Source organism: Lissotriton helveticus, chromosome 11 (genome assembly GCF_964261635.1).
Source record: "Lissotriton helveticus chromosome 11, aLisHel1.1, whole genome shotgun sequence".
In the NCBI taxonomy this organism is placed as follows: Eukaryota; Metazoa; Chordata; class Amphibia; order Caudata; family Salamandridae; genus Lissotriton; species Lissotriton helveticus.
In genome coordinates this window covers 150,731,233-150,875,411 of record NC_136072.1, presented here as the reverse complement: position 1 = coordinate 150,875,411, position 144,179 = coordinate 150,731,233, and positions in this window count along the sequence as shown.

Below are 144,179 nucleotides of genomic sequence, written 5' to 3'. Positions count from 1 at the left end.
CTGGGAAGGTGCTCCATGGGCGTTGTGTGGGTGTTCACACGCAACTCCCATGGCTTTTGAAACAACGCTAGATTTACTAGAACTGGTAGACCTGGGAATGCGCCAAAAAGATACGCCTTCTCAGGTGAGGTGTATTGAGGATTAAAAGCTTTATATCTCTGTGTTCCTCTTTCTATGTGTGCTGCTTTCTGCAGCACACATAGAAAGTGGAATATGTTTCTCAGGATTGTTTTTGCACAGAAAAGTATCCATTCCTGCACAAAAACAATCCTGCATGCAACACAGGCACCCTTTCACCATGGTGCAAGGTTGTCTGCTTTGGTGCTAGGCTGTCAAAAGGGCACCAAAGCAGGGCAAAAGGCAGGAATATGCTGTATTGCCTTAAATATGTTGCATTCCTGCCTTTTCCTTGTCACACAGTGCAGCGTAGCAAGGTGACCTGCTCCACTGTGTGACATTCTCATAAATAGCCACCTCAGTTTCTTTCTATCATCGAAGATGAGTTGGGAAATTGACTTTGACTCCTAAGAGCCAAATATATTACATGTTAGGATGACTCTTTGTGATTTTCCCTGTTAAAATGTGTTTTATTTTGATGCTTATGAACTCATAATGATAGTGGATTTAACCACTGAAAACATTGCTACATTTAATTTGTGCATATACTCCATTAAATCAGTCAGAGTCTCGAGCCCTCTCAAGTGGGAACTGCATGAAAACCTACCAATCACATGTTTGATTCACAACCAATTGTTTTTATGTTCTTCTAGGTTGATCCCACTTAAGCTGACAACACCCATATTGGTTCCTTTGCATTCCTGTACTCCTCCCTGTATCAAGTACCATTTTTAGATTTGGCATATAACAGAAAATTCTCCAGTTTATTTAGAAAATAGTGAATTCTGTATTGAATGATTGGCTAGCAGTGGGGAGTACCCTGCTAGAACTGCCTCTCACATTCTCTTACTCTATTTAGCATTTTTTCTCAAAGATGTTGAGTTGACTCCGGAGACTGAGGATAGCCCTGTTGATGTATGAAGTTGAAAAAAGTTAATTCATATAGTCTTCTTGAGGGCGGACAGTTCGAGATTTCAATTCCTTCTAAAGATTTATCTTTTGGATCTAAGTGCTAGGTTTACATAGACATGCTGTGGTCTCACGCCCCGTGATCACCAAAATCACATGGTTTGTGGATGCAAAATGCTTTTTGTTACCTATTAAACTCCTTTTGTGGTTCTGCATCAATTTTTAAGTGGCACAATAGGGGTGCATCCTCCTAATTGCAATGTCCCGAGAGATTCTTCACTGGTTTGTTACTGTAATTGCAGACACAACTCAATGATAAGTCACTGATACCTCAAAAGATGTGGGAACCCATTCACAAAGTGGAAGCTGTTCCTGTTGGAGAGCTTCTCCTTTGGGTATTTTGTCAGGCAGCATAGATGGAAGCATTCAGCATTTCAGGGGATTTTTGTATGTTTTCTATTAAGTCTTCCCAAACATGCCAAGATGTTTTTAAAACCTACACGGTCCCTTTATAGAACATAGGGTGCTCTAGAAGAACCAAAGTTCATGCTTGGGAATGCAAACACAGGAATGGTGCCTGGTGTTTCCTGTGGGCCAACCCAGTTTGTTTTTAGTTAATCACAGAGGTTGCAAATAGCGACCGGTCTAATTGATATTCACTATATAGTTCATTCTGCAACCTCCAGTGATTCAAGAGATATATACTGTAGTGTAGTTCCTATATTCCCAATAGGCTCTGCGCATTGGAATAACATACCCTATAGATTAGACGTAGGACTGAGGTCGACTAGGTCTCTATCGAACATACTAGACTTAATTGTGTGTGCCAGCTAGCTCAGAGGTCACTAGAAACTTTCTCGAATTCCCAAGAAGGGATTAGTCTCTGACAACCGCATAAACATGACAAGTTTGTTTCCCCAAGATAAAACGTATCTTCAGAGTCGTGGAAACAGTAGATAGATATTTCACTCAGTCAATTGTGCATGCTTCGTTTCACTAGAGGTGCAGAGAAAGTAGAAAGACGGGTGTTTTCAATAAAAGGATTAATTGAACAGTCTTCTTTCTCAAGCATAAGAAATTAACTGCTACAATCGTAAAACTGGTTGTAAAATATAATGCATACAGAATAAATAGTAGAATAAAATAATACTGGAAGAGCATTGTATGGTTCCTAAACCATATATAAATACATACATAAATAACAGAGGCTAAAAGTACTCAACTTGTGCTTCTAAAATACGCCTACCCCGTGTACCTAACCTAAGCTTAGTATGAGGGAAGAAGTAAGTGAGATGTAGCATAAATGTAGTATTTTTTGCCAAGAATCTGCCCAAAATTTATCTAAGGGTCTAATCAGCTCCGTACCTTAGTTTAGAATGAAGAAGATCGGTCTCGGGACTCGATTTCCCAACAACCCGCAAGGGTAGCTTGGAAAACACTGGAGCTGGAGCTGGATTTCTCAGCAGGAGAAAAGACAGCGTCTCTCTCATTGCGTCTGCTGGAGGGACGGCTTCCTTTGGCACTTGCTGTAGCAGGGCGCGTCGGGCAAGTAGATAGTCGAACTGCTCCAAACCACCGTGTGTTTGCTTGGGCGAGTGTGGGCATATTTATACCTTGAAGGTGCCGAGTTTGACATACAGTTGGACATAAAAACGTCAACATTGAGTCTCAGTTCTTTGAAAACTCCACGAGTTCTTGGACAAATCAATATTCAAGCAAGGGGAAGTCCATAGCTGCTGAAGCTGAGTTTTCCAAGAAATCGTTGGGGATTTTCGGAACTAGTGGAAGTAGCCCTGCCGTATTTGGACTGCATGAACTATGCCTAAATATGGTTATGATTTCTATGCCCACTTAAGGATATGGGGCCAGATCTAGGTAGACAAATACCAGTCGGTAATGGCAGAAATTACCGAATTTTGGCCATTACCGACTGGTATTAGGCTATTGAGATGTAGGTGGCTACATTTCAGATTCGGTAATTTATCGAATCGGTAATTTAAGGAATCGGTAAATTACTGATTCCTTAAAATACCGAATCTGTAAATTACCGAATTTGTAATGTAGGAAGCACTCAAATGAGTGCATTGCATGGTTAAGGATTCGGTATTTACCACCAAATAAAAGTTGGTGGTAAATATCAAAAACCTTTGAAAAAGCAAATTTGTGCTTTTTCAAAAGTGCCATGTGGCAGACATACATGCCCTTAGGGCATGTATGTGTGCCACATGTGCACCCAGGCACTATTCACCCTGCCACCCTTGAATGTGTTCCCCCATTACCGAATCGGTATTTACCGATTCGGTAATTCCCATTCATTCCTATGGGCCTCCAGGCCCATAGGAATGAATGGGAATTACCGATTTGGTATTTACCGGTAATTATCGAATATTACCGATTCGGTAAACTTTACCGAATACTAACCTACATACCATTTACCGATTTGAAATACCGAATCAGTAAAATTCGGTATTTTAGAATCGGTAAATGGAACTTACCTACATCTGGCCCATGGTGATTTATATCTATATAAGGGCATGAATCTGGAAACTTACAATAGGGTACTAAAATAATACATAACACCCACTCCACATTATCATGTTCAACCAAGTTCAAGCACTAAAACATATAATCTAGAGCATGTGTTTACAACCCCCAAAAAATCCTATAAAATGCATTTGAAATGGTTGCACACGAAAAATTGAGCATTTTGTACAGTACACATTTAAGGGAAATGACTTCATTGTAAACATTTGATATGATATTAGCAATGCTTACTAAATGAATCACGAAAATTACATTTATGTAATGGCTCTTAGTTACAGAAGAAAAAGGTCGAGACCATCCCATAGCAGAATATACAAACTTTTTCAGTTTGTTGATTAGGTTAATATTGTTTCTAGGAAGTGTTCAAGGAATTCTTGTTCTCTAAGAATAGTTCTACTTTAAGCAGATTACTTTTTGTGCCAAAGTTCGGTTTGTTTTTTGGAAAAAGTCAAATGAATCTGTCGTAAAAATAGAGTTCAACACTTGGTAGCTTTGTTTTGAAAAAAGGGAAGGTCGAATTTCAGAGTTCGTTGTGTGCTAATTAAAAAAATTATTCTCGATGTCAGGAGAAAACATTAACCCCTTCCATGCTAATGACGAGCTCAGCTCGTCATGCAGCACAGTGCTCGTATGCTTATGACGAGCTGAGCTCGTCATGACCACACCCGTTTCTATTGCTGTCCAGCATAGCAGGGGAAACTCTCAAGCAGCGATGAGGTTAAGTCATCAAGGCTGGCAAAGAAATCATCTACCACAGTAGATGAAAGTTCGACTACTTCATTAAGAAGGTCAATTGTGCACAGATGTGAAGCATCGCCATCAGCGTCAGCCGCGTAAGCAATGTTCACAGCAGATGGTACCTGTGTGCATGATGGTCCGCGTATCTCACCCCCAGTTGGATTTGCCGGTGAGGTCTCAATGAATGCCGTCATCAGGATTGGTAGCCGCTGGGGGCAACACAACACATGAGCCGTAACCGGACCCAGTAATGCGTCAGCATCCGTTGGCATAACCGATGGTAATGTTAGACAGACATCTAACACGCATTCCTCTCCACAAAGCAGGCATCGTAGAACAGGTAAGATGCAATCTTGCCAGATTGGTCTGAATGACAGGAACCATGTGGTATTCAGATCTCTCAAACGAGCCAAGCAAGGATCTGTGTTATTCTGTCACGGTACCTCATAGTCTTCAGTGCATTTTCCATGCTGGCTTGGGTATCGCTGGTGGACGGATGTGCCATAACAGAGCAGGAGGAATAAAAATAAGATCCCTGCTACGAGTTCCAAAATGAGAGGCGGGCCGCTGAACACAAAGTGGACGAAGTTAGGAAAAATGCCCAGGACTGCTTCAAATGGTGCTAACAGTCCCAGAAAAATCGTCTTAAATACATGTGCAATACTGCTCGTATCAGACATGTGAAAGATACGACCTAACATTTCTGCGAAATGTACTGGGCAGTTTGTTGATAATAATGCATGTATCTCTGCAGAGGACCTTGCAACTTGCAGATCATACTTCTCTTTGGACGAGGTCAGTAGCACAGTTTTTGGAAAAGAATGGCTTTCATTCTGCTTAAAGTATCAATTCGTATAGAAGAGATGTTTAGTGAAGGCCATAGTGGCGACTCCCCGTCTGTCTTGGTTTTAGGAAACAATACTTGCATACAGCAAGTGACCCTGGCTGACACAGTAACAAGATATCTTATTCCTGGCATCATTCCACAAAAGCTGTGATCATTTAACATAATGTAGCTACCATTGGAGAGCTGCCTGAAAATTGGATCTATCACCGCTGTGGGCGAACCCTGCAGGTGGCAAGAAAGGTTATTGGAAGAACCTTCACAGGCTCCGTGTAAATTAATACCTTGACACAATAGTGTACCGCTTAGTGAGTTTTCAAAATTTTTACCACTAAGAAATACTTCCTTTCCCCCACTCCAACATTTGTGTGTGTATGGTAAATCCCAGGTCGACTTAATGTATTCTTTACCCAACTTTTCATACAGGCCTACTGGTATGTACTTTAAGCAATACTGAAACTGGAAAGTGGTCACTGGTATCGTGATAGTGCTATGTATTATCCATTCAACTGATTGTTTCTCAGAAACGGTCAATGATAATCTCTCCAGTTTTTCAATGCTCAGTACCGTATAGTCTGCCCCCCTCTGTACCAACGAGATTTGTTTATCTGTAAGGTTAAATACAGTAAACAGTGACATAGTGTTGATTAGATGCCAAGGCACATAGCCTGAACAAAGGTTTTGCAACATCCAGCCTAATAGCATTATAGAACATAATTGAGACTGGCCATTTTGTAGCATTAGCAAGTCCTGTTCCATTATGTCTATGGCAGATGATACAATGCTGTCCAAAGAATAAATTCTGGTCGACGGAGTTGATAACCCATTGTCAACTACAGAGAGTGATTTCTCTAAATTAATACGATCAATTTCCCGTATTCTTTCAGCTGTTTCCATTTGCGTGAATTTTCAAGCTTCATTGTAAGTAGCATATATACCGGCGTAAATGAAACGTTTATGACATGGATTACGAGGTCCTATTAAGAATTCTCGTAAATCAACGCCATCTTTAAGCTAAGATAAGTGTTGTTTTATTTCTGGAAGTGTGGATATCTGCAGCCATTCAAGGCATAGTTTTCCTACACTATTAGTTGTTATTATCCCTGGATGTTGATTGGATATATCTTGGATCTGGCCGAGTTACTGTGAACCCTTGTGTCTTGTTCAGGAATCTATCTTGACAGTTATTTGTGTCTGTGGGCCAGATTAACCATTTCTTCTATTCAGGATTTGTTCTGTTCTGTTGTAAAATATAATTTACGTCTACCTCCTCATCTGAAGTTAAATCACTATCAGGTGTGGGCTTAGGTATGGACGATTTGTTTAAATCTTTTATCTTAGCAATGCCAAGACAAGATGTCTGTTGAACAGTATCATTTAGGAACATCATTTGTTCTGGGATGATGCAGGCTCTGAACAATGTTTCTAAACCTTGTACCTGCCAGTCTTTTGTGCCCCAAACAGTTTTTGTCTCAATGTTGTCTTTCCAAAAGTCAAAGCCTAAGGTGGACAATTGAGCATAAAAGGCAGCAAAATAAATGTGTTTAGTATTTGTCAACATACTTTTCATGCCTGTCTTATTCATATTTTTAAAGTAAAAACTTTCTGGGTTTGTAACATTAAAACCTTTAAAATATGGACATTTTCTAAGAAATGTTTTAGAACTACCTTTTGGAGGAGTTGGACAATGTTCCCATTGATTATAAGTTAAAACATTTCTAGGGTTTGAAGATTTATGCAAGTAATGATGGCCAAAATAATTACAACAATACATTTCTTCCTAATTTGATGAACCTTCTAAGTATTCATGTTTTGTAAATTTTGCTGACATTTCTAAGTCTGCCATCATGTTATTAACAGTCTCAAAGTCCCAATCATCAGAAAATGTGCTAGGTGAGACGAAATCACTCAAGGAAACCTTAAATTGATGAGGAATCTTTAGCAGCTCAACAGGGCCATAAATGCCATAATCAGTTGTATCCCATGCTATTCCACCAGGTAGTGGGACCGCTGTGATGTTCACTGATGACAGGTCTCGTTGTTCACGATGAGATGATTTGTGTGGCTTCAGGAGCAAGTTGATGTTCTTACTTGCAGTGTCCATTTTTATGTGCTTTCCATCTATCAGCTTTCCCAAACTTAACACAAGAATTAGCCACAGCAGGAGATAAAGTACAGCTAACACAATCCAAAGTTCAACCCAAGGTGAAACCAGATATGTATTTGTAAGTTCTTGACCAAGTTCCTTTACTTTTTCCTTGAAAGATTTGTTTGCTGGCGTAGTTTCAGGTTCACTGGGATCCTCAGAAAAGTTATCGAAGTTGATAAAATAGCCAGAGGCAGTTCTGTCAATTGTTGGTACCCCATCCGGATTATTTGAAATCGCTGGAGCTGTTTTTTCCTTTGACATGTTTGTATAGTCAGATGCTACATCATTGTAGATGGGAATTTCTTGACAAACTGTTATTTTGGGTTTCAAGAGGTACAAGTTCCATGGCTTTATTGCAAAGTCCTTCTTTTCTCACTTTAGAATCTTCAAAGGTGATGAGTCATTCAGTTTGAACCTCTTGGATAGTAGAAAGATTTGGTCGTCTGCTACATCTTGGGGGTCCACTGGGCTACTACTTATTATCGGCCACATGGTGTGGTTTTGCCAGGTCAATTGACACAGATGGGTTCTCCTTTTTTCCAGCAAGGGGCAGCAGTAGTACTGTTCTTGATCCATGCATTGCTAGTACAGGTACTGGTTTTCTGTAAGAAGGCCCAAATTCCTTCTTGTCCGCTATTTTCTCCCTGACCAGATCCCCAATCTTTGGAATCCAGACAGGTCCTGCTGGGACAGGTGGTTTTTGTTCAGTCGTCGTTGGCTTTTCGCTGGTATTACTTAGACTTCTTCTTGCTTCATTTAAGTCCTGTAAAACAGCCAAACGATCTTTGATATCAAAGGGTTTTCTTTCCACCACTGAAGTGTGACGATCGTGATCTTCAACCAGCATTCTAGTACCAAAAAGGATTTCATATGGAGTGATTCCACCCAGAGAATTTGATGGCAGGTTATTAAGACTATGTTAGACATTTATTAGATGTTTGATCCACCCATCACCCGAACCTAATACCCTAGCTGTTATAGATTGCTTTATCTCTAAACAAGAAGGGGGACATGTGGGCTTGTTTAAAGAGGTCCAGGACCCTAGCCCATCTGAGTCAAGGTAGGTCCAAGGAGTGGGAGCTGTTCCTCTGGGGTTGGTGTCCCACACCAGCTAATGAGTGGTGGTGGGTATGGACAAGTGGTGTGATCTAAAAATCAAGGAGGAAGAGGGATGGGGATCCCGCTTTTGCGGAACTAGGGTCCTCACACACCCATCAAGCTAGGTGTCATGCTTCATTATATGGACCTGCTCCTCGTTGGGCTGGCGCTGCATTGCTCAACGGGCACCCGCGAAGGGGCTCTTTGTCGGAGATCTTTTGTTCCTTAGCGAATGGTGAAGTGGGGGTGTGTGGCCCGTGGGTGGTGTAGATATGGTGTAGTGAGTGCTAAAAATTAAAAGGAGTGGGATAGTCCAAGTCAATATTCTCTATTATGTTGGTAATCCACCTCATTAAAATATCTAACTGGAGTGGCACTGCCCCTCACGGGGTTGTTCAATTTAGATTGTGCTCTACTCTCTGGGTCAACATGTTTCTTGCCCTAGTGGTTCATAAGGATACCGTGGCAATTCTTCAGGACCGTGGTGTATAAGTGTTGAGCGTGGTGTGTGATATCTACACTGAGTGGTGCTACTGTTAGTGTGCTACCTCTCAGGGGTGACTACAATTCGGGTGTCTTGCAGACGCTATGACAAAATGACCTCTAGTGTAAGGGTCGGTGGCCCCAGCCGGGAAGGGCACGTTGTGTCTTCAAGTAAGGGTCAAAAACATATTCAACGTCTGTTGCAGCAAGAGAATTAACCCATTGTATTCATCTTGGATGTAGAGCTTTGCATTTGGAATGCTTGCCTTCGTCACTGCCTCTAAGGCAGGTACAGGTGTAACGACTTTAATGCATTTACCCTGTGCTAGGGCTCCTTTGCTACAGCAGTCTGAACCGCTGTCAGAATTTTTTCTGTTGAAGTGAATTTCATTTCAGCTTGTGTGTACATTTGTGATTTGTAAGCTATTGGTACCTTTTCACCTTCGTTAAAGGTTAGGTATGTGAATCCGCATCTCCCTGGGATGATTCAGGTAACAAGGTTGCGTACATTGTCGCGTGTTTGTAAGTGTGTTGTTGCCAACATGTCTGTTTGTACTGAACGCAAATTTTCTGTGTGTTTTTGAGTCCAATTAGTTGTTTTGAAATCAGGTTTGAATAGTTTGTAGAGAGGTTTAACCCTTTCTGCGTAATTCAGAATGTAAGTTCTTCCGAAGTTTAGGAATCCTAGAATTGACTGTAAGTTTTTCAGAGTTTTTGGAGTTTGGGCAATTCTTGATTTTTTTTAAAGTAGAATTTATACCCTTCTGAGGTTCACCCTGTTCAAGTGCCTGTCCAAATCATCATCTGTAAGGTAGATGTCATCGACATAAGATAACGCCTCATCATACATTTGTCATAACTCTGTTACTCTGGCTGAAAATAATCCAGGACTGTTCTTAAATCGCTGGGGGAGACAACAGAAGTGTCGTTGTGTCCCCATTATTGATAAAGTGGTCAAATACCTGCTTTCTGGTGCAATGTTTTGACAGAAGAAACCGTTTGAAGTCTTATATTTCTTCCAAACTATATTATTCATCAGTGCTGCACTGTGTGAATTTTGTACTGCATAAAAGATATCTTCGCTATGTGGGCACTCCCTGACAGATTCAGCTGGCCAGCCTTTTTCTGCTAGAAGGATGTCATAACCTTTAGATAATTTTTCCCACAAGAGTGCTTTTATTTTTCTAGTTATGTCCACTTCTATCCTGAGTGTTACTTCATATAACTCATGGGGTACACTAACCCTGGTGTCTGCAGTTTCAACCTGAATGTATTAATTCGGATCCACTGTCTCCAGATGATCTTTCAGGATCCTGCGAGCTATGGTGACCTCTGCTGCGCTATCCAGCATTGGCTGGGCCCCCTCCCCATTCTCGAGTTGTGTCCTCAAGATCCTTGGCATGTCTGATTTTAATACTTGCTACCTTCTTTTTGGAGAATTGAGCTTTCTTATTTTTTGGAACGTGTTGATCGTCTTTGGACTTCACGCGTTCCTCTTTTTGTTCTGATCGTCCTCTTCTTTCGGATTTCTGCGAGGAAGTCTGAAAGGTACGAGAGAATCGCGCATCAGTATCTTGATATCTATCAGTTTTTTTTATATTATCCCTATTTCTAAGATTATATCTCTTTTCAGAGTGCTCCTTTTGAGGAGATCTACCTCTGGACTGAGAGTGCTTCTCTTTAGGAAGTGACTGTCTACTATTTTCTCATTTCTTTTTAGGAGTAGTTAGATTGTTTTTGATAAAAACTTTTTCAGGATTTTCTGTTAGTTCAGGCTTTACAGGTTTCCCTCCCAAACTATCTTTTCCTAGTTCTTCATAGGATTTTTCAATAATTCTGGCAAGTTCATACGGTTGCTCAGTAATATCAAGTTATTTTAATTTTTGGCGGATTGCCACTGATGTTGCTTCACCTTTAATGTTAGCTATTAAGATAGCTGAGACATGTTTGAAATCTTTCAGTAATTTCATACCTAGATTCAAGGCCGGTTCTGGACCGTGTTCATTTTGAATCTGTCTCAGAACTTCTGGTATTACCGCCATAGACGGGACACCATGTGTTTTTGTGTAGATTGAAGCAAAGACTGTACCCCAAGTGTCACAGTCCTCTACGTGTGGTGCAATCCCCATTGGTAAACAGATTGTTAGAATCCTGTGTTTCTCATGAGGTGTACTATTGGGAAATACTGCCTCTATTTGAGTAATTTTCTGGGCTAACCAGAATGGAATTTGTTCCCTTTTTGCGGGCAACTTACCGATTACAGACTGTATAGTCTGTGGTGTGATTTTGTTTGTGTTCCCCTGATAAGGGGTGTGCTGTGGAATTCCTATAGCAGGTTGGACTGTTAAAGTCCGCATGACATATTGTACCAATTGTCTATGTATTTTAATTAATTGTTTTAGCTGAGCTAACAGTTCAGGTCCTGTCATTTGTTCAATGTCAGGATGTGGTGTATAGCTGGCTAGTACCGGCCATGTAGTTCCTGGTCTACCTAGTGGACCGAGCCTGGTAATGTGATTTTGATATTGTAGGGCGCCTTTAAACCAGAGCTGATGCTCTTGGTAAGTTAGTGGAATTTCAATGTCCTCGAAAGGATCGTATTCCGCTGGAGGTTCCTCTATCTTATAGGAGTGGAACACATGTGTTGTTGGATTTGCCTGTGGAAAGACAATCCATGAATAGAATACCTCTGTCTGCCAATATTCATGTGCCTCTATGACAAATATGACTCTACCACCTCTTGCCGATAGGCCATTTTCTATAAGCTTTATAGCTATGGTTTTCCTCACGTTTTCCGGGATGATTATAGCATCCGGGTCATTTTGTTGGAACCCTGTAACATCAAAAACCGGTTGGGATGCAGTTCTTGCAGCTCCACTTCCCCCAGGATTATCCTTGTCGGACATTTTGTTTAAGACGTTTTGCAGAGCAAATTTCAAGGAAATAAAGATAAGGTGCACAATATTTTGGAGCACTGTATCCTTCAACGTTGAACAAAACCAAAAACTAATACATAGGATTTTTCGTCCTACTCAGTTTAAGGCGGATATTTTATCCTTTAACCCACTCCAGACGTCTATTGGAGTTTTTACGGGATAAAGGGGTCTCTGTGAAAAGCACGACTGAGTTACTCTAGTATCTAGGGTTAAATTTGTGCCTTACCAAACGTTGGGCGCCATGTAGTGTAGTTCCTATATTCCCAATAAGCTCTGCGCATTGGAATAATATATCCTATAGATGAGACGTAGGACGTAGGACTGAGGTCGACTAGGTTGCTGTCGAATATACTAGACTTAATTGTGTGTGCCAGCTAGCTCAGAGGTCACTACAAACTTTCTTGAATTCAAAAGAAGGGATTAGTCTCTGACAACCGCATAAACATGACAACTTTGTTTACCCAAGATAAAACGTATCTTCAGAGTCGTGGAAACAATAGATAGATATTTCGCTCAGTCAATCGTGCATGCTTCGTTTCACTAGAGGTGCAGAGAAAGTAGAAAGACGGGTGTTTTCAATAAAAGGATTTATTGAACAGTCTTCTTTCTCAAGCATAAGAAATGAATTGCTACAGTCGTAAAACAGGTTGTAAAATATAATGCATACAGTATAAATAGTAGAATAAAATAATACTGTAAGAGCATTGTATGGTTCCTAAACCATATATAAATACATACATAAATAACAGATTCTAAAAGTACTCAACTGGTGCTTCTAAAATACGCCTACCCTGGTGTACCTAACCTAAGCTTAGTACGAGGGAAGAAGTAAGTGAGGTGTAGCATAAATGTAGTATTCTTTTGCCAAGAATCTGCCTAAGATTTCTCTAAGGGTCTAATCAGGTCCGTACCTTAGTTTAGAATGAAGAAGGTCGGTCTCGGGACTCGATTTCTCAACAACCCGCAAGGGTAGCTTGGAAACCCTGGAGCTGGATTTCTCGGCAGGAGAAAAGACAGCGTCTCTCTCAGTGCGTCTGCTGGAGGGTCGGCTTCCTTCGTCACTTGCTATAGCAGGGCGCATCGGGCAAGTAGATAGTCGAACTGCTCCAAACCACCGTATGTTTGCTTGGGCGAGTGTGGGCATATTTATACCTTGAAGGCGTCGAGTTTGACGTACAGTTGGACAGAATATTGTCATCAAAGAGTCTCAGTTCTTTGAAAACTCCATGAGTTCTTGGACAAATCAATATTCAAGCAAGGGGAAGTCCCTAGCTGCTGAAGCTGAGTTTTCCAAGAAATCGTTGTGGATTTTCGGAACTAGTGGAAGTAGCCCTGCCATATTTGGACTGCATGAGCTATGCCTAAATATGGTTACGATTTCTATGCTTATAAAAGGATATGGTGATTTATACCTATATAAGGGCATGAATCGGGAAACTTACAATAGGGTCCTAAAATAATACATAACAATACCTGATGCAGTAGTATATAGGTGACAATGCAAAATTAGAAAAGTTGCTAATAGTCATCAAGCAATTTGCAACATCTTTTTGTGATTTGTCTCTTTTTACACCTGGCCCTAAATGTTTAGACGCATATGCACAGCATCAAGGCCACTGTAGCCACCCAGTATAAGATAAAGCAATGTGCATTTCCAGGATACAATTCATTCTTGAGGACACATTCTGTCAGAAACACGAGGCTCTGGAACTGTGCCACACTAGAAGAGAAATAGTTAGGCCACCATAAGAAATTGTTTCATTTGATCTCAAGGTTCATCTAAAGATGGGCTGGAGGGGGAACAACAGAAATTCTATAAGGAGAACCAGAGGTATGAATTTTCAAACGTATATATAAGAACATAGCCAAAAATCACAAAGCCCCAATGATAGTCTTAGGAATTGGTAGTTCAGAACCTAGGCAGGATTTCAGGGCATTCGCGATGGAGGGTGGATTGGATACACCACACTGGTTCATCCCGCTCAAACATTTTGCTTTCTAACGCAGTCTTTTTTAATGGCCCTTATCCGCTTAAGGGCCCCAAGGACACCATCATGGGGTCTACTTCTGTGTTTGGAAAGGAGGTCATAGGGCTTCTCTCCCTATCCACTTTAGGGCCATGGGTACCCCATATCCAGGGGACTAAGCATTTTTTGGGGAGATAGGCATGAGGCTCTCCACTTCAAGCAATCTAGTGTCCCTTGGGACTCCCTCCCTTTGGACCCAATGGGAGCAGTGTTCCAAAAACCCCACCCCCTGGAAGACTCCAGTTCCCTACCTGCAAGAGTGAGGGCAGAGAGCACACATTTGCTACCACCTGACAGGAGCAGAAAAAACTGCTTCTGTCAGGTGAGAGCAAACCAAAACAGCCGGCTCCCAGCCACCACAATCAGTGAAGGGAGGGGAGTCTGCAGTGGCAGCAAGGGAACTGGGGTTCCTCTCACAGCCCCATGGGCTCATATTACTGTGGAGGTCCCGGGTGGGCCTGGGTCACCTAAAATAATTTAAGCAGGTTCGGCCTCAGGGGTTGGTGTCCCTGTCGCCCCCTAAGTAGCTCTTAGAGGGGGGCTGCACATCCCCTCCCCAAGTCAGCCTCAGGGGATTGAGTTCCCAAGGCCATTATGTGGCTCAAGGAGGGGGCCGCATGCCCCCTTCCCAATAATCAACATGCTTGCCCCAGGGAATGGGGTCCGAGGCCCTTGTGTGGCTATTGGAGGGGGACAGCATGCCCCCTCCCCGTTAATAAACATGTCAACCCCAGGGGATGGGTTTCCCGTGGGGGCCTATGTGTGGCTCACGGAGGGGGCTGCCCCCTCCCCATTAATGAACATGATGGATATAAGATTTAAAGATATAAGGGGGCAGGGTACGGAGCCTAGCCTTTGGGACCCCCCCGTGCCAAAATTTTAAATAAAATGGTTTTGCCACAATCCTGCAGCACTTCCAAGGGATTGCATAAAAAAAACACACAAAGGCATCTTCAATTTCTATTTAAACTATTATGACTCCAGGTGTAGGCCATGGCCCAAGGGTCAATAACTGCCATCGTTGGGGAGGGGGGCATGCTTTGGAATCCCCATCTCCGATTACAGCCCTGGAGACCCCTTCCCGGGGGCTGTGGGTTAATTAAAGTGTTGGGGCACATGCATCCCCATACCCAGAGCCTCATAAGGCACCAGGGACCTGATTTCTTGGGGCACTAATCTAAAAGGAGAGAGGCTGGAACATGTTCCCTGAACCAGTTGGGCCCCAGGGGAACTCTTCATCTGGGGCCACATTTATTTATAAAGGGGAAAGGGGATCCATTCCCCTCCCTGAGCGGGTATCAGCCCCAGCGACCCCATTCCTCAGGGCCTGATCCTTTCAAGTTCCCCAGGAAGCTCGCCCCCCCGGACACAGTGATTCTCGGCCAAAGAGTATGCAGGCATATCCTGCCAGCACTCTCCCTGGCAGGTAACAGAACTTTGTTCATGTCAGTAGGGAGTAGTTACAAAATGCTGCTTCTGACAGACCTTGCACCCAATTGCATACTTTGCACGGCTGATGGCTGCACACACAAGTAGGTACGGTGCTCGTAGGAGGTTGGGCGCCGGCCCTGCACCCAACCAAACCCCATGTTGACCATGGCGAGGCTGCCATGCGTGTCTTTGGGTTGACATCCATCCCCGCTCTATGCACAGCCAAAGGGTGTGCATAGCGCAGGGTTGGCATTACATATGGTTTTAAGACATTACTTTGTGTTAAAAAAAACGAGGAATTCACTGAAAAACCAAAGGGTAAAGTGAAGTCAAAATTAGGAATTGTAATTATATCCTACTTTACATTATAAAAATAACATCCCCGAAAAAATCCAAAGGTTAAGGTAACGTTAAATTTGGGTGAAAATTGAAGTGACAACATAACGTTTTAAATCAATTTTTTTTTAAAACACTGAATTTCACCAGGTACAGTTAGCTCAAATAACTATAACCCGTCTCCAACTTGCACCCTCTCCATGCTCTGCTTATGAATCTCACATATTACATCAATCATGACTTTTCTATGACAGCAATTGTAAAATCACTGCAAAATCTGGAATTACATAATTGATGACACCATTGACATGGTAAGGGCGCGAGTTATAGTTATTAAAAAGCAATAATAAGGATATGATTAATTGAATTAAAAATAACATTTGGAATGATTTTTAATAAACAAATCGACATATGTACAATTTAAAACCTCACAAGCAAAGTTGTGATATAAAAGTGCTCCCAATGTAGTACTTGCAATGTAGTTTCACGTGAGGTAATGAAAACCTGGAAAGTAGTGATTGATAAGCAAGGCAATTTGGGTCTGGTTCTGGCAACCCCCTTCTCAATATATTGGTACTTGTTCTTCAGCTGGCATATATGCTAGCGTACCCAAGCATTTCATTTCATGTAGTGGTCAGATGCCAAGAACTAGTTGCATCAGTTACATCTTTTTTAACCGTTTTAAATCCTTGCAGCAGTACAGCAGTCCTTCTTCCTGGCAGAGTATCCACAGGTCCAGAAGTGTACTAAAAAGTTGGTGCCCGAGGTCCTTCTTTTATGCTCTGGTGCCCTGGAGCCAGATGTACGACAATTTTTTGCGGTTGCAAATGGAAAATCGGCCCATTTGCGACTGAAAAAAAGGGTGGTGGTATGTACAAACGCTATTTTGTGAGTCAGTGACTCACAAAATAGTGTTTCAAAGTCTCTATTAGGAAGGGGCATGCCAAGGGCATCCCTTCCTAATAGCTATTCAGAATGGCATGTACCATTGTCTCACTTTACTGCCTACTTCAAGTAGGTAGTAAGCCACTCGCAAACGGGAATGAGTCGCAAGGTGACCTCTACCCCTTTGTGAATGGGTGTGAAAATATTTTTTAAGAGCAGGCAGTGGTCCCAGAGAATGCATCCTGTTTTCCTTTGAGGAAACCGGGCTGCATTTGAAAAAAAACTGCTTTATTGAAAAATCAAACACAGACATGGGGGTCTGCTGTCCCCAGCAGGCCACCATCCCTGTGTTTGCAGGCCATTCCCAATGGGTCACAATTTGCAACCTGCCTCATGAATATTAATGAGGCATTTTCCTTGCGACCCATTTGAGAATCGCACACAGTGTCTCAGACACTGTTGTACATCCCATTTTGTGAGTCGCAAAACGTTGCAATTTGCGATTCTCAAAATGGAATAGTCGTACATCTGGCCCTTGGCTCTGTAATGTGGAAAAAGCTTCTAGATAGTGTACGCTAGCGCGGGTGAGGTGTGCAGAAGGTTCTGTGGCGCTCTACGGAAGTACACTTGAAAGTTGTCGTGAACTTACTTATGTGCAGTGCTTGGAGGTGAAGAGATCACCCACTCCCCATTTGGACGATCAAAATCACCCAGTTTGTACAAAAAACTGGTTTCCCCAGCACACACTAATGTCAAAATGTATTCCATAAATACCAGATATCAACAATTCTTGTCTTTCTTTGTATTTGTTAGGTTTATTCTCATATGCTCTTGCTTGGTTCTTTTTTAAGCCTCTTTTTAGCCAACACGTGTTTCGTCGCCCATGGCAGGTGGTCACGACTTCATCAGGGCTGTTTCGTCGGTATGGTTAGTGTTATCTTTTAACCAGTTGTAATTCCGTCCCAGTTTCCCAAAATAATTCCTTGTCTTCGTTAGTTTTTCTCTCCTAATTGTGTCAGTATTATCCCTTATTATTTGTTGTCATCCATTTTACCGCCTTCCGAGTGTTTGCTTGTGAAACCTTCCATCGTCCCAGTGAGTACACTTCTAGATAGTGGCTTGAAGTGCACAGATGCCCTACCCTCCCTACCCTGGCACCAAACTGTCTGAAGTGACAATGCAGGGTAGTAAAGCCCTTTGTGTGAAGACAGGACACAACCTATTCAAGTGAAAGTGAGACTTGGCCCTGCTTCTCCTTCCCCTCCTGCCGATGATGGTCCTACCAATCACACCTAAGCTTCCATTGTGTTTGTCTGTTTAGGAGGAATACACCCAGCCATATGACCAAAGACAGGCTGCAGGCATCAAATGGCTAAATCAAGAAAATGCCAACTTTTTAAAAGTGAAATTTTCAGAATTGTAATTTTAAATCAGGTATCCCTTTAAGTTAGGGTTTGAAATTAGGATTCCAGAGACACCAAACCTAATCCAGTTATCTCTATCCACTTGGAAATTACACTTATAAAATTGAATAAGCCAAATTATATATTATCCCATGGGAGAGATAGGCCTTGGAGTAGTGAAATACGAATTTGAGAGTTTTACTCTACCAGGACATGTAAAACTTAAACGTACATGTCCTAGGTTTTAATTCATTGCACCCAGCCCTTTGGCCTGTCCAGGGTCTATTCTACGGGTGATATATATGTATTTAAAATGAAGGTTTGGGCCTGGCAAAAGGTTTACTTTGCCAGGTTGACATGGCACTTTAAACTTTACACACAGGCTCTGCAAAGGTGGGTGGGACAATCATTGCTGCAGGTCCACTAGTAGCATTTCATTTACAGGCCCTTGGTACATATAGTACTACTTTAGTAGGGACTTATGAATACATTAAATAAACTGATTGGGTATAAGAAAATATTACCAGGTTTAGAGGCGATAGTATATGGCCTTTAGCAGTGGGTAACAGTGGCAAGAACTAGTTGCATCAGTTACATCTTTTTTAACCCTGGGCGTAGATTGCGTAGTAGCGCTACGCGTAGCTACACGAAGTGCACTACGCAGCCTACGCGTAGCTACGCGAACTGCGTAGTGCTGTAGGGAAAATGCTATTCGCACTGATTGCACAGTGCCGAACGCTTGCCCGCACTGCGCAATCATTGCAAACGGCATCTTGCACAGTGCAAGCGGTCGTTTTCTGCCGCTCGAGTAGATTTGTACTCAAGCGGCAGCTTACTCAACGTGGACTGGTAGTTTCTCATCGCGAGCTGTTGCGAGCATATGCGACCACTCGAATGAGAAACCTGACCCTCCCGCGTTGAGAATCTCGCCGTGAGGTTTATTTTCCATGCTCGTGATCGGCAACTTGATGTTGCTGATCGCGAACGAGGACAAAGTCTCTCCCGGATGTTGATTTTGCTCGCTCGTGGTCACCAACTTGACATTGAGGACCGTGAGCAAGCATAAAATGCCTGCTACGCTATGCGTTTTTGCACTTTTGTTACAAACTACGCTGGCTCTGCGAGCGTAGCGTAGTCCTACTTCCAGGGTTAATCTTTTAATTTATTTGAAGATGTCAAGAACTGCCAGACAGGAATATCCAATATAGGTAAAGTTAGAGGAACCTGGCACTCTTAAAACCTGGGCCAGAGTAGGAGAGGACTGAGGAAGGGAAAAAGAAGCAAGAAGTGACATACAGGTAATTATTCGTCCATGATGGACTGGAAAAGGATTGTGCGGAACATTGGTGTGGAACCCATGATAGATTAGGCAAAAACGATATATGTCACATCCTGTTCCTAGAGCTGAAGAGGAGCTATCTTATGTTGAGTCCATGAACTGGAAGAACGCTCAGAAATGGTGTTAGAAGAATGACTGGAGGTCAGTGACATAGTACAGAGCACAGAGACAGAGTTAGAGCTAGGAAAGCATGTCAATCTCTCCCCAGATGGTTCCCACAGAGTATGAGACAAACACAAGTGTCTGAGTTAAAAATCAAACTTGCACTGCGGTATCAAACTCCAGACAGGTGAGCTGAAAGAAAGGTTAAAACCTTCCTCCTGCATGAAATAATTGATACTGAGTTCGAAAATTGTGCTGTCCATTAAGCAACTGCAACTCACCAAGAGTGCACCTATATAACATCAGTATTTTCCCTCCAGTGCTCTTACAGTGTGGGTGTTGAAAAAGCCAGACAGACTTTGTGAAAGCATCAAATAGTTTTCAATCTTGTTGCCATCAATTTCTGTTCAGTAAGTACATTTCTAATTCCCATCTTACACTTCTTGGTAATTGTCAGACAATAAAACTCACACTTATTCAGGTTGATGCCAGTGAGTCTGATTGCCTAAAATACCAATTAATCTTTATGTAGAATATGAAATTGAAATTTAGAATCCAAATAGTAGCACCAGAGATATTGAATTTAGAATGTTAAAGATTTTAGTGGAAATACAACCAAAAAGCACAAAGAACAGTGGAAATCTGGTCGTGGCACACCTTGACAAAATCACAAGTTCAGTCCGACCACGATGGAGCACAGGCTGGCCACAGGAACCCAGTTAGGCCCAATGAACAAAGTACCTTAAATCCTTGGTTGTGTATCTTTGCGTGGATTCATGTCAAAGATGCATCACATAGCCAAAGTGATGCGTTGGTTCTGAGATGCAGCAGGACTACGGTGAGAGGTCTTGTTGCATAATCATCAAGGATCCCATTGATGTGGCTTATAATGCAAAGTCCGGCGTCTGGGAGGCAGCTGAAGGTTCTTCGGTTCTGGAGAACTGCAAGGCTGTGATGCGTAAGCTGGAGTTGTCATTAAACCTGCTATTGACGAGGGATGCGAGGGCCTGCGCTGATGGTGCATTGCACAGCAGTGGTTCCGAAGGCGATGCAGCTTTGGCAGCGTTGCGAGTACTTGCAATGAGTCCAATCCATACAGCAGCGGTGATGTAGCAGTTTTGCTTGGGGATATGCTGCTCAGCAGAGAAAATGCGTCTGTTGTGCTTGAGGATGTGCTACTCAGCAGAGAAGACACATTGGTTCCACTGGCAAGCACCTTAGGCCCACTTCCAAGGGTCCAGGACTGGGGTGGCACCACTTCTCAGGATAGACTCACAGATGGCAGACTCCATGTGAAGGTGCAGGGTTGTTGGAAGCCTGTTGTGTTCCTGAGGCTTCATATCAGGTGCCACCCCACAAACTTTTGCAGTCACTTTGGATTCTGGGTTCAAGGGATGTAGATCCAGTCCTTCTCAATCAGTTAAAAGGACAGCAGGGCAACGGTTTCTTCAGATTAGCAGTCAAGCAGAGTGGCAATCCTTGCAGCAGTACAGCAGTCCTTCTTCCTGGCAGAGTATCCACAGGTCCAGAAGTGTACTAAAAAGTTGGTGCCCGAGGTCCTTCTTTTATGCTCTGGTGCCCTGGAGCCAGATGTACGCCATTTTTTTGCGGTTGCAAATGGAAAATCGGCCCATTTGCGACTGCAAAAAAGGGTGGTGGTATGTACAAACGCTATTTTGTGAGTCAGTGACTCACAAAATATTGTTTCAAAGTCTCTATTAGGAAGGGGCATGCCAAGGGCATCCCTTCCTAATAGCTATTCAGAATGGCATGTACCATTGTCTCACTTTACTGCCTACTTCAAGTAGGTGGTAAGCCACTCGCAAACGGGAATGAGTCGCCAGGGGACCTCTACCCCTTTGTGAATGGGTACAAAAATATTTTTTAAGAGCAGGCAGTGGTCCCAGAGAATGCATCCTGTTTTCCTTTGAGGAAACCGGGCTGCTTTATTGAAAAATCAAACACAGACATGGGGGTCTGCTGTCCCCAGCAGGCCACCATCCCTGTGTTTGCAGGCCATTCCCAATGGGTCACAATTTGCAACCTGCCTCATGAATATTAATGAGGCATTTCCCTTGCAACCCATTTGAGAATCGCACACAGTGTCTCAGACACTGTTGTACATCCCATTTTGTGAGTCGCAAAACGTTGCAATTTGCGATTCTCAAAATGGAATGGTCGTACATCTGGCCCTTGGCTCTGTAATGTGAAAAAGCTTCTAGATAGTGTACGCTAGCGCGGGTGAGGTGTGCAGAGGTTCTGTGGCGCTCTACAGAAGTACACTTGAAATATGTTGTGAACTTACTTATGTGCAGTGCTTGGAGGTGAAGAGATCACCCACTCCCCATTTGGACGATCAAAATCACCCAGTTTGTACAAAAAACTGATTTCCCCAGCACACACTAATGTCACAATGTATTCCATAAATACCAGATATCAACAATTCTTGTCTTTCTTTGTATTTGTTAGGTTTATTCTCATATGCTCTTGCTTAGTTCTTTTTTAAGCCTCTTTTTAGCCAACACGTGTTTCGTCGCCCATGGCAGGTGGCCACGACTTCATCAGGGCTGTTTCGTCGTATGGTTAGTGTTATCTTTTAACCAGTTGTAATTCCGTCCCAGTTTCCCAAAATAATTCCTTGTCTTCGTTAGTTTTTCTCTCCTAATTGTGTCAGTATTATCCCTTATTATTTGTTGTCATCCATTTTACCGCCTTCCGAGTGTTTGCTTGTGAAACCTTCCATCGTCCCAGTGAGTACACTTCTAGATAGTGGCTTGAAGTGCACAGATGCCTTGCTCTCCCTACCCTGGCACCAAACTGTCTAAAGTGACAATGCAGGGTAGTAAAGCCCTTTGTGTGAAGACAGGACACAACCTATTCAAGTGAAAGTGAGGCTTGGCCCTGCTTCTCCTTACCCTCCTGCCGATGATGGCCCTACCAATCACACCTAAGTTTCCATTGTGTTTGTCTGTTTAGGAGGAATACACCCAGCCATATGACCAAAGACAGGCTGCAGGCATCAAATGGCTAAAGCAAGAAAATGCCAACTTTTTTAAAGTGAAATTTTCAGAATTGTAATTTTAATTCAGCTATCCCTTTAAGTTAGGGTTTGAAATTAGGATTCCAGAGACACCAAACCTAATCCATTTATCTCTGTCCACTTGGAAATTACACTTATAAAATTGAATAAGCCAAATCATATATTATCCCATGGGAGAGATAGGCCTTGCAGTAGTGAAATACGAATGTGAGAGTTTTACTCTACCAGGACATGTAAAACTTAAACGTACATGTCCTAAGTTTTAACTCATTGCACCCAGCCCTTTGGGCTGTCCAGTGTCTATTCTAAGGGTGATATATATGTATTTAAAATGAAGGTTTGGGCCTGGCAAAAGGTTTACTTTGCCAGGTTGACATGGCACTTTAAACTTTACACAGAGGCTCTGCAAAGGTGGGTGGCACAATCATTGCGGCAGGTCCACTAGTAGCATTTTATTTACAGGCCCTGGGTACATATATAGTACTACTTTAGTAGGCACTTATGAATACATTAAATAAAGTGAAAGACACACAATTGATGGAAGGGCTGCAGAACAAATCAAAACACTCAACCCTAGTCAAGAGATCTAGGTTAAATCCCTCATTCATTTGCTCACCATACCACCCCAGTTTAGACCTGTCCATATGCAAATCAGTCTTGACCCTGTGCCTCATGGGAACAGTCCAGCCTGAAATGCCAAGCCAGGTCCTCCCTTGACCGGAAACAAGTATTCTAGGAGCGGTTTCGGGCTTTCACCCCATATCATCCAGGATAGCTTGAATCCAGTGGCACAGTGAGCCCGGGACCCACGTCTGGGCATACCCGGCGCACTTAAGGCGAGAAAGCAAAAGACACACAATTGATGAAAGGAATGCAGAACAAAACAAAACTTTCACACCCAGTCAAGAGATCTGGGTTAAATCCATCATTCTTTTGCTCACCATGCCATCCCAGTGTAGACCTGGCCATATGCAAATCCGTCTTGACCCTGTGCCTCATGGGAATGGTCCAGCCCGAACAGCCAAGCCAGGTCCTCCCGGGACCGGAAACAAGCATCCTAGGACCGGTTTCCAGGTTTAGGCCCAGATCTCTGTACTTGGGTGAATGTATGACGTTGTTCTGCATTCTGCCCATCAATTGTTCTTTTTACAGTGGTGAAGTACTCAGAGAGCCAACAAAAATGAGGCCAGAAAAATAGATAAGGAAGGCAAAAAGTTGGGGGAAAGACCCCCCTAAGGTTGAGAGGTCTGACACCACACCAAAATCATTGAGCACTGGCAAAACCATTCGGTCTTGATTATGTGTTATTAATTCTATTTTTTCTTAATGCTGTACATTGTGTGATATGATTCCATGGACAAATAGAACACACATACAGGCTTACAACTGTTATTCTATAGGTAACTATAATTATTAAACAACTAATCGCTCATGATGATTGACACTCCAAATTTCATTGCCTTGGCTGTGGGTGTTTCCAAAACATGAATGTCATTTCCAGCATAGTAATGTCAGAAAGAGTTGGGCACATTTATTACATTTTGTTAAGCTGATTTGATACAAGATGTAAATAATGCTTTGAGCAAGCAATGACTGACCTAAAGCTCCTCTATATGTATTATACTTTTCTTCATTACATGCGCTCTGCAAAGCCACAACAAGTTAAACATCTGTTCTTGAAAAATGAATTGCTGCTTTTATAATGTTGCTGTTTTAAACAATCTTCATTGAGGACAAAATGTATGCAGAAATTCTGTAGTCAATTATTGGAAATATACAAAAGGCATGATAGATTGCAGGAAGGGACTGCCAGGGGTTGTTTCACAAGTTACACTTTGCATTCTAAAGGCCCTCATAGAGAAAAATTTGATGTGTCAGTGCTGGTGAGCTATTCTATATAATAGTTGTCAAGCGATCCCGAGCCAAGTGCAAAATCCCTAGTCCAGCTGCAATCCTGCAGCTAACATGATGTGCTCTGCAGCACTCTGAAACACGTACTTATAATGAAAAAAAATGCACCACTGTAAGACCCATAACTAAAACTGGTGTGGGCAATAAAACCTGGGTTGCCACAGGCATTACACACTACCTCGGGCCACCAGGCAGACTCAGGGGCCACATGTACGACTGTTCCTAGCAGTCAAAAATTGAGATTCAGGCTGTTAACGACCACTAAAAATGGGTTGTAGCATGTATCTAACCTATTTTGCGAGTCAGTAACCTGATAAATATAGGGTTGTGAGTCAGTATTAGGACAAATGCGTCCCTTCCTAATAGTGAGTCGCAGGGGGATGTAGGATTGTTTAGTGATCGAAATGCGGTTTCAAAACAATTGCAGTTTACCGCCTACGTCCATAGGGGACCCATTCCCTTTTGTGACTACCAGCTAAATCGTTTTTTAAGAGAAGGCAGTGGTCCCACGGAGCACTGCCCACTCTTAAAATTGAAACTGATACCTTTCATTTTAAGGAAAATGGTCTGCATTGGAAAAAAAAGTTGCTTTATTTAAAAAGCAAACACAGACATGGGGGTCTGCTGTCCCCAGCCGGCCACCATCCCTGTGTTATTGGCCGTTCCCCATGGGTCGCAAATTATGACCTGCTTCATGAATATTGATGAGGCAGGTCATCTGCAACCCCATTGAGAATCGCAAAATGTGTCTGAGACACATTAGTACATCTCCTTTTGAGGCTCGCAAATGGTGAGTCACTGCAATTTGCAAATTGTGAGTCGCAAAAGGAAATGGTCTTACATGTGGCCCGAGATCTCACCTGTGGTGACTCAATTGAATGATAAAAAATGTGTTGTGTCACAGTCTCTGGAGCTGGAGAGAAGAGAGTAGCATTGCATATTACATATGGGAGAAAACACCAGGGTTGAGTCAGACGGCCTAAGTCAAAGCTATGCATAGTAAGACCTCCAAGTTGAGGCATAGTTTGGAAACTGCATTTTTTCTTTTTAACTTTCATATCCTTTTCAATAGTTGCATCTCCCTGCTTGAATGTGCCCTGGCTTCAAATATTTTTTTATTGTGACAAGCATAGGAAACGATTTAAAAAACATTACAAATTTAAATGTATTGTCTATAAAATGTACATCAATATATCTTGTTAACCTGTTTAAAGGTAATGAATTAAAGCATATTCATATCATTTTAAAACTGACAGTGAAATGGGGCAACCATTTTAAAACACTGCAAAAACTGTTCATTTTCACAGACTGTATCTACTTGGGGGCATATTCTCAAGGACTTATCGCTGATTTATCGGCACTTTAGCACCGCAAAAGTGGTGATAGATATATCGCCCTATTCTCAAGCTGGTGCAAACTGCCGATATCTGCAGTTTTCCAGCGATAGCTGCTGCACAAAACATTGCCACGGATGAGAGAGACCACTAACGCTAATGATATGCAGAGGAGGCGTTCCCATGCAAAAACACATGAAAACACCACTTCGCAATATTCCCAACGAGAAGCCAGATCTGCAAACCAAAAACAGGCGATAAGGTGCATTAGGAGCAGGGATTTAACACCTGCCTTTTACTGGTGTTAAGCAGGACGACAGCCTGCAGTAGAAAGGGAGCCCAGCCCAGAGCCACATCTGAAGACCAACAGATGCCATGGAGCTAACGATCATGCAGCTTGGATACCCAAGAGGGCCACAACACCCACCACCACCACCCTCATGATCCCCCCACTACCACCTAGGCAGCACAGAACAAGCCAGCGGACGTTCCTAAAACACACCAGCCTCAGAGACTCAAAGCCAGAGGATGCCATTGCTCACTACAGGCTCAAAAGGACAACCATCCTCCGTATCCTGTCCCACATTGCCCACAGGCTGACAGTACCAACACAGCAGAGAACCAACGTCCCTCCGCAGACAAAGCTACTGGCTGTGCTGCACCTGTTGGCCTCTGGTACCTTCCAACCAACAACTGCCAGAGTCGGAGGTGTCTCACAGTCAGCCCTGCCAAACTTCCTCACACATGTCTTGGATGCATGCCCACAAAAGCAATGGCGGGCCCCTGTATCCGCACCACATGCTAGTTCCAATTCGTAGTGTTCCTGCACAACTAACCCCAACACCAGCCGTTGCTTGATGACTCTGTGCTCCAGATCTAAAGATTGTAGTTACTGAAATGGGGGTGCGCCAGGCCATGAAGTCCAGTAGTCAACAGTAGTGTAAAAACAGTTCTTCATTACAAATACATAAATCAACAATATGAAAAGCTCAGCCAACACATTCCATTCCCAACGGGGAACTTCATCAGGGCAACGTGTGGTTTCAATTAACTGCCTATGCTGCGGGAACGCCCCAATATAATTCCATATTCCGAAAGTCAGCATGCAGAAACCTGTTGGAGAAATGGTGACAATGGTCAAGCGTCCGTATAGTCACAAACGTAATCTGGTACAGTGTATTGCACTTGGACAAACCGGAAGGCTTACAGGTATGTATGTATGTATTTATTTACTTGATTAAGCGCAACTGCCACCCAAAGGGTACCCTGGCGCTGAGACTGCGTCCGTGCTGCAACAGGTCTATCATTACATTTTCCTAGGGAACAAGAACGTTTTCAGGTCCTTTTTAAAAGAGGGGAGATCCTGTGTACTCCTCAATGTCAACGGGAGTGAGTTCCAAAGTGTAGCGGCCGTAAAGCCAAACGCCCGGCCGCCCATCCTCACTCTATTTATCCTCGGGACCGTCACTAAGAACGCCGAAGAAGATCTTAATGATCTAGTAGCGCAGTACCAGGAAAACAGGTTTGGATCGGCGTTGGCCCCTGTCCATGCAGGGCCTTGAAAACAAGACAAGCTGACTTGAACAATATTCTCTGCTGGACAGGTAGCCAGTGGAGATCAGCCAGTGCTCCCGTGGCAGAGGCAGATCGAGGACGCGCTAGAGCCAGCTTAGCCGCCATATTTTGTATCCTCTGTAGTTTTAAAATTAGAAGTTTTGGGGGTATGATAAATCCTGCATAAAAAGACCATAACAGAAGTTCGTGTGGCCGTAAACTTCGTAGGAAAGAAAAGGAAGATTAGGACCATACAAACTTCTGTTAAGGTCTTATTATGCAGGATTTATCATACCTGTAAGCATCACGGTTTGTATCAACTTGATACCCCTGCATCTTCACTTCCCCCACACTGCGCAGGAACAGCTGGAGACCAAGCAAGGGAACTACACTATAGCTGGCTTCTCGCACGTGTTGGGGGCAATTGACTGCACACATGTACTACTTGTGCCCCTGCTGACAGTGCACACAATAACCGCAACAGAAACCACATGCATTCCATCAATGTGCAGGCAAAAGTGGACAACCAGGGCCTGTGCACCAATGGTGTCGCAAACTTCCCAGGCAGTGTGCATAATTCCCACATCTTCTGCAGGTCCATCACCAACCAGCGCTTTGAGGATGGCACCTATGTAAATGCACTGCTCATCGGTAAGTAACAACTGAACACATCACACACCTAAACTCCACAATCATACAACTCACAACTGTGGGAATGCACATGTTACAAAATCACATACAACATGCCAATCAATCCTGTCCATAGTCCTACAAACACGTAGTAGATCACCTTCAATGGCCAGATTTACACTCGAGACGAGTTGGCTACGCCCCAAGCCAACCCACGCACAACTCGTCATCGCATGCAGGGTCGTGTCTGCCAGGGCGGCGCCCCCCACCTAGCCATGAGGCCACCGCCATGACCGGTGGTGTCTGCGTGATCCTGTGCACCTGCTGCACCCAAACCCTGGTCCCCAGACCCGTCCGCCACCCCTGCGCACCCAGGCCTCAATGTTCACCTGTTGCCACCGGTGTGCCTCCAAGAGGGCCCACCACGTGCCGGTGCAACCTCCTCAGCCGATCGCTGGATTCCACGCCACAGGCCCCCAGCACACCCTGGGGCACTGCACCCAGAGTCATGTGCGTGCTGACTGCTGCCTTCGGCATACACTGCAGTCCAGCAGGGCTCTCAATTCAAATCGAATCTTGATTGGCAGGACACCGTATTGAGGCCTTCACATCATCGCAGGCTGCACACCCGCTCAGCTCTTCAGGTGCCCCAACCTCTGCAAGTCAGTGTGCCGGCCTCAGTGCATTGGGGGCCACCAACTCTGTGCACCGTAAGTCATCGTCCTGTGGCGGTAGGCCTGTGTCATGGACCCTTTATGATTGAGTCTCGTGGTGCGGACGCCATCATGTCACCTCCGGCTGTGGGGAATGTGTTGTGGTAGGCCCCTTTTATTGGCAGGGTCACATGTCCTGTTATGCCTGTGCTGGATAGGTGTGGGTGTAAACAAGCCCTCAGGGAGTGGATGTGGCATGCTGAAAATTAGACCAATGATCAGCAGATCACTACAGGGAAGACCTGGGACATGTAGCTTTGTCGTCCCCCCCTGTAAGCGTAAGCAGAGTGGCCTTGGCTGGCATATGCCAGTCCAGCGTAGCGGTGTGAACAATGAGCCCAGGGCTCTGGGCGTGGATCACATCTGGGCTGGACAAGAAAGTAACTAATGCGTGGATCTCTGTTTAGTACTGGCACCCCCCGGACCGCAATCAGCAATGTTGCACCCTGTGACTCAAGTCTGACAACATGAGCAACATGGACGTAAGGGGGAATCACTGACCCTACATTCATCCATACTTTCATACTTGAATGATCACAGACATGACACATCTGTGTGAATTTTAATGTTTTATTCACATTCAGTGGAGTGTTGAAGCTGGAGCAGTACAGGGTCATGCAAACCCCACTTTACATTGTTGCCTCGTGGAGGGCCAGCTAGAGTCCTTTAGGGAATGACAAGTTCATCGGAAGAGGAAGAGTTCAGTCCGCAGTCTGATTGCTGTATCATTGGTAACCAAACAGAATATGGCAGTCGAGGTCCAAGTCGAGGTCCAAGGTGAGTGTTGCAGAGTGTATTGGAGGACAGTGGAAGGTAATGATGCAGAGGGAAGAACCAAGCAGAAACAGGCCATATGACAGAGATGAATGCTACTGCTTCCTTCTTACCACTAAGGCAGAATCATCCGCAGCTTCGTCCTCTGATGTTTCATGTGCCTCACATGTGGGTGGTGTTGTTTTGTCTGCATCACTGTGTGGCAGTTACACATCAGTGGCTGGAGGTGGATTGTCTGCAGCACTGTGTGTCACTGACACATCAGGGGGTGAAGATTTGGATGTAGAGGCAGCAGCAGCATTCATCGGCGTCAGGCCTTGTGGCGGCAATGCCATGATGAGGGTCTGCAGGGCATGGAAGAACCCAGCTACATCTTGCTGGTGTGCAGCTGTGGTAGCCATTCTTTGCACCTGCATCCATCAATGTTCTCCATGATCCTCCACATGTGTCCCAAATCCCGGCTGACATTGCTGGAGCCACTCTGACTAGACAGTTGTTCTTGTCTCATAGTCAGGACTTTAGCGATGTCAGTCATGGATCATTTGAGAGCATGGAGCGGACTGTGGGAGTCCGTTAGGGACTGTAAGTGGTCCCTGATGGGACTTAGACACCCACATATGGCATCTAGTTTGGCTGCCATGAGGTCAAACCCTACCAGCACCTGATCAGCCATCTTCTCCTGGCACCCTAACACACAGCGTTGGAAGGCCATGTGTTGTTCGCGGGGGTCCTGGGAGACAGCCGTGGTGGTGGGTGCTTCCTGCTGTGTGGTCTGTGCAGGGGGTTGGGTCTCCTCGATGCAGCTGGGCTGCCCTGCTCCTGGGGGTGGGGTACTGAGGATGTCCATGAGCTGTTGGAGGGCATCAGGGTCGATGGTGTGGAGGTCCTCTTCATCATCAGTGAAGAGTTGTTCGGTCTGCTCTGCATGAGATGTCGATTCTCCCTCTGCAATGTGAAGGGGAGATGCAGTTTAACATTGTGTTCTCATGTATGTCAATGCATTGTACAAGTTTACATACAGGCTGCATGACAATGTACATTGTGACTGTTTGGGAGGAGCTGCCTATTTGATGTGGGACAGTGGACATTTCGACACCATCACAGATGTGTGTTTGTACTTGTACATTATCATCTCACATTTCCCTGCTATGCCAAATGTGATTGGCCAGTTTCTATACACAAGTGGCACCAGTTGTGTCCTCTGTTCTGTTGTGAACCTGTGCAGTTTTTATCACATTTTTATCAATGTTGATGTGCTCTGAATGTTATGTGTGTGTGCTGCATTTTGGGAGAGTCGCCCCTGCAGCTCTGATTTTGCTGCCCCTTATCCCTTACTGTGTGCCTTTGACTTCCGTGCATATACAGTGCTGAGATGTTGCATACTTGGGTATATTGGGCTCTTGGTGGGAGTTGGGACTCTGGAGCATGGTTTGTTCGCAGGTGTGTTGTTGACGTCAGGGGTTGTTTGTGCACGTGGATGTGTCAGACTGTGACCTGCTCCTTTACGGATGTGGTCCACACTCAGCCACCTCAGTGTCGTGGCGTGCAACATGTCATGATATTTTGACTGCAGACATGCTAGTCATCATGCAGTGTCACTTGCATTGTCAGTGTGGCTCACAGACACGCCGCATTGCTGGGTTTGGCACATGTGCATGGGTTGGTTGTGAGATTGGTGATGTGTGGGAAGTGCCCCCTCTGAGCACATAGTCGATGGGGGCCTACTTGCTTTTTCTAGGTGTGCTGCTGTATGCCAAGGGGATCAGGGACATGATCCAGAGTCATTGTGGGTGTGCACTGTGCTATGCTTAATTGTGCATGTGTGCCATTGTGCCCATCTCCCCCCGTCCCCTCAGTCTCTGGTCGTTACACACCCTGTTACTGTTGTGTCAGGTCATGATGACTGTGGACACCATTTCCTCCATCTCATCCAGCTCCTCCTGTGGCACTAGACTCCCACCTCCAGTCTGCATTGCTGCCTTCTGGTTGTTGTCGAGTTTCTGATTGGTTTTGCGCTATACATCATTCCAGCGCCTCTTGACCTCTTCCATTGTCCTCCTCAGCACTCCGACTGCATTCACCTTGTCCACGATGGACTGCCATATTCAATTTTTTGTTGCCAATGACACAGTAGAGGTGATAAACAGTAGTTGATGGTGTTCTATCACCTCCGTTATCTGGATCCTGTTTTCCTGCGGACTGAACCGTGTCTTCCTCTTCTTCTTCTCCTTGCCCTTCCCTAACCCCGAGGTCCCAGGCTGGTCCTCCGTGGGGCTTGTGGGGTTCTGGTTGTCCTCTGTACTTGCTTTGGCTAACTTCATTGTACTTTGCAATTGTTTTGGTTTTGTTTCTGTTCTTTTCTGCTTTTATAGTGATTTTTCCCACCTGAAGTGTGTGAATTGCAGGCCTGGTGCAGCTTAGCGATGATTTTTTTATCGCGGTTGGGCGACCGCCACTTTTTCACGTCCGTCTTTAGATTTTTATCGCCATCCCTGTAATTTTATCGCAGACATTTGATGCGTTATCTGGAAACTATTGCATGTTACCGCCATGCTGTGAATACGACGTTAACACAGAGTTATTTTACGATAGACGGCAATATGAAAAATTGCGTTAACCTATTTTGGAGATGATTATCGCACGTTCTTGAGAATATTCCCCTTAAAATATATAATGCAAACAAGTGAAAAGGAATGACTTTGGAGACGTAAGGCCTTCTTAAGCGTTTGTTGGAAGGGATAATATATCAAAATGAGGAGGGTACCATGTCTGCCATATTGCAAGTGCAATAGGCTGTTATGCCCCTACAATATGTATGATGGGACATCAGCCACATTTGTAATGGAGTGTTCCATCTCATCTTCCAAACTATAAATATGGCCCATATTTATTTCAGCTTGTAACTCAGGAGAGTGATTGATTCTAAAGTTGCCTTCCCCAGCAGCATTTGTCCAAGTGCAGGCACATTCTGTGAGGTCGATAAAGACTCTAGCTGCCTATTAGAACTCTATGATCCTCATAGGAACCTATGAGTGGAAGACGCCTCAGTGATAGGTGGGTTGATACTATAATGAAGTTAGTCGATTGTACTATATAGTTCAGCTAAATGCCAATCAAAATGCTGAATTTTGGTAGCATACAGCTGTGTGATTAAGACAGCTGACTAGAATGATATATAGTTTTTACATTGAAGAGAAAAAGTAGGATACATTGATAGCTAACTTAACAATACATGTTGAACTCAAGGGTCATGGTTAGACATATAGGACCCAATTTTGATGGATGTCGCACCATAACCGATGGCTGGTCGGTTGCGGTCCAACTGCAATTTGCTGATGTGGTCGGACCGACGCATTACAATGTGTGCGGTTGGAGGCAGCAGGTTGAGGGACCGAACAGCGCTTTTGGAAACACCTCATTATCCATTAACAAAGGTGGCTCCGGCAACGGGATTATGATGTCGGTTTCTGACAACCATTCCTTGTCAGCCTTTCCAACATGGAAAGGCTGTCAGAAAGCAAAATTGGGGGTTCCGCATTGTGGCCCCTGCACATCTGCCACACGGTGCAGGAATGTTTGAAAACATACATTTTCCAAGGGAAGCTAATGCTGCGGGCCATTTCTGTCCACAGCATAAGCTTGCATTGATAATGTTAGGTTTCCGACTGCCCTATGGGTGGTCGCATCCAAATAATGCAGTTGGAACTCCCAACCTGAGGCTGGGCGGTTCCCAATCCACAACGGTGTCGTCCACCCGACATCGTAATTAGCCCCAAAGTCATTTCAGACCTGCATTACATGAGCTAATCTTTGAAAAAATGAGTAATGCTTGATGGGAAGCCTGCTCTCTTCTTTGTGATTTTTTTCACACAAACTTTTCATAATTTTGATCTTTGAACCTACAACACCCTACTTTCCCCATTGTGTCTAATTTGTAACCATCCTGTACAAATTTTTAAGCATTTTAGATTATCACTTTTTATGTACAATCTTGAGTGGATGATAGCTAAATGCAAATGTTAAAAAAAATATATAAATGGCACAGAGAGACATAGGGCCCAATTTATATGTTGACGGAAAGGGTAGCCCATTGCAGAAGAGCACCCTGCGCACCAAAATAATGGTCCGCCCACCTGATTTATATGCAGGTGGACCTTTGGTGTAACCATGGTGGAGACTACCCCAATCACCATTTTGGTTACATCTCTTCGATGGCCAGATGCAGTAAGGGCCATTGGAGGTTGAACTGTATGCCTGACCACCAATTTTAGATTGGCTTATGTACTGGTCAGTTTTCACTGCCTGCCACCACCAGGAAAGCCCGGGTGGTAACGTGCAGTGAAAGCTGCTAAATGCTCCTTTGCCATGGTAGATAACTCCCATGGCGAGGGAGACACTCTTTGTATACTGGGGTTTTGTTTTTGAAAATAAATAGCAATTGTAAATTTGCCTTACTGTCCCATCATGTTTATTGGAGCCATAGAGCAAAGTTACAATACATTGGCAGAAACCACCTTGACAGCAGTTCCTGTCGGTGTTTGAAATGTCCACCTGCCTGACGGAAATCTCAAAATTTGGCAATCAGGAACTCTGCCAGGGCCATAGATAAATTTACTCTGTGTCCCTAGCAGAGGCTGGCCCACTGCCAAATATTAAATAAGGCCCATAGTTTACAAATATCACGTGCAATAACAGCTAATTAAACTCCTTCAATTTACTGACCCTTTAATCAATGTTGGGTGTCTAGCGACATCAGTTAATTTCCATTTGAGGTCCTGTATTTTCACTTCCACCAATTATTATTATAGAACTAATAAAGGGAAATACCAGTCACCGAAGGGCAACACAAGTAAATAAAGGTCATCAGGCAGATACAATTCTCAGAAGTGACAGACAGCAGCAGTAGGTATGCTTGTATGTATATCTATTTATTCATTCATTTGTTGCTTAATTGTGATGTTTACTACAGCAGATGTGCAGTTATACATTCTTGAAAACAGTGGACGTCACAAATTCGCCTGACTTAACCAATGGCAGCATTCTCTGAGGTCTCCATTTTGAAGTGAACTGAATTTACAGAGACGTTTGTGATTAATCTAACGTCTTCTGAAGCCTTTTGTGCAAGGAATACTCTGGAGTATACTCCACTTCATCTTCTCCCTCTGGAACTGACATCAGTGCTAGTTCCTTCTCAAACTCTAAGTCTCTGAGAAAGAAAGTTCCTTGCTCTATCTTGAGGTCTCTGATTTTGTCTGGATTCTTATATTATAATGTTATGTTCTTTTTCAGAAGCTCTCCTGTTTGTGTCCAAAACAACTCCTTTCTCAGAAAAGTGATCTTCCATAAAGATAATTTCCCAAAACTATAATCCACCAAATTTAATGATGATTATGTTAGGCACAGTTGTTTTGAAGGAGAAGTAAAAGTCGTGACCTAGAGATTATGAAGGGTATGTATGACACAGACTTCATAACCCACTCCATGTTGGCTACTAGCTCCGCAGTGTTCAATCAAGCCTAGAGACCAATGAAACTAGTCTCAAAATCTTTAGCAAGCAACTGGGATAAATAAACGTCATAGGAGCCAACCCTGGTCACCTAAATGGCATCCAGCATAACATCTGAGATTACAGAGTTCTGCCTGTTCAGATTCACCAGCGTAAGTTACAGAATCCACATCTACGACAGTTCCAGATGACCCTTTGACTAAAATGAAAAGGTCCTCGTAATGATGCCCTCATGGGCAACTCCTTTCTCTGAGGAGGAGTTCCATTAATGTCTTGTTTATGTACGAGTTTAGTTGAAACATTGGCCCATATTTACAACAGAATAGAGAAGTGTGATGCTAAGCAAACTTTGCTAACACCATGCTTCTCCATTCTGAAAATGCAGGGATGAGCGGTATTCACAAGAATACGGGGCACCCTGCGTTTCCCCTAGCCCTGGCACTGAGTTCAGCTTTCTAGCGCCAACACAGGCCCCCTTGCACCATAGTGCAAGGGTGCCTGCGTTGGGGGAAATGATTGTTTATGTGCTGGAAGGTCTCCCTTCCTGTAAAAAACAATTATTCATTGCGTTTTGAAACTTTTATCTGTGCTGCTAAATGCAGAATGCATAGACGTATCAAAACGTCCTTTTTTGTTGTTGATTTTTTTATGTGCAGGAAGGTACACATTCCTGCACATAAACAATCAATCAATGGCATTTTGCTGTTTCAATATGTGCTGCACAAGGCAGCACACATAGTAGCAGCAAAAAACGAGGAGAAATAAAGCATTTCTCCTCATTTTGCCATGCTAAGACCAGGTTTTCCCTGGTCTTAATTTTGGCGCTGTCTCCTATTTACGGCACCCTTGTAAATAGGGAGAGCATCAAAATAAATGGGTGTTGAGGTGGAACGCCCACCACAACACCCATTGCCTGCCTCTTTCATGCTAAGTATAGTGTGAAAGGGTGCCTTATTTACAAGGCAGAGTTAAGCCACATTAAGTGCCATGTAAATCAGGCAAAACCCCCATCGCCACCACAACTTCACTAAAAGTGACATTGTAGTGGCAATAGGGGCTTGCAAATTTGCCCCACTGTGCCACCTCTCCTGACCACTCTTCCTCCAGCAAGAGATTCTGGTTCTCTAGAAGGAATTAACCACTTCACCCAGCTCAAAACTTGCAGTAAAACAAGGACATAATGCAAGCCCCTGTAGCCCATGCTGCACAGGATACACCCAACTATTTAGAGGGTGCCAACTTTTTAGAGGTTCCCCATTCAGCTAAAAGGCTATGAAAATCTGTGAGATATGGGAGACTCCGGGCAATGTCAGCATATTCTACAAGGCAGGTGAGGCATAAGGCACTCTTGGTATGGCACTAGGAAGGTTCCATACTCAAACTCGATATGTCTAGGGTGAAGAGTGTGAGGAGACTATGAAAGAGGCCATTGACAAAAAGGACAGAGGGGCGCAGTCTGATCAGTAGGCATCAATCAATCAGAACATTTGTAGAGCGCTTCTCACCACCCTTGAGGGTATCGAGTGGCTGGAAGGGTCCAGTTGATTAGCCGAATAGCCAAGTTTTCAGGGACTTTCAGAACCTTGAAAGAGATGAATAAGTCCGCAGATGAAAAGGTTCCTCATTTCGTGGGGATTTATTTAGTGCATCAGCTAGAACACGATGACATGAACCAGGTCATAGAGAAAGGAGGGGAATATTCTTGGCTCTCTTTTCTATCTGAATACCTTTTATTCAAGCTGGGAAATAATGTATCTATGGCCAGCATTTTCTTTGCTCTCATGATATCTCCATAGGTAACACCTGCACTTTGGGGATGCATACAAAGACATTACTGCCCTCATGTTATACCCCTCATCCTACCTCCTTGTGACTATCTGAAAAAAAACTGCTGGTGACTTTTCACAAGAAAACTGCATGCATTATAAAAACAGATGCATGGTTGGACTGGGGAAGAAAATAGGCCAGGGCACCAAAATAGAAGTGGCCCTGTAAGGAAATCAAATAGATATAAAGTGTCTCACATTTTCAAATCAGGGAAGTTTTGAACTTGTGAAGACATGTTGTGTAGGTGTTTTGCATGGTATGGGAGACATGCATTTGTGCTTGCTGGGAGGGAGGGGATAGGTAGCGAGAAAGTGATCAAAGAGAGAGAAGACAAGGAGAGGAGAAAGGATAGAGAGAACATAGATGGAAAGAGAGAGATGGTACCAAGAGACAAAAGGAGTGGGGCTGGTTTCAGCATTTTTGCCTTGGATGCTTTTGGTTCCCTAGTTCAGCTCCTGCTGGCAGTCATTATATTATTTCCTGCTAGAGACAATTGTACTACCCAACAGACCTCAGGAATTACAGACCCATCTCACTGTTCCCCTTCCCAGCCAATGTCATCGAGCAGGCCATCAGCGCCCAACTCACCAAGTTCATTGAAACAAACCACACCCTGGACCCTCCCAATCAGGCTTCAGAAGCAACCACTGCACCCAGACTACACTCCTCACTGCAATAATCGACATCCGAACTCTGCTTGACCGAGGCAAAACCGCAGCTCTCATCCTCCTCGATCTCTTGGCTGCCTCAACACAATCTCCCACCACACCTTCTGCATAAGAATCCCCAATGCCTGCATCCTTGGTAAAGCCTTAGAGAGGACCCTCTCTTTCCTCATCGGCCGAACATGGAGAGTCAAGCTCCCATAGTTTTCCTCAGAACCTAAAGAGATCATATGCAGAGTTCCTCAGGGTTCCTCTCTGATCCCCACCCTTTTCAACATCTACAATGCCCTGCTTGCAGTCATCGTCAGAAACCACAGAATGAACATGGTCTCTTATGCTGATGACACCCAGATGATTCTCTCCCTCACCTACGAACCTACAACCACTGAAAGCGACTTAGGGATAAAGGCAGTCCCTGCCTGGATGAAGGACAGTTGCCCCAAACTCAACTCCAGCAAAACCGAAGTCCTCAGCCAGAGCACCACTCCCTCTACCTGGGGCGACTCATGGTGGCCCGCAACTCCTGGAACCCCATCACACTCACCAACCACACACGTAACCTCAGCATCATCCTTGACTCCTCCCTCTCAATGAACCCCAAATCAATGATCTCTCATCCTCCTGCTTCTACATGCCCCACCTGCTTCAGAAGATCTTCAATTGGATCCCCACCGTGTCCATGAGAACAGTCACACAGGCACTCGTTAGCAGCAAGCTTGACTACAGCAACAAACTGTGCGCCAGTGCCACCCAAAAACTCCAAAAGAAATTGCAGAGCATTCAGAACGCCTCGTCAGACTTATCATGTACATCTCCCGTCACAGCCACATCTCTGGTCACCTGAGAGATCTTCACTAGCTCCCAATCATAAAAGAATCACCTTCGTGCTCCTCACACACATTAACAAAGCCCTCCACAACACTGTACCTGCATAACTCAACCACTGCCTCTCCTTCTGCACTCCCACCAGACATCTCTGGCCTGCCCAACTGACCCTGGCCATTATCCCACAGATCCGCAAGACCTCAGCCAGATGGAGATCCATCTCCTACCTCACTGCAAAAACCAGAACTCTTTAACTCTACATCTCAGGCAATCACCTTCACTACCTCAATTCAGGAAAACATCAAGACCTGGCACACCTGATTGTTTTAGGTCAAGTTCAACACAGGTAATTCTAAATCAAACAATTCAATAGTTTCTGGGCGCCTCAGGATTGGTCCCTTCTGACTTGAAAGGGACTGTAGTGCAAACTAGTAACAGGGAGGTGTGGGGATACCCACACTGAATCCTGTGGACCTCCTCAAGAGGATAATAACCTCTAATTGCTCAAAGTTTCATCAACTTCATCATCAGAATATTCTTTAATCCAAAGGTCCTATATTTATCTAATATGGACACAGGTCATCTTCAAACGATATTCAGTGTGTGGTACATCACATAACGTTCAAAATGCCAAATCCCAATGCATTTCGGGACGGGGTCCCTTCATCAGGGGATGCAGTTATTCTGTGAACAAACCAAACACTACGTCAGGGAGCGAACCCAATCAACTAGGTACAGTATAATAGGAAATGGAGAATGAGAATAAATAAATAAAAGTAAATAGGAAACCGGTGGGTGAGCATCAAAGCAGCTTGAAAGCATTGGTGCAGAAAAAGGTTGTGAATAACAGAGGAAACACCGCTAAGGAAGGAAAAAGACCGAAGTTCAAAAAAATGGTGTCAGAAAATAAACGAGTGTCAAAAAGTATAGCGTACACCTGTAAAAATCCCGTTAAATGACACCCGAATAGTGCGTGTTGAGTATGAGGCACACACGCATAGTTTATGTGCACAGTGCTTACCAGAATCTTCAGGATTCGTGCTCAAGAAACGTATACCGGCAGAATAGCGTGCGTACACGGAACAAAGCGTGTTTTTAATAAACAACATCAGTGTACATAGAAGACGGACCAGGTAAACCAAGAAACATAGAGGAAAGACTATTGAATTAGTCATACGAACACTGAAGTTGAAGTACGATAACAACTGACACAGAGTCATATGAGCTTGACGTATATGCAGGAGAAAAGTGCAGGAAAAAAAGGAATGCAAATCATCATGGATAAATGTGGATCGACAAATTATAAGGGAAACAACAGTAGTATTAGACCATACAAACACACTGTGAGTCGGCCATATTGGATAGGGAAAATGAACATGGGATGCGGGACCCATTGAGGGAAAGTTGACCATTTGGCAGATTTAACTAATTTTGGACGATATGACGAAAAATGAATACAGGGGCGGTATTTCAGCTAGAAAAAGGAAGGTGAAAAAAGAGAGGGTGGAAAAAACCTCACAAAAGAGATGGGGTAAATCAAAAGGTAGAAGAGAAATTAAAGAGAAATGTAACAAACATAGAAGAGAGACTATTGAATCAACCATACAAACACTAAAGTTAAAGTGCGATAATAAGTGCCATGTGAGCTCAACATATGTACAGGAAACAGAATACATGGAAAAATGAGTAAATGATGCAATTCATCATGGATAAATGTGAGTCAAAAAATGTTCTGTAAAAGAACATTAAAAAAATTAGACCATACATACACACTGTGTATCAACCATCTTGGATAGGGAAAGTGAACATGGGAAGCGGGATCCATTGAGGAATTTTTAAGATACTTTCAGCTAGAAAAAAAAGAAGGTAAAAGAAAAAGAGGGTGGAAGAAGTCTCTAAACAGAGATAAGGCAAAAAAGGTAGAAAAAAGATGTGACAGGCAGAAAAAACAAAAGCAAGATGATGAAAGACAATAATTCATGATGGGAACATGTGGCTAATAGAAAAATATGAGCAGCATGTTTCAGAGGAAGCAACTGAATTCGATACGTTCATTGAGTCCTTTCGGTTGGCTGGACTCTAACAATTTTATCCAAAAGAGTTCTCGTTGAAGAAGTTTTTTCCAATTATCAATGCCTGGTCTCGTGGGGACAACCTCCAGGACAAGGAACCTTAACTGGCTGGTGTTGTGTTGGGATGTAATGAAATGGGCAGCAAATGGAGATTTTAAGTTCTTGTTTCTGATTGTGCTTTTATGTTCCGTTAAGCGAACTTTGATTTTCCTTTCAGTTTTGCCGACGTAAGGTAGACCACATGGGCACTTCAGTAGGTATACCAGATTCATGGAGTCACATGTGGCGTTGGTTCTTAATTTGATCTGTTTGCCAGATAGAGGATGGTTAATACAGTTCCCTCTAATTATGTTGTTGCAGTGACTGCAGTTGTGACATGGTTTGGTACCAGAAAAAGTTGAGGCAGATGGTTTAGGTTTGTATTCCAGCATGTTTTTTAAGTTTTTGGCTCTTTGGTATGCGAACAGTGGAGTGCAGTTGAAGATACCTTGGAAGTCCGGTTCAAGTTGTATCATCTGCCAGTTGCTAAGAATAATGTTTTTTATGGCTGAACTGCTGGAAGAGTATTTGGACACAAATACTGGTCTTTCAGTTTTTTTTGTTCCCAGACCAGGGACTAGAAGATCGTTTCTGTTTTTCGTGGTGATTCGGTCACTGGCCACCTGCAAAGTCACTTCAGGGTATTTTCTCTATATTTTTCCAAGATAATATTTTCAGTGCGTCGGTATTCTTCCGGTTCAGAGCATATTCTTTTCGCCCTCAACAATTGGGAAAAAGGTAGGTGCTTTTTTAAGGCAGTAGGGTGGCAACTGGTGTATAGAAGAGCGTTGTTTCGATATGTTGCTTTGACAAACAATGATGTTTTTAAACTGACATCATCAAGGGTGACTAGAATGTCCAAAAAAGGAGCATATTCAGACATAATTTTGCTCTATCTTCCGAAGCTTGATGTATTAAAGAAACTTATTGCATTGTATACAAGATTCATTTTTGGGCTCTAATGAACACACTTTTATCACAAGTCTATCTGTCAGGGATCATCAAACTTGACACTTAAAAAATCCAAACACAGTTGACTTGTTTTTCTACAGAAACAAGCAACCCAACATTCACTTTTATAGACCAAACAAAACCACTAAGACAATGGGCAATGACATAAACTGCAAACAGTGTACAGGCAAAATACTGCATACATAGTTAGATATTGGTTGAGAATAATGCCACTGTAGGAAGCAATACTTTATTCACATTGTGAAAACTAGAAAAGAAGATCTTGAAAGGAGATAACCCTACAACTCTCTTGCATTTTAAGAATGTAGACAATAAATGTGCTTTATCTGCTATTAGTTTATTTATAAAATCCAGCAGACCTGTGGCTAGATCTGGAAGAGGTAATGACTACCTGCCACAATATGCAAGTTCCAAACACGGCTGAATGTGATAGACCCTTGTCTCAAATAGTGTGCTCGCCATTTTTTGAAGAATGTCTTTAAAATAGTTTTGGGGCCTTAATTTATCAAATCGTTTACCCTAAAGCCAGCATGAAACATTGACAACATGTTTGTACTTTTATGATCTTCAAGAGTAATAAACGTGAAGAGAGTGTACATAGACATATAAACACCTTCCTCCACAAAAACAATCACAAGAGGTGTTTTCCTCTTTCTATGTGTGCTGCAGAATGCAGCACTCATAGAAAGAGGAAAGAAATGAGGAGAAATTAAAAAATGTCCCCGCATTGCGTCTCCCTACACCTCCCCTGGGAAGGTGTAGCATTCTTACGCATTCCCAGGTTCACAATTTCTCGTAAATCTGCCAAATGGCTTGCGGTGCCGCACTGAGTCACTTACTTGTGGATAAGGCCCTTAGGGGCTTATTTAGAAGCCCTTTGTGCTGCCGGTACGCCACTCTTTACCATATTAAAGTGTACACACAGGCTGTTCACTATATAAGAGATGAAAGGTTTACCTTTCGTGTTAGAACAAAATGTGTTTATCATTAGCTCTATACAGCGAAAATGAAGGTAGTTTGATATTTCAAATCAAATCCCACAGAGGGGTGCAGTGATGGTTCTCAATTTCCAACCCAACAACTTGTCACCTCTGTAATTACCCTATCCCCTAACATTATTTGCATGCATTTCCCTCTTAACAACTTGAGACCCAAAATACCTTGGTTTATATCCAAACATAGCTAACCTCTTCTAGGGGCCCGATGTAGGTGGCCATTACCGGTCGGTAACGGCCGAATTTTGCCCATTTATTGGTCTAGTGCTCGGCCCCTCCCGCCCTCGTGGGTATAAAATGGCCACCTTTGCCAGGGAGCGCAGCGGGCGCGCCGGCGGCGCGCCAAAGGCGCACCAAAGGCAAGCCCGTCTGCGCCCGTCCGCGCCCGTCCACGCCCGTCCGCGCCCAAACGGGCCTCGGGACTAGTCATGCTGCCGGGTTGGTCTCTTATGCCCGCGAGGATCTGCTGAACTAAATGTAAATGTAAATGTAAATGTATAGGCATTTATATAGCGCACTACTTACCCGTAGGGTCCCAAGGCGCTTCGACCGCTGCGAAACCCTTCCTGGCTTCCCTGAGAGATGGTCCCTTAATGGGTATCTCCAGGGTGAGACCAGGCATCCCCGGCGGTCTGGTGGGGCCGTTAGTGAAGATGAGGCAAGCTAATGCCCAGAGTTGCCGAGTGTGATCGCTGATCAGAGTGGGCACCGAGGCGAGAGAATTATCGAGTCCGCTGACCCTGGTCCAGAAACCTGCCGCGCCGGGAATCGAACCCTGGTCCCAGGCCGTCCTCTGCTCTCGGGTCTGCCGCCTCTAACCAGTGAGCCACACTACTTCACTACAACAATGGCCTGGGCTACTTGCCCAGGAATTCAGTCAACCGGGCTCAGAGATTAGGGATTCTAGTCAACCTCTCCTTTTCTTCAGACCCTACTAACCAGATGAACCTATGCGCTAATAGCTGGCCGGAGCCTGTCTCACAGCCCCCACCTTTGTCCATATTTTATCTAAACACTCGTTCCATGGTGAAACATCAGATAGACCTTTTTCTTTTGCTTGACATGGACAAACCAGATATTCTGCTACTCACTGAGACCTGGTTGACTCCAGACTCAGCTCCAGATATAATAGCGGCACTCCACCGAATTACAGTATCATCCATGCCGCCCGTGCGTCGGGCAAACCGGGCGGGGGGGGTCGCGGCTATCTTTCGATCCAATCTGAAAGTCACTGCCCTGACTGGTTTGAACCTCCCAGACATCGAAAACATAGTTCTAAAATTTGAATTTTCCCACACAACAATGGTCTGTGTCCTCTTGTACAGACCCCCAACTAATATGCCTACCTTCCCTCTCTTATTCAGCGAACTAATCGCCAACTTGGCCATTGATCATGCCAGGATTCTCCTGGCATGGGATTTCAACTACTGGTATAACGACCCATTAGAAAGTTCTCACTCACATGAATTCACTGAACTCCTCACAAATTTGAACTTGGTACAACATGTGTGTTCACCTACCCACTGTAAAGGCCACACTTTGGACCAAGTCTGGTCTAATTCCTTGCTGGTCACCACCCCGGTAACCATTCCATGTGTATGGTCCGACCATTTTCTCCTCAAATTTAACCTTGCTTATACCCTTAACAAAACTACCACCGCGGCTGCGGGGGGCGAGCAAGGAAATGGACCTCTCTAGACAGATCAGAATTCTTACAGACACTAGCTATGTCTATTCCTCCCTACCATTCCGACATTAACATCTTTGAAACCAATCTCTCTGAATGGCTACAAGCAGCTAGTGACATCCACGCCCCATACAAAAAGGTCAAACTGGCCCGACGTGCGGACGCACAAAAATGGTTCTCACCAGACCTTAAAGCAAAGAAATTGTCCCTGCGCCAACTTGAGCGACACTGGCGACGCAATTACGCCCCAGAACTAAAATTCAGATACACTATGGCTAGGAAAGAATATACGAAAACTATCTTAGCTACCAAAGCCGCCTATTTTTCTTCTCATATCATTAACTCCACGAATAGATCAGAAGAAATTTTTTCCATTCTCAACGAGCTAACGAATCTTGATAATGCTCTCCCAAGACTATCTCCGACTCAGACGCTCTGTGACTCTCTGAATGTCTTTTTTATTGAGAATTGCAATGATTAAAGCTACCATTCCACAAAACATAAACTCAGCCACTGATGTCATCATCAGGACTACTTATACCAGCAAACTCTGAAGCTTTCCTCTCATTACCCCAGACCAATTCCAGGAGCTACTGGTAAGAGTGAAATATGGCGCTCCATCGGACAGATGCCCGCCCTATAATTTAAAAGACTGTCTCTCAGTCATCCCGGCTCCTGCATGTACCCTTTTAAATGACTCACTGACCTCCGGTCTAGTCCCCCTTGCATTTAAGGAAGCAACGGTTATACCACTCCTAAAGAAACCTGGAGCGGACCCTACCTGCAAGGCAAACTATCGGCCGATTTCCTTACTCCCATTTCTGGCAAAGGTACTGGAGGCTCATGTTGCCAAATGCTTGTCTAACTTTATGGAGGAATCCATGTGCCTTGATCCACATCAGGCAGGGTTCCGCCCCGCCCACTCAACAGAGGCGGTGGTAGTCTCGGTACTCGACTCTCTCCGTGACTGTGCCGACAAACGTTCCCCTCAGGCTTTAGTGCTCCTGGATTTGTCGGCCGCGTTCGACATGGTCGATCATACCATCCTGATCGACCGTGTCACTCAGGCCGGCATCCGGGGCACAGCAGCCAGTTGGCTGAGGTCCTTCCTGGAGGGCCGCACTCAGGCAGTCCGCATGGGCGACCTGGTGGACACCACTCAGACCATCACGTGTGGTGTTCCCCAGGGCTCCTCCCTGTCACCCCACTTGTTTAATCTCTACATATTTCCCCTTATTCAGGCTCTTAGAGACAAACAGGTGACGGTGCTCAATTATGCGGACAACCTGCAACTACTCTTCACTATTGACAACTCTGAAGCGTCCATATTAATTTTCCAATCCACAATGAGGCTCATCCAAGCTTGGATGGACCAAAACCACTTGAAGTTGAACCCAGGGAAAACTGAGCTGGTCCTCACAGGAGACAGCGTTAAACATTGGGGCCCTCATTATTGGCCGTCAGAAATGGGCCAAGCACCGACTCCTTCCTCGTCGGCAAAAACACTTGGAGTCACCTTGAACAGCGACCTATCACTTAAAGCACAAGTAGGTCAGGTGGTCTCCAAAGGTTTTTTCCAACTCAGGAAAATCCGGAAGGTTCGCCGCCTCCTTACTCAGGAGGCTTTGACACAGGTGGTGATCGCCACTGTGATCTCTCATTTAGACTATGCGAACTCGATTTATCTGGGCTTACCTCAGTACCTTCTGAAACGTCTTCAGATGCTGCAGAACTATGCAGCCTGATTGATTCTGAACCAGCCTAGATGGCAATCAACCACCCCTCTCCTGGAAAAACTCCTTTGGCTTCCTGTGGCTCAATGCTGCACCTTCAAAGCTGGCTGCATGATTTTTAAAGCATTATACTGTAAAAGCCCTAAATTCATTGAGAGACTCATTATGAAGCATGCCCCGTCCCGAAACCTTCGCTCGGCCCATCAAGGTCTCCTACAGGCCCCATCTTTTAAGCGCAATCGGACTGGTGGGTGCAGATTTGGAACACTGGCCCCCCGGTTGTGGAATGCCTTCCCTCGGGAGATCCGGTTTTGTCCGGATCTCCTGTCATTCAGGAAAGCTTTACCCCTTCGCTGCTAGGCCTTTTCCCGTCCTGTGCTGAGGCTTTTTTTGGTGTTTTGGAGTAGTGCGCGCTTAGGCCCTTGTAACTTTTTGACCACATAAGGTATCCACGCCAAATTTGCGTCCTTTTCTTCCAACATCATGTGGATTCTAAAGGCGCCCAGGGTTTGTGGATTCCCTTGGAGGGGTCCCAGAAATTAACCAAAATATAGTGATTTTTTAGTTTTTTTCAGAAAAATGGGAAAAACGGGCTGCAAATGAAAGCCTCTGGGTTTTTCCGTGGAAATGGTATCAAAAAAGGGTTTGTGGGGCTGAAATCTCCATTTTCTCAGCTTTTAAGGAATGACAGTCTTTTGTCAGAGAACCGAAATTGTTCACTCAGTTTTGGCATTTTTCTGGGACATAGCCTATTTTTGCTATTTATAGAGCTTTCCACCTCCTTCCAGTTAATGGTAGAAATGAGTTTGAAAGCAATAATGGATCCTGGAAAGCTTTACATTTTCGAAAAGTAGACAAAATTCTGAATTCAGAAAGGGGTCATTTGTCCAAATCCATGAAGGTTTCGTTATAGAAACTAACAGTTAGATATTGGAATAATTGAAAATATGTTGAAAAAAACAGCCTTTTGTCTCAACGTTTTCACCTATAACTTTTTCTAATTTTGACAGCTCTTGGAAAGCAATATACCGTTACATCTGTTAGACCTTCCTGGTTGTGGGGATATATAGGACTTGTAGTTTCACCAACAACCCGACGAACCCAGATCCAAAAACTGAGCAGCAACTTGCAATGGTATTTTTTCATTTACTGGGTATAGTGCACTCTGTCTTGGAAAATGTATACATGGAATAATCTGTATGAAAGACACCTATGTATTTCTGAATTTGGTACAAAATATAGAGTTCAGAAACAGTATATAATTGTACATTTTCAAAATTGGGAATACTCATACTAGCATGAGAATTATTGGTCATTTTTCATAAAGATTTTTTTTTTACACAATGTCTTTCATTGAAAGGGAGAAATGCATGAAAGCTCAATTGGTAATAACAGTTGATTTACAAATCTGCATTACCATAAGTGTCCCGATAAAAACGGTACCTCACTTGTGTGGGTCGGCCTTGTGCCTGCGACAGGAAACGGCGCAAAATGCAACTTGGTCACACCTAAATTTTGCAGTTACAAATTGACCCTTTTTTGGCAAAGTGCCTACCTGTAGTTTTTGCACCCTAGCTCTGCCGACACGTAGGGAAACCTAGCAAACCTATACATTTTTAAAAAGTAGACACCCAGGGAAATTCAGGATGGGGTGACTCGACTGCCTACCACCAGGTTTTGTTACCCAGAATTCCTTGCAAAGCTAAGATTTTGACAAAAAAAACACATTTTCCTCACATTTCTGTGGTGGAAAGTTCTGGAATCTGCGTGGATCAACAAATTTCCACGTACCCAGCGTTCCCCCAGGTCTCCCGATAAAAACCGTACCTCACTTGTGTGGGTCAGCCTTGTGCCTACGACAGGAAATGGCACAAAATGCAACGTGGTTGCACCTCAATTTCCCAGTGAAATCTTGCGCTCTTTGGACAAAGAGACTACCTTTTGTTTTTGAGCCCTAGCTCAGCCGGCACCTAGGGAAACCTAGCAAACCTATATATTTTTCAAAAGTACACACCCAGGGGAATTTAGGATGGGGTGACTCGACTGCCTACCCCCAGGTTTTGTTACCCAGAATCCCTTGCAAACATAAAAATTTGACAAAAAAAACACATTTTCCTCACATTTCTGTGGTGGAAAGTTCTGGAATCTGCTTGGATCAACTAATTTCCACCCACCCAGCGTGCCTCTAGGTCTCCCGAAAAAAATGGTACCTCACTTGCGTGGGTAGGCATAGTGGCTGCGACATGAAACAGCGCAAAACGCAGCATGGTCGCACCTCAATTTCCCAGTGAAATTTAGCACGTTTTGGACAAAAAGACTACCTTTTCTTTTTGCGCCGTAGCTCTGCCAGCACCTACGGAAACCTAGCAAACCTATACATTTTTGAAAACTAGATACCGAGGAGAATTCAGGATGGGGTGACTCTTCTGCCTACCCCCAGGTTTTGTTACCCAGAATCCCTTGCAAACAAACATTTGACAACAAAAACACATTTTCCTCACATTTCTGTGGTGGAAAGTTCTGGAATCTGCGTGGATCAACAAATTTCCACCCACCCAGCGTGCCTCCAGGTCTCCCGAAAAAAATGGTACCTCACTTGCGTGGGTAGGCATAGTGGCTGCGACATGACACAGCGCAAAACGCAGCATGGTCGCACCTCAATTTCCCAGTGAAATTTAGCACGTTTTGGACAAAAAGACTACCTTTTCTTTTTGCGCCGTAGCTCTGCCAGCACCTAGGGAAACCTAGCAAACCTATACATTTTTGAAAACTAGACACCCAGGAGAATTCAGGATGGGGTGACTCGTCTGCCTACCCCCATGTTTTGTTACCCACAATCCCTTGCAAACATAAACATTTGACAACAAAAACACATTTTCCTCACATTTCTGTGGTGGAAAGTTCTGGAATCTGCGTGGGTCAACAAATTTCCACCCACCCAGCGTGCCCCCAGGTCTCCCGAAAAAAATGGTACCTCACTTGCGTGGGTAGGCATAGTGGCTGCGACATGAAACAGCGCAAAACGCAGCATGGTCGCACCTCAATTTCCCAGTGAAATTTAGCACGTTTTGGACAAAAAGACTACCTTTTGTTTTTGCGCCGTAGCTCTGCCAGCACCTAGGGAAACCTAGCAAACCTATACATTTGTGAAAACTAGACACCCAGGGGAATTCAGGATGGGGTGACTCGTCTGCCTACCCCCAGGTTTTGTTACCCAGAATCCCTTGCAAACATAAAAATTTGACAAAAAAACACATTTTCCTCCATTTCTGTGGTGGAAAGTTCTGGAATCTGCGTGGATCAACAAATTTTCATGCACCCAGCGTGCCCCCAGGTCTCCCGAAAAAAATGGTACCTCACTTGCGTGGGTAGGCATAGTGGCTGCGACATGAAACAGCGCAAAACGCAGCATGGTCGCACCTCAATTTCCCAGTGAAATTTAGCACGTTTTGGACAAAAAGACTACCTTTTGTTTTTGCGCCGTACCGCTGCCAGCAACTAGGGAAACCTAGCAAACCTATACATTTTTGAAAACTAGACACCCAGGGGAATTCAGGATGGGGTGACTCATCTGCCTACCCCCAGGTTTTGTTACCCAGAATCCCTTGCAAACATAAAAATTTGACAAAAAAACACATTTTCCTCACATTTCTGTGGTAGAAAGTTCTGGAATCTGCGTGGATCAACAAATTTCCACCCACTCAGCGTGCCCCTAGGTCTCCCGAAAAAAATGGTACCTCACTTGCGTGGGTAGGCATAGTGGCTGCGACATGAAACAGCGCAAAACGCAGCATGGTCGCACCTCAATTTCCCAGTGAAATTTAGCACGTTTTGGACAAAAAGACTACCTTTTGTTTTTGCGCCGTAGCTCTGCCAGCACCTAGGGAAACCTAGCAAACCTATACATTTTTGAAAACTAGACACCCAGGGGAATTTAGGATGGGGTGACTCGTCTGCCTACCTCCAGGTTTTGTTACCCAGAATCCCTTGCAAACATAAAAATTTGACCAAAAAAACACATTTTCCTCACATTTCTGTGGTGGAAAGTTCTGGAATCTGTGTGGATCAACATATTTCCACCCACCCAGCGTGCCCCCCGGTCTCCCCAAAAAAATGGTACCTCACTTGCGTGGGTAGGCATAGTGGCTGCGACATGAAACAGCGCAAAACGCAGCATGGTCGCACCTCAATTTCCCAGTGAAATTTAGCAAGTTTTGGACAAAAAGACTACCTTTTCTTTATGCGCCGTAGCTCTGCCAGCACCTAGGGAAACCTAGCAAACCTATACATTTTTGAAAACTAGACACCCAGGAAAATTTAGGATGGGGTGACTCGTCTGCCTACCCCCAGGTTTTGTTACCCAGAATCCCTTGCAAACATAAACATTTGACAACAAAAACACATTTTCCTCACATTTCTGTGGTGGAAAGTTCTGGAATCTGCATGGATCAACAAATTTCCACCCACCCAGCGTGCCCCCAGGTCTCCCGAAAAAAATGGTACCTCACTTGCGTGGGTAGGCATAGTGGCTGCGACATGAAACAGCGCAAAACGCAGCATGGTCGCACCTCAATTTCCCAGTGAAATTTAGCACGTTTCGGACAAAAAGACTACCTTTTGTTTTTGCGCCGTAGCTCTGCCAGCACCTAGGGAAACCTAGCAAACCTATACATTTTTGAAGACTAGATACCCGGGGGAATTTAGGATGGGGAGACTCGTTTGCCTACCTCCAGGTTTTGTTACCCAGAATCCTTTGCAAACATAAAAATTTGTCAAAAAAACACATTTTCATCACATTTCTGTGGTGAAAAGTTCTGGAATCTGTGTGGATCAACAAATTTCCACCCACCCAGCGTGCCCCCAGGTCTCCCAAAAAAAATGGTACCTCACTTGTGTGGGTAGGCATAGTGGCTGCGACATGAAACAGCGCAAAACGCAGCATGGTCGCAACACAATTTCCCAGTGAAATTTAGCACGTTTTGGACAAAAAGACTACCTTTTCTTTTTGCGCCGTAGCTCTGCCAGCACCTAGGGAAACCTAGCAAACCTATACATTTTTGAAAACTAGACACCCAGGGGAATTCAAGATGGGGTGACTCATCTGCCTACCCCCAGGTTTTGTAACCCAGAATCCCTTGCAAACATAAAAATGTGACAAAAAAAAAACACATTTTCCTCACATTTCTGTGGTGGAAAGTTCTGGAATCTGCGTGGATCAACAATTTCCACCCACCCAGCGTGTCCCCAGGTCTCCCGAAAAAAATGGTACCTCACTTGCGTGGGTAGGCATAGTGGCTGCGACATGAAACAGCGCAAAACGCAGCATGGTCGCACCTCAATTTCCCAGTGAAATTTAGCACGTTTTGGACAAAAAGACTACCTTTTGTTTTTGCGCCGTAGCTCTGCCAGCACCTAGGGAAACCTAGCAAACCTGTACATTTTTGAAAACTAGACACCCAGGGGAATTCAGAATGGGATGACTCGTCTGCCTACCCCCAGGTTTTGTTACCCAGAATTCCTTTGCAAACATAAAAATTCGACAAACAAAACACATTTTCCTCACATTTCTGTGGTGGAAAGTTCTGGAATCTGCGTGGATCAACAAATTTCCACCCACCCAGCGTGTCCCCAGGTCTCCCGAAAAAAATGGTACCTCACTTGCGTGGGTAGGCATAGTGGCTGCGACATGAAACAGCGCAAAACGCAGCATGGTCGCACCTCAATTTCCCAGTGAAATTTAGCACGTTTTGGACAAAAATACTACATTTTGTTTTTGCACCGTAGCTCTACCAGCACCTAGGAAAACCTAGCAAACCTATACATTTTTGAAAACTAGACACCCAGGGAAATTCAGGATGGGGTGACTCGTCTGCCTACCCCCAGGTCTTGTTACCCAGAATCCCTTGCAAACATAAAAATTTGACTAAAAAAACACATTTTCCTCATATTTCTGTGGTGGAAAGTTCTGGAATCTGCGTGGATCAACAAATTTCCACCCACCCATCGTGCCTCCAGGTCTCCCAAAAAAAACGGTACCTCACTTGCGTGGATAGACATAGTGGCTGCAACAGGAAACGGTTCAAATCTTACGGTGGTGAATTTACATTACCTTATTGCAAAACTACCTTGATTTTGGGGGGGGGGCATCTGAGTTTGTGGCCCCGGGCTCGGTGGTATTCTTTGCAAAGTAGCAAACCCAAACAGTTCTGAAAACTAGACACCCGGGGGAGTCCAGGTAGGTATGGCATGCGTGGGTCCCCCAATGTTTTCTTACCCAGAACTCCTTGCAAACCTTAAAATTAGGTAAAAATAGCACTTTTCCAAACTTTTTGGCGTGGGATCGCCGTGCCGGCAAAAAAGTCCTACCACCCTGCGTTCCCCTTGTTCTCCCGAGTAAAAGGATACCTCACTTGTGTGGGTGCCCCAAAGCAGAACACGTCAAAAATGAATTTTGAAAAAAGTAGTTTTTTGTCATATTTAAGTTTTACAAATTAAGCCCCCCAGCCTGAGTCACATGCCTTTGGCCCACCCACACAAGTGAGGTATCATTTTACTTGGGAGAACAAGGGAAACGCTGGGTGGTAGGACATTTGTGCCGGCAGCGAGATCCCACCCAAAAAAGTACGGAAAAGTGGGTTTTTTGACCAAAATTTAAGGTTTGCAGGGGTTTCTGGGTAGGAAAACATTGGGGGACCCACGCATGCCATACCTCCCTGGACTCCCCCGGGTGTCTAGTTCTCAGAACTGTTTGGGTTTGGTAGTTTCCAAAGATGCCCGCCAAGCCCCGGGCCAAAAGCTCAGGTGACCCCCTCAAAAAATAAAATTATTTGGCTAAAGGTAATTTTTTGGTCTCCACAGTATGAATTAGGCCTTTTCCTAAAGCAGCCACTATGCCTACCCACGCAAGTGAGGTGCCATTTTTATCGGGAGACCTTGGGGAACGCTGGGTAGGAGGTAATTTGTGTGAGCCCAGTGATGCCACGCTTTCCCACACTAAAACATGTGAAAAAACTGAATTTTTTCCAAGCAAAAAATGAGGTTTGCAGGGGATTCTGGGTAAAGGAACGTTGGAGGATCCACGCAAGCCATACCTCCTTGGAAGCCCCCGGGTGTCTACTTTTCAGAAATGTGTGGGTTTGGTAGGTTTCCCTAGATGGCTGTCTCGCACGGGGTCAAAAACCCAGGTAACCCCTCTTGCAAAAGCTGGTGGACTTGACATTGTCACCATTGTTAAATTCACCAGCTTTTGCAAGAGGGGTTACCTGGGTTTCTGGCCCCGTGCGAGACAGCCATCTATGGAAACCTACCAAACCCACACATTTCTGAAAAGTAGACACCCGGGGGCTTCCAAGGAGGTATGGCTTGCGTGGATCCTCCAACGTTCCTTTACCCAGAATCCCTTGCAAACCTCAATTTTAGCAGAAAAAAATCTATTTTTTCACACGTTGTAGTCTGGGAAAGCGTGGCATTACTGGGCTCACACAAATTACCTCCCACGCAGCGTTCTCCCAGGTCTCCCGATAAAAACGGTACCTCACTTGCGTGGGTAGCCATAGTGGCTGCAACAGGAAAAGGTCCAAATCATACGGTGGAGAATTTAAAATACCCTGAAGCTATATAACTTTGATTTTGGGGGGGGGACCTGAGTTTTTGGCCCGGGGCTGGGTGGTATTCTTTGGAAAGTAGCAAACCCAAACAGTTCTGAAAACTAGACACCCGGGAGAGTCCATGGGGGTATGGCATGCATGGGTCCCCCAATGTTTTCCTACCCAGAACTCCTTGCAAACCTTAAAATTAGGTAAAAATAGCACTTTGCCAAACTTTTTGGCGTGGGATCGCCGTGCCGGCAAAAATGTCCTACCACCCTGCGTTCCCCTTGTTCTCCCGAGTAAAAGGATACACACCTTAACAGAGTTACTCAAAAGTCAAACATTCAAGCACTGCTATCTATTCCTCAAAGACACACACATACAGGTTGGATTTGGCACGAGGGCGAGTGATGGTTCAGTACATAAAATTTTATTAACAAGATATTTCAAAAAAATGAAATGCTCTGTCAATAAATAAATGCATAAAAACCGAACCAGTGACTCACAACTCGTGAGCTGTAAAGCCACGACAAGGCACCAACCGTTTTACAGGCCATTCACGCACCTTTCATACCTGATACAAACCAGACCATTGACACCATCCGAATGGAAAAGCAACACATTACAACAATCACAATAAGGGACAAGGTACACCCTACTGCAGAAAGAGAAAAAAAACAAATATTACTGCACACCCATCTAATCCGCAAGCACACACACATACTGGTTGGATTTGGCACGAGGGTGAGTGATGATTCAGTACATACAATTGGATACGCAAGTAATTTAATCAAAAATGAAATACACTGTGTATAATTGAAAGTATGATAAACTGAACCACTGACTCACAGCTCGTGAGCTGTAAAGCCACGTCAAGGCACCAACCTCTTTACAGGCCATTCATACACCTTTCGTACGCGTGACACATACAAAACATTCATACCGCCAGCCGCGGACCCATCACATTTCAACACTCACACCAGCAAACAGCGCCATTCAAGGGCCCATCACTTTCACACGCCCACATTTCTGACACTGCAACTACACAAAATGATGGACTGTGTGGAGTGTCACTCAACTAGCAGTGTGTGTAGTGACCAACAGAAAGTAACTACTCACACACCGCCTGCCAAGCGCCAGTCCACCCACACCACCATCCAAGCACCAGACCATGCACACAGCCAGCCAAACACCACTCAGCGCACACCGACAGCCAAGTACCACTCCACACACACCACCAGCCAAGCATCACTCCATGCACACCACCAGCCAAGCGCCACTCCACAATCACAACACCAGCCAAGCACCACTCCACACACACCGCCAGCCAAGCACCACTCCACACACACCGCCAGCCAAGCACCACTCCACTCACACCGCCAGCCAAGCACCTAACCATGCACTCCGCCAGCCAAGCAAAAATCCACGCACCCCCCCAGCACAACTCCAATCCATGCACTATGCCAGCCAAGCACCAGACCACGCACACCACCAGCCAAGCGCCATCCACTCACACCACCAGCCAAGCACCTAACCATGCACTCCGCCAGCCAACAAAAATCCACTCACCCCCCCAGCACAACTCCAATCCATGCACTATGCCAGCCAAGCACCAGACCACGCACACCACCAGCCAAGCTCCAGTCCACGCACACCAACAATCTAAGCACAATCCTGCACACACCACTATCGAAATTAGAATTTTTTAAAGAAATACCACAAATCAAATGAAGAAACCTTCAAATCTGCTAACACAAATTCAAAAACTAAATGCTTTGCACTAATGCAAACCTTAAAGCCGACTAAAAAATATTACAGAATACAGACCAGACAGTACACTTACAAGCTCAATGAAACTCCCAAAACATCTTTTGTGTGTGGTACGATTTAAAACAAGCTGGCACACACAATCCAGGATTTGAAGGACAGTCAGGACAGTACATACGAGTCTCCCTCCGCACTTCTCGTCGCCAACAGACTCTACATCTTTTAGTGGGATGGTCTTTTGCAGTTGTGGGAGGAATGTATTCTGGAAAGTGGCGATCTTTCAGTCTAGCCACTTCCTCCACCACTCCAAATCTTGGCACACTTGCCTGTTCCACTAGTACAAGGCTGCCTATTATAGTCTCCTGAAACTTAACAAAAGGCATCTTTGACTCAGGACAAGATTTCTGGAAAACAACAAAAGCATTAAAGGATGCCAAGTGGAAAAGATGGATAGCCAACTTCTTGTACCAAACGTAAGCCTTTCGAAGAGCAGCATAAGGTTCCAACCTCTGATCTACTCTGTCAACACCACCCATGTACTTATTGTACTGTAAAATGCACACAGGTGTACGCACTTCAGCACTCTCACCCCGAACAGGCAGAGCTTCAGTGCTTTCGTCATGGATAGTAGTCAGCATGTACACATCTCTCCTGTCTGAAAACTTCACAGCTAGAAGCTTCCCACATCGCAATGCAGGAGACTGTCCCCGCACAAGCCTTTTGCAAACAAGTTCTATTGGGAAACCTTTCCGGTTACTGCGCATCGTGCCACAAGCAACAGTGCCCACTTTGGCCAATTCCTTGAACAAACGCACACTAGTGTAGAAGTTATCTACATATAAATGGTGGCCTTTGTTAAATAATCGTCTACCTAGTTCCCACACAATTTTCTCAGTCACTCCAAAAGTGGACGGACAAGCAGAAGTGTTAATGCTGGAATCCTTACCGGTGTACACCCTGAAATTATAAACATATCCAGTATCACTGTCACACAGCATATACAGTTTGATTCCATAGCGTGCCCTCTTACTAGGAATGTATTGCCTAAAAACCAAGCGGCCCTTGAACAATACCAAAGACTCGTCCACAGCTATTTCTTTTCCAGGTGCAAAGATCTCAGGAAAACGATCAACAAAGTGATCAAGGACAGGCCGAATCTTAAAAAGACGGTCACAATCAGGGTGATCGCGTGGCAACGCTAAATCATTATCAACAAAATGCATCATGCGAAGAAGAAGCATATAAGAATCACGAGTCATAACTGCTGGAAATATAGATGTTGCCATCAAGGGACTAGTGGACCAATAAGAAGACATTGATGGCTTCCTTAGCAAGCCCATCAAAAAAGTTAATCCCAAAAACTTCTTCATCTCTTCAACATATGTGGGAGACCAATGGGTAGCTCTAGAATGGGGCTTAAGGCTGGCACTGTGGTCCCTCAAATACTGCTCTGCATACAAATTAGTTTGCTCCACAATCTCTTGCAAAAACTCATCGTCAAAAAACAACTGAAAAAATTGAATTGGCAAAAAATTGTCAGTATTCACTCTACACCCTGGAACACCAGTGAAGTCTGGCAATTCCGGCTGCACCATGCCTGGGGCAACCCAGACGTCATCACTAACATTGGAAGAAGAAGCCACCCTAGCCTGCAGCCCAGATGCCTCTTGCTGCACTACATCAACGGGAACACTAGCATCCCCAGATGCCTCTTGCATCACTACACCAACAGGAATACTAGCATCCCCAGATACATTTTGCATCTCTACACCAACAGGAGAACTCACATCCCCAGCTGCCTCTTGCATCTCAACATCAACAGAAGAACTCGCATCCCCAGATGCCACTTGCTGCTCAACAACAACAGAAAGACTAGCAGCACCAGATGCCTCATGCTGCTCTACAACAGCAAGACTAGCAGCACCAGATAACCCTTGGCGCACCACAGCAATGTGAAACCTTTTGGGCGCAGCCTTTACCACACTTGCCTCTTCCCGATGAGAAAAAAAGGGAAACCTTGAGGACCTAGGCTGCCGCTCAGATGGCTCTTGCCTCTCTACCGGCACATCAATGTCCCTCTCTACCACAGGCACTTCATCAGCACTAGAAGAAGAATCATCATCCGATGATACCATGCGAAGAGAAAACTCACTGCCTGAATCTTCTGCACCTACCTCATGCTCCGAATCGGAGTCAGTGTCTGGACCATGGTCAGAGGAAGACTCAAAAAGCAAACTAACAACCTGCTTAGCAGTCATCCTGCGAGCAGCCATTATCCTTACAAAGCAAGAAGACTACACACACAAGTGAACAACAACCTACACTGTGCAAAGTAAGAAGTAAACAAGGTAGAGTCTACACACAAAAATCAATACACTCAAAAACAATTCAAATCTAACCAAATATAAGAACACTCACCAGCACCTACTCTGCTGAAACACAGCAAAAAGAAAGGAAATCCCACTAGAAAGAAAAAAAAGTATAGATTAGACAAAGTACACATCAAGCAGCAATACAAAAAAAAAAGTTAACAATCAAGAAACACAAAGCCACACAAACAGCAATAACTACACTTTTCATAAAAACAAATTCATCTAGGGAAAGTAGTACAAAAACATTTACTTACCAAGCACATGCAACTACACAAGCTGCAAAACCAGCATTAACTGAACCACAACCTACACCAAAACAAACAGCAAAAGCCTGGATCAAAAACAAAGAAGAAAAAAAAATTAATACTACATTTCACAAACAACATAACAAATGAATAAACAACACACAAATTGACCCCCAAAATCACATCCACACAGATGGGCCATCAAAAAGGGCAAAACGGACAAAAGTACGGGTTGATTTGCCCACCGGGGTGGCAGAAAATCTAAATTTAAAATCCGACCCACCTGGAAGCGACCCTTGCCCAAGGGGTCACTTCCTACAATCTAAAATAAAATCCCTGGTGCTAGTGGGGGCATTTCCACCGCACAATCGCAATGCTGTGCGCGACCGTGAGGCAGAAATGCCCTGCAAAGAGACATCAGGAGAGAGGAAATTCACTTGCCTCTCCCCTGATGCCTCTTTGCAGCCCCAAACCCCCCCCAAATATCTCAAAACCAACCTAACACCTCCAGGCGCAGGAAGCAAATGGCTTCCCGACCGCCTGGAAATCCATGAAGATGTTGGCGCGTGCTGTGCGCGCTGACGTCATCAGGGATTCTCATGGGGAGGGGGGCAGCAGAATTACTGTGGTTAACTGTGATGCTGGACAGAGGCACTTGCATCCTTGATTTTCCCAAGCGCAATCCAAAAACAGTTCCTATGACCAGGAGCTTCTTTCTACCCATCTGCTGCTCTCATCAGTCTCTGACCATTTATACACATAAGAGGCATGTGAACTCACACAGAAGACCCCCGTTTGGCCACGCCCACCAACTAGCGGAGTGCACCATCTTTCCTAAATTTACCTAAAGGGACCTGTGCACACATCGGTGCGATGGCATAGTAACACACACGGTCACTGGAGACAAAGCAAGCGCTCGAGTTGCAGCACAAATTCAGGAAAACATTCCTCAGCCCAAAAACATTTGTGACCTTCCCACTATGATGGACAGCTCACACAAGGGACCCCTGCGCACATCTGTGCGATTGCATAGTAACGCACACATGGACACTGGAGACAAAGATGGCGCTCGAGTTGCAGCACAAATTCAGGAAAACAATCATCAGCCCAAAAACATTTGTGAGCTTCCCACTATGATGGACAGCTCACTCAAGGGACCCCTGCGCACATCGGTGCAATGGCATAATAACACACACAAAGGTCACTAGAGACAAAGCAGGTGATCGAGTTGCAGCACAAATTCAGGAAAACATTCATCAGCCCAAAAACATTTGTGACCTTTCCACTATGATGGACAGCTCACACAAGGGACCCCTGCGCACATCTGTGCGATTGCATAGTAACGCACACATGGTCACTGGAGACAAAGATGGCGCTCGAGTTGAAGCACAAATTCAGGAAAACAATCATCAGCCCAAAAACATTTGTGAGCTTCCCACTATGATGGACAGCTCACTCAAGGGACCCCTTCGCACATCGCTGCGATGGCATAGTAACAGACACATGGTCACTGGAGACAAAGCATGTGTTCGAATTGCAGCACAAATACAAAAAAACATTCATCAGCCCAAAAACACTAGTGAGCTTTGCCTAGGCAGGACAGGTGTGTTTTTTAGCCACTTCAGATAAACACAAAGTAAAAGTAATGAAGGACAGAGGCACTTGCATCCTTGATTAAAATGAGCACTATAATTTCATTTTCAAAATGACCCCATCAGCATTTTTTTTTTTTAAAACGGCCATTTACAAACCTAAGAGGCACGAAAACACTTCAAAGATACTGTTCCCCCAAAAAGGGGAGCGACCCTTCCCCAAGGGGCCGCTCCCCGAACAACGAAATTGAAAAAAAAAAATGTAAATCCCTAGCATTCCAGCTGCACGATCGCGCGATCGTGCAGCAGGAATGCTCTAAAGTTGAATCGAGGGAAAGGAAAAGCCTTTCCTTTCCCTCGATGAAAGTTTCAAAGCAATCCCCCCCGCCCCAGCCGCAAAACGAACCTCTTTCTGCAACGACGCGCAGGAAGCAAGTGGCTTCCCTGCGCGTCGGTAAACAAAGGGAACCTCCAGTGACGTCAGCGCGCCTCGCGCGCTGACGTCATTGATGACGCGGGCGGGGATGGCGGGGGGAGGCAGGGGAAGATCTTCCCCTGCCATCCCCGCAGAAAAGAAGAAAATCGGGCAGACTCGGGGGGAGCGCTGGCGCTTCCCCCAAGGGTGGGGCTCATGACGAGCTGGGCTCGTCATCAGCGTGCGAGCGCCCTGCTCCATGACGAGCCCAGCTCGTCATCAGCCCCGAAGGGGTTAAAGACCTGGCTCTACCAACAAGCATTCCATTAAATCCGGTACGCTTTGTAACCTCTGGTCACGCCCTCTGTCTTCGACAGCGCCAGGAAACCAATCGGTGTCAGTGCGCTTAAGAATTTTTTTTAACATAACATAACATAACATCCCATGATCTATGCTGTGGTGGGTGGAAGCAAAATGCACATGACTATTTAAAGGACCAATGGTTGAAGCCGGTTAACTAAAAGTTCCTCCCTATATGCATGTTACGTCTGATTTTTAAAAAAAGAAAAACAATAGTGTTGTGAGATAGCTGAAGCTGTCTCAAAGGCCAGCCCAAAAATGGCATCTCAGGTTTTTCAAAAAGTTTCCTTGCCTTTGTAGGCCAACGTTCTGTGCCATAGATCTATTGTGTGATTACATTAACACCATAGCCATTTAAAAAGTGATGTAGAATTAAATCCCCCACATTTCACATGGATTTGAACGAGGCCATTAGGCTGTGCATATTACTTTTTCAGTACATTGCAAGAACACTGGTTCTCATCGGCATTTCGGGCATGGTGTATCAAAGAGTTTTACACAGTCTATGTCTATTGGAAAATGCTTTAGTACATATGATCCTTGACTGTCAAATAAATGCTCAGATGAATAAATTTAAATACAATTTCAACCAAAGTACAACTAGTGCAGCTAAATTGTAGTTGATTCACTCAGGAGATGGGTAACATACAGTGGAAAAAAGGTGATGGGAGGGAAACAATATGCATCCCTGCATTAAAGCCTCAACAGTGTAAATTACTGCAGTCAAAACTCCCTGCTGGTAATTTTTGATTCTTCTCCAGCATACCAATTTATCATTCAGCAATCCCTGAAAGATCCCCCGCCACTATCAATTTGATCCATAGCAGAGACCGATTAACAAGGTCAGAAAGATTCGTGAAAGCAGCACAAAACAGAATTGGCCCTTCTCCAGTGTCTCCTTTGCTTGTAAATGAAGGGAGAGAAAAGAATGCAAAGTTTAATACCACTATTCAAATCCTCTCCTACCCAATGGGTCTGATTAAGTCAGATGAAACTAGAAAAAACATTTCCCTTCTATTCCCATAGCACTATCATTGAATAGTTTCCACGGTCTGTTACCTTTGTCATAAATAGAAAACAACATATTGCTCTGACAGTACCTAGTTATTAACCTATATTAGATATTGAGGAATACCGGGGGAACATAACTTCAAACACCTGTTATGTACACTCACTTGCAAACTCATTTATGGGTACGAAAAGTAGTGATAAAGGTGTCCTTTTTACATACACTTACATGACATTAGGAATCAGCCTGAAACTTATAAATCCCCATTAGTAAAAGTGAAAATAGGAAGCAGTTCTTTCCATGTTGACTAATTGTATATGGCTGTACCCCGAAAGTTTCCAATGTATTCCCATATTTGATATATAGGGCCAATTCACAAAAGCATGTCAGATTACGTAAAATAGTACCATAAAAGTTCTAGATTATGTACTTCAAAATTCCTTTGTGGATAGGCCCCAAAATAACTTAGTCAAGAAGCCTCAGAGATTTCTGAGGAAATACTCCTTTGGCACTGTTATGGACATACAAGTTCACTGCCATTACTCTTGCAGGATATCTACTCCAAAGTACTACTCTCAGTCACTCTCTTTTTCTCTGTTAATGTTATTCAGGTATCACTTAACAATAACAGACATCACCACATCTAAATTGATAGCTAAGTCAACCTAGGCTACCCCAGGAAAAGTGATGCACAAACTGTTAAACAAAGACTCAGTTCAAAGAACTTTTCACAAAAGTGTATGACTGAATATAACTGGATATCTGTGACTGGCTTCATTTGTTTGCTGACTTCTACGCCAATCTAACTCTCTCTCTTTCCTCTCTCTGTTGTCTTTATTTTTTCTTAACTCTGCAATCTGTTAATTTGTTTTTACTTCACCTAAGTACTGTCATCCCCGGATACACTCTTAAACAATTTTCAGACATTATTTAGACACATTTAAGGCCAATGTATATGCTTATAATGTCTATTGTAACCCAGACTATGATGCTGAAGTTTCTCATCAATGTTTGGCATTCTGTGATTGTGATAAATTGAAAATATAGTTAGAATTTTTAAAAAACAGAAGAAGCTGCAAGGTACTGTCCAAGAGTGGAAAGTAACAATGATTATGTAACTGGGGCTACCGCTGCCTCTTTTTACCTTGAAATTATTTTCTTTTGAGATTGCAGAAAATGTATGTTGGCTAGATCTGCTGGTTTTATCAATTTCATTGCTCCATATCTCTCGGATTTCCCACCTTCTGACGTTTCCTCTACACAAACATTGCATTTCAATAGAATTCCCTCGTCATCAGTATTCTCCCCAGCAGTACTGCACATGTCTCAGATCTCAGCTGCAAAGAACATTGATGTGTACCGACCTGAGCTATGATTCAATCTGCATTTTAACAAGAGGTCACATCTCGACCTTGGTGTATCCTTGGGGAATCTGATACTCTGGTTGCCAAAGCCCATTCCCACTTCAAAGAAGTACATTCTCAGTGATGTAATATCAAGAGTCCAAACACATTTTCCTTTAGGTAAAGACATGCACATAAATATGCATATATGTGGTAAAGTTACATTCATGAAGCATGTTTGGAAATCAAACAAATGCTTTACATTTTTTTTTAAGTTTCATTTTGCTATTATACAGTGTGCGATGCAAAGGCAGGCCTGACTGTCCAAAATAATTCTTGCTCCATGTTCTTGAGCATTTTTTAAACATTTTATTTTCAAATATCCATACCCCAAAAGATCAGAGATTTTCATGGAAGGGAATCTCAAAGGATGCTCTGTGTCTTTCACAAGAAACTTTCGGTGATGTGAAGTCTTTGAAGATTGACTCTCTGTGGATGTGAAGACTTTGATGTAATCCGACGCCAACATGTATAATTATGAAAAAGTATAATATAGAAAGACAGTATGAGAACATTAATTTGGAGACAGTTGAAGAACTCTTGATAAACATTCAAAAGAATAATTTAAAGAGAGTGCACTGGCTCAGGGCTGCTAGGATTACTCAAAAGGACACAAGGTCTTCCGACTCCTTTTTTAAACTTTTTTTTTACTGGCTACACGACAGATAGCTTATTATTTTACAGCATGTTCAAAGATGCACTATGCAACATTAAAACAACACTTCAAAGAAATGAGGCACCTTATTAATGTTGGCAGTAGCAAGCAAAATTGCTGATGCTTCATTGTTCCACCTTTACATTTTTTAAAGCTAACAATGAAGAAGATAATACTTACCTTTCATGCATATTTTTTATATTTTGCAAAGTTGTTGAATTAAGCTATTTCACAAGTGAATTTCCTTTTAAATTAGAACCCCAGAGAGCATAGTAATTTATGCTATTCTCTGAATATTAAGGCTGACCTGCAATAGATTGCGAAAATATATTCTAGGTGTCATTTTTTTGATCTTTAAACAGATGTCCCTGAAAAGCGACTTCTTTATTTTCCTTCTCTAGGTGTCACTCCAGCACAACCCATGAAAGAAGAGTTTTAGTAAACATACACAAATAAATGTGTGGTTTCGCTTGCTGTGCGAAAGGGAAGTTACTCAGCCACTAATGAACACCAAACCACAGGCTACTTTCTGAATTGCCATTTGAGCTATTGCTGGAAAACCTTGCCATCTTGCGACTGGAAGGACAACTGAAGGGCTTCAGCTTTCATGACATTTTGTCAGGATTTTGATCAAAGTTTAAAAGTAGACGGTGTAAATATTTTTAATAAGTACTTTTCTATTGGCAAACGTAGTGGGTTAATAATTTATTTAGTTATGTTAAAATGCTAAGTATTTTTTGATACAATTAATCAGACACTGCTAATAGATAATGAAGGGAATGTCACGTTCATCTCACCACTCTATCTACATGTAGGAGTTAGCTGTTGTGGGATTGGACTTTGTAGTGTCCCCAGTGAAGAGAATAAAAACCATATATTTTCTCATTATTCACCAGCTCGCCCTTTAATGATCGTTTAGTTGAATGTATGCCAAATGTATAGGAGATGTGAGGTAGAGGGGGTCTGATATGTGGAATTACACGTGTCGTGAATAGTTTGTGAAAAATCAATATAATTTTACTTTTCTTTTCGTTTAGCATTTCCTTATGTCATTCAAACGGAATTGCAAAGGCTATTCTCTTGTCTTACTGTTTAGGTGAGGTCTTGTGTTTGATATAATTACCCAAGTGCATTTCAAAGGATAAATGAATGAAAGTACAGCAGGCCATATTTTCTTTTTTACAATATTCTGCATTGTCTCAGAATCCAATCAATATTTTTATGATCTCGCTACAGAAATCCCCACCTGTCTATCCGGGACCCCTTAGTGTACTGTACCCCACAGAGCTAATCGTTGCTGAAGACTGGGTGGCTTTCCTGTCAATCTCAGATTGACAGCTGCAACTACTGAATTAATTTACACCAAATCACAAAAATATACCAACATCTACCTTTCTGCCAAATGTGGTGTAAATATATTTAACAGTTCGGGCTGTAGCCATGTCTAAAGTTTCTATGGAAATTAACATGATGAAAATGGGTTTTGGGACCTCCCCTTTTTTCTCAGCCCTGGATCAACCGAAACTTTCAAGACAGCAGCTGAAGTGAGTGGCAAAGTAGTTTAATAATGTTGGTGAGAATTCATCAAATGACGTCAAAGTTATTGACAAATGAAAAGCACTTTTTCTATGGAAACTTATATAAATATTCACTGAAAAATCCATAGGTTTCAGGCCTTATATAGTTAGGAATTAGCATTTAAAAAACCTTTAAAATTCACTCAAAAAACTATAAGTTTTAGGGGTGTTATAGTTAGCTGGACATTTCACTCATACAAAACCATTGAAATTCCTCCTACATAGTTAGTTGTACTAACTATATAGGATGATGATGTCATCAGTGATGTCATCAGTGATGTCATTTGAGTCATTGAGTGATGTCACTGACCATGTCATGAATGATGTAATATGTGACATCATCAGCAGTGGATTGCGGGTGCGCGAAATATAGTTAGTACAACTAACTATATAGGAGCAATTTTAATGGTTTTGTATGAGTGAAATGTCCAGCTAACTATAACACCCCTAAAACTTATAGTTTTTTGAGTGAATTTTAAAGGTTTTTTAAATGCTAATTCCTAACTATATAAGGCCTGAAACCTATGGTTTTTTCAGTGAATTTCAAAGGTTTTTTAAATGCTAATTCCTAACTATATAAGGCCGGAAACCTATGGTTTTTTCAGTGAATTTGCAAGGTTTTTTAAATGCTAATTCCTAACTATATAAGGTCTGAAACCTACGTTTTTTTCAGTGAATTTCAAAGTTTTCAAAGCATACTGGGGGTCCCTGGGGGCCAACTAGCCCACCTGGAACCTCCAGTATGTGCGAGGGGGCTGCATTGCACAGAGGTGTAATGAGGCTATGCCTCTTTTTACACCTCTCTGCAACGCAGGCCACTGGCGCGTTTGCAGAGGGGGGACAAATTCCCCTTGCATACTGGGGGTCCCTGGGTCATATCTGCCCAAACGCCAAAATTCCGAACGATTGAAAATGACTTTTCTTGAGAAACATTTGGATTTGGATTATCTTGTCCTATACTTTGGAATTTTTGAAAGACTGACTTTGAGGATGCTATAAATTACTCAAGTCTGCCCGAATTGTGTGGGTAAAATTGATACCTAGTCACTTTGAATAAGAATGTACTTACGTCTCGTCTAACATTTGGAAGAAATATCTAGATATATGACAACAGGATACCGACATAACTTGAAGGAAATAAGAACGCCCTGAAGAAGTTCTGTTGTACAGAACGAAACACGTCAGCTGGCTGTGGTACATAAACTTAAGGAAAATAAAAGCATTTGAATATACACCAAGATTCAGCGCTTCAATAAGGACTCTAAGTGATATGATTTGATTGGACTTATTGTGCAAGTGGTGCTGTGCCAAACTTTGGAATATTCTCCACTACTCTCTACTACTTACTCTCTACTACTCCACTACTCTCTAATACTCACTCTCTACTACTCATTCTCTACTACTCTACTACTCTCTACTACTCTCGCTCTACTACTCACTCCCTACTACTCACTATCTACTACTCTCTACTACTCACTCTCTACTACTTTCTACTCTCTACTACTCACTCTCTACTACTCTCTCTCTACTACTCTCTACTACTCACTCTACTACTCACTCTACTACTCACTCTTTACTACTCTCTACTATTCTCTCTCTCTACTACTCACTCTCTACTACTCTCTACTACTCACTCTTTACTACTCTCTACTACTCACTCTTTACTGCTCTCTACTACTCACTCTACTACTTACTCTCTACTACTCTCTACTACTCACTCTCTACTACTCACTCTCTACTACTCACTCTACTATTAACTCTACTACTCTCTACTACTCACTCTCTGCTACTCTCTCTACTGCTCTCTACTACTCTCTACTACTCACTCTCTACTCTATTACTCACTCTCTTCTCTCTACCTCTCTACCTCTCTCTACTTCTTTCTCTACTAGTCTCTACCTCTACCTCTCTACCTCTCTCTACACGCACACATATACACATATATATATGCATATATATGCATATGCATTTATGTATGTGTATATATTACCTACTGGCGATAGCCAGTAGGTATATATAGTTAGGATTGTTTTCCATAGGGAAATCGCAACATTCTATTGGGAATAACTTTGGCGCCGGTTGAGGAATCTTCCTGAAATTTTCCTTAACTTTGCCTCGCGGCGCTCCGCTCCTTCCCTGAAAGTTTTGGGGGGGATTCGTCAAGCGGGGGCCGAGATAAAAGGGGGGTCCCAAAACGTGTTTTCCCCATGTTAATTTCCATAGGGCGGTTGGACTCACTTTTAGCCCGAACGGCTGAATGGTTTTCCACCAAACTTGGCAAAATTGTAGGGACTGGTAGCCCGATGTGCCTTTGCTATGTCTCAAGATATGTGCTCCAGTGGTTTTTACGAAAATTAACTTTGAAAAAATATATATTGGGCTACATTGGGCTATATATATGTTAGAGCCCAAATGTAGCCCAATGTAGCCCAATGTAGCCCAATGCAGCCCAATGTAGCCCAAAGATGACCACCAGAGACAAAAAAAACAAATGTAGCCCAAATATCAACCAGATGTAGCCCAACTATAGCCCAATGGCAGAATGTCCCAGAGTGTTCTAAAGAACAACTAGAGCGCTAACAGTCTTACTTATGACAAAAGTATGGCACACCTGAAGTCATTTTGATTGGAATAAAGTGTTAACACTTAAAACATTTAATTTGCAAAGGAACAAAATGAGGGGGTTCATTTTGCCATAGAATCAAATCAAATCAAATCAAAAAGCTTTATTCGATTATCACAAGGATATCATAAACGCGTACATTACATTAATCAATTTATAATTAAAATCCAAATAAAAAATGCCAGAAGAAAAACATATCTTCACAGGGAACAGATGAGTTAACATTTTCCATGCGAACAATTAAAAAAGTTCAAAAAGCAATCACTAAATATACCAATTCATATGTCACATCATAATGAGTTAATAAGTATCACGTCCCTGTTCTCCAGTTGTTGTAAACGGTCAAAACCAAAATAATACATGAATTACATAATCATTAGTCCTAGGAGCAACATTCATTATATACACATTATTAAAAACCATTTCAATACAATAGTTGATTAAATAAATCGATTCAAATGATTAACTAAACACAGGATATCACTACTAGAAGACACTTCATAAGAAATAATTTCGGGTGGGGATGTTGGAGCCATTCTGTACATACACACTCCGATCCAGGCGATAATTATTCTCTAAGTTAATACTTTCTGGGAAGTAGTGTTTCTCTCTGGTCTTGTCTTTGAGGGCCGAAGATAGCGGAACCTGGGGTAAAAATCTTGGAGGCCCCAGACAGAGATCGGGCCATCCCCTAATTGTGGAAACCAAGATTGTAGATAAGGCACCACCCGATCGCTCTAGAATCTAACTAGCACCAGGTCGCCTGAAAGGGCCTTTGGAAGGGGGCCGAGCCATCCCACCCTTCTAACACTTCGAATGGCACCATCAATGTTCGCTGGCAAGGGTCGATTCCTAGACAGCCAATAGATGACCTTGTGTTTTAAATCCTCCGGTCTCTCGGTTTTTCCCTTTGTAATTGGTAAAACACCAGTGAGGACACAAACAAAGGGGGCGGCAATTGGGGGCAGATGTATATGCTTAGTGTAAACTGGGTTAGTACTAGATTTCTCCTCATATAGAGGGTGAACATTTGGCACCCCTACATCAGCGAAGATACTCTTCTTGGTAATGGATTCGGTGACGGGTGGCGAGGAGATACATGGGCGGTTCTGTGGGACCATGGGTCTATTAGGAGAGATGCTTCCTCTTTGAGGTGTTAACTTGGAAACCTTGGTAGCGGATAAGGGCTGTGATGGACCCAATCCTGTCAGGGTCTTATTAGGTTGAGTCGGTGCCCTAAATGAGGTCTCAATATCGCTTAGTCTATCCCCTAAGGAGTTGATTCTTGTAGTCAAGGGGGATAGTAGAGAGGAGACCACTCGCTCAATCAGGGCCAGAAGGGCTGCCTGTTGGGGAGGTGCAAAGGATTCAATACTATCACTGACCTGGGGTACTATAGATGACGTGCTGAAGGACGGTAAGGGATTTGTACAAGGCTTGAGTAGTTTAGCTTCCCTCCCCATGCTGTTATCCCCGGGGCGCTTTCTTGTGACCATAGGAGAATTGGGGAGCCCTAGTTGTTTAATGTTTACTTCTACTAACGGGGATAAGAGTGGGGCAACCAGAATATTATCATTTGCGTTCAGTAACGAATTAGTCGGCAGATGAACGGGAAGTGCAGAGCTGGGTAGAGCTTGAGGTGGGTCGACTATGCTCTCAACTGGTACATATTGAATGTGACAAAGGGCGTTCAATTCCTCCAAACAGGACACACTAGATGTAGTGTTGAGTAGCTGCACCTCGGGTTGTTTACAGTCTACGCTGTGAGAGGGCAAGCGAGTTTCTAGGTCTTCCAAATCACGAATAACAGGTAATAATGCCCTGTCTATCCTTTCTACATAGCAGTCAAACCTCCCCCTACTAGGATCACTTGGGAGAGTACAAGGATTGAGAGCCCCCTTATGAGACATAGCGACAGTGCAGCAGACAAAGCCCCGCATAGAGTCAATGGAAGTCAATGGAAGTCAATGGAAGTCCTGGTGACTCTGCAGTGATTGTAGAAATGTAGGTCAAAGGCACACTATACCTTATTCAGTAGAGGCCAAGGGGGGTGGCCCGTCCCGTCCTTCTCGGGCCTCTGAGGGCCTTAGAGGGCCCGCCCTTTGCCCGGGCTTAGCCCGCGCGCGAGCCCGCTACGCGAGGGCTGTCCTTCTTTTTCTATCCCCTCCGGGGGCGGAAGTAGTAAGAGAGGAGTCTGGGGGATGTAGTTTCCCCACCCCACGGCAGCCACTATCCTGTAGTTCTGCGGCGGCGGGGGAGAAGCATCAAGGATTCCCAAATGTCCTGTGGGCAGCAGTGAGCAGGTAGGGGTGATTCTCCCCCCAAAAGGAGTCTTCTACCCCCCACAACGAGTGTTCAAAGGAGCGCCCACTCCACCAGGGCTGTCCTTCTTTTTCTATCCCCTCCGGGGGCGGAAGTAGCAGCAGAGGAGTCTGGGGGATGTAGTTTCCCCACCCCACGGCAGCCACTATCCTGTAGTTCTGCGGCGGCGGGGGAGAAGCATCAAGGATTCCCAAATGTCCTGTGGGCAGCAGTGAGCAGGTAGGGGTGATTCTCCCCCCAAAACGAGTCTTCTACCCCCCACAACGAGTGTTCAAAGGAGCGCCCACTCCACCAGGGCTGTCCTTCTTTTTCTATCCCCTCCGGGGGCGGAAGTAGCAGCAGAGGAGTCTGCGGGATGTAGTTTCCCCACCCCACGGCAGCCACTATCCTGTAGTTCTGCGGCGGCGGGGGAGAAGCATCAAGGATTCCCAAATGTCCTGTGGGCAGCAGTGAGCAGGTAGGGGTGATTCTCCCCCCAAAACGAGTCTTCTACCCCCCACAACGAGTGTTCAAAGGAGCACCCACTCCACCAGGGCTGTCCTTCTTTTTCTATCCCCTCCGGGGGCGGAAGTAGCAGCAGAGGAGTCTGGGGGATGTAATTTCCCCACCCCACGGCAGCCACTATCCTGTAGTTCTGCGGCGGCGGGGGAGAAGCATCAAGGATTCCCAAATGTCCTGTGGGCAGCAGTGAGCAGGTAGGGGTGATTCTCCCCCCAAAACGAGTCTTCTACCCCCCACAACGAGTGTTCAAAGGAGCGCCCACTCCACCAGGGCTGTCCTTCTTTTTCTATCCCCTCCGGGGGCGGAAGTAGCAGCAGAGGAGTCTGGGGGATGTAGTTTCCCCACCCCACGGCAGCCACTATCCTGTAGTTCTGAGGCGGCTGGGGAGAAGCATCAAGGATTCCCAAATGTCCTGTGGGCAGCAGTGAGCAGGTAGGGGTGATTCTCCCCCCAAAACGAGTCTTCTACCCCCCACAACGAGTGTTCAAAGGAGCGCCCACTCCACCAGGGCTGTCCTTCTTTTTCTATCGACTCCGGGGGCGGAAGTAGTAGCAGAGGAGTCTGGGGGATGTAGTTTCCCCACCCCACGGCAGCCACTATCCTGTAGTTCTGCGGCGGCGGGGGAGAAGCATCAAGGATTCCCAAATGTCCTGTGGGCAGCAGTGAGCAGGTAGGGGTGATTCTCCCCCCAAAACGAATCTTCTACCCCCCACAACGAGTGTTCAAAGGAGCGCCCACTCCACCAGGGCTGTCCTTCTTTTTCTATCCCCTCCGGGGGCGGAAGTAGCAGCAGAGGAGTCTGGGGGATGTAGTTTCCCCACCCCACGGCAGCCACTATCCTGTAGTTCTGCGGCGGCGGGGGAGAAGCATCAAGGATTCCCAAATGTCCTGTGGGCAGCAGTGAGCAGGTAGGGGTGATTCTCCCCCCAAAACGAGTCTTCTACCCCCCACAACGAGTGTTCAAAGGAGCGCCATAGAAATTATGATTAGTGCTGAAGAAAGAAAAATTAGGGCACATTTTGAGTGACTTCTCAAATCCTCTTATATTTCATTAAAAAAAATTCTGATATGCAGTCTCCCAAGATGGCCACCAGAGACAAAAGAGCCCAAATGTAGCCCAAATATCAGCCAGATGTAGCCCAACTATCGCCCAATTACAGAATGTCCCAGAGTGTTCTAAAGAACAACTAGAACGCTAACAGTCTTACTTATGACAAAAGTATGGCACACCTGAAGTCATCTTGATTGGAATAAAGTGGTAACACTTAATACATTTAATTTGAAAAGGAACAAAATGAGGGGTTTCATTTTGCCATAGAAATTTTATATATATATATATTCACTGAAAAAACCATAGGTTACACACAAGTTATAGTTAGGAATTAGCATTGAAAAAACCTTTGAAATTCACTGAAAAAACCATAGGTTTCACACCAGTTGTAGTTAGCTGGAAATTTTACTTGCATAAAACCATTGAAATTACCACGTTATAGTTAGTTGGACTCACTATAACTTGCACGTCTGCAATGCACTGCTGATGACGTCACATATTACATCACTCATGCATATATTTAAATATTTAAACATTACTCGCTAATATATGTATTCACTAAGATACACTTAATAAGCCAGTTAACCAATCAATTTTTTTTTTAAAAAACACTGAAAAAACCATAGGTTTCAGGCCTTATATAGTTAGGAATTAGCATTTAAAAAACCTTTGAAATTCACTGAAAAAACCATAGGTTTCAGGCCTTATATAGGGGCTCATTAGGATTGCGGTTTTTCCGCATCCTCCGGGCCGGCGGAAGCCCCCGCTGGCCCGGAGGATGCGGAAAAACTGCAGCGGACCCACCAAAGACCCACCGCCACATTAGGATGGCTGGTGGGTCCTGGTTTCCGTCCGCAGCTTTTCCGCCGCGGTTGGCTTACAAACGCGGCGGAAAAGCTGTAATATGGTGACGGTGTCTCTCAGACACCGTCCACCATATTAGGATGCACAGAAAGAAATGCTTTTACACGGCGGATATTCTGCCGTGTAAAAGCATACGGTGCTTCACTGCGGGGCCCGTTGCGGGCCCCCTGGGTGAAGGGGGGGTGGGGGGTGCACATGGGGGGTACCTATTGTACCCCCCTGCATATGTATGCAACAAGCGGCAGGCACCGCGCGGTGCCTGCTGCTTGCTGCATACATATGCAATGTATGCTTTTTTAACATTGCGGCGGGTGCAGCTTGAAGCTGCACCCGCCGCAATGTTAAATATCCAGGATGTGACCGCCAGGGTGGCGGTCACATCCTAATTTGCACGGAGGGACCGCCGCAGCCCATGCGGACGGTCCCTCCTACTCTAGGGTGGCGGACGGACGCAAGTCCGTCCGCCATCCTAATGAGCCCCATAGTTAGGAATTAGCATTTAAAAAACCTTTGAAATTCACTGAAAAAACCATAGGTTTCAGGCCTTATATAGTTAGGAATCAGCATGTAAAAAACCTTTGAAATTCACTGAAAAAAACATAGGTTTTAGGCCTTATATAGTTAGGAATTAGCATTTATAAAAACCTTTGAAATTCACTGAAAAAAGCATAGGTTTCAGGAGTTATATAGTTAGGAATTCGTTTTTAAAAAACCTTTGAAATTCACTCAAAAAACTATAAGTTTTAGTGGTGTTATAGTTAGCTGGACATTTTACTCATACAAAACCAATGAAATTGCCTCTATATAGTTAGTTGTACTAACTATATTTCGCGCACCCGCAATCCACTGCTGATGATGTCACATATTAGATCATTCATGACATGGTCAGTGACATCACTGATGACATCTCAAATGACATCACAGATGACATCACTGATGACATCATCCATGTGACAATCACATACACCTTTTCATACACTATTACAATTTTTCATCACTGCATACACACATCTAATCACTTACCTATGGATTCACTCATACATGCTGTCAATGAACAATAGAACACTATCAAAAATACTTATACATCTATATCGACATTAAACAACAGCACACATCCTATTCACACATGAAGTCATCCTACTCACTTATGCAAACAATGGATCATACTTACATATTTACTTAGCAAAACACTTATACAAACACCACTTCTTCTATTCATTTAGATAGTAAGTCATACTTAGTGAATTATAAAATCATTATTACAAGTATACAGTTATCCATACAGTCACTCACACAATCATTGTGTCTTATGTATACTTATTTATATACAACAACTGACACATACACTGCCTTTTATTTTTCTAGTTTGTTGGACCTGTACCTTTGAGAAATATATTTGCTCATCACCACACCCATAAAGAGATTCCCTCACCCAAACTGTTAGAACATGTAGTTTTAACTTCATATATCTACTGAATCAACTATTCACACATCTTTGGACAGTCACACACCCCCCACCGAACCACACACACTTTCACACTCCCATACAAATACTCAGTTAACTAATCAATAACTAATATAGACATTCACATAGCTAGTAACCAACTGTAGAATCAGTTTACACAACAACTGACAAAGTGATACAGATATTCACACAGTTTAGTCACTATCCACTATATTTAGTGAGACATTATAAATTGGTCAAGTAAACAGTCAATTACACTGCTACTAAATCCTCCATCCAAATATTTATTTATATATATGGGGGGCCAGTAACAAAGCCGTGAGGGGAACGGCCTTCACCTTTACCTTCCTGCACCGGCCGAAAAACGCTGCTCTGCCGTGAGGGGAACGGCTGCAGGCAGCGAGTGCACCAGCGAGTGCACCACAATACCCAGCTGCCCCGGGGGTCCGGCGCCGCGCAACGGTAGTGACGCGATTGACGTGCCTGGAGGCGCCATAACTGCGGGGAACGCCTCCCGCCTCGCGGGACGCGCGCGGGCAGTGCCGGGCTAAGCTTGGGACTAGGGCGGGGCCATCTGCGGCCATCAGAGACCAGAGGAGGCTGGGACGGGGCCAGTCCCCTTGGCTCGGAGTGTGGAGAAGAAGATAAAGTATTAAAGGTACTGTTACCCTTTACCTATCCCCCTCTTACTAATAGGTCTTTCCCATTCGCCATCATTGTGATACTATTGACTTGTTTACACTGATGACATGACCTGCAAGGGGGGTACCAGGAATATCTCCGCCCACAGTGACTTGTTCAGAGGAACCATGGACCACTATCTAAAGAGGGTAACGCTCCCCATTGTCAGAGAACTAGAGCGAATAGAGCGATCCTCCGTCCTGGATAGTTCGCCCACTATGTGCTCTCCTTTACAGACTGCTGATGTTGCTCCAGAGATATCCTTACTGGAGGAGCTTAACAACATGTGCAAATCCACGTATGCTCCTGTGGAATCAGACAATGTGCAAATTAATTCCCCTATCTGCGCCATAGCAAATATTAGCCCTCAGTCCTGCAATCAACCTTAACCTCAACCAACTCACAGTATTCAGGATGCACCCCCTTTAATACGATCAAAAGAAAACTTGCATTCGGCTTTGACCCCTCAGCTCACTATCGCTAAAAGGAAGAGAGATGGGGTCAAACAATTGGGGAGACAGGCCAAGCATCAGAAACTAAATCCTTACCCCGTATCTCCCAACACTCCCAACATTGTTATATCGAATCCACCTATCCATACTTGTTTAATGGCTTCGATTGAGAACATGATTAGGACTATAATATCCCCGTTGATGGATAAAATGGTTAGTTTAGGGGACAGGCTCACGGGCGTTGAGGAAGCCATCAAGGCCAATTCATTATCTGTAAAACCTATGGCAATATCCACTCAACCACAGTGTTTAGCGGCCACAGAAATGCCCGAAACCTCTATACAAAGCAAGACCACTCATAACCAACTATTAACTCCACATGTGAAAAGTTTTGATCCCCCTGTCACAACTGTACGGAGCTCTCGCCATAGAGTAGGGCTAAACAAACAATCGACATCAAATAAGGGAACAGTGGTCAATCATAACAATATGTTGCCCAAAACCAACCATCTACGCTTGCCTCCAGAGGCCACCCCTATTGTGTGTGTCCTTTCGGGAGTACCTGAACTTATGAGGGGGAAACATGAAAGCCATATGGACCTAAGAAACAAGGTTACGTTTTGGTTATCCAAAAATAGACCTCTACCACCCAACATCGATGGAACCATACTTAGTGTCAGAAGGGTGGGTTGGCTAGGACCTCTGCGCAAGGACTTGGTGGGCGATCTGGTACTTGTCAAATTCAGGACTAAATATGTTGTTCCCTTTCTTCAATCTTGGCAGCCTCAAATAGGAGATGGTCCCATATCTATCTGGAGTATAAGTGACTTCTACCCAAGATCACTATATGTTTAGTTGAAATGTAAAAAAATTCACAGAGCAACCACCTGATGGGCAGGTGGGGTCCTGCATGAAGTGGCTATATTCATCTCCACGCCTGACCAACTTGACTATTTATCTCGCCCTAGAATGTTTAGCCGTTTATTTTATCGACTTGATTTTATTTCTATACATGTAATTTTGATGAAATGTTTTGGTGTATATCTATATACTGTTTTTGCTTTTATGATTCTTATATAGAAATCGAATAAAGCTAAGAATGAATGAATGAATGAATAGAACACTATCAAAAATACTTATACATCTATATCGACATTAAACAACAGCATGCATCCTATTCACATATGAAGTCATCCTACTCACTTATGCAAACAATGGATCATACTTACATATTTACTTAGCAAAACAGTTATACAAACACCACTTCTTCTATTCATTTAGATAGTAAGTCATACTTAGTGAATTATAAAATCATTATTACAAGTATACAGTTATCCATACAGTCCCTCACACAATCATTGTGTCTTATGTATACTTATTTATATACAACAACTGACACATACACTGCCTTTTATTTTTCTAGTTTGTTGGACCTGTACCTTTGAGAAATATATTTGCTCATCACCACACCCATAAAGAGATTCCCTCACCCAAACTGTTAGAACATGTAGTTTTAACTTCATATATCTACTGAATCAACTATTCACACATCTTTGGACAGTCACACACACCACACACACTTTCACACTCCCATACAAATACTCAGTTAACTAATCAATAACTAATATAGACTTTCACATAGATAGTAACCAACTGTAGAATCAGTTTACACAACAACTGACAAAGTGATACAGATATTCACACAGTTTAGTCACTATCCACTATATTTAGTGAGACATTATAAATTGGTCAAGTAAACAGTCAATTACACTGCTACTAAATCCTCCATCCAAATATTTATTTATATATATCCACTCATTCTTCAATGTAAATTGCTATATATATAATGCATATTTAAATAACGAAGCAAACCACATTCACTGGATGATGTCATCAGTGATGTCATTTGAGATGTCATCAGTGATGTCACTGACCATGTCATGAATGATCTAATATGTGACATCATTAGCAGTGGATTACGGGTGCGCGAAATATAGTTAGTACAACTAACTATATAGGAGCAATTTCATTGGTTTTGTATGAGTAAAATGTCCAGCTAACTATAACACCACTTAAACTTATAGTTTTTTGAGTGAATTTCAAAGGTTTTTTAAAAACTAATTCCTAACTATATGACTCCTGAAACCTATGGTTTTTTCAGTGAATTTCAAAGGTTTTTTTAAATGCTAATTCCTAACTATATAAGGCCTAAAACCTATGTTTTTTTCAGTGAATATATATACATACATATATAAACATATATAATCTGCATATCTATATAAATACAAATATAAATGCATGCATACATATACATATATGCATACATATGTATGTTATTTACATGAAAGTTTTAAAAACACTAATAAAAGCAAAGCTAAAGAGCCACCTCATTACAAACAGAATGGCTTTAACTTAAACGAGGGCGAGATCTATTGCATTTTCAATGCTTGTTTACTTTGGTTCCATCAAGAAGGCATTCAGATGTGTCACACATTTGCCATAAATTCTGAATGTTAGCACTCTAGTTGCTCATTAGATCACTGTAGTAAAGCTACTGCTCACCAGGGAAGTTTGCTGCTAATCATACTTTCTATGGCAAAATGAACCCCCTCATTTTGTTCCTTTTTAAATTAAATGTTTTCAGACTTACCACTTTATTCCAATCAAGATGGCTTCAGGTGTGCCATACCTTTGTAATAAGTAGGACTGTTAGCGCTCTAGTTGTTCTTTAGAACACTCTAGGAGGCTGCAGTAGAACACAAAGGAATCAACTGACAGTCTCTGTCCTTGTTGGATGTACATGTTTTACTGAGAATATCAGACTTCATTCTCACATGACTGAGAAAGATAATGTGAATTTACAGAAAATATGCTTTCAGTTTAGCTTATAGATCCCCTTCCAAACCACTGTGGGAAAAGCATGAGATATTAGTTTTCTTTCAAACATGATTCATGATATCCCAGCAGAAGGCTTTTTCACATGGTAAAATCACCTTAGAACACACCACAATTCCTAAAATGAGTATGGTACCATCAACAAATGATTTATAATGTAACTAAAGTCCTAAAACCCTCTATTAACTACAATGCTTTTTAATGAGGTGCTATCATGTATATTGGTCCCAAGATGGCTGTCAACACTTCTTGGATGAAGTGCTGACAGCCAATCAGATCTCACGATGAGATGTGTGGTTAGGCTCCGCCCAGATATATATGTGTTTTTGAAGTTAATTTTCATAAAAACCACTGGAGCAACTTTCACCAAATATAGCAAAGGCACTTCTGCGTACCAGTCCCTACGATTTTGCCAAGTTTGGTGTAATTCCGTTCAGCGGTTCGGGCTGTAGCCTTGTCAGAACATCCTATGGAAATTAACATGGGGAAAACACGTTTTGGGACCCCCTTTTTTCTCAGCCCCCACTTCACGAATCTCCCCGAAACTTTCAGGGAAGGAGCGCAGCGGAGCTGGCCAAAATTGTGGAAAATTACACGCAAATTCCTCAACCGGCGCCAAAGTTATTCCCAATAGAATGTTGCGGATTTCCTATGATAGCTAGGTCCTAACTATATATACCTACTGGCTATCGCCAGTAGGTAATATATATATGCAAGTATCTGATGCCAACACTCTACTTATGATGCAGGGATTGGCCAGCAGTGATAAATTATTGACAATGATGAGAACATATCTACTCAATATAGATTACAGGATTTAGGGATTCGTATATCAACAAGAGCCCAGAGTCCATTTAAACCCAATTCCACATTCATGCCATTGATGCCCAAGAATGCCATAGTCATATTCCATGAAAGGGTAGTGGATGATTTAAATACACTGCAACATAAAACAAACAAAATACAAGGAAATGAACATGTCAACAAAACAACATGACAATCTTATGAAAAAACTGACCGACTACAATGACATCGTTATTAATAACTCAGACAAAGGTGGAAATATAGTACTGTGGCCCAAGCAGCTATACATCATGGAGGCCTACAGACAACTGGACAATGCAGAATGTTATGAATGCTCCAACACTAAACAATACAATACAGCTTAAGAAAAACTGAAAAAAGATCTACTCCAATGTAAAAGAGAAGGCCTTATTACAAATGATGAGTTTTCTTTCATGCATAATGACCATCCGGTACTTCCTATTATATACTTTATTCCCAAAATACATAAGGAGGTCCTACTAACTCCAGGAAGACCTATCATTTCCGCAAACAATGGGCTTTTCGAATACATTTCACAATACAGGAACATGTACAACAACTACCATCCTACATCAAGGACAGGAGTGATTTCTTAATGAACCTTCAAGAAATACAGTGGTCTAAGATACCTGCTTATCACACTTGATATCACATCACTCTATACAAGCATAGATCATCTAACAGGATTGAATACAGTGCAATACTTTTTTAACAAAAGATCGATTGAGATGCTGAATCATAACAAAATGTTACTGGAATTGATTAAATGGTGCTTATATAACAACTTCTTTTCATTTGGGAAGGTGTTGTTCAGACAAGTCAGAGGGTTGGCGATGGGGGCCTGCTTCTCCCCAAGCTATGCATGTCTTCATGTAGGCTGGTGGGAGGAGCAGGTCCTCAAAAAACACATGGTGTATTGTTTGATTTACATGTTATTAAGTGGATGAGGTTCATTGACAATGTTTTTATAGTATGGCATGGTACCAACAAGAGTGCAGTTGGTTTTATTGAAGCTATTAATCATAACCAGAACAATCTAGAATTCACTGTACACATCGATGAACACACTACAAATTTCCTTGATGTCAAAGTATACACCACTAAAGACAAACCTGAAATGACACTACATCGAAAGGGAACTGCTTGCAATTCTACATGCCAGAAGCCACCACCCCAGGCACCTTTTCAATAGTATTCCCTATGGGGAATTTTTAGGAATTTGGAGAATATGCAGTTCAGAGAAAGACTTAGAACAATGCCAGCACAAGACAAGAGCAAGATTTTTGCAAATGGGCTTTAGTGTCAGAATATTGGACCAGGCAATTGTGAGAGCTAATTCCATCACTAGAGACAACGTATTGGCTAAAACCAAAAATAATCCAACCACTGAAGGAAGGGGGTTAGTTGGCCCTACTGTCAGGCTTATAAGTACCTACAGGCGGCAAGAAAATAAACTTAGGCAGATAATAATTAAAAATTGGCCTTTTATCTTAACAGACACTATCATGGCACAAAAAAAACCCAACAAACCAACTCTCACATTCAGGAGGGCTTCCTCTAAGAGAACCACATTGGCCAGAAATAGCCCAGAATTAAATCCATCGACTACTTGGCTAGCCCCTAGGAAAGGCTTTCACAAGTGTAGTTCTTGAAGGGCCTGCAAGTTTGGAGGTAATACCACTCATTACTCCACTCCGTTCAGTTCAGGACAGATACCTATCAAAGCAAATTACAACTGCCGAACTGACCATGCAGTGTACGCACTTGAATGTACATGTATGTTACGATACATCATAATACTAAACTCCAGGTCTATGTAAGAATACTCCAATACTTAAGGGCCATAGTTAATTCAGACCCCTCATACGCAGTTGCTAGACGCTTTGAGAAAGAACACAACAACAATTTAAAATGTCTCACCTATTATGTAATCAGAGCCATACCGCCACTCCGACAAGGAAGAAACAGAGAGAAAATGCTCAGGAGATTAGAATCAAGAATGATTCTAGAATTAGACACTAAGTTCCCCTCAGATCTTAACAACAGTGAAGATTTGCACAATTTCTTCTGAAATGAAATTTAAGATGATGTATTAAGTATTTTGGGGATGTCTGTTCATATATTTACGAAAAATTTGTATTCATTTACAGAATGTATATGGATGTGTATATTTATATTTATATGTTGCTACTACATATTCATTGTGGATTTAGTGCAATTGATAGGCTACTCCATGAAAAATCAGATAAAATCTGATTGAGTGATTAGAATCAAGTGGCTCCCATGCACCTATATCATGAAGCATTAGCTGGTTATTGGCCACGAGCATAGGAGTAGTTCATACCTCACATGTACTATGCCTATTCACCATATGGCTCTAACATCTACTTTTGATTTTAAATCTTACATTTAAAATCCTAAATGTTAGTAAAATATAAGATACACAGTTCCACACAAGCCACTGCTGAAAACTTTTAGATTAAATTAAAAAGAAATTTGCCTTTGGTAAGAAACACGTAGGTTTTATATAATAGCACATAGCACTTTAATGATCAGGCACTGAGCACTTTGAGGAAGCACAAGCACTTTAGTTGGATATTCCACATATATTCACAGCATTTTAATATTTTTATTGGAAACAACTCAAGAACCCATGCCTGTTACATTTTAAGCATTGATGCAGTAATGAATTACAGAGCTATTAATGGATTTGTAAGCTAATGCGAACACACACAAAGAAAATATATCTCAATGTTCAAAATGATAACATTTGAAAGATTTGATTAATAAGGGCATTAACACCAATGCATTGCGACCAATATGTGATATTATGATAATTAATGCAAATTGAGTAAAAGAAAGCATAATATTGTATCACAAGATTCATCTGGCAATGTTTTTCTATGTTGACATTGACGGCAGAAGTGGGATTTAGAAAATGGTAATTGTTGTTCGCAGTAACAACAATACAATCAGAGTCTGCTTTCTGTGCCTATCTGGCAATACACCATGTGACACCAAGGGGTTAAAAACTATGATTTGCAGAGCGTTTACCATATGATCAAGGTCACTTGAGGTGACCGAAACGCGTAATGGCAAGTTGCGGGGAAATAAAGCAAATACACAAAGAACTGGAGTCTGTGTCCATTTGTTTTGCACAATTGGATGAACGTTGGGATTTATCATGAAAAAAAAGGAAAAGATATATATATATTTTCACTGAAAAAAACATAGGTTTGAACTACATTATAGTAAAAAATTCGCATTTAAAAAAACCATGGAAATTTACTGAAAAAACACAGGTTTCAGGGACTTTACAGTCACTTGGACATTTCACTCGTACAAAACCAGAGATATTCGGCCGTTGTGTTAGTTGAGCTAACTATATTCACCCTTCCCTCCGCAACACACTGCTGTTGAAGTCACGTTTTACATCATTCCTGACATGGTCAGTGACATCACAAATGACATCATGACATCTCAAATGACATCCCTGATGACATCATCCAGTGACTCTGTGTTTCTGTAAAGTTTAAATATATATATATATATATATATATATATATATATATATATATATATATTCACAGAAAAAACCATAGGTTATAGACCATATATAGTTAGGAATTAGCATTTACAAAACCTTGAAAATTCACTGAAAAAACCATAGGTTATAGAACATATATAGTTAGGAAATAGCATTTAGAAAACCTTATTTTACTCACACAAAACCATTGAAATTCCATATATAGTTAGTTGCACTAACTATATATCGCGCACCTGCAATCCACTGCTGATGATGTCACATATTACATCATTCATGACATGGTCAGTGACATCACTGATGACATCACTGATGACATCTCAAATGACATCACTGATGACATCACTGATGACATCTCATTTGACATTACTGATCACATCACTGATGACATCATTCATGTGATGATACAATGAACCTCTTCAGACTCTAATATAACCTTAGATACACTCAGTGTAAACAGACACTCACAGACTGTCACTCATCCATGGAGTTACTCACACACCTAGTCAGTCTTGCAAAGAATCAATCACACCTCGATTTCCTCAACTATATAGTTATACACACCTTACTTATTGGAACATATAATAACACATATTTACTCTGTTATACAATCCCTGATACAAGTTCACAATAATCCATACAGCCACTCACACATTCACTGGCTCTTATGCACAGTTATTTATATATGTCAACTATCACATGTACTGTGTTTTACATATGTACTTACTTTGACATGTAGCACTGAGATATCCATTCACTCACCAATACACTCATGCACACAGTCAACCGCCCATACAGATGTTTCCACATGCACTTTTGAACCCATACATCTAGTGAATCAACTGCTCACACATCTATGCACAGAGTCATACACCTCCCAGACACCCACACACACACTCAGTCTCCCATACAAATACTTGGGCAACTAATCAATAACCCATATAGTTAGTCATATAGCTAATGATCAACACATGCATCAGATTACAAAACAACAGACACAATGATGCACAATTTAAAACAGTTTAGTCACTAACCCATGCACTCAGTGAGACACATTTAATCACTCACTTATACAGTCAGTCATGCACCTACTAAATCCTTCATCCAGACACTTATACATCCACTCATTCTTCAATATGTAAGACATATTTTAACTTTACAGAAGCATACAGTCACTGGATGTTGTCATCAGTGATGTCATCAGTGATGTCATTTGAGATGTCATCAGTGATGTCATCAGTGATGTCACTGACCATGTCATGAATGATGTAATATGTGACATCATCAGCAGTGGATTGCAGGTGCGCGATATATAGTTAGTGCAACTAACTATATATGGAATTTCAATGGTTTTGTGTGAGTAAAATAAGGTTTTCTAAATGCTATTTCCTAACTATATATGGTCTATAACCTATGGTTTTTTCAGTGAATTTTCAAGGTTTTGTAAATGCTAATTCCTAACTATATATGGTCTATAACCTATGTTTTTTTCTGTGAATTTCATTGGTTTTTTAACAGCTAATATCTGTAGCTGTAAAATGTATTCTTCTTTAAATCCAAAAATATATTTTATATGTTTATGAATATTTTTTTTTTTAAATATTTTTTTTTCTTCGTTCCCGCTTCGCGAATCAGGAAGCTTCCCGTTAGCTGACCTTGATGCCGCGAAATAGACCGCGAGCCGGTAAACGTTTCTTTACCGCAAGTGCCGCGTTAGAAAACAACATCGTGACGCCTCCCGTCCGCATGACGTTCCACGTTGTCGCTTGATACGTCATATGACGTGCTACGTTAGCGAACTGGTACGCGAAGCGAGTGCCAAAGCGCAGGTTTCTGGAAGCAAACAGGGAGGCCCTGCAAAGCGCTTAACGTAAACACAGCAAGTCATGTGACTTGGTAATAACACTTTTCATTGGTTCATTTCACTTTTGGTTTCCTAATGATGTAAGACTAGGTCATATAATCTAAAATGAACACTTTTGATTGGTTGAGAACTCTTGTTTTTCCCAAATGATGAAAATCCCTCCTTCTTTCCTCACTCTGACTTTCATCATTGTGAGAGAAAGACCCTTTGTGATCACTGAGCAATGGCTTCTTTAGTAGCTTCAGCTGGTGCTTCCCCACCACCTCCACCACATCCAAGGAAGAGTGGACCACCTGCTCAAGTTGTAATTCAACAAGAAGAAGAAGAAGAGGAACAGGAGGACGAGCACGAAGAGAGGCAGTTTTTGCCTGAGCAGCCCAAGACGTCTCACCGGAAAGAAAACTTCATTTGGCAATTTTTTAAAATTCCCAAAGGTCAGAAAAAAGTAAATGCAAGATACGTAACTTGCCTTATATGTCAAGATAGACTGTCCAGAGGGACCGACAAAAAATACAGTTTCGGAAACTACACAATGCATCGCCATATGACTAGGTGGCATCCTAACAAATACAGTGCTGCACAGTTTCGGAACGACCTAGATAATCTCCCTATTATGGCCAGAAGATCTGTTGTACCGGAAGTAACGGGACCAGAGGGCAGGGAGATGGTGCCAAATATACAAATGAGATTTGGTGAAGTAAAACACACCTGCGTATTTTGCGATGGATTCATTTCCTACGGAGAAAGAAGCATCACTCTGATCAACAGAGCTATTGACTATCATATGCAAGTTTGTCCGAAACGCCCAAAATAATAAATACTTCTTTTTTTTGTTTTGTTGCTCCTGTTGAGCCCTTTACAATGAATCGTTTTCATTGCCCCCTCCAAGAAAAACCCAAAAAAATATAAAACTGTTCCGAAAAATTCAAAAACAGTAAAAAAATGTTCAGAAAAATAAAAAAAAAAGTTCTTTTCAGAACTACCTCCCCGTTATTAAAAAATTGGTACAATATTTGGAACTGTGCCAACCTCTATTTCTCTTAGTTCGCTTCCTAGTTCGCTCGCTGGTACGCGAACTGGAAGCGAACCAAAAACAGTAAGTATAAGGGAAGGAAACACACACTTATGTTAAAAGAAAGACAGCTATAGGGGAGTAAACTAGAGATACTATTACCCATAATCCACTACTGATGATGTCACATATTACATCATTCATGACATGCTCAGTGACATCATCAGCAGAGGATTGCGGGTTTTTTGGCAACATGCCTTATCCACGGTTTAATAACGCTGCCTTTTGCTTTATATAAGTTTTCAAATTGTATGAAATATATACCAATAGGTCTTTATGAACCTTTAGGTAGTGCTTTTGTTCATGAGGTCTGGTCGCTTCCATACACATACAGATGTTTCAAAGATGATCAAGAAGTTTATCTGAATGGAGAGGAATGCACTGAGACGCCAGATCATTCACTAATGTGTAGGCACATACAGTTACACGATTCATGCAACAAACACCGACCAAATATGGCTTGCGTGTTGCAAGGCACGCCAGTTCCTGCTATCATCCCCACGTTCAAGTTGTTGGAAAATGGTAGTTATTTGATGCTCAATAATGAAGATTGTTCTGAGTTAATTAAAAGTATTCCTTTTATCGTAACAGTAAGTGAACGGGTTATTTGCTGCAGAAATGTTCTATTTCCTCCCACACATGAACATAGGGAGTTTTCAATTTGGCCACAAATACCAACCTTGGGACACGTTTCAACGGCATGACAAGAATAAGAGCTCTTTTGTCTCAGAGAGAGGTGGCCTTGAGTTCGGCCCGTGAAACTTTCGTACTTCACATAGCGAACACCCGTACACAGGTTTGCCTTTCAATTTCAGCAACATGTTTCCGACTATCTTTAACGCATCCTCCACAAAATCCCTGGCACACTTTTTTAAAGTTGTTACCAGTGGTCTCGTGACTTCATTTGAGAAAATCTTTGGAGTCATCCCTGCTCCCTTTCATTCCATTTTCTCCACTCTGGTTCGTGGATTGCATTTTTACTTGCATTACCAGCGGACGCTCTTGTGCTTTTTTACATTTTTAAATATGGATGTCCCTCCTATGCAACCTCCGACCCTGCAGCTGCTGACACTGTTCCGCAATCGCATGCTAGAATATTATGGCACAATGCCGTTGGCGATATTAAGCACGGCATATGGATTATCTTTTCGGTTCTCCTACTTCACCTGTGTCCAGCCTGTATTTCACTGCCTGACCTGTGATTTCGATTGGGCCATTGATTTGTGTCTCTGCGGACCGGTTTCTCCTGACGTCGACTTTAATCAGCTGATGACTCCTATCATTACTCACGAGTTGATTTGTCCTGGCGAAAGGATTATGGCTGTGGCATTGATGCATGGACTACTTGGTCCCTGGAATTTACTGGCGGCAGCACAGTCTTTCTTGGAACACAGCTTTCTTGAAAACCCACCGAGCTGTCCTCTGATGGTGATAGAGGATCCGGTGCTGGGAGAGCACGTATGTTCTTTTCCGCTTTTAAATTGGATGGCTGAACTGTTTTCGGATGAAGACGGTGACTTCCTATTGGAGGCTGTTGCAGCTTATTTTGCATACACAGTTATGTCATAGACCTTTTTCATGTTTCATATGCTGAGTACTAGCATTTCATTGACAATTCATTGACTTATTTGTCAAGTTTTTATTATTTACCTTGCCTATTGGCTTAAGACTCGATAAAGTACTTGGCTGTTTTATTTTTCTTTAGCATTGAATTTTCCTAGTTTTTAATGCTTTACCTTGCGGACTGTCCACATATAAACTTGCAATCTGCTCTCATGAGATGGCACTTCTATTATCTTATTCAGTTCGTTTCCGGATCATGAGGAGGTGTCATCTAGGTCCTGGATATCTTTACACCGTGTTAAGTTAGCATGGGCTCATTACCGGTTTAAACGCCATTTTTCCTTTTTTGCAACTTCTGCACACGACACTTAGTTGTTGCTTTAGCTTTCCACCTAGTAGTTCATCGTGGTTTACATGAGAATAATATGTTATTGGTCTACTATCTGCTTTACTTGTTAAACTATATCTGTACAGCGAGTGCTAAAGTTTCAAGAACAACACGATACAGAATTGTTATGAGGTCTGATCTCCACGACTTCATACTCATAACATAAGTGCAACTTCTGCCAATTCTGGGCATGAGGCGGGTTTTATATTGCTTTGCCGAACACACATACACAACAGTTGATGCGGTTCACATGAAGAGAGAGCTGGTGTATGCTGATGTGATTCCTTCAAATCTAAGACACTAAAGTATGGGCACGCCCTAAACCAACACAAAGAGACCTTCTTAGCAAATAATATAATATGTGTATTAGGGAGGGTGAGATATAAGCAGCCGCGGGCCGTGGAGGGAGTTACGGTGAGGCAGGGAGGCGGGGAGGGGGAGAAGCAGGGTGGAGCCCTCTCTACCTTGCCCCTCCCCCTCCCCGCCTCCCTGCCCCACCGTAACTCCCTCCACGGCCCGCGGCTGCTTATAAGTGTTGCTAACTCTTATTCATTTACAGCATGTTAACATACTGTCACCATTCGCTTTTTATGTACTAGTAACTATGCTGGTAATTTTGCTACTGATAATATGTGTACTTGTATTCTCCACCCTGCTTCTCCCCCTCCCCGCCTCCCTGCCTCACCGTAACTCCCTCCACGGCCCGCGGCTGCTTATAAGTGTTGCTAACTCTTATTCATTTACAGCATGTTAACATACTATCACCATTCACTTTTTATGTACTAGTAACTATGCTGGTAATTTTGCTACTGATAATATGTGTACTTTTATTATCTAAGGTACTACGCCTGAGAAGACGGCATTAGTAAATAAACATTTCAAATACACATGTGTTCTTCTTAACTCCATGTTCTGGTTTCTAAGAAATATATAACGACCGACTGTTCATGAGTTCCACGTATCCTGAGGTACTATAAGTTCATATTCTGGATTGTCTAAACATTGAGAGTTTGTTATATCCAATGTGACACTGTACCTAGCTTGCTAAATAGTTTTTGATTACTAACGTGAGTTTTGGGACACCCTAATTCGCCGAGGTTCCAATCCTCTGTCCACAGTTCTGTGTGAGAACAGAAACCCTGCGACAGGGGCACCCCCGACCCTTGCTGGACCTTCATCACACTTGCGATACAACTCCAGCAATGCGCCACCTTTACGGCACAGATACATCACGCATCTGTGCTGTTTTTGCCCCATGATGCGCCGCATTGTAAATGCAGCACACCATAGGTGACGGAACAGCGGCACAGAATGACTAACACATCCCTGGTGATGCGCCAGTCATCATAAATCTATCCCTATGCTTCTTATCTTGTTAGAGATGAACCGCCATATGTATCATCAAAGTTATTTGCATTTCCTAAATAGCGAACTTTAAGGAATAAATAGCGATTCTTTACCATTCCTAGTTTGCGATGAGCTATTTGCTAATTAGCCGAATGTAGCCCAATGAAGCCCAATGTAGCCCAATGTAGCCCAAAGATGGCCGCCAGACACACAAAAAAACAAATGTAGCCCAAATATCAGCCAGATGTAGCCCAACTATAGCCCAGTGACAGAATGACCAATCAGCTTCGCAAACCTCCGTTACGCGAAGCGGAGCGCTGTTACAGATATATATCTTTTTTTGAACGTTAATTTCTCAAAATCCACTGGAGCACATATATTGAGACCTAGCAAAGGCACATCGGGCTACCAGTCCCTAATATTTTGCCAAGTTTCGTGCAAATCCATTCAGCCGTTCAATTATTATTTTTATTATTATTTTTTGCCCCGCGGGGCCCTTTTAAAACCTCCACATCAAACCTAGGGGGTCAGCGAGGATCTACTATGCCCCCTTATAGTTATTTCCCCCTTTGTTTTGACCTCCTCTTGTCTCTCTAACCTACCGAGAGACAAGATGGCGGCCGCTACGGACTGTTTGGAATGTTGACAGACGCCGGAGAACCAATCAGCTTCGCTTCACAAAGCTCCGTTGCGCGAAAAGTCCGCGAACCAGAGCGCTAACCGGTCCACTGTTACAGATATATATCTTTTTTTAAACGTTAATTTCTCAAAATCCACTGGAGCACATATATTGAGACCTACAAAAGGCACATCGGGCTACCAGTCCCTACAATTTTGCCAAGTTTCGTGCAAATCCATTCAGCCGTTCGGGCTAAAAGTGAGGCCAACCGCCCTATGGAAAACTCAATGTTAAAAACACGTTTTGGGACCCCCCTTTTTTCTCGGCCCCCACTGGACGAACCCCCCCCAAATTTTCAAGGGCTGCTCAGAAACAAAATGTGCCATTTTCCTGAAAATTTCAGCCAATTCCGTCCACAAACGCCAAAGTTATTAGACATAGAATTTTCAAAAAACCCATAGAGAAAAAATCCTAACTATATATACCTACTGGCGACCGCCAGTAGGTAATATATATATATGTATATATATATATATAAATATATATATAAATATATATATATATTCCAGCTCCGAAGTACCCAACGTACAAAAGAGCAACCGGACCTCAGCTGCACACAAGGAGCCTTGAATGGTAAGCACGCCTTCAGCACAGCAATATCCTTTAACTGTTCAAACTGCCCTGGATGCCTGACGCGTTTCGAAGTGTCCCCACTTCTCTTCAGAGGCTTTGGCAGTTATGAAGGAGCGCTTGAGGCACCACACCCCTTCTTGCTTAGATGCACGCCCTGGATGAGACTTATGGGACTTGTAGTGCCTCACGTCGCGCTAATGTTCAGTTGGTAACTTTTCAAGCCCACAGATGGGCCTCGCTGTGTGGAATTCGTGCAAAATCCATACGCCGCTGTCCCATGTTCTCGGCCCGTAGTCAAGACCGCATGGCCCCCGGTTCTTTCAGGGTGGTGCTCCTTCCGCGGCATGGGTCGCCGCGTAAATATTCCAGCTCCGTAGTACCCAACGTACGAAGGTGCACCCGGACCTCAGCTGCACACAAGGAGCCTTTATTGGTAAGCACGCCTTCAGCACAGCAATATCCTTTAACTGTTCAAACTGCCCTGGATGCCTGACGCGTTTGGAAGTTTCCCCACTTCTCTTCAGAGGCTTTGGCAGTTATGAAGGAGCGCTTGAGGCACCGCACCCCTTCTTGCTTAGATGCATGCCCTGGATGAGACTTATGGGACTTGTAGTGCCCCACGTCGCGCTAATGTTCAGTTGGTAACTTTTCAAGCCCACAGATGGGCCTCGCTGTGTGGAATTCGTGCAAAATCCATACGCTGCTGTCCCATGTTCTCGGCCCGTAGTCAAGACCGCATGGCCCCCGGTTCTTTCAGGGTGGTGCTCCTTCCGCGGCTTGGGTCGCTGCGTAAATATTCCAGCTCCGAAGTACCCAATGTACGAAGGAGCACCCGGACCTCAGCTGCACACAAGGAGCCTTGAATGGTAAGCACGCCTTCAGCACAGCAATATCCTTTAACTGTTCAAACTGCCCTGGATGCCTGACGCGTTTCGAAGTGTCCCCACTTCTCTTCAGAGGCTTTGGCAGTTATGAAGGAGCGCTTGAGGCACCACACCCCTTCTTGCTTAGATGCACGCCCTGGATGAGACTTATGGGACTTGTAGTGACTCACGTCGCGCTAATGTTCAGTTGGTAACTTTTCAAGCCCACAGATGGGCGTCGCTGTGTGGAATTCGTGCAAAATCCATACGCTGCTGTCCCATGTTCTCGGCCCGTAGTCAAGACCGCATGGCCCCCGGTTCTTTCAGGGTGGTGCTCCTTCCGCGGCATGGGTCGCCGCGTAAATATTCCAGCTCCGAAGTACCCAACGTACGAAGGTGCACCCGGACCTCAGCTGCACACAAGGAGCCTTGAATGGAAAGCACGCCTTCAGCACAACAATATCCTTTAACTGTTCAAACTGCCCTGGATGCCTGACGCGTTTGGAAGTGTCCCCACTTCTCTTCAGAGGCTTTGGCAGATTGAAGGAGCGCTTGAGGCACCGCACCCCTTCTTGCTTAGATGCACGCCCTGGATGAGACTTATGGGACTTGTAGCGCCCCACGTCGCGCTAATGTTCAGTTGGTAACTTTTCAAGCCCACAGATGGGCCTCGCTGTGTGGAATTCGTGCAAAATCCATACGCTGCTGTCCCATGTTCTCGGCCCGTAGTCAAGACCGCATGGCCCCCGGTTCTTGTAGGGCGGTGCTCCTTCAGCGGCTTGGGTCGCTGCGTAAATATTCCAGCTCCGAAGTACCCAACGTACGAAGGAGCACCCGGACCTCAGCTGCACACAAGGAGCCTTGAATGGTAAGCACGCCTTCAGCACAGCAATATCCTTTAACTGTTCAAACAAGGCTCCTTGTGTGCAGCTGAGGTCCAGGGGCCATGCGGTCTTGACTACGGGCCGAGAACATGGGACAGCAGCGTATGAATTTTGCACGAATTCCACACAGCGAGGCCCATCTGTGGGCTTGAAAAGTTACCAACTGAACATTAGCGCGACGTGAGGCACTACAAGTCCCATAAGTCTCATCCAGGGCGTGCATCTAAGCAAGAAGGGGTGTGGTGCCTCAAGCGCTCCTTCATAACTGCCAAAGCCTCTGAGGAGAAGTGGGGACACTTCGAAACGCGTCAGGCATCCAGGGCAGTTTGAACAGTTAAAGGATATTGCTGTGCTGAAGGCGTGCTTACCATTCAAGGCTCCTTGTGTGCAGCTGAGGTCAGGGTGCTCCTTTGTACGTTGGGTACTTCGGAGCTGGAATATTTACGCGGCGACCCATGCCAATAATTAAATTAATTAAATTAATTAATTAAATTAATTAAAGAACAGGGGGCCATGCGGTCTTGACTACGGGCCGAGAACATGGGACAGCAGCGTATGGATTTTGCACAAATTCCACACAGCGAGGCCCATCTGTGGTCTTGAAAAGTTACCAACTGAACATTAGCGCGACGTGAGGCACTACAAGTCCCATAAGTCTCATCCATGGCGTGCATCTAAGCAAGAAGGGGTGTGGTGCCTCAAGCGCTCCTTCATAACTGCCAAAGCCTCTGAAGAGAAATGGGGACACTTCCAAACGCGTCAGGCATCCAGGGCAGTTTGAACAGTTAAAGGACATTGCTGTGCTGAAGGCGTGCTTACCATTCAAGGCTCCTTGTGTGCAGCTGAGGTCCGGGTGCTCCTTTGTATGTTGGGTACTTCGGAGCTGGAATATTTACGCGGCGACCCATGCCGCGGAAGGAGCACCACCCTGAAAGAACCGGGGGCCATGCGTTCTTGACTACGGGCCGAGAACATGGGACAGCAGCGTATGGATTTTGCACAAATTCCACACAGCGGGGCCCATCTGTGGGCTTGAAAAGTTACCAACTGAACATTAGCGCGACGTGAGGCACTACAAGTCCCATAAGTCTCATCCAGGGCATGCATCTAAGCAAGAAGGGGTGTGGTGCCTCAAGCGCTCCTTCATAACTGCCAAAGCCTCTGAAGAGAAGTGGAGACACTTCGAAACGCGTCAGGCATCCAGGGCAGTTTGAACATTTAAAGGATATTGCTGTGCAGAAGACTTGCTTACCATTCAAGGCTCCTTGTGTGCAGCTGAGGCCCGGGTGCTCCTTTGTACGTTGGGTACTTCGGAGCTGGAATATTTACGCGGCGACCCATGCCGCGGAAGGAGCACCACCCTGAAAGAACTGGGGGCCATGCGGTCTTGACTACGGGCCGAGAACATGGGAGAGCAGCGTATGGATTTTGCACGAATTCCACACAGCGAGGCCCATCTGTGGGCTTGAAAAGTTACCAACTGAACATTAGCGCGACGTGAGGGACTACAAGTCCCATAAGTCTCATCCAGGGCGTGCATCTAAGCAAGAAAGGGTGTGGTGCCTCAAGCGCTCCTTCATAACTGCCAAAGCCTCTGAAGAGAAGTGGGGACACTTCGAAACGCGTCAGGCATCCAGGGCAGTTTGAACAGTTAAAGGATATTGCTGTGCTGAAGGCGTGCTTACCATTCAAGGCTCCTTGTGTGCTGCTGAGGTCCGGGTGCTCCTTTGTATGTTGGGTACTTCGGAGCTGGAATATATATATATATATCCCACTTACTAAAGGGGGATCCACACACGGACTACAAGTACCAGCATGCAGCAGCCTGCTTTACCATCGCAATCTAAAATCCATCTTCAAAGTTGAGGAGGGGCCTCAACTGCGCATCTAAATGGCCTCCAGGTGTGAGGCTCTGCCATCTGTAACAGGGACTGAAGAAAGCGGTAATGCTGAAACGCGTCTGCCGAATGTTACTCTGTTTGCGCTGTGAACCTATTCTGAAATAAACCCTCACGATCGTATCCTGGCGGTGTCGGACCCTTTTTCAAGTGCGATTGGGGTTTTGGACTTTGTGTTTATGCCAGTCTTGCAGGCACTGGCTTCACCGACACGCCCTCTCGGTCAGGAGCACCGAGCTGGCCAGCAAAAACTTTGGAATGGTGTCTAAAAGCACAAACGCAGCACCCCCTCCTGCAGATCAAAGCACCACAGTGTGATGATACCACTGCGTGAGGAGAGAGGAGCGGCATTGACTGCAGGGAGCATTGAGAGGTCTCAGTGAGGATATTACAGTGGACAGCAACCTGCAGGAGATTTGTACTCCGGGGGCACCATGATGGGACACCACTTGGTGCTCTGGATTTCCCACTTACTAAAGGGGATCCACACATGGACTACAAGTACCAGCATGCAGCAGCCTGCTTTACCATTGCGATCTAAAATTCATCTTCAAGGTAGAGGAGTGGCCTCAACAAAGACAACACAGGGATTGGTCAACAGCACATCTAAATGGCGTCCAGGTGTGAGGCTCTGCCATATGTAACAGGCACTGAAGAAAGCAGAAACTCTGAAACGCGTCTGACGAATGTTACTCTGTTCGGGCTGTGAACCTATTCTGAAATAAACCCTCACGATCTTATCCTGGCGGTGTCGGACCATTTTTCAAGTGCGATTGGGGTTTTGGACTTTGTGTTTGTGCCAATCTGGCAGGCACTGGCTTCACCGGCACGCCCTCTTGGTCAGGAGCACCGCGGTGGCCAGCAAAAACTTTGGAATGGTGTCTAAAAGCACAAACGCGGCGCCCCCTCGTGCAAACTTTGGAATGGTGTCTAAAAGCACAAACACGGCGCCCCCTTGTGCAGATCAAAGCACCACAGTGTGATGATACCACTGCGTGAGGAGAGAGGAGCAGCATTGACTGCAGGGAGCATCGAGAGGTCTCAGTGAGGATATTACAGTGGACAGCAAGCTGCTGGAGATTTGTACTCCGGGGGCCACAGTGATGGGACACCACTTGGTGCTCTGGATTTCCCACTTACTAAAGGTGGATCCACACACGGACTACAAGTACCAGCATGCAGCAGCCTGCTTTACCATTGTGATCTAAAATCCATCTTCAAGGTAGAGGAGGGGCCTCGGCAAAGACAACACAGGGATTGGTTAACTGCACATCTAAATGGCCTCAAGGTGTGAGGCTCTGCCATCTGTAACAGGCACTGAAAAAAGCGGAAACGCTGAAACGCGTCTGCCGAATGTTACTCTGTTTGCGCTGTAAACCTATTCTGAAATAAACCCTCACTATCTTATCCTGGCGGTGTCGGACCATTTTTCAAGTGCGATTGGGGTTTTGGACTTTGTGTTTATGCCAAACTTGCAGGCCCTGGCTTCACCGACACACCCTCTCGGTCAGGAGCACAGCGGTGGCCAGCAAAAACGTTGAAATGGTGTCTAAAAACACAAACGCGGCGCCCTCTCCTGCAGATCAAAGCACCACAGTGTGATGATACCACTGCGTGAGGAGAGAGGAACAGCATTGACTGCCGGGAGCATTGAGAGCTCTCAGTGAGGATATTACAGTGGACAGCAAGCTGCTGGAGATTTGTACTCCGGGGGCCACAGTGATGGGACACCACTTGGTGCTCTGGATTTTCCACTTACTAAAGGGGGATCCACACACGGACTACAAGTACCAGCATGCAGCAGCCTGCTTTACCATCGCAATCTAAAATCCATCTTCAAGGTAGAGGAGGGGCCTCGACAAAGACAACACAGGAATTGGTCAACTGCACATCTAAATGGCCTCGGGGTGTGAGGCTCTGTCATCTGTAACAGGCGCTGAAGAAAGCGGAAATGCTGAAACACGTCTGCCGAATGTTAGTCTGTTTGCGCTGTGAACCTATTCCCGAAACACACCCTCACGATTGTATCCTGGCGGTGTCGGACCCTTTTTCAAGTGCGATTGGGGTTTTGGACTTTGTGTTTATTCCAGTCTTGCAGGCACTGGCTTCACCGACACGCCCTCTCAGTCAGGAGCACCGCAGTGGCCAGCAAAATCTTTGGAATGGTGTCTAAAAGCACAAACACGACACCCCCTCATGCAGATCAAAGCACCACAGTGTGATGATACCACTGCGTGACGAGAGAGGAGCAGCATTGACTGCAGGGAGCATCGAGAGGTCTCAGTGAGGATATCACAGTGGACAGCAAGCTGCTGGAGATTTGTACTCCGGGGGCCAGAGTGATGGGACACCACTTGGTGCTCTGGATTTTCCACTTACTAAAGGGGGATCCACACACGGACTACAAGTGTAATCCTTGCGTCCTCAGGATTGAGTATAGAACACTACCACCCACTTCCGTACCCTGCAATGACACCACAGAATCAGGTACGCTGTTAACCGAGGTTTTAATCACAGCTTATAACGCAAGTGCAGACTAACAATTCTGGAGAAGCTTAGGGACTTATGCCTTTTCCTTCCAACCGTCCTCTGCACGAATGTCGGTCCCTACACTCACCAACAGAGGACACCGTGCTAAGCAGTGGCCGACAATGCCACTCGACTGTTATGGGGGAATAAGGTGGTTTTCCTGTTTCGTCCTCCGCATTGATGTTACTCCTAACACCAGCCAACGGAGGGCGTTCCCGCGCAAGCTGTTCTCCAGCCCGGTTTCTCCAATCGGTTAGTCTTACAGCGAAGCAAACAAATATAGCAGCGTGAGTCTCAACGCTCGATAAACCCTCGAGCGGGGACTGCTGTGTAGAGCGCTTCCTAGCGCTTGTTTCCAAGCTCGAAACACCCTCGAGCGGGGACTATTGTAATAGCGCTTCAAGCGCGAGTCTCTAGGCTCGAATTACCCTCCAGCGGGGACTGCGATGAATAGCGCTTCAAGCGCGAGTCTCAAGGCTCGAAGTACCCTCGAGCGGGGACTGCGATGAATAGCGCTTCAAGCGCGAGTCTCAAGGCTCGAAGTACCCTCGAGCGGGGACTGAAGTAAATAGCACCTTAAGCGCGAGTCTCAATGCTCGAAATACCCTCGAGCGGGGACTGCAGTAAATAGCGCCTTAAGCGCGAGTCTCTAGGCTCGAAATACCCTCGAGCGGGGACTGCAGTTGTACAGCTTTGTTTGTTCGCCTGTTACCTCACGGGCGAACCTTCCCGCAGCTGTCTCTGAACGAAAGGTACCCCTACGGTGGGGACGGATCCTGAGAACAACGATTCTCATCAAAGTCTACGGAGCACGCTACGCGTGAGAACAATGCTATGGCACGGTAAAGGATTCAAGGTCTCACCTTGCTGAAGCTGATAACTCCGTCTACGGACTGCAATATCCGACGCCTTCCTCTGCATCCGTTGTGGGCTTTATGCTCTTCGTTTGAAAAGCGCCGGTCAACAGCTCGGCATTCTGGGTCCCGTAGTTCTCGAGCTATGCGCTCTGGGGTTTGTAGTTCCTTCTCCTGTCCGGCGGCGCAGTGATTTCTTTCGATGTCCTAACAGTACATCCCCCCTCACCCGTGGTTCCATCCCCCGGGCCAGGCTTGGAAGGATGTTTCCTGTGAAAGGCTGCCACCAACCGAGGTGCGCATATCCCAGACACTGGTTCCCACGAGTCCTCTTCCGGCCCGTAGCCTTTCCATGCCACCAGGTACCACAACTTGCCCCAGCGCCTCTTGGAGTCCCTGATGCAGTCGATCTCGTATTCCCGCTCCGCATCCACCAACACCCTAGAAGGGGCGGTATGGACTGTCGACCTCGCCGGCTTGAGTAGCGACACATGAACCACCGGATGTATTCTCATGCTGTTTGGCAACGCCAACCTCATGTTCACAGGGCTTACGCAATCCTTGATACGGTATGGTCCGACGAAACGTGGATGGAACACGCTGTGTTTGCGAAACCGCAGGTTCTTTGTGGATACCCAGACATAATCCCCCGCTTTGTATAATGGACCCTGCCTTCGTTTCTGGTCTGCGTATGCTTTGTACACCTCCTTGGCCTCCTCCAAGCATTTCTTTGTTCTGGCCACTGTGTCCTTGATATGGGCTACGCTATCCTTGGCTGCAGGCATGTTCATCTGGGCCCGAGGATACGCCAAAGGGAGGAACCTGGGGTGATGGCCATAGTTGCCGTAAAACGGAGACGCCTTGGTGGAGCTGTGCGTGGCGTTGTTGTACGCGATTTCTGCCAGCCACAGGTGGTCAACCCATTCCTCCTTGCCCTGCTCTATAAAACAGCGGAGGTACTGTTTCAAGGTCTGGTTCTGTCTGACCGTCTGTCTGTGGATGGTAGCTGGTGGATAAGGCAGTAGAGACATGGAGAGCAGAACACCAAGATTTCCAGAACCTCGCCGTAAACTGCGACCCCCGGTCCGACACGATCACGCTGGGCAGGCCATGGATGCGCACCACCTCCTTCAATAGCGTGACAGCCAATTGACCGGCTGTAAGAACCCTTTTGCAGGCGATGAAGTGACCCATCTTGGTCAGATAATCCACCACAACTAGAATGGCCGTACACCCCTGGTCCCTTGCCATGCCCACTATGAAGTCCAACGATATGCGCTCCCATGGTCTTGCGGGGGTGGGTAAAGGTCGTAGGAGCCCCTGAGGATGGCTGTGATCCGACTTCATGGCTGCACAGATCGAGCACGCGGCGATCCATTCCTTCACGTCGGCCCTCACAGACGGCCACCAGAACTGACGCAACACGTAGTCCACCGTTTTCTCCAGTCCCAAGTGCCCTGCACTAGGTGATTCATGACACCATCTGAATGCCTGTTTCCGCAATCGAATCGTGGGGACCAGGTTGCAACCACCGTGGACTGGGATTCCGTCTTTCACGATCCATTCATCGCGTCGGCGTAGCCATGTCCTCCATTCAAAGGAACGGATGCCTCGTTGTATTCCCTGGAGAAAGGCCCCTGGTTGTATAGCTCCAACCACCACCTCGGGGGAAACGATGGACTTGGTGGTGGGCGATGGACTTCCCGAGTCGTTGGACTGTCTCGACAGTGCGTCCGCCTTCTTGTTTTCGAATCCCGGCCTGTAGGTGATGGTGAAATGAAATCCGGAGAAGAACAACATCCATCTCATCTGACGAGGAGACAGCTGTCTGGCCGCCGTCATGAACTGGAGGTTCCTGTGGTCAGTAAACACCGCCACCACGTGTCTGGCCCCCATTAGCAGGTGCCTCCATTCACCGAATGCGTCCTTAATTGCCAACAGTTCCTTTTCGGCAACATGATAGTTCCTCTCCGCATCGTTCAGTTTCCTGGACATGAAGGCCACCGGATGGAGCACCCCAGACACTGGATTCCTTTGGGATAGGATGGCCCCCACCGCCAGATCAGATGCGTCTGCTTCAACAACGTACTGGAGATTCGGGTCAGGGTGAGCCAGCACAGGAGCTTCCGTGAAGGACCTCTTCAGGGCTTCAAAGGCCTCCTGAGCTTCAGAGGACCACAGAAATGAAGACGATTTACGCAGTAACTGGGTGATGGGAGCCACCAGTCCAGAGAACCCTTCGATGAACCTCCGGTAAAAATTGGCAAAGCCAAGAAAGCTCTGCACCTCCTTAACGTTTGTAGGGGCAGGCCAGGCTACCACTGCCTTCACTTTTCTTTCGGCCATTGTTTGTCCGTCTGGGCTTAGCATGACCCCCAGGAATTCCACTGAGGTTACGTGAAAGTCACATTTGCTAAGTTTACAAAATAAAGAGTTGTCCCTCAGTATCTGTAGGACTGCAGACACGTGCTTCACGTGTTCTTCCAAGCTGTCGGAATACACCAGTATGTCGTCTATATATACTACGACGTACACATCCAAGATGTCCCTTAGCACGTCGTTCAGGAACAACTGAAACGCCGCAGGGGCGTTGCAAAGCCCGAAGGGCATCACTTTATACTCGAACAAGCCAAAGCGCGTCTTGAAGGCGGTCTTCCATTCATCCCCGCGCCTCATGCGGACGAGGTGGTAAGCCCCTTTCAGATCCAGCTTGGTGTACACCTTCGCGCTCTTGACCTGTTCTAGCAGCACGTTTATGAGTGGCAACGGGTATCTGTTCTTGACCGTAATGGCGTTGAGCGCCCTGAAGTCCACGCAAGCGTGAAGTTCCCCGTTGGCTTTAGGGATAAAAAACAGAGGGGAGGCAGCAGGTGATCTTGATGGCACTATGAAACCCAGTTTCAGCATTGTGTCCAAGTATGCACGAAGGTGGATATTCTCAGGCTCAGACAGCGCATAAAGCCTCCCGCTGGGTATGTTTGCCCCGGGAACTAGATCGATCTGACAGTCATACACTCTATGGGGGGGAAGGGTCTCTGCTTGTTTGTCGTCGAAGACGTCTCGAAATGCATGGGGAAGGGTCACCGCCTTCTCCGCAGCTGTGGCTACCGCTTGCCTCATCGATTCTTCGGACGCCGGAGGCTCAGAGGACCACACGCAGAACTGGGAACAGTAGGGGGAGTTCATTCTCAACGTCTTGGACTCCCTGTCTATGGCCGGATTGTGTTTTTTCAGCCATGGCAGCCCTAAGATGATCCCGTATTGAGGAGCACAGATAACGTTGAAGTCCATGATCTCCTTGTGTTGAGTTCCGTACCCCACCTCCATATCCCCTGTGTGGTGGCTAATGGGTCCAGAAACCAACCTGCGCCCGTCTACCGCATACACGTCCTCCGGGATTAAACAGGGCAGTAGCGCGATCCCGATACGGGAAGCCTCTTTTTCGTCCATAAACAACCCAGTGGCCCCTGAGTCTATCATTGCTGAGCCTGAGACCCACCGGTCCCTCACCCATAACTTCAGTGGAATAAACAAATGTCTAGAACCTGTCAAGGCAGGTTGTTGTATGGAAGGGATGTATCCGTGACTCCCTGAAATCCTTCCAGTGTTCGGGGAGCCCTCTAGTTTTCCACCTCCTTATCCACCAACGCAGATGCAAGACGGCTTGGTCGTGTACGTCCTGTCTTGGGTTTCGCTGGGCACTCCCGGACGTAATGCCCCTTTTTTCCGCAGTAAAGACAAAGGCCTTGTTTCCTGCGAGACTCTTTTTCTGCGGCCGTTAGACTGGCTCTCACCGCCCCAATGTCCATCGGCTCATTCCGTGTAGTTGGTTCAACGGACCCCTGATGTCCAGGAGCGGGCAGCGCTTTATCCTTCCTTGGGCCACCACCACGGCGTTCGCTTAACCGATGTTCTAGACGAAGGGCGAGGCTGATCAGGTCTTCACAATGCGCTGGTTGGGGATTGATCTGCGCGATCACATCTTTCAGCTCTTCGCTCAATCCTTGGTGGAAAAGCGCCGTTTGTTTCGCAGGTGGCCACTTGGTCTCTGCGGCCAAACGCCTGAAAGCGTTCAAATATTTGACAAGCCCAGAGGACCCCTGTTTCAGCTCTAGGAGTTCTCGGTCTGCAGTGTACGAGTCTGCTCTTCGGTCAAACACCTTGAGGAATTCTTCCTGAAACGCTTCCCAATCGTACAGAAGTGGGTCATCTCTGCTCACCAAAGGCACAGCCCACTGAGCTGCGTTTCCAGCCAAATACGAAATCATGAATGCTACCCGTGCATGATTGGTAGGGAAGGATTTAGGTTTGCACGAGAAGTGAAGGGCCACCTGTGTAATGAACACCTGTACCGTGGAGGGGTCTCCACTGTACCTCTCTGGTGTGGCCAGCGGAATGGCAACTGGCATTTCTACCGTTACCGCAGTGGGTTGACTGGTGCTGGGTGTTCCTGCGCTGAAAGGGTTCCTCTGAAGCAGGTCCATCCGCGCCCTCAGGTCCGCCGCTTCTTTTCGGGACGTAGCTAGTTCGGTTTGTACATCCAGCAAGGCGGCCAATACGTCATCATAGCGGCCATTGTTCAGTACTCAACCGGGAGGTTGATTAAGTTATGTAGGTCGGATATTATGTAATCCTTGCGTCCTCAGGATTGAGTATAGAACACTACCACCCACTTCCGTACCCTGCAATGACACCACAGAATCAGGTACGCTGTTAACCGAGGTTTTAATCACAGCTTATAACGCAAGTGCAGACTAACAATTCTGGAGAAGCTTAGGGACATATGCCTTTTCCTTCCAACCGTCCTCTGCACGAATGTCGGTCCCGACACTCACCAACAGAGGACACCGTGCTAAGCAGTGGCCGACAATGCCACTCGACTGTTATGGGGGAATAAGGTGGTTTTCCTGTTTCGTCCTCCACATTGATGTTACTCCTAACACCAGCCAACGGAGGGCGTTCCCACGCAAGCTGTTCTCCAGCCCGGTTTCTCCAATCGGTTAGTCTTACAGCGAAGCAAACAAATATAGCAGCGTGAGTCTCAACGCTCGATAAACCCTCGAGCGGGGACTGCTGTGTAGAGCGCTTCCTAGCGCTTGTTTCCAAGCTCGAAACAATCTCGAGCGGGGACTATTGTAATAGCGCTTCAAGCGCGAGTCTCTAGGCTCGAATTACCCTTGAGCGGGGACTGCGATGAATAGCGCTTCAAGCGCGAGTCTCAAGGCTCGAAGTACCCTCGAGCGGGGACTGCGATGAATAGCGCTTCAAGCGTGAGTCTCAAGGCTCAAAGTACCCTCGAGCGGGGACTGCAGTAAATAGCGCCTTAAGCGCGAATCTCAATGCTCGAAATACCCTCGAGCGGGGACTGCAGTAAATAGCGCCTTAAGCGCGAGTCTCTAGGCTCGAAATACCCTCGAGCGGGGACTGCAGTTGTACAGCTTTGTTTGTTCGCCTGTTACCTCACGGGCGAACCTTCCCGCAGCTGTCTCTGAACGAACGGTAACCCTACGGTGGGGACGGATCCAGAGAACAACGATTCTCATCAAAGTCTACGGAGCACGCTACGCGTGAGAACAATGCTGTGGCACGGTAAAGGATTCAAGGTCTCACCTTGCTGAAGCTGATAACTCCGTCTACGAACTGCAATATCCGACGCCTTCCTCTGCGTCCGTTGTGGGCTTTATGCTCTTCGTTTGAAAAGTGCCGGTCAACAGCTCGGCATTCTGGGTCCCGTAGTTCTCGAGCTATGCGCTCTGGGGTTTGTAGTTCCTTCTCCTGTCCGGCGGCGCTGTGATTTCTTTCGATGTCCTAACAACAAGTACCAGCATGCAGCAGCCTGCTTTACCATTGCAATCTAAAATCCATCTTCAAGGTAGAGGAGTGGCCTCGGCAAAGACAACACAGGGATTGGTTAACTGCACATCTAAATGGCCTCAAGGTGTGAGGCTCTGCCATCTGTAACAGGCACTGATGAAAGCCGAAACTCTGAAACACGTCTGCTGAATGTTACTCTGTTTGCGCTGTAAACCTATTCTGAAATAAACCCTCACTATCTTATCCTGGCTGTGTCGGACCATTTTTCAAGTGCGATTGGGGTTTTGGACTTTGTGTTTATGCCAAACTTGCAGGCACTGGCTTCACCGACACACCCTCTCGGTCAGGAGCACCGCGGTGGCCAGCAAAAACTTTGAAATGGTGTCTAAAAGCACAAACGCGGCGCCCCCTCGTGCAAACTTTGGAATGGTGTCTAAAAGCACAAACACGGCGCCCCCTCGTGCAGATCAAAGTACCACATTGTGATGATACCACTGCGTGAGGAGAGAGGAGCAGCATTGACTGCTGGGAGCATTGAGAGCTCTCAGTGAGGATATCACAGTGGACAGCAAGCTGCTGGAGATTTGTACTCCGGGGGCCAGAGTGATGGGACACCACTTGGTGCTCTGGATTTTCCACTTACTAAAGGGGGATCCACACACGGACTACAAGTACCAGCATGCAGCAGCCTGCTTTACCATCGCAATCTAAAATCCATCTTCAAGGTAGAGGAGTGGCCTCAGCAAAGACAACACAGGGATTGGTCAACTGCACATCTAAATGGCCTCGGGGTGTGAGGCTCTGTCATCTGTAACAGGCACTGAAGAAAGCGGAAATGCTGAAACACGTCTGCCGAATGTTAGTCTGTTTGCGCTGTAAACCTATTCTTAAATAAACCCTCACTATCTTATCCTGGCAGTGTCGGACCATTTTTCAAGTGCGATTGTGGTTTTGGACTTTGTGTTTATGCCAAACTTGCAGGCACTTTACCATTGCGATCTAAAATTCATCTTCAAGGTAGAGGAGTGGCCTCAGCAAAGACAACACAGGGATTGGTCCACAGCACATCTAAATGGCGTCCAGGTGTGAGGCTCTGCCATCTGTAACAGGCACTGAAGAAAGCGGAAACGCTGAAACGCGTCTGACGAATGTTACTCTGTTCGGGCTGTGAACCTATTCTGAAATAAACCCTCACGATCTTATCCTGGCGGTGTCGGACCATTTTTCAAGTGCGATTGGGGTTTTGGACTTTGTGTTTGTGCCAATCTTGCAGGCACTGGCTTCACCGGCACGCCCTCTTGGTCAGGAGCACCGCGGTGGCCAGCAAAAACTTTGGAATGCTGTCTAAAAGCACAAACGCGGCGCCCCCTCGTGCAAACTTTGGAATGGTGTCTAAAAGCACAAACACGGCACCCCCTTGTGCAGATCAAAGCACCTGAGTGTGATGATACCACTGCGTGAGGAGAGAGGAGCAGCATTGACTGCAGGGCGCATCGAGAGGTCTCAGTGAGGATATTACAGTGGACAGCAAGCTGCTGGAGATTTGTACTCCGGGGGCCACAGTGATGGGACACCACTTGGTGCTCTGGATTTCCCACTTACTAAAGGTGGATCCACACACGTACAACAAGTACCAGCAGGCAGCAGCCTTATTTACCATTGTGATCTAAAATCCATCTTCAAGGTAGAGGAGGGGCCTCTGCAAAGACAACACAGGGATTGGTTAACTGCACATCTAAATGGCCTCAAGGTGTGAGGCTCTGCCATCTGTAACAGGCACTGAAGAAAGCGGAAACGCGTCTGCCGAATGTTACTCTGTTTGCGCTGTAAACCTATTCTGAAATAAACCCTCACTATCTTATCCTGGCGGTGTCGGACCATTTTTCAAGTGCGATTGGGGTTTTGGACTTTGTGTTTATGCCAATCTTGCAGGCACTGGCTTCACCGACACACCCTCTTGGTCAGGAGCACCGCGGTGGCCAGCAAAAACTTTGAAATGGTGTCTAAAAACACAAACGCGGTGCCCTCTCCTGCAGATCAAAGCACCACAGTGTGATGATACCACTGCGTGAGGAGAGAGGAGCAGCATTGACTGCTGGGAGCATTGAGAGCTCTCAGTGAGGATATTACAGTGGACAGCAAGCTGCTGGAGATTTGTACTCCGGGGGCCACAGTGAGGGGACAACACTTGGTGCTCTGGATTTTCCACTTACTAAAGGGGGATCCACACACGGACAACAAGTACCAGCATGCAGCAGCCTGCTTTACCATTGTGATCTAAAATCCATCTTCAAGGTAGAGGAGGGGCCTCGGCAAAGACAACACAGGGATTGGTTAACTGCACATCTAAATAGCCTCAAGGTGTGAGGCGCTGCCATCTGTAACATGCACTGAAGAAAGCAGAAACGCTGAAACGCGTCTGCCGAATGTTACTCTGTTTGCGCTGTAAACCTATTCTGAAATAAACCCTCACTATCTTATCCTGGCGGTGTCGGACCATTTTTTAAGTGCGATTGGGGTTTTGGACTTTGTGTTTATGCCAAACTTGCAGGCACTGGCTTCACCGACACACCCTCTCGGTCAGGAGCACCGCGGTGGCCAGCAAAAACTTTGAAATGGTGTCTAAAAACACAAACGCGCGCCCTCTCCTGCAGATCAAAGCACCACAGTGTGATGATACCACTGCGTGAGGAGAGAGGAGCAGCATTGACTGCCGGGAGCATTGAGAGCTCTCAGTGAGGATATTACAGTGGACAGCAAGCTGCTGGAGATTTGTACTCCGGGGGCCACAGTGATGGGACACTACTTGGTGCTCTGGCTGGATTTTCCACTTACTAAAGGGGGATCCACACACGGACTACAAGTACCAGCATGCAGCAGCCTGCTTTACCATCGCAATCTAAAATCCATCTTCAAGGTAGAGGAGGGGCCTCGAATTGGTCAACTGCACATCTGAATGGCCTCGGGGTGTGAGGCTCTGTCATCTGTAACAGGCGCTGAAGAAAGTGGAAATGCTGAAACACGTCTGCCGAATGTTAGTCTGTTTGCGCTGTGAACCTATTCCCGAAACACACCCTCACGATTGTATCCTGGCGGTGTCGGACCATTTTTCAAGTGCGATTGGGGTTTTGGACTTTGTGTTTATGCCAGTCTTGCAGGCACTGGCTTCACCGACACGCCCTCTCAGTCAGGAGCACCGCAGTGGCCAGCAAAAACTTTGGAATGGTGTCTAAAAGCACAAACACGGCACCCCCTTGTGCAGATCAAAGCACCACAGTGTGATGATACCACTGCGTGACGAGAGAGGAGCAGCATTGACTGCAGGGAGCATCGAGAGGTCTCAGTGAGGATATCACAGTGGACAGCAAGCTGCTGGAGATTTGTACTCCGGGGGCCAGAGTGATGGGACACCACTTGGTGCTCTGGATTTTCCACTTACTAAAGGGGGATCCACACACGGTCTACAAGTACCAGCATGCAGCAGCCTGCTTTACCATTGCGATCTAAAATCCATCTTCAAGGTAGAGAAGTGGCCTCGGCAAAGACAACACAGGGATTGGTTAACTGCACATCTAAATGGCCTCAAGGTGTGAGGCTCTGCCATCTGTAACAGGCACTGAAGAAAGCCGAAACGCTGAAACACGTCTGCTGAATGTTACTCTGTTTGCGCTGTAAACCTATTCTGAAATAAACCCTCACTATCTTATCCTGGCGGTGTCGGACCATTTTTCAAGTGCGATTGGGGTTTTGGACTTTGTGTTTATGCCAAACTTGCAGGCACTGGCTTCACCGACACACCCTCTCGGTCAGGAGCACCGCGGTGGCCAGCAAAAACTTTGAAATGGTGTCTAAAAACACAAACGCGGCGCCCTCTCCTGCAGATCAAAGCACCACAGTGTGATGATACCACTGCGTGAGGAGAGAGGAGCAGCATTGACTGCCGGGAGCATTGAGAGCTCTCAGTGAGGATATTACAGTGGACAGCAAGCTGCTGGAGATTTGTACTCCGGGGGCCACAGTGATGGGACACCACTTGGTGCTCTGGATTTCCCACTTACTAAAGGTGGATCCACACACGGACAACAAGTACCAGCATGCAGCAGCCTGCTTTACCATTGTGATCTAAAATCCATCTTCAAGGTAGAGGAGGGGCCTCGGCAAAGACAACACAGGGATTGGTTAATTGCACATCTAAATGGCCTCAAGGTGTGAGGCTCTGCCATCTGTAACAGGCACTGAAGAAAGCAGAAACGCTGAAACGCGTCTGCCGAATGTTACTCTGTTTGCGCTGTAAACCTATTCTGAAATAAACCCTCACTATCTTATCCTGGCGGTGTCGGACCATTTTTCAAGTGCGATTGGGGTTTTGGACTTTGTGTTTATGCCAAACTTGCAGGCACTGGCTTCACCGACACACCCTCTTGGTCAGGAGCACCGCGGTGGCCAGCAAAAACTTTGAAATGGTGTCTAAAAACACAAACGCGGCGCCCTCTCTTGCAGATCAAAGCACCACAGTGTGATGATACCACTGTGTGAGGAGAGAGGAGCAGCATTGACTGCCGGGAGCATTGAGAGCTCTCAGTGAGGATATTACAGTGGACAGCAAGCTGCTGGAGATTTGTACTCCGGGGGCCACAGTGATGGGACACTACTTGGTGCTCTGGCTGGATTTTCCACTTACTAAAGGGGGATCCACACACGGACTACAAGTACCAGCATGCAGCAGCCTGCTTTACCATCGCAATCTAAAATCCATCTTCAAGTTAGAGGAGGGGCCTCGAATTGGTCAACTGCACATCTAAATGGCCTCGGTGTGTGAGGCTCTGTCATCTGTAACAGGCGCTGAAAAAGTGGAAATGCTGACACACGTCTGCCGAATGTTAGTCTGTTTGCGCTGTGAACCTATTCCCGAAACACACCCTCACGATTGTATCCTGGCGGTGTCGGACCCTTTTTCAAGTGCGATTGGGGTTTTGGACTTTGTGTTTATGCCAGTCTTGCAGGCACTGGCTTCACCGACACGCCCTCTCAGTCAGGAGCACCGCAGTGGCCAGCAAAAACTTTGGAATGGTGTCTAAAAGCACAAACACGACACCCCCTTGTGCAGATCAAAGCACCACAGTGTGATGATACCACTGCGTGACGAGAGAGGAGCAGCATTGACTGCAGGGAGCATCGAGAGGTCTCAGTGAGGATATTACAGTGGACAGCAAGCTGCTGGAGAATTGTACTCCGGGGGCCACAATGATGGGACACCACTTGGTGCTCTGGATTTCCCACTTACTAAAGGTGGATCCACACACGGACTACAGGTACCAGCATGCAGCAGCCTGCTTTACCATTGCGATCTAAAATCCATCTTCAAGGTAGAGGAGTGGCCTCGGCAAAGACAACACAGGGATTGGTTAACTGCACATCTAAATGGCCTCAAGGTGTGAGGCTCTGCCATCTGTAACAGGCACTGAAGAAAGCCGAAACGCTGAAACACGTCTGCTGAATGTTACTCTGTTTGCGCTGTAAACCTATTCTGAAATAAACCCTCACTATCTTATCCTGGCGGTATCGGACCATTTTTCAAGTGCGATTGGGGTTTTGGACTTTGTGTTTATGCCAAACTTGCAGGCACTGGCTTCACCGACACACCCTCTCGGTCAGGAGCACCGCGGTGGCCAGCAAAAACTTTGAAATGGTGTCTAAAAGCACAAACGCGGCGCCCCCTCGTGCAAACTTTGGAATGGTGTCTAAAAGCACAAACACGGCGTCCCCTCGTGCAGATCAAAGTACCACATTGTGATGATACCACTGCGTGAGGAGAGAGGAGCAGCATTGACTGCTGGGAGCATTGAGAGCTCTCAGTGAGGATATCACAGTGGACAGCAAGCTGCTGGAGATTTGTACTCCGGGGGCCAGAGTGATGGGACACTACTTGGTGCTCTGGATTTTCCACTTACTAAAGGGGGATCCACACACGGACTACAAGTACCAGCATGCAGCAGCCTGCTTTACCATTGCGATCTAAAATCCATCTTCAAGGTAGAGGAGTGGCCTCAGCAAAGACAACACAGGGATTGGTCAACTGCACATCTAAATGGCATCCAGGTGTGAGGCTCTGCCATCTGTAACAGGCACTGAAGAAAGCGGAAACGCTGAAACGCGTCTGACGAATGTTACTCTGTTCGGGCTGTGAACCTATTCTGAAATAAACCCTCACGATCTTATCCTGGCGGTGTCGGACGATTTTTCAAGTGCGATTGGGGTTTTGGACTTTGTGTTTATGCCAATCTTGCAGGCACTGGCTTCACCGGCACGCCCTCTCGGTCAGGAGCACCGCGGTGTCCAGCAAAAACTTTGGAATGGTGTCTAAAATCACAAACGCGGCGCTCCCTCGTGCAAACTTTGGAATGGTGTCTAAAAGCACAAACACGGCGCCCCCTCGTGCAGATCAAAGCACCACAGTGTGATGATACCACTGCGCGAGGAGAGAGGAGCAGCATTGACTGCAGGGAGCATCGAGAGGTCTCAGTGAGGATATTACAGTGGACAGCAAGCTGCTGGAGAATTGTACTCCGGGGGCCACAATGATGGGACACCACTTGGTGCTCTGGATTTCCCACTTACTAAAGGTGGATCCACACACGGACTACAGGTACCAGCATGCAGCAGCCTGCTTTACCATTGTGATCTAAAATCCATCTTCAAGGTAGAGGAGTGGCCTCAGCAAAGACAACACAGGGATTGGTCAACTGCACATCTAAATGGCCTCAAGGTGTGAGGCTCTGCCATCTGTAACAGGCACTAAAGAAAGCGGAAACGCTGAAACACGTCTGCCGAATGTTACTCTGTTTGCGCTGTAAACCTATTCTGAAATAAACCCTCACTATCTTATCCTGGCGGTGTCGGACCATTTTTCAAGTGCGATTGGGGTTTTGGACTTTGTGTTTATGCCAAACTTGCAGGCACTGGCTTCACCGACACACCCTCTCGGTCAGGAGCACCGCGGTGGCCAGCAAAAACTTTGAAATGGTGTCTAAAAACACAAACGCGGCGCCCTCTCCTGCAGATCAAAGCACCACAGTGTGATGATACCACTGCGTGAGGAGAGAGGAGCAGCATTGACTGCCGGGAGCATTGAGAGCTCTCAGTGAGGATATTACAGTGGACAGCAAGCTGCTGGAGATTTGTACTCCGGGGGCCACAGTGATGGGACACCACTTGGTGCTCTGGATTTCCCACTTACTAAAGGTGGATCCACACACGGACAACAAGTACCAGCATGCAGCAGCCTGCTTTACCATTGTGATCTAAAATCCATCTTCAAGGTAGAGGAGGGGCCTCGGCAAAGACAACACAGGGATTGGTTAATTGCACATCTAAATGGCCTCAAGGTGTGAGGCTCTGCCATCTGTAACAGGCACTGAAGAAAGCAGAAACGCTGAAACGCGTCTGCCGAATGTTACTCTGTTTGCGCTGTAAACCTATTCTGAAATAAACCCTCACTATCTTATCCTGGCGGTGTCGGACCATTTTTCAAGTGCGATTGGGGTTTTGGACTTTGTGTTTATGCCAAACTTGCAGGCACTGGCTTCACCGACACACCCTCTTGGTCAGGAGCACCGCGGTGGCCAGCAAAAACTTTGAAATGGTGTCTAAAAACACAAACGCGGCGCCCTCTCTTGCAGATCAAAGCACCACAGTGTGATGATACCACTGTGTGAGGAGAGAGGAGCAGCATTGACTGCCGGGAGCATTGAGAGCTCTCAGTGAGGATATTACAGTGGACAGCAAGCTGCTGGAGATTTGTACTCCGGGGGCCACAGTGATGGGACACTACTTGGTGCTCTGGCTGGATTTTCCACTTACTAAAGGGGGATCCACACACGGACTACAAGTACCAGCATGCAGCAGCCTGCTTTACCATCGCAATCTAAAATCCATCTTCAAGTTAGAGGAGGGGCCTCGAATTGGTCAACTGCACATCTAAATGGCCTCGGTGTGTGAGGCTCTGTCATCTGTAACAGGCGCTGAAAAAGTGGAAATGCTGACACACGTCTGCCGAATGTTAGTCTGTTTGCGCTGTGAACCTATTCCCGAAACACACCCTCACGATTGTATCCTGGCGGTGTCGGACCCTTTTTCAAGTGCGATTGGGGTTTTGGACTTTGTGTTTATGCCAGTCTTGCAGGCACTGGCTTCACCGACACGCCCTCTCAGTCAGGAGCACCGCAGTGGCCAGCAAAAACTTTGGAATGGTGTCTAAAAGCACAAACACGACACCCCCTTGTGCAGATCAAAGCACCACAGTGTGATGATACCACTGCGTGACGAGAGAGGAGCAGCATTGACTGCAGGGAGCATCGAGAGGTCTCAGTGAGGATATTACAGTGGACAGCAAGCTGCTGGAGAATTGTACTCCGGGGGCCACAATGATGGGACACCACTTGGTGCTCTGGATTTCCCACTTACTAAAGGTGGATCCACACACGGACTACAGGTACCAGCATGCAGCAGCCTGCTTTACCATTGCGATCTAAAATCCATCTTCAAGGTAGAGGAGTGGCCTCGGCAAAGACAACACAGGGATTGGTTAACTGCACATCTAAATGGCCTCAAGGTGTGAGGCTCTGCCATCTGTAACAGGCACTGAAGAAAGCCGAAACGCTGAAACACGTCTGCTGAATGTTACTCTGTTTGCGCTGTAAACCTATTCTGAAATAAACCCTCACTATCTTATCCTGGCGGTATCGGACCATTTTTCAAGTGCGATTGGGGTTTTGGACTTTGTGTTTATGCCAAACTTGCAGGCACTGGCTTCACCGACACACCCTCTCGGTCAGGAGCACCGCGGTGGCCAGCAAAAACTTTGAAATGGTGTCTAAAAGCACAAACGCGGCGCCCCCTCGTGCAAACTTTGGAATGGTGTCTAAAAGCACAAACACGGCGTCCCCTCGTGCAGATCAAAGTACCACATTGTGATGATACCACTGCGTGAGGAGAGAGGAGCAGCATTGACTGCTGGGAGCATTGAGAGCTCTCAGTGAGGATATCACAGTGGACAGCAAGCTGCTGGAGATTTGTACTCCGGGGGCCAGAGTGATGGGACACTACTTGGTGCTCTGGATTTTCCACTTACTAAAGGGGGATCCACACACGGACTACAAGTACCAGCATGCAGCAGCCTGCTTTACCATTGCGATCTAAAATCCATCTTCAAGGTAGAGGAGTGGCCTCAGCAAAGACAACACAGGGATTGGTCAACTGCACATCTAAATGGCATCCAGGTGTGAGGCTCTGCCATCTGTAACAGGCACTGAAGAAAGCGGAAACGCTGAAACGCGTCTGACGAATGTTACTCTGTTCGGGCTGTGAACCTATTCTGAAATAAACCCTCACGATCTTATCCTGGCGGTGTCGGACGATTTTTCAAGTGCGATTGGGGTTTTGGACTTTGTGTTTATGCCAATCTTGCAGGCACTGGCTTCACCGGCACGCCCTCTCGGTCAGGAGCACCGCGGTGTCCAGCAAAAACTTTGGAATGGTGTCTAAAATCACAAACGCGGCGCTCCCTCGTGCAAACTTTGGAATGGTGTCTAAAAGCACAAACACGGCGCCCCCTCGTGCAGATCAAAGCACCACAGTGTGATGATACCACTGCGCGAGGAGAGAGGAGCAGCATTGACTGCAGGGAGCATCGAGAGGTCTCAGTGAGGATATTACAGTGGACAGCAAGCTGCTGGAGAATTGTACTCCGGGGGCCACAATGATGGGACACCACTTGGTGCTCTGGATTTCCCACTTACTAAAGGTGGATCCACACACGGACTACAGGTACCAGCATGCAGCAGCCTGCTTTACCATTGTGATCTAAAATCCATCTTCAAGGTAGAGGAGTGGCCTCAGCAAAGACAACACAGGGATTGGTCAACTGCACATCTAAATGGCCTCAAGGTGTGAGGCTCTGCCATCTGTAACAGGCACTAAAGAAAGCGGAAACGCTGAAACACGTCTGCCGAATGTTACTCTGTTTGCGCTGTAAACCTATTCTGAAATAAACCCTCACTATCTTATCCTGGCGGTGTCGGACCATTTTTCAAGTGCGATTGGGGTTTTGGACTTTGTGTTTATGCCAAACTTGCAGGCACTGGCTACACCGACACACCCTCTCAGTCAGGAGCACCGCGGTGGCCAGCAAAAACTTTGAAATGGTGTCTAAAAACACAAACGCGGCGCCCTCTCCTGCAGATCAAAGCACCACAGTGTGATGATACCACTGCGTGAGGAGAGAGGAGCAGCATTGACTGCCGGGAGCATTGAGAGCTCTCAGTGAGGATATTACAGTGGACAGCAAGCTGCTGGAGATTTGTACTCCGGGGTCCACAGTGATGGGACACCACTTGGTGCTCTGGATTTTCCACTTACTAAAGGGGGATCCACACACGTACTACAAGTACCAGCATGCAGCAGCCTGCTTTACCATCGCAATCTAAAATCCATCTTCAAGGTAGAGGAGGGGCCTCGACAAAGACAACACAGGGATTGGTCAACTGCACATCTAAATGGCCTCGGGGTGTGAGGCTCTGTCATCTGTAACAGGCACTGAAGAAAGCGGAAATGCTGAAACATGTCTGTCGAATGTTAGTCTGTTTGCGCTGTAAACCTATTCTGAAATAAACCCTCACTATCTTTTCCTGGCGGTGTCGGACCATTTTTCAAGTGCGATTGGGGTTTTGGACTTTGTGTTTATGCCAAACTTGCAGGCACTTTACCATTGCGATCTAAAATTCATCTTCAAGGTAGAGGAGTGGCCTCAGCAAAGACAACACAGGGATTGATCCACAGCACATCTAAATGGCGTCCAGGTGTGAGGCTCTGCCATCTGTAACAGGCACTGAAGAAAGCGGAAACGCTGAAACTCGTCTGACGAATGTTACTCTGTTCGGGCTGTGAACCTATTCTTAAATAAACCCTCACGATCTTATCCTGTCGGTGTCGGACCATTTTTCAAGTGCGATTGGGGTTTTGGACTTTGCGTTTGTGCCAATCTTGCAGGCACTGGCTTCACCGGCACGCCCTCTTGGTCAGGAGCACCGCGGTGGCCAGCAAAACTTTGGAATGGTGTCTAAAAGCACAAACGCGGCGCCCCCTTGTGCAAACTTTGGAATGGTGTCTAAATGCACAAACACGGCACCCCCTCGTGCAGATCAAAGCACCACAGTATGATGATACCACTGCGTGAGGAGAGAGGAGCAGCATTGACTGCAGGGCGCATCGAGAGGTCTCAGTGAGGATATTACAGTGGACAGCAAGCTGCTGGAGATTTGTACTCCGGGGGCCACAGTGATGGGACACCACTTGGTGCTCTGGATTTCCCACTTACTAAAGGTGGATCCACACACGGACAACAAGTACCAGCAGGCAGCAGCCTGATTTACCATTGTGATCTAAAATCCATCTTCAAGGTAGAGGAGGGGCCTCTGCAAAGACAACACAGGGATTGGTTAACTGCACATCTAAATGGCCTCAAGGTGTGAGGCTCTGCCATCTGTAACAGGCACTGAAGAAAGCGGAAACGCGTCTGCCGAATGTTACTCTGTTTGCGCTGTAAACCTATTCTGAAATAAACCCTCACTATCTTATCCTGGCGGTGTCGGACCATTTTTCAAGTGCGATTGGGGTTTTGGACTTTGTGTTTATGCCAAACTTGCAGGCACTGGCTTCACCGACACACCCTCTTGGTCAGGAGCACCGCGGTGGCCAGCAAAAACTTTGAAATGGTGTCTAAAAACACAAACGCGGTGCCCTCTCCTGCAGATCAAAGCACCACAGTGTGATGATACCACTGCGTGAGGAGAGAGGAGCAGCATTGACTGCCGGGAGCATTGAGAGCTCTCAGTGAGGATATTACAGTGGACAGCAAGCTGCTGGAGATTTGTACTCCGGGGGCCACAGTGAGGGGACAACACTTGGTGCTCTGGATTTTCCACTTACTAAAGGGGGATCCACACACGGACTACAAGTACCAGCATGCAGCACCCTGCTTTACAATCGCAATCTAAAATCCATCTTCAAGGTAGAGGAGGGGCCTCGACAAAGACAACACAGGGATTGGTCAACTGCACATCTAAATGGCCTCGGGGTGTGAGGCTCTGTCATCTGTAACAGGCACTGAAGAAAGCGGAAATGCTGAAACACGTCTGCCGAATGTTAGTCTGTTTGCGCTGTGAACCTATTCCCGAAACACACCCTCACGATTGTATCCTGGCGGTGTCGGACCCTTTTTCAAGTGCGATTGGGGTTTTGGACTTTGTGTTTATGCCAGTCTTGCAGGCACTGGCTTCCCCGACCTGCCCTCTCAGTCAGGGGCACCGCGGTGGCCAGCAAAACTTTGGAATGGTGTCTAAAAGCACAAACATGACACCCCCTCGTGCAGATCAAAGCACCACAGTGTGATGATACCACTGCGTGACGAGAGAGGAGCAGCATTGACTGCAGGGAGCATCAAGATGTCTCAGTGAGGATATCACAGTGGACAGCAAGCTGCTGGAGATTTGTACTCCGGGGGCCAGAGTGATGGGACACCACTTGGTGCTCTGGATTTTCCACTTACTAAAGGGGGATCCACACACGGACTACAAGTACCAGCATGCAGCAGCCTGCTTTACCATTGCGATCTAAAATTCATCTTCAAGGTAGAGGAGGGGCCTCGGCAAAGAAAACACAGGGATTGGTTAACTGCAAATCTAAATGGCCTCAAGGTGTGAGGCTCTGCCATCTGTAACAGGCACTGAAGAAAGCGGAAACACTGAAACGCGTCTGACGAATGTTACTCTGTTCGGGCTGTGAACCTATTCTGAAATAAACCCTCACGATCTTATCCTGGCGGTGTTGGACCATTTTTCAAGTGCGATTGGGGTTTTGGACTTTGTCTTTATGCCAATCTTGCAGGCACTGGCTTCACCGGCACGCCCTCTTGGTCAGGAGCACCGCGGTGTCCAGCAAAAACTTTGGAATGGTGTCTAAAAGCACAAACACGGCGCCCCCATGTGCAAACTTTGGAATGGTGTCTAAAAGCACAAACACGGCGCCCCCTCGTGCAGATCAAAGCACCACAGTGTGATGATACCACTGCGCGAGGATAGAGGAGCAGCATTGACTGCAGGGAGCATCGAGAGGTCTCAGTGAGGATATTACAGTGGACAGCAAGCTGCTGGAGATTTGTACTCCGGGGGACACAGTGATGGGACACCACTTGGTGCTCTGGATTTCCCACTTACTAAAGGGGGATCCACACACGGACTACAAGTACCAGCATGCAGCAGCCTGCTTTACCATTGTGATCTAAAATCCATCTTCAAGGTAGAGGAGGGGCCTCGGCAAAGACAACACAGGGATTGGTTAACTGCACATCTAAATGGCCTCAAGGTGTGAGGCTCTGCCATCTGTAACAGGCACTGAAGAAAGCGGAAACGCTGAAACACGTCTGCCGAATGTTACTCTGTTTGCGCTGTAAACCTATTCTGAAATAAACCCTCACTATCTTATCCTGGCGGTGTCGGACCATTTTTCAAGTGCGATTGGGGTTTTGGACTTTGTGTTTATGCCAAACTTGCAGGCACTGGCTACACCGACACACCCTCTCGGTCAGGAGCACCGGGGTGGCCAGCAAAAACTTTGAAATGGTGTCTAAAAACACAAACGCGGCGCCCTCTCCTGCAGATCAAAGCACCACAGTGTGATGATACCACTGCGTGAGGAGAGAGGAGCAGCATTGACTGCCGGGAGCATTGAGAGCTCTCAGTGAGGATATTACAGTGGACAGCAGGCTGCTGGAGATTTGTACTCCGGGGTCCACAGTGATGGGACACCACTTGGTGCTCTGGATTTTCCACTTACTAAAGGGGGATCCACACACGGACTACAAGTACCAGCATGCAGCAGCCTGCTTTACCATCGCAATCTTAAATCCATCTTCAAGGTAGAGGAGGGGCCTCGACAAAGACAACACAGGGATTGGTCAACTGCACATCTAAATGGCCTCGGGGTGTGAGGCTCTGTCATCTGTAACAGGCACTGAAGAAAGCGGAAATGCTGAAACATGTCTGTCGAATGTTAGTCTGTTTGCGCTGTAAACCTATTCTGAAATAAACCCTCACTATCTTATCCTGGCGGTGTCGGACCATTTTTCAAGTGCGATTGGGGTTTTGGACTTTGTGTTTATGCCAAACTTGCAGGTACTTTACCATTGCGATCTAAAATTCATCTTCAAGGTAGAGGAGTGGCCTCAGCAAAGACAACACAGGGATTGGTCCACAGCACATCTAAATGGCGTCCAGGTGTGAGGCTCTGCCATCTGTAACAGGCACTGAAGAAAGCGGAAACGCTGAAACTCGTCTGACGAATGTTACTCTGTTCGGGCTGTGAACCTATTCTTAAATAAACCCTCACGATCTTATCCTGTCGGTGTCGGACCATTTTTCAAGTGCGATTGGGGTTTTGGACTTTGTGTTTGCGCCAATCTTGCAGGCACTGGCTTCACCGGCACGCCCTCTTAGTCAGGAGCACCGCGGTGGCCAGCAAAAACTTTGGAATGGTGTCTAAAAGCACAAACGCAGCGCCCCCTCGTGCAAACTTTGGAATGGTGTCTAAAAGCACAAACACGGCACCCCCTCCTGCAGATCAAAGCACCACAGTATGATGATACCACTGCGTGAGGAGAGAGGAGCAGCATTGACTGCAGGGTGCATCGAGAGGTCTCAGTGAGGATATTACAGTGGACAGCAAGCTGCTGGAGATTTGTACTCCGGGGGCCACAGTGATGGGACACCACTTGGTGCTCTGGATTTCCCACTTACTAAAGGTGGATCCACACACGGACAACAAGTACCAGCAGGCAGCAGCCTGATTTACCATTGTGATCTAAAATCCATCTTCAAGGTAGAGGAGGGGCCTCTGCAAAGACAACACAGGGATTGGTTAACTGCACATATAAATGGCCTCAAGGTGTGAGGCTCTGCCATCTGTAACAGGCACTGAAGAAAGCGGAAACGCGTCTGCCGAATGTTACTCTGTTTGCGCTGTAAACCTATTCTGAAATAAACCCTCACTATCTTATCCTGGCGGTGTCGGACCATTTTTCAAGTGCGATTGGGGTTTTGGAGTTTGTGTTTATGCCAAACTTGCAGGCACTGGCTTCACCGACACACCCTCTTGGTCAGGAGCACCGCGGTGGCCAGCAAAAACTTTGAAATGGTGTCTAAAAACACAAACGCGTTGCCCTCTCCTGCAGATCAAAGCACCACAGTGTGATGATACCACTGCGTGAGGAGAGAGGAGCAGCATTGACTGCCGGTAGCATTGAGAGCTCTCAGTGAGGATATTACAGTGGACAGCAAGCTGCTGGAGATTTGTACTCCGGGGGCCACAGTGAGGGGACAACACTTGGTGCTCTCGATTTTCCACTTACTAAAGGGGGATCCACACACGGACTACAAGTACCAGCATGCAGCACCCTGCTTTACCATCGCAATCTAAAATCCATCTTCAAGGTAGAGGAGGGGCCTCGACAAAGACAACACAGGGATTGGTCAACTGCACATCTAAATGGCATCGGGGTGTGAGGCTCTGTCATCTGTAACAGGCACTGAAGAAAGCGGAAATGCTGAAACACGTCTGCCGAATGTTAGTCTGTTTGCGCTGTGAACCTATTCTCGAAACACACCCTCACGATTGTATCCTGGCGGTGTCGGACCCTTTTTCAAGTGCGATTGGGGTTTTGGACTTTGTGTTTATGCCAGTCTTGCAGGCACTGGCTTCACCGACACGCCCTCTCAGTCAGGGGCACCGCGGTGGCCAGCAAAAACTTTGGAATGGTGTCTAAAAGCACAAACATGACACCCCCTCGTGCAGATCAAAGCATCACAGTGTGATGATACCACTGCGTGACGAGAGAGGAGCAGCATTGACTGCAGGGAGCATCGAGAGGTCTCAGTGAGGATATCACAGTGGACAGCAAGCTGCTGGAGATTTGTACTCCGGGGGCCAGAGTGATGGGACACCACTTGGTGCTCTGGATTTTCCACTTACTAAAGGGGGATCCACACACGGACTACAAGTACCAGCATGCAGCAGCCTGCTTTACCATTGCGATCTAAAATCCATCTTCAAGGTAGAGGAGGGGCCTCGGCAAAGAAAACACAGGGATTGGTTAACTGCAAATCTAAATGGCCTCAAGGTGTGAGGCTCTGCCATCTGTAACAGGCACTGAAGAAAGCGGAAACGCTGAAACGCGTCTGACGAATGTTACTCTGTTCGGGCTGTGAACCTATTCTCAAATAAACCCTCACGATCTTATCCTGGCGGTGTCGGACCATTTTTCAAGTGCGATTGGGGTTTTGGACTTTGTCTTTATGCCAATCTTGCAGGCACTGGCTTCACCGGCACGCCCTCTTGGTCAGGAGCACCGCGGTGTCCAGCGAAAACTTTGGAATGGTGTCTAAAAGCACAAACACGGCGCCCCCTCGTGCAGATCAAAGCACCACAGTGTGATGATACCACTGCGCGAGGATAGAGGAGCAGCATTGACTGCAGGGAGCATCGAGAGGTCTCAGTGAGGTTATTACAGTGGACAGCAAGCTGCTGGAGATTTGTACTCCGGGGGACACAGTGATGGGACACCACTTGGTGCTCTGGATTTCCCACTTACTAAAGGGGGATCCACACACGGACTACAAGTACCAGCATGCAACAGCCTGCTTTACCATTGTGATCTAAAATCCATCTTCAAGGTAGAGGAGGGGCCTCGGCAAAGACAAAACAGGGATTGGTTAACTGCACATCTAAATGGCCTCAAGGTGTGAGGCTCTGCCATCTGTAACAGGCACTGAAGAAAGCGGAAACGCTGAAACACGTCTGCCGAATGTTACTCTGTTTGCGCTGTAAACCTATTCTGCAATAAACCCTCACTATCTTATCCTGGCGGTGTCGGACCATTTTTCAAGTGCGATTGGGGTTTTGGACTTTGTGTTTATGCCAAACTTGCAGGCACTGGCTACACCGACACACCCTCTAGGTCAGGAGCACCGCGGTGGCCAGCAAAAACTTTGAAATGGTGTCTAAAAACACAAACGCGGCGCCCTCTCCTGCAGATCAAAGCACCACAGTGTGATGATACCACTGCGTGAGGAGAGAGGAGCAGCATTGACTGCCGGGAGCATTGAGAGCTCTCAGTGAGGATATTACAGTGGACAGCAAGCTGCTGGAGATTTGTACTCCGGGGTCCACAGTGATGGGACACCACTTGGTGCTCTGGATTTTCCACTTACTAAAGGGGGATCCACACACGGACTACAAGTACCAGCATGCAGCAGCCTGCTTTACCATCGCAATCTAAAATCCATCTTCAAGGTAGAGGAGGGGCCTCGACAAAGACAACACAGGGATTGGTCAACTGCACATCTAAATGGCCTCGGGGTGTGAGGCTCTGTCATCTGTAACAGGCACTGAAGAAAGCGGAAATGCTGAAACATGTCTGTCGAATGTTAGTCTGTTTGCGCTGTAAACCTATTCTGAAATAAACCCTCACTATCTTATCCTGGCGGTGTCGGACCATTTTTCAAGTGCGATTGGGGTTTTGGACTTTGTGTTTATGCCAAACTTGCAGGCACTTTACCATTGCGATCTAAAATTCATCTTCAAGGTAGAGGAGTGGCCTCAGCAAAGACAACACAGGGATTGGTCCACAGCACATCTAAATGGCGTCCAGGTGTGAGGCTCTGCCATCTGTAACAGGCACTGAAGAAAGCGGAAACGCTGAAACTCGTCTGACGAATGTTACTCTGTTCGGGCTGTGAACCTATTCTTAAATAAACCCTCACGATCTTATCCTGTCGGTGTCGGACCATTTTTCAAGTGCGATTGGGGTTTTGGACTTTGTGTTTGTGCCAATCTTGCAGGCACTGGCTTCACCGGCACGCCCTCTTGGTCAGGAGCACCGAGGTGGCCAGCAAAAACTTTGGAATGGTGTCTAAAAGCACAAACGCGGCGCCCCCTCGTGCAAACTTTGGAATGGTGTCTAAAAGCACAAACACGGCACCCCCTCGTGCAGATCAAAGCACCACAGTATGATGATACCACTGCGTGAGGAGAGAGGAGCAGCATTGACTGCAGGGCGCATCGAGAGGTCTCAGTGAGGATATTACAGTGGACAGCAAGCTGCTGGAGATTTGTACTCCGGGGGCCACAGTGATGGGACACCACTTGGTGCTCTGGATTTCCCACTTACTAAAGGTGGATCCACACACGGACAACAAGTACCAGCAGGCAGCAGCCTGATTTACCATTGTGATCTAAAATCCATCTTCAAGGTAGAGGAGGGGCCTCTGCAAAGACAACACAGGGATTGGTTAACTGCACATCTAAATGGCCTCAAGGTGTGAGGCTCTGCCATCTGTAACAGGCACTGAAGAAAGCGGAAACGCGTCTGCCAAATGTTACTCTGTTTGCGCTGTAAACCTATTCTGAAATAAACCCTCACTATCTTATCCTGGCGGTGTCGGACCATTTTTCAAGTGCGATTGGCGTTTTGGACTTTGTGTTTATGCCAAACTTGCAGGCACTGGCTTCACCGACACACCCTCTTGGTCAGGAGCACCGCGCTGGCCAGCAAAAACTTTGAAATGGTGTCTAAAAACACAAACGCGGTGCCCTCTCCTGCAGATCAAAGCACCACAGTGTGATGATACCACTGCGTGAGGAGAGAGGAGCAGCATTGACTGCCGGGAGCATTGAGAGCTCTCAGTGAGGATATTACAGTGGACAGCAAGCTGCTGGAGATTTGTACTCCGGGGGCCACAGTGAGGGGACAACACTTGGTGCTCTGGATTTTCCACTTACTAAAGGGGGATCCACACACGGACTACAAGTACCAGCATGCAGCACCCTGCTTTACCATCGCAATCTAAAATCCATCTTCAAGGTAGAGGAGGGGCCTCGACAAAGACAACACAGGGATTGGTCAACTGCACATCTAAATGGCCTCGGGGTGTGAGGCTCTGTCATCTGTAACAGGCACTGAAGAAAGCGGAAATGCTGAAACACGTCTGCCGAATGTTAGTCTGTTTGTGCTGTGAACCTATTCCCGAAACACACCCTCACGATTGTATCCTGGCGGTGTCGGACCCTTTTTCAAGTGCGATTGGGGTTTTGGACTTTGTGTTTATGCCAGTCTTGCAGGCACTGGCTTCACCGACACGCCCTCTCAGTCAGGGGCACCGCGGTGGCCAGCAAAAACTTTGGAATGGTGTCTAAAAGCACAAACATGACACCCCCTCGTGCAGATCAAAGCACCACAGTGTGATGATACCACTGCGTGACGAGAGAGGAGCAGCATTGACTGCAGGGAGCATCGAGAGGTCTCAGTGAGGATATCACAGTGGACAGCAAGCTGCTGGAGATTTGTACTCCGGGGGCCAGAGTGATGGGACACCACTTGGTGCTCTGGATTTTCCACTTACTAAAGGGGGATCCACACACGGACTACAAGTACCAGCATGCAGCAGCCTGCTTTACCATTGCGATCTAAAATCCATCTTCAAGGTAGAGGAGGGGCCTCGGCAAAGAAAACACAGGGATTGGTTAACTGCAAATCTAAATGGCCTCAAGGTGTGAGGCTCTGCCATCTGTAACAGGCACTGAAGAAAGCGGAAACGCGTCTGACGAATGTTACTCTGTTCGGACTGTGAACCTATTCTGAAATAAACCCTCACGATCTTATCCTGGCGGTGTTGGACCATTTTTCAAGTGCGATTGGGGTTTTGGACTTTGTCTTTATGCCAATCTTGCAGGCACTGGCTTCACCGGCACGCCCTCTTGGTCAGGAGCACCGCGGTGTCCAGCAAAAACTTTGGAATGGTGTCTAAAAGCACAAACACGGCGCCCCCTCGTGCAAACTTTGGAATGGTGTCTAAAAGCAAAAACACGGCGCCCCCTCGTGCAGATCAAAGCACCACAGTGTGATGATACCACTGCGCGAGGATAGAGGAGCAGCATTGACTGCAGGAAGCATCGAGAGGTCTCAGTGAGGATATTACAGTGGACAGCAAGCTGCTGGAGATTTGTACTCCGGGGGACACAGTGATGGGACACCGCTTGGTGCTCTGGATTTCCCACTTACTAAAGGGGGATCCACACACGGACTACAAGTACCAGCATGCAGCAGCCTGCTTTACCATTGTGATCTAAAATCCATCTTCAAGGTAGAGGAGGGGCCTCGGCAAAGACAACACAGGGATTGGTTAACTGCACATCTAAATGGCCTCAAGGTGTGAGGCTCTGCCATCTGTAACAGGCACTGAAGAAAGCGGAAACGCTGAAACACGTCTGCCGAATGTTACTCTGTTTGCGCTGTAAACCTATTCCGAAATAAACCCTCACTATCTTATCCTGGCGGTGTCGGACCATTTTTCAAGTGCGATTGGGGTTTTGGACTTTGTGTTTATGCCAAACTTGCAGGCACTGGCTACACCGACACACCCTCTCGGTCAGGAGCACCGCGGTGGCCAGCAAAAACTTTGAAATGGTGTCTAAAAACACAAACGCGGCGCCCTCTCCTGCAGATCAAAGCACCACAGTGTGATGATACCACTGCGTGAGGAGAGAGGAGCAGCATTGACTGCCGGGAGCATTGAGAGCTCTCAGTGAGGATATTACAGTGGACAGCAAGCTGCTGGAGATTTGTACTCCGGGGGCCACAGTGAGGGGACAACACTTGGTGCTCTGGATTTTCCACTTACTAAAGGGGGATCCACACACGGACTACAAGTACCAGCATGCAGCACCCTGCTTTACCATCGCAATCTAAAATCCATCTTCAAGGTAGAGGAGGGGCCTCGACAAAGACAACACAGGGATTGGTCAACTGCACATCTAAATGGCCTCGGGGTGTGAGGCTCTGTCATCTGTAACAGGCACTGAAGAAAGCGGAAATGCTGAAACACGTCTGCCGAATGTTAGTCTGTTTGTGCTGTGAACCTATTCCCGAAACACACCCTCACGATTGTATCCTGGCGGTGTCGGACCCTTTTTCAAGTGCGATTGGGGTTTTGGACTTTGTGTTTATGCCAGTCTTGCAGGCACTGGCTTCACCGACACGCCCTCTCAGTCAGGGGCACCGCGGTGGCCAGCAAAAACTTTGGAATGGTGTCTAAAAGCACAAACATGACACCCCCTCGTGCAGATCAAAGCACCACAGTGTGATGATACCACTGCGTGACGAGAGAGGAGCAGCATTGACTGCAGGGAGCATCGAGAGGTCTCAGTGAGGATATCACAGTGGACAGCAAGCTGCTGGAGATTTGTACTCCGGGGGCCAGAGTGATGGGACACCACTTGGTGCTCTGGATTTTCCACTTACTAAAGGGGGATCCACACACGGACTACAAGTACCAGCATGCAGCAGCCTGCTTTACCATTGCGATCTAAAATCCATCTTCAAGGTAGAGGAGGGGCCTCGGCAAAGAAAACACAGGGATTGGTTAACTGCAAATCTAAATGGCCTCAAGGTGTGAGGCTCTGTCATCTGTAACAGGCACTGAAGAAAGCGGAAATGCTGAAACATGTCTGTCGAACGTTAGTCTGTTTGCACTGTAAACCTATTCTGAAATAAACCCTCACTATCTTATCCTGGCGGTGTCGGACCATTTTTCAAGTGCGATTGGGGTTTTGGACTTTGTGTTTATGCCAAACTTGCAGGCACTTTACCATTGCGATCTAAAATTCATCTTCAAGGTAGAGGAGTGGCCTCAGCAAAGACAACACAGGGATTGGTCCACAGCACATCTAAATGGCGTCCAGGTGTGAGGCTCTGCCATCTGTAACAGGCACTGAAGAAAGCGGAAACGCTGAAACTCGTCTGACGAATGTTACTCTGTTCGGGCTGTGAACCTATTCTTAAATAAACCCTCACGATCTTATCCTGTCGGTGTCGGACCATTTTTCAAGTGCGATTGGGGTTTTGGACTTTGTGTTTGTGCCAATCTTGCAGGCACTGGCTTCACCGGCACGCCCTCTTGGTCAGGAGCACCGCGGTGGCCAGCAAAAACTTTGAAATGGTGTCTAAAAGCACAAACGCGGCACCCCCTAATGCAAACTTTGGAATGGTGTCTAAAAGCACATACACGGCGCCCCCTTGTGCAGATCAAAGCACCACAGTGTGATGATACCACTGCGTGACGAGAGAGGAGCAGCATTGACTACAGGGAGCATCGAGAGGTCTCAGTGAGGATATCACGGTGGACAGCAAGCTGCTGGAGATTTGTACTCCGGGGGCCAGAGTGATGGGACACCACTTGGTGCTCTGGATTTTCCACTTACTAAAGGGGGATCCACATACGGACTACAAGTACCAGCATGCAGCAGCCTGCTTTACCATTGCGATCTAAAATCCATCTTCAAGGTAGAGGAGGGGCCTCGGCAAAGACAACACAGGGATTGGTTAACTGCACATCTAAATGGCCTCAAGGTGTGAGGCTCTGCCATCTGTAACAGGCACTGAAGAAAGCCGAAACGCTGAAACACGTCTGCTGAATGTTACTCTGTTTGCGCTGTAAACCTATTCTGAAATAAACCCTCACTATCTTATCCTGGCGGTGTCGGACCATTTTTCAAGTGCGATTGGGGTTTTGGACTTTGTGTTTATGCCAAACTTGCAGGCACTGGATTCACCGACATACCCTCTCGGTCAGGAGCACCGCGGTGGCCAGCAAAAACTTTGAAATGGTGTCTAAAAGCACAAACGCGGCGCCCCCTCGTGCAAACTTTGGAATGGTGTCTAAAAGCACAAACACGGCGCCCCCTCGTGCAGATCAAAGTACCACATTTTGATGATACCACTGCGTGAGGAGAGAGGAGCAGCATTGACTGCTGGGAGCATTGAGAGCTCTCAGTGAGGATATCACAGTGGACAGTAAGCTGCTGGAGATTTGTACTCCGGGGGCCACAGTGATGGGACACCACTTGGTGCTCTGGATTTCCCACTTACTAAAGGGGGATCCACACATGGACTACAAGTACCAGCATGCAGCAGCCTGCTTTACCATTGTGATCTAAAATCCATCTTCAAGGTAGAGGAGGGGCCTCGGCAAAGACAACACAGGGATTGGTTAACTGCACATCTAAATGGCCTCAAGGTGTGAGGCTCTGCCATCTGTAACAGGCACTGAAGAAAGCGGAAACGCTGAAACACGTCTGCCGAATGTTACTCTGTTTGCGCTGTAAACCTATTCTGAAATAAACCCTCACTATCTTATCCTGGCGGTGTTGGACCATTTTTCAAGTGCAATTGGGGTTTTGGACTTTGTGTTTATGCCAAACTTGCGGGCACTGGCTTCACCGACACACCCTCTCAGTCAGGAGCACCGCGGTGGCCTTCAAAAACTTTGAAATGGTGTCTAAAAACACAAACGCGGTGCCCTCTCCTGCAGATCAAAGCACCACAGTGTGATGATACCACTGCGTGAGGAGAGATGAGCAGCATTGAATGCCGGGAGCATTGAGAACTCTCAGTGAGGATATTACAGTGGACAGCAAGCTGCTGGAGATTTGTACTCCGGGGGCCACAGTGATGGGACACCACTTGGTGCTCTGGATTTTCCACTTACTAAAGGGGGATCCACACACGGACTACAAGTACCAGCATGAAGCAGCCTGCTTTACCATCGCAATCTAAAATCCATCTTCAAGGTAGAGGAGGGGTCTCGACAAAGACAACACAGGGATTGGTCAACTGCACATCTAAATGGCCTCGGGGTTTGAGGCTCTGTCATCTGTAACAGGCACTGAAGAAAGCGGAAATGCTGAAACACGTCTGCCGAATGTTAGTCTGTTTGCGCTGTAAACCTATTCTGAAATAAACCCTCACTATCTTATCCTGGCGGTGTCGGACCATTTTTCAAGTGCGATTGGGGTTTTGGACTTTGTGTTTATGCCAAACTTGCAGGCACTTTACCATTGCGATCTAAAATTCATCTTCAAGGTAGAGGAGTGGCCTCAGCAAAGACAACACAGGGATTGGTCCACAGCACATCTAAATGGCGTCCAGGTGTGAGGCTCTGCCATCTGTAACAGGCACTGAAGAAAGCGGAAACGCTGAAACGCGTCTGACGAATGTTACTCTGTTCGGGCTGTGAACCTATTCTGAAATAAACCCTCACGATCTTATCCTGGCGGTGTCGGACCATTTTTCAAGTGCGATTGGGGTTTTTGACTTTGTGTTTATGCCAATCTTGCAGGCACTGGCTTCACCGGCACGCCCTCTTGGTCAGGAGCACCGCGGTGGCCTGCAAAAACTTTGGAATGGTGTCTAAAAGCACAAACACGGCGCCCTCTCGTGCAAACTTTGGAATGGTGTCTAAAAGCACAAACACGGCGCCCCCTCGTGCAGATCAAAGCACCACAGTGTGATGATACCACTGCGCGAGGATAGAGGAGCAGCATTGACTGCAGGGAGCATCGAGAGGTCTCAGTGAGGATATTACAGTTGACAGCAAGCTGCTGGAGATTTGTACTCCGGGGGCCAGAGTGATGGGACACCACTTGGTGCTCTGGATTTTCCACTTACTAAAGGGGGATCCACACACGGACTACAAGTACCAGCATGCAGCAGCCTGCTTTACCATTGTGATCTAAAATCCATCTTCACGGTAGAGGAGGGGCCTCGGCAAAGACAACACAGGGATTGGTTAACTGCACATCTAAATGGCCTCAAGGTGTGAGGCTCTGCCATCTGTAACAGGCACTGAAGAAAGCGGAAACGCTGAAACACGTCTGCCGAATGTTACTCTGTTTGCGCTGTAAACCTATTCTGAAATAAACCCTCACTATCTTATCCTGGCGGTGTCGGACTATTTTTCAAGTGCAATTGGGGTTTTGGACTTTGTGTTTATGCTAAACTTGCAGGCACTGGCTTCACCGACACTCCCTCTCGGTCAGGAGCACCGCGGTGGCCAGCAAAAACTTTGAAATGGTGTCTAAAAACACAAACGCGGCGCCCTCTCCTGCAGATCAAAGCACCACAGTGTGATGATACCACTGCGTGAGGAGAGAGGAGCAGCATTGACTGCCGGAAGCATTGAGAGCTCTCAGTGAGGATATTACAGTGGACTGCAAGCTGCTGGAGATTTGTACTCCGGGGGCCACAGTGATGGGACACCATTTGGTGCTCTGGATTTTCCACTTACTAAAGGGGGATCCACACATGGACTTCAAGTACCAGCATGCAGCAGCCTGCTGTACCATCGCAATCTAAAATCCACCTTCAATGTAGAGGAGGGGCCTCGACAAAGACAACACAGGGATTTGTCAACTGCACATCTAAATGGCCTCGAGGTGTGAGGCTCTGTCATCTGTAACAAGCACTGAAGAAAGCGGAAATGCTGAAACACGTCTGCCGAATGTTAGTCTGTTTGCGCTGTGAACCTATTCTGAAACACACCCTCACAATTGTATCCTGGCGGTGTCGGACCCTTTTTCAAAGTGCGATTGGGGTTTTGGACTTTGTGTTTATGCCAGTCTTGCAGGCACTGGCTTCACCGACACGCCCTCTCAGTCAGGAGCACCGCGGTGGCCAGAAAAAACTTTGGAATGATGTCTAAAAGCACAAACACGACACCCCCTCGTGCAGATCAAAGCACCACAGTGTGATGATACCACTGCGTGAGGAGAGAGGAGCAGCATTGACTGCAGGGAGCATCGAGAGCTCTCAGTGAGGATATTACAGTGGACAGCAAGCTGCTGGAGATTTGTACTCCGGGGGCCACAGTGATGGGACACCATTTGGTGCTCTGGATTTTCCACTTACTAAAGGGGGATCCACACACGGACTTCAAGTACCAGCATGCAGCAGCCTGCTTTACCATCGCAATCTAAAATCCATCTTCAAGGTAGAGGAGGGGCCTCGACAAAGACAACACAGGGATTGGTCAACTGCACATCTAAATGGCCTCGAGGTGTGAGGCTCTGTCATCTGTAACAAGCACTGAAGAAAGCGGAAATGCTGAAACACGTCTGCCGAATGTTAGTCTGTTTGCGCTGTGAACCTATTCTGAAACACACCGTCACGATTGTATCCTGGCGGTGTCAGACCCTTTTTCAAGTGCGATTGGGGTTTTGGACTTTGTGTTTATGCCAGTCTTGCAGGCACTGGCTTCACCGACACGCCCTCTCAGTCAGGAGTAAGCATGGGCGGATTTTGCGGATCCACGATTCACGAATTTGCGGATTCACGGATCGTGGATCCGCAAAATCCGCGGATTTTGCGGATTGGCGGATTTGGGGGCGGGGCTTCCTCGAGTGTGTGGGCGGGGCCAAACGGACGGGGCTTCCATGCGAGCGCACATGCCCCTTGTGTGAATACAAAAGGTCAGAGACCGATCAGAGCAGCAGATTAAGAGACAGACGCCCCTGGTCACAGCACGGGGATTGCGCACGTGAAAGCCAAAGATGCAAATGCCTCTGGGCAGCATCACAGCAGATTTCCGATGGTATATTTGGGAAGAAGGCACATCTGCCCAGCCTCCCAACGCTCACGATTTTTTTTGGGCTGATGAATGAGTCACTGCATTTGCGCTTCAACTAGTTCCAGCGACCAAGTGTGTGTTACTATGCAATCGCGCCGAAGTGCGCAGGGGTCCCTTGAGTGAAATGTCCATCATAGTGGGTAAATGGCGGGAAGACGGGCGGGTGCACACCTCGAGTGTGTGGGCGGGGCCAAACGGACGGGGCTTCCATGCGAGCGCACATGCCCCTTGTGTGAATACAAAAGGTCAGAGACCGATCAGAGCAGCAGATTAAGAGACAGAAGCCCCTGGTCACAGGAACAGCACGGGGATTGCGCACGTGAAAGCCACGTGATTATTTTTGGGCTGATGAATGAGTCACTGAATTTAAGCTTCAACTAGGGCACATATTTATTCACGAAGAAAGACACACCATGTAACTAATTTACGATGGCGCCGGCAAGCTGCCAGCGCCATCCTGCAAAAGTTACTTAATTAGCTTCAACAGGAAGCTCCAACTGATAAAATAAAGCAGGCGCTCGAGCCCCTGCTTTATCTTATCTGTTAGAGCTTCCTGTCGAAGCTAATTAAGTAACCATTTGAGGATGGCGCTGGCAGCTTGCCGGCGCCATCGTAAATTATTTAGGTTTGAACTTTTGACCGCAAAATCCGCTCCGATCGCGGATTGCGGATTCTCGGTAAATTCGCGAGAGTTCGCGGATCGCGGATTTACCGAAAATCCGCAAAATCCGCGATCGGAGCGGATTTTGCGCTCATGCTTAGTCAGGAGCACCGCGGTGGCCAGAAAAAACTTTGGAATGGTGTCTAAAAGCACAAACACGACACCCCCTCGTGCAGATCAAAGCACCACAGTGTGAGGATACCACTGCGTGAGGAGAGAGGAGCAGCATTGACTGCAGGGAGCATCGAGAGGTCTCAGTGAGGATATCACAGTGGACAGCAAGCTGCTGGAGATTTGTACTCCGGGGGCCAGAGTGATGGGACACCACTTGGTGCTCTGGATTTTCCACTTACTGAAGGGGGATCCACACACGGACTACAAGTACCAGCATGCAGCAGCCTGCTTTACCATTGCGATCTAAAATCCATCTTCAAGGTAGAGGAGTGGCCTCAGCAAAGACAACATAGGGATTGGTCAACTGCACATCTAAATGGCGTCCAGGTGTGAGGCTCTGCCATCTGTAACAGGTACTGAAGAAAGCGGAAACGCTGAAACGCGTCTGACGAATGTTACTCTGTTCGGGCTGTGAACCTATTCTGAATCCTGACTGATTTTAAAATTACCTTGCAATTCTCTGACCTCGGCGCTACCTGGACAATTCCTCTGCCTCCCCCCAGAGCAACCGGCCAATTCAGGGCGGGTTTGCCGGGGACACGGCCGGAATACGGCGGCGGCCATTTTGGGTAGGGCTAGGCTCTATAAAAATAGACGGCCATGACTCCGCGTAGCGGACGCGCTAAGCGGGCGCGCCGTTTTCGCGCCGGAGTCAAGCCAGAGTCCAGCCCGTCTGCGCCCGTCCGCGCTAAGGACGGGCTGGAGACTGGACGCCCACCTATACGATCTTCGGGAATGCATTTGTATTCCCTGTCTGAGCTATCTGCCCTAAAGCCTCCATGTTTACCATGTACCCACAGATTTTCCCCTGAAGGCATTCTGCATTCCTCCCGCTGTCACACCTGCAAATCTGTCATACTACCGCCCACACCTTCTAAAGTGGCTAGGAATACTCTGATAAAAAAGGGTTTCTTAATCAATGCTAGATCCCTTATTAAAAATAATATTGCCTTCCATGACTTTGTGGTAGACAGGCAACCAGATTGGTTGCTTGTAACAGAAACATGGGCTTCGGAGTCTTCTGGACATGACCTTGTTATGGCCATCCCAGAGGGTTATAAATTACTGCAACAAGACCGACCTATACGCAGAGGGGGTGGACTTGCTATTGTCTGCAAGGCCACTTTTCCCTGTACGATCAAAGCCCTGTCTGTAGTATCGGATTCTTTTGAGGCCCTGCATTTTTCCATCCTGTTTGCTCCCTCGGTTTCCTTCTCAGGAATCCTTATGTATAGACCCCCTGGCTCCAGAGCTACGTTCACTGATGACCTTCTCAGAATCCTGGAACCCTATTTTGGCAATTCCCATCTGTCCATTCTTGGGGACTTTAACTTTCATTTGGACAACGCAAGGGACCCAGATACCACCAGGCTAGTGGACGCCCTAGCAGCCTGTGAATGTATACAGCTGGTCAACAGCCCTACTCATCTGGCGGGTCACACTCTTGATGGAGTCTTTACTAACGACGACAGACTGTCTGTTGACACCCCGGTGCCGCTGGTCTGGTCGGACCATTCGGCGATCCCTCTCCTCATGGCCCTTCCTTTGGAAGGAACATCCGATTTGTTCCCCACTATCAGAGGCCCTAAAAGGAGCTTTAAGAACATCACCAATGACACACTTGAACCATACATAAAGGAGTTCACCTTTTCTTCCCTGGGAAACGTGGAGGATGCAGCGGTATTGCTCTCCGACTCTATCACAATAGCGGTTGATGAGCTGGCTCCCTCATCTTATAGATACTCGGCCCGCTGTAAGCCCACTGCTCCGTGGTACACGGATTCACTTAGACTTCTTCGACAAGGCTGTAGAAGACAGGAAAGAAAATGGAGGAAAGCATGGGATCCTATTGAAAGGGAATTACATAAGGGTCTGCTTGCCGAATACAAATCCAGTGTTATCAGGGAAAAGCAGCAGTACTTCTCTAATCTTACCACCTCCCTCACTTCCTCCAGGGAGCTTTTTAAGATTGTAGACTCCCTCAGCTCTCTTCAGGTCCCGGATCCAGTTGTGGGCTCGCAGGAGCTCTGCAACAACATATCAGAGTTTTTCCATAAGAAAATTGAGGACATCCATCTTGCGCTGGAAAACCAGAGAAAGTCCCTAGCCGACTCTTCACTCAAAACCTTGAACAAATTAGAAGCCTGGACTAGAGACCACCCGGATAATCTAACGGCCTGTCCACCTCTTACTCGAGAAGAACTTGAGCTTCTACTAGATAGGATCAAATCCTCATCACCTCTAGACCCTTGCCCTCTGAGGATATTGAAGGAATGCAGAGCGGTACTGCTTCCGCCACTCCTGGAAGTTATGAATGGTGCAATAACCCAAGGTACTTTCCCCTTAATATGGAAGAAGGCGATAGTAAAGCCTCTACTCAAGAAGCCCTCGCTAGACCCGGAACAGTTGAAAAATTTCAGACCTATCTCACTGTTACCCGCTCCTGCTAAGATTTTTGAGACACACCTCAATGGCCATCTTACTGCCTTCCTGGACTCATCTGGGTATCTTGACAGCTCCCAGCATGGATTCCGAAAGGCGCATAGTACTGAGACAGCTCTGACTATGGTGGCAAATAACATCCGTAGGAAGGTGGACGCTGGCCAATCTACCGTATTGGTGCTACTGGACCTCACAGCGGCGTTTGACACCCTGTCTCCATCAACGCTTACATCTCGGTTGAGGGAGGCAGGGATATCCGGCATTGCTCTGAACCTCCTGCACTCATTTTTGCAGCACAGGGAGCAAAGAGTCAAGCTTGGTGAATTCCTTTCCCCTGCTATGTCCTTGCAATGTGGGGTGCCACAAGGGTCTGCTCTCAGTCCGACCCTATTTAACATTTATGTTGCCCCCCTTGCAAGGCTAGTAAAATCTCAGGGGATGGAATTGGTGTCATACGCCGATGACACCCAGATTATGGTGTCACTGGCCCACTCAGTTTCATCATCTGCCACCAACTTCAGGATCTGTATGCAGACAGTCTCTGTCTGGATGCTTCAGAATTCCCTGAAGTTGAATGGCGATAAAACTGAGATCCTGGTCTTTGGCAAGGACCAGGATATTTGGTCGGATGAGTGGTGGCCGGCCTCACTGGGAACCTGTCCATCTCCCTCCCAGTCGGCAAGAAATCTCGGGGTAATTTTTGACACCTCCCTATCCATGACTCTGCAGGTCAACCGTACGGTGGCTACCTGCTGGGGTGTGTTAAAGATTCTCAGGAGGATTCTTCATTATCTTTCTCTCTCAGCACGTAAACAGGTGGCAGTAGCATTGATAGGTTCAAGGTTGGACTACTGTAATGCGCTCTATGTAGACTCCAACAAGGGGCTCATTCAGCGATTACAGGTGGTCCAAAAGGCGGCTGCTCGTTTTGTCTTAGCACTTTCTAAAGCCTCATCCGCCACCATGGCCAGAAAGAGCCTTCATTGGCTGCCCATTCATCTCAGGATCTCCTTTAAGATCCTCTGTCTTGTCTATCGAGCTTTGGCAGAGGGCTCTTTTGATCCCCTTGGTGCCCTGCTGACCCGCTACCAGCCTGGTAGATCCTTAAGATCTTCAGAGATGAATTTGTTGGTTGTCCCACGTGCCAAAAGGGTTCATTGGGGAAACAGAGCTTTTTCCATTGCTGCTCCCAAACTATGGAACTTGTTACCTCTTGAGATTAAGATGCAACCCTCTCTGTCTTCTTTTAAAAAGGCGCTCAAGACCTGGTGTTTTGTCAGGGCATATCCCTAATTAGGATCAGTCTCTGCTATCTGGTATCATTTGGTCAGGCGCCTTGACGCCCACCCGGGCTTAGTTGCGCGTTAAAAATCGTTTTTCATTTCATTTCATTTCATTTCAAATAAACCCTCACGATCTTATCCTGGCGGTGTCGGACAATTTTTCAAGTGCGATTGGGGTTTTGGACTTTGTGTTTATGCCAATCGTGCAGGCACTGGCTTCACCGGCACGCCCTCTTGGTCAGGAGCACCTCGGTGGCCAGCAAAAACTTTGGAATGGTGTTTAAAAGCACAAACGCGGCGCCCCCTCGTGCAAACTTTGGAATGGTGTCTAAAAGCACAAACACGGTGCCCCCTCGTGCAGATCAAAGCACCACAGAGTGATGATACCACTGCGTGAGGAGAGAGGAGCAGCATTGACTGCAGGGAGCATCGAGAGCTCTCAGTGAGGATATTACAGTGGACAGCAAGCTGCTGGAGATTTGTACTCCGGGGGCCACAGTGATGGGACACCATTTGGTGCTCTGGATTTTCCACTTACTAAAGGGGGATCCACACACGGACTTCAAGTACCAGCATGCAGCAGCCTGCTTTACCATCGCAATCTAAAATCCATCTTCAAGGTAGAGGAGGGGCCTCGACAAAGACAACACAGGGATTGGTCAACTGCACATCTAAATGGCCTCGAGGTGTGAGGCTCTGTCATCTGTAACAAGCACTGAAGAAAGCGGAAATGCTGAAACACGTCTGCCGAATGTTAGTCTGTTTGCGCTGTGAACCTATTCTGAAACACACCGTCACGATTGTATCCTGGCGGTGTCAGACCCTTTTTCAAGTGCGATTGGGGTTTTGGACTTTGTGTTTATGCCAGTCTTGCAGGCACTGGCTTCACCGACACGCCCTCTCAGTCAGGAGCACCGCGGTGGCCAGAAAAAACTTTGGAATGGTGTCTAAAAGCACAAACACGACACCCCCTCGTGCAGATCAAAGCACCACAGTGTGAGGATACCACTGCGTGAGGAGAGAGGAGCAGCATTGACTGCAGGGAGCATCGAGAGGTCTCAGTGAGGATATCACAGTGGACAGCAAGCTGCTGGAGATTTGTACTCCGGGGGCCAGAGTGATGGGACACCACTTGGTGCTCTGGATTTTCCACTTACTGAAGGGGGATCCACACACGGACTACAAGTACCAGCATGCAGCAGCCTGCTTTACCATTGCGATCTAAAATCCATCTTCAAGGTAGAGGAGTGGCCTCAGCAAAGACAACATAGGGATTGGTCAACTGCACATCTAAATGGCGTCCAGGTGTGAGGCTCTGCCATCTGTAACAGGTACTGAAGAAAGCGGAAACGCTGAAACGCGTCTGACGAATGTTACTCTGTTCGGGCTGTGAACCTATTCTGAAATAAACCCTCACGATCTTATCCTGGCGGTGTCGGACAATTTTTCAAGTGCGATTGGGGTTTTGGACTTTGTGTTTATGCCAATCGTGCAGGCACTGGCTTCACCGGCACGCCCTCTTGGTCAGGAGCACCTCGGTGGCCAGCAAAAACTTTGGAATGGTGTTTAAAAGCACAAACGCGGCGCCCCCTCGTGCAAACTTTGGAATGGTGTCTAAAAGCACAAACACGGTGCCCCCTCGTGCAGATCAAAGCACCACAGTGTGATGATACCACTGCGTGAGGAGAGAGGAGCGGCATTGACTGCAGGGAGCATCGAGAGGTCTCAGTGAGGATATTACAGTGGACAGCAAGCTGCTGGAGATTTGTACTCCGGGGGCCACAGTGATGGGACACCACTTGGTGCTCTGGATTTCCCACTTACTAAAGGGGGATCCACACACGGACTACAAGTACCAGCATGCAGCAGCCTGCTTTACCATTGTGATCTAAAATCCATCTTCAAGGTAGAGGAGGGGCCTCGGCAAAGACAACACACGGATTGGTTAGCTGCACATCTAAATGGCCTCAAGGTGTGAGGCTCTGCCATCTGTAACAGGCACTGAAGAAAGCGGAAACGCTGAAACACGTCTGCCGAATGTTACTCTGTTTGCGCTGTAAACCTATTCTGAAATAAACCCTCACTATCTTATCCTGGCGGTGTCGGACCATTTTTCAAGTGCGATTGGGGTTTTGCACTTTGTGTTTATGCCAAACTTGCAGGCACTGGCTTCACAGACACACCCTCTCGGTCAGGAGCACCGCGGTGGCCAGCAAAAACTTTGAAATGGTGTCTAAAAACACAAACGCGGCGCCCTCTCCTGCAGATCAAAGCACCACAGTGTGATGATGCCACTGCGTGAGGAGAGAGGAGCAGCATTGACTGCCGGGAGCATTGAGAGCTCTCAGTGAGGATATTACAGTGGACAGCAAGCTGCTGGAGATTTGTACTCCGGGGGCCACAGTGATGGGACACCATTTGGTGCTCTGGATTTTCCACTTACTAAAGGGGGATCCACACACGGACTTCAAGTACCAGCATGCAGCAGCCTGCTTTACCATCGCAATCTAAAATCCATCTTCAAGGTGGAGGAGGGGCCTCGACAAAGACAACACAGGGATTGGTCAACTGCACATCTAAATGGCCTCGAGGTGTGAGGCTCTGTCATCTGTAACAAGCACTGAAGAAAGCGGAAATGCTGAAACACGTCTGCCGAATGTTAGTCTGTTTGCACTATGAACCTATTCTGAAACACACCCTCACGATTGTATCCTGGCGGTGTCGGACCCTTTTTCAAGTGCGATTGGGGTTTTGGACTTTGTGTTTATGCCAGTCTTGCAGGCACTGGCTTCACCGACACGCCCTCTCAGTCAGGAGCACCGCGGTGGCCAGCAAAAACTTTGGAATGGTGTCTAAAAGCACAAACACGACATCCCCTCGTGCAGATCAAAGCACCACAGTGTGATGATACCACTGTGTGAGGAGCAGCATTGACTGCAGGGAGCATCGAGAGGTCTCAGTGAGGATATCACAGTGGACAGCAAGCTGCAGGAGATTTGTACTCCGTGGGCCAGAGTGATGAGACACCACTTGGTGCTCTGGATTTCCCACTTACTAAAGGGGGATCCACAAACGGACTACAAGTACCAGCATGCAGCAGCCTGCTTTACCATCGCGATCTAAAATCCATCTTCAAGGTAGAGGAGAGGCCTCGGCAAAGACAACACAGGGATTGGTCAACTGCACATCTAAATGGCCTCCAGGTGTGAGGCTCTGCCATCTGTAACAGGCACTGAAGAAAGCGGAAATACATATTTATATATATATTACAAAGTTCAAAGTTTCCCCAACCTCCGGCCGACGATGGAGAAGTACACGAAATACACAAACTCCAATTGCAGTGATTTCAGTTGTATTTTATTTTCAACTGCTTGCTGTGCTCCCACAACCTGTCAATATATATATATATATATATATATATATATATATATATATATATATATATATATATATATATATATATATATATATATATATATATATATATATATATATATATATATTACCTACTGGCGGTCGCCAGTAGGTATATATAGTTAGGATTTTTTCTCTATGGGATTTTTGAAAATTCTATGTCTAATAACTTTGGCGTTTGTGGACGGAATTGGCTGAAATTTTCAGGAAAATGGCACATTTTGTTTCTGAGCAGCCCTTGAAAATTTGGGGGGGTTCGTCAAGGGGGGGCCGAGAAAAAAGGGGGGTCCCAAAACGTGTTTTTAACATTGAGTTTTCCATAGGGCGGTTGGCCTCACTTTTAGCCCGAACGGCTGAATGGATTTGCACGAAACTTGGCAAAATTGTAGGGACTGGTAGCCCGATGTGCCTTTGCTAGGTCTCAATATATGTGCTTCAGTGGATTTTGAGAAATTAACGTTAAAAAAAAGATATATATCTGTAACAGCGGACCGGGCAGCGCTCCGGTTCGCGGACTTTTCGCGGTACGGAGCTTTGTGAAGCGAAGCTGATTGGTTCTCCGGCGTCTGTGAACATTCCAAACAGTCCGTAGCGGCCGCCATCTTGTCTCTCGGTAGGATCGAGAGACAAGAGGAGGCCAAAGCGAAGGGGCAAATGACCATAAGGGGGCATAGTAGATCCTCACTGACCCCCTAGGTTTGATGTGGAGGTTTTAAAAGGGCCCCGCGGGGCAAAAAAAAAATAAATAATAATAATCGAACGGCTGAATGGATTTGCACGAAACTTGGTAAAATATTAGGGACTGGTAGCCCGATGTGCCTTTGCTAGGTCTCAATATATGTGCTCCAGTGGATTTTGAGAAATTAACGTTCAAAAAAAGATATATATCTGTAACAGCGCTCCGCTTCGCGTAACGGAGGTTTGCGAAGCTGATTGGTTCTCCGGCGTCTGTAAACATTGCAAACAGTCCGTAGCCGCCGCCATCTTGTCTCTCGGTAGGATCGAGAGACAAGAGGAGGCCAAAGCGAAGGGGCAAATGACCATAAGGGGGCATAGTAGATCCTCCTTTACCTCTTAGGTTTGATGTGGAGGTTTTAAAAGGGCCCCGCGGGGCAAAAAAAAAAATAATAATAATAATCAAACGGCTGAAAGGATTTGCACGAAACTTGGCAAAATTGTAGGGACTGGTAGCTCGATGTGCCTTTGCTAGGTCTCAATATATGTGCTTCAGTGGATTTTGAGAAATTAACGTTCAAAAACAAGATATATATCTGTAACAGCGCTCCGCTTCGCGGAGATAAAATTATCTCTGTATTACCTAGCTGTTGCTAACACCAGTTAGGGACGGCTAGTAGGAGATAGCGACCATCTTGGGCCCCACTTTGCATGTGAGTGATATTTATCACTAATGACATGCAAAGTGGGCATGCCAAGATGTTAGCGACTGGAAACAGTCGCTAACATCGCTATCTCCTAATACCAACTTTTGGAAATATTCGCGATAAGCGCGAATATCTCCAAAAGCTACCACCTGCCCTGAGCAGTTTTTAGCCATGTTATCCAATGGGAGGTGGATAACATGGCTAAGAGCATTAGCTCGGTAATGCATGAATATCGCTGAGTTTTCAGCGATATTAATGCATTGCGGTCGTTTTTTATCGTATTTGCGATAAACCTTGATAATAGCAAGGTTTATCTGCGATAATTTCTGAAGATGCTTAGCGGTAAAAAATTCGTTGCTAAGCATCGTTAGGGATAAATATCGCTTAACTTTGGTAATATGCCCCAACGTCTGTTAACGTTCGATTCGAAGGAAATCAGGAAGTGTTGAAAAACATTGTCTGCGCCATCTTGCCTTTTTTCAAATGCCACACTTTTGTCGTGCACGGCAGTCATTTTAGATGCCTTGACCAGACCCACTCTCTGCACGCTGTCGATCCTTAGCATGGCTCCCCACCCTCGCAAGCATCTCCCCCAGGCAGTGGTCACCCCCGCTCTCTGTCTTATGCATGGGTAATAAACCACCCCCCATCTGCGCTGCTCTTTCCTGAGAATCACACCCTGTGCCCGCCCGACACCTCCCTTTCGCCCTATTCACTACCGCACCCTCTGACACTCCTTTTCCTCTGTGTCCGATTGTCCAGGCCGGTCCTAGGGTATCAGCTAGCCCTGCAGATGTAGTTTATGGCCCCAGCTGTAAAGAATCACCCCTCTTCAAAGGAGTTATAGTAGATCAAGGCCCACACTCGATGAGATCCGTCACAGCAGACGCGTTCCTATTATCTGAAAACCATCCTGTATTGTGATTGGGGAGGGGACCGAGCCTGAAGCGGAAGATTCCAGGGATGACTCTTTGTACATCAAAGTTTTTACAATTATGTGTCACATTAAAAATATATAGCACTCCAACAAAGTAGTAAGATTATAAAACTTTAATAACTTATAAATATATACAAGAAAACAAAAACAGTAATAACATATAAACATTTTTAGGGAAAAACAACGAAGTAGCGGTCGGCTGTGCGAATAGTCCCAACGCAGCACAACGTCCAGATTTCACTGATTTCGGAATCCGGCGTGGGGCGTCGCGGGGGTGGGTCATCAGTAGCAAACTGTTGTGCGAATAGTTCCAAGGCAGCAGAACGATGGCACCAAGGTGATGTCCAGTAAGTTGCCGCACTGGTTTTGGTATCCTACAATGCTGCTCCGAATAACGGCGTGGGGCGCCCCGGGGGAGGCGGCGTGAACGGGCCTCTCCAGGTGGAGTCTCGTCTGTTGTAGTGGGGCGCCCCTTTACCGTTTCAGTTGCCATTCCGTCCGCTTTTGGTCCACTGTGTCAAAAGCCGCAATTCAGCTGAGTTGCGCCCACTCTTGCGGTGCAGCGATAGGCGGCTGTCACAGGATTCTCAAAATGGCGGCAGGCTGTTTCCTTTTTGGGCCTGGTCCACTGAAATGGCCCTGGCACACCTTGGAAATCGGACGCTTGTCTGCTAGGTCTTGGACCCCATTCTCGAAAGCGTCCCCTCCGCCTTGAGGATTCATCAAAAGTTTTGGGGGCCCCCGACTCCTGCAGGCTTCTGGTGGGGAGCGGCTGCCATGATTGCTCGCGGAATGACTACGACGGAGCCACGAGATGGTGGTGCTTTCATGGTGACGCCAGCTTCAGTCTGAAACATCCAGAAACAAGGTGGGGCTTTCATCGTTTGGGGAAAAAAAAAGTTTTCATCCAATGAAAAGTGTTGTTTTTAGGTCATATGATCAAGCCTTCCATCATTAGGAAACCAAAAGTAAAATGAACCAATGAAAAGTTTTATAAACAAGTCACATGACCTGTTATGCGGCATAGGGTATAAAATGCGGAGAAAATACGTTGGCACGTGAGGCGGCGTCAGTAGCGGACCGATGTGCGAATAGGCCGAAGGCAACACAACGCGCCAAGATCCGGATGGTACCGAGGTGGTGTCCAGCAAGTTGCAGCACTGGTGTGGCCATCCTACAATGCTGAAAGTCGGCGTGGGGCGCCCTGTTGGCCTGTGAGTTCGCGTCAGTAGCGGACCGATGTGCGAATAGGCCGAAGGCAGCACAACGCGCCAAGATCCGGATGGCACCGAGGTGGTGTCTAGTAAGGTGCACTGGTGTGGCCATCCTACAATGTTGAAAGTCGGCGTGGGGCGCCCCGTTGGCCTGTGAGATGGCGTCAGTAGCGGACCGATGTGCGAATGGGGCCAAAGGCAGCGCAACAATGTTTTCTGAATAGAAGACACCACAAGGCGCTGAGATGCCAAGATCCGGATGGCACCGAGGTGGTGTCTAGCAAGTTGTGGCACTGGTGTGGCCATCCTACAATGGTAAAAGTCGGCATGGGGCGCCCTGTTGGCCTGTGAGATGGCGTCAGTAGCGGACCGATGTGCGAATGGGGCCAAAGGCAGCGCAACAATATTTTCTGACTAGAAGACACCACAAGGCGCTGAGATGCCAAGATCCGGATGGCACCGAGGTGGTGTCTAGCAAGTTGCCGCACTGGTGTGGCCATCCTACAATGTTGAAAGTCGGCGTGGGGCGCCCCGTTGGCCTGTGAGATGGCGTCAGTAGCGGACCGATGTGCGAATGGGGCCAATGGCAGCGCAACAATATTTTCTGAATAGAAGACACCACAAGGCGCTGAGATGCCAAGATCCGGATGGCACCGAGGTGGTGTCTAGCAAGTTGTGGCACTGGTGTGGCCATCCTACAATGGTAAAAGTCGGCGTGGGGCGCCCTGTTGGCCTGTGAGATGGTGTCAGTAGCGGACCGATGTGCGAATGGGGCCAAAGGCAGCGCAACAATATTTTCTGTATGGAAGATACCACTAGGCGTTGAGATGCGAAGATCCGGATGGCACCGAGGTGATGTCTAGCAAGTTGCTGTACTGGTGTGGTCATCCTACAATGCTGAAACTCGGCGTGGGGCGCCCCATTAGCCTGTGAGATGGCGTCAGTAGCGGACCGATGTGCGAATGGGGCCAAAGGCAGCGCAACAATATTTTCTGAAGAGAAGACACCAAAAGGCGCTTAGATTCGTTTACCACCGAGGTGATGTCTAGCAAGTTGCCGCACTGGTGTGGCCATCCTACAATACTGCTCCGAATAACGGCGTGGGGTGCCCGAAGGGGTGGGGGGGGAGGCGGCGTGAACGGGCCTTCCTAGGTGGAGGCTCGTCTGCTGTAGTGGGGCGCCCCTTTACCGTTTCAGTTGCCATTCAGCTGAGTTTCGGCTGCTCTTGATGCTACAGCGACAGGCGGCTGCAACAGGACTCTCAAAATGGCGGCTTGTTCTTTGGATTTGGGCCTGGTCTACCAAAATGGCCCTGGGACACTTTAGAACTCGGACGCTCGATTTTTTTTTTCCTTTCCTGTACATGCAAAAAAATGTAAATGCCCGGTACGTTACACGCTTCATCTGCCACGATGTACTCTCCAGAGGAACCGAAAAAAAATATAGTTATGGTAACTATACCATGCATCGTCATATGGAGAGGTGGCACCAATTAATTATAGTGCTGCATAAAAGAGAGATTTGGAGGAGAACCCCCGACCTGCCAGTACATTCATCAAAGAAGTGGCACTGACAGCATCAGAGGCAAGGGAAATGGTCCCAAATATTTAGAACTTTGGAAAGATTAAAATGACATGTTTAGATTGTGGCAAATTAATTTCATGTGGACAGATGAGTGTTACTCTAATAAATACAGCATATGAACATCATCATAGTCGATGGTTGGTAGAGACATTTTGACTATATCCTGGACCTGCCCGTCCTCGCCCAAAATGGCGCCGGAATAAATGGGACTCATAACTCCTTGTTGTGTACTGGTTGCAGAACCTTGAAATCACGAGATACGTATGCAGTTTTGAAGGATATGGCGGGCGGGGACGAGAATTGATTGAATATTTCGACATCCCTATTGATATTAAGTTCTGATGTGTTATTGATTACTGTACTATTGAAAGTTCGAATTAACGTCACCCATGGTACTTGCCCGCAAATGTATATCTAGATAATTTTATTGTAACTGGCCCTGTCGTATTTTAATTATAAAATGTACGTCCACCGATTCCGCAACTGTTAGACACCTTAGTTCTTGCAACCTAATGGCCCGCCCGTTACGTTCCTCTACAGTGTAAATGTCTACTCATCATATACGATTACAGTTTGCTCCGTGGCCGGCCCACGTGGTTATAGGCTCGTATTTGTATAATGAAATTTTCACAATAAAGGTTTTTAAAAGAAAACATGGTAGTAGTATATACATTGGTAAAGTTTTTAATAATAGTCACTGTTTTAGAATCATTAAAAGGCAAGTGAAATAAAGCAGACCAATTACATGAAGGGTAAAAGGTATAATACGCAGGAACGCAGTAAAGATAAATGGTCAAGGGCTGTTGTGTTTTCTACTCCTGCAACATAAAGTGATCGATAAGAATCTCATATTCAGGCGTATCGGCGACTAAGACATCAGGTCGACCCTCTTTTGCTCAACGGCTCCGTCATGGGACGAAGAAACGCTCTTTTTCTCGAAAAAAGAATATATTTTACTTGCAGGACAGTTGTAAATTTTCCGGGAAAGTACATTAGCCTGGAACATTATAACATATATTTAAGAAAAAATAATGTTCGGAAGTGATAAAAAGCGTAATTTTTAGGTCATATGACCAAGCCTTTCATCATTAGAATAAGAAAAGTAAAATGAACCAATGAAAAGTTTTATTAACAAGTCACATGACTTGTTATGCTTACGTTACGCGCTGCGCGTCGCGCCCCGGATGACTTCCGGATGCGCTAACGCGGCGCGTCATATGACGCATTACGCGACAACGCAGGTCCAGAATATAGTCAAAATGTCTCCACCAACCAGCGGTCGGAACACAACCCCTTTCAGCAGGCTAAATAGTTCTGTTAAATGACAACAGAAGGGACAGGCAACAAGAACCATCAGTCAAAGAGGGGAGGGCTAGTTCTTCTCTACCGGGTTACATTGGGGCGCTACCGGAACTGATCGAATTGGTAGTCTACAGTGTTTCTGGATGTTTCAGACTGAAGCTGGGGTTAGCATGAGAGCACCACCATTTCGTAGCTCCGTCGTGGCCATTCCGCAACCAATCATGGCAGCCGCTCTTTATCGTTATTTTGGGCGGGGTGGGTGGCGGAGCCGAGCTGTTTTGCAGCCATCATTGTGTGGAGTTCAGTTCATCTCACTAGTTTTGTATTTGTCATGAGGGGTTGTTCCTAATGTTTCTATTTTAGCGAGGTCAAAAAGAGATCCCATTAGTGGCCTACTGATTTTGCTCGATTCCTTTTCTTTTTTTTTACACGATTTTTCGTTATCTGCAAAGACTAAACAGAGTATTGCGACTCTGTGTCTGTTTGTAAATAGAGAATGAACCAAAGAGAACCAATTCTAAAACAGTAAATGCTTGGATAACAATCAATCAAATGGAGAGAGAAGCAGGCACGACATATTACAACGGGGGCAAAGGCCTGCGTTAACTACCTTTCACTATCTGCAAAGAGAGAGTACTCCTAATAGAAATGAGGGGGGGGGGGGCACCATTCAAAGCAGATCAGTGTGCATAAACACGAAAATGTTTTCACTTACCACGTACTTGACATTCGACAGCTTATGATATTTGCTATTAAAAAACCATTGAAATTCACTGAAAAAACCATAGGTTATAGACCATATATAGTTAGGAATTAGCATTTACAAAACCTTGAAAATTCACTGAAAAAACCATAGGTTATAGACCATATATAGTTAGGAATTAGCATTTAAAAAACCCTATTTTACTCACACAAAACCATTGAAATTCCATATATAGTTAGTTGCACTAACTATATATCGCGCACCCGCAATCCACTGCTGATGATGTCACATATTACATCATTCATGACATGGTCAGTGACATCACTGATGACATCACTGATGACATCTCAAATGACATCACTG